The 142,698-nt window shown below is 49.7% G+C and overlaps 2 protein-coding genes across 3 annotated transcripts; one reads left to right on the top strand and one right to left on the bottom strand.

Moving 5' to 3' along the window:
• The first annotated feature begins 43,724 nt into the window (after positions 1-43,724).
• Jade2 (jade family PHD finger 2) lies at positions 43,725-94,755 on the top strand. Its single transcript, XM_028857216.2, is given in 13 exon segments — positions 43,725-43,827; positions 53,723-53,780; positions 56,605-56,699; positions 69,525-69,682; positions 74,387-74,547; positions 75,165-75,376; positions 77,614-77,781; positions 79,500-79,616; positions 80,685-81,018; positions 81,021-81,148; positions 86,095-86,212; positions 89,123-89,254; positions 90,165-94,755. Coding segments are annotated over 12 exon segments (2,496 nt in total). The 5' UTR covers positions 43,725-43,827; the 3' UTR covers positions 90,980-94,755.
• An 18,561-nt stretch (positions 94,756-113,316) lies between these two features.
• Positions 113,317-142,022, bottom strand: Sar1b (secretion associated Ras related GTPase 1B). Of its 2 annotated transcripts, XM_028857226.2 has the most exons (7): positions 141,761-141,896; positions 127,593-127,667; positions 124,294-124,413; positions 121,612-121,677; positions 117,425-117,528; positions 116,238-116,369; positions 113,317-113,919 (listed from the first exon to the last, which is right to left on the bottom strand). In XM_028857226.2, the coding sequence occupies exons 2-7, from the start codon at positions 127,648-127,650 to the stop codon at positions 113,803-113,805; spliced, it is 597 nt and encodes a 198-aa protein (XP_028713059.1). In that variant the 5' UTR covers positions 127,651-127,667; positions 141,761-141,896; the 3' UTR covers positions 113,317-113,802. The 2 variants fall into 2 exon arrangements, with proteins under 2 accessions (XP_028713059.1, XP_028713058.1); XM_028857225.1 differs by lacking the exon at positions 127,593-127,667 and having other exon boundaries at positions 141,761-142,022.
• Between the last annotated feature and the right edge of the window lie 676 nt (positions 142,023-142,698).

Raw genomic sequence — 142,698 nt, 5'->3', positions numbered from 1 at the left:
TAAGACCAAACCCAAGGCCAAGTATTGGGGTGAACACTGGAAGAACAGAGAGACAGAACAAGCCACAGCTAACCTCACCTGGCCAACTTCTCAGCTGATCTTGTTTCCTCAGACTGGATGCTTCTGTCCTCATATCCAAATGGCTCTCAGCTGAACTGTGCTGCTCAAAACCTAAAGTCTAACCAACCAAATGCTTAACCAGCCAAATGCTTAACCTGCCAAATGCTTAACCAGCCAAATGCTTCTAGTTTCTGGTCCTCACACCTTATATATCTTTCTGCTTTCTACTGTCACTCCCTGGGATTAAAGGCTCACTTTCTAGGATTAAAGGCGTGAGTCACCATGCTTGGCTGTATCCTTGAACACATGGATTTCTGCCTCTGGAATGCTAGGATTAAAGGCGTGTGCTACCACTGCCTAACTTCTATGTTTAATATTGTGGCTGTTCTGTCTCTGACCCCAGATAAGTTTATTAGGGTGCACAATATTTCGGGGAACACAATACCACCACAAGGAATTGAACACTGTTCCTCTGAAAGAGCAAGCACTCTTAACGCTAGGCCATCTCTCCAGCCCCTGATTTTGATTTTGAGACAGAGCCTCAAATAACCCAGGCTGACCTCAAACTTACTATGTGGTTAAGGATGATCTTGAACTCCTGATTCCCTGGTTCTACCTCCTGAATGCTGGGATTACAGGTGTGCACCACACCTGGTTTTACATGGTGATGAGAACCTAAACCAGGGCTTTGTGCATGCAGGTCAAGGGTTCTGCCAACTGAGCTGCATCCCCAACTGAACTTTTTGTTTGTTTGTTTTTTGTTTTGGTTTTTCGAGACAGGGTTTCTCTGTGTAGCTTTGCGCCTTTCCTGAGCTCACTGTAGCCCAGGCTGCCTCGAACTCACAGAGATCGCTGGCTCTGCCTCCCAGTGCTGGATTAAAGGCGTGCGCCACCAACGCCTGGCATCCCCAACTGAACTTTTTAATGTACAGCTTTTTAATTCACCTGTGCAAGGTTGAAAACCTCAATTTTTTTTGGCCCAATCAGTTAACCAATTGTATCCTCAGCCAATTATACTCACTCTCTCTCTCTCTCTCTCTCTCTCTCTCTCTCTCTCTCTCTCTGTTGTCTGATTGTTTGTTTGTTTGTTTGTTTTCAGAGATAGGGTGTTTCTGTGTAGCCCTGGCTGTCCTGGAACTCACTATATAGACCAGTGGAGAGAGTAAGTGGTATGGCTGGGCAGAGAGGAATAAAAGGCTGGAGGAGACAGGAGCCCGGCCTTTTTCTGTCTGCGGAGTTGTGGAGGTAAGAGGTGACTGTGGCTGCCCCTTTATGTCTCTGATTTCTCAGCATTTACCCTGATATCTGACTCTAGGTTTTTATTATTATTAAGAATTTGCACTACAGACCAGGCTGGCCTCAAACTCACAGAGATCTGCCTGCCTCTGATTCCCAAGTGCTGGGATTAAAGGCATGGGCCACCACCGCCAGACTGCCACATTTTAGGAAGATCTGTCTCAGACCGCACACCACCATCAAGAGTCGTGAAGAACTCTCTCTCCTCTCTGCCAGGTGCCCATCCTGTTCCTCTGTCCCTCTCGTCTTGTCCTGGTCATATCCATCCTCACAAGAGAACCATCCTCAGAAAGCTGTCCTCTGGCCTCCATACCTATGCAGGGGCATGTGAGCACTTGCCACACACACATACACAATTAATTAAAAAATAGTAATGTCCAGGGCAGGGGCTACAAAATGGCTCATTTGTAATGATAAAGAGGTTGACTCATATGCAAAAAGCCCTGAGTTTGATCCCCAGCAAAGTGAGAAAGATCAATGGTTGAATGCCACCGGTGGTTGAATACAATGGGTCTCTTGTAGCCCAGGCTAGCCTGAAATTTACTCTGTAGCTGAGTCTAGCCTTGAAGTCCTGATCTTCCTGCTCCCCCTCCCCACCTCCCAGTGCTGGGATTACAGGTGTGTGAGATTGCACTGGGGTAGATTTTCACTGTAGTTTTTGAAACAGGGTCTTAATGTCAGTCCTGGCTGGCCTAGAACTCACTATATAGATCATACTTGTTTGTAATTCACAGAGATCCGCCTGCCTCTGCCTCCTGAGTGCTGGGGTTAAAGGTATGTGCCACCACTACCCTTTTTGATTCCAGTATTGAAGTACATAAACAGTTCTCTCTCTCTCTCTCTCTCTCTCTCTCTCTCTCTCTCTCTCTCTCTCTCTCTCCTTTGTCTCTTCATTTTTCTACAACAGCCCAGCCTTCCCTTCTACAGTCAGGCTTCCAAGGAGCAGTTATCTGTCAGTGAGATCCTTCCACTTCTCAGCTTCAAGAATCCCATCCTCTCATAGACACTGCCTTCTCTGCAGCCTACCATCCAATCACTCCATCCTGAATTCCACTGATTTGAGCAAGTATCTGTGACCCTCTGCCTAGTGTTCCACCTCACTCTTGCCCGACCCTGGAGGCTCTGTCCTAACGTTACCTATTCTTCTTACAGCACGGTCATCTGGCAAAGCCACACAGCCCTCGTAAATTTAGCCCTTTATCCCCGCTTGGGTCCCACAGGCAACCAGAACTGAAGACGAACCTCTAACTCACCGACCAGCCTCCACTCACTCCTTATATCTTTCTTTTTCCGAGCTGGAGGAGTCAAGGCCTCGTGCATGCTCCTCACAGCTGAGCTGCGGCCTCAGCCCCCCAGGCCCTTTCCAAGGACCACAACTGCCCAGCCAGCACCCGCCATCCCTGAAGTCTATTCACACCCGCTCTCCTAGACGACTGCTTCACACCTCCTCCCCCACCGCACTCTCAGCTGACAACCTCTTCCGATTTTGCTAAGAAAATAGAAGCCCTTGGCACAGAAGTTGTGCCGGCTCTGCCGCTCCCCACCCACCTGCATCTGTGCCCATCCGCTCTGCCTTTCCTCCCACTGAGGCAGCACCCGCCCTTGGCCCACGGCAGGGCAGCCCCGTTTCTTGTTTCCTTTCTCTTTTTCTTTGTTGTTTTTTAGACAGAGTCTGACGTAGCCCAGGCTAGCCTTGAGGTTGCTGTGAAGCCAAGGTTAAGCGTGAACTCCTGATGCTCCTCCTGCCTCCGCCTTCCGAGTTCTGGGACTACAGGCATGTGCCACTCCGCCCGGCGAGGCACCAGATGCCAACCCCACCTGCCTCCCCAGGGCTCCGTGCCAACGCTCACCCTCTCCTCACCCATACTTCCTGTCTCTGTGATTATTTCCACCAACACACAAAAAGCCTCTGAGTTTTCTTTCTGAAAGAAAAAAAAAAAATTCCTCCTGACCTTGTGCTCTCAAATAGCTTCCTTCTTTCTTGCACCCCGCCCCCTCCCCCATGACGTGACTCCCGAAAGGAATGGACCCTTTGGACCTCCTTCAAGCCCTCCCCTTCTCCCTTCCTGTATGGTCCTCACTCCCATCAGACGCCCCAAACCCCTCACCAGCCCAAAGGTGTCATCAAAGTGTTCTCTCTCCATATCCCTAAGTTCGGTGGTCAGTCCCTGGACCTCACCTTCCTTCTGTCTCCTCGGCACACAAGAATTCATCTTGGAGCCCAGAGGTGGTGGTGCACACCTTTAATCCCAGCAGGCAGATCTCTGTGAGTTCAAGACCAGCCTGGTCTACAGAGAGAGTTCCAGGATAGCTAAGGCTACACCAAGAGACCCTGTCTGTGGGGGTGGGGAGCTCATCTTGTGCCACTGGGTTAGGGTGCTTTCAGCCAAGCCTGATGATCTGAGTTCAATCCCTGGAACCCACGTAGTGGATGGAGAGAACCAACCCCATAAGTTCTTCTCTGACCTCCACATGCATACCCCCACCTACCCACAGGTACACAAAGAGAAAAGTACATCTTCCATCCAGGCACTGTGGGAGGTTGACCCAAGAGGATCTTGAGTTCAAGGGCATTCTGACCTAACAATGAGTTCCATGCCTGCCTATACCGCAGAGTGAGACTCTGTCTCAAAAACAAATAAACAAAAGAGAAAAGGAGAGCTCATCTCCCCACATTGGCATCAAGCAGTGACCCGCCCTTCTCCATCCCTTTTGCCCACACCTGCTCATCTCCAAGGCCCATGGACACCTTGCCTCCACCTACTGTCTCCACCCTGATAACCTCCTCCAGAGTCCTGGCTTTAAACATCATTTAGCTGCTGGTAACTTCCAAATATATACCGCAGCCCGAACCTTTTTCGAATTCCATTGCTATTGTCTCCTAAGGCTGACTCACAGCCACCCCTAACAATCAGGCTCAGCCTGCCAATTCTCCCAGTCCATAGCTGGCCCACTTTCCTGCAGACATTCCGGTTTTGATTCTCAAGCACTCCGTCCCGCATCCGGAGTGCATGCATCCAGAGCGCATCAGTGGCTCCCCCAACATGGCTGCCAGTGGGCCCTCTCCTCCCTGAGCAGCCCCGGCAGGCTCAGCGAGCATGCGCAAGCGTGGCACTCCAGAACTGAAGACATTGCCATTCCTTTGTGTGGCTTCCATGCATGCTAATATGAACTCTCCTCTGGGTCTGATTGTTTTTAAGACTCATGAAAGTCCTGGTGGTGACCTCTATAAAAGGCATCCTGGCTCCTGACCTACACAGCTTTCATTTGTTTGTCTGGTTGGCTTGTCTTATTTTTGAATACATTTATTTATTTAATGTATTCATTTTTGAGACAGGGCCTCGCTATGTAGCTCTGGCTGGCTTGGAACTCTCTACATAGACCAGGCTAGCCTGGAACTCACAGAAATGCACCTGCCTCTATCATTGGAGCGCTAGAATTGAAGGCATATGCCACCACCCCAGCATTTTTTTTTAAGACAAGGACTCATGTATCCCAGGCTAACCCCAGATTTCATATATAGCCAAGGATAACCTTGAACTCCTGATCTTCCTGCCTCTACCTCCCAAGTACTGAGACTACAGGTATGTACACCCCCTTTTTATGAAGTGTTGGGGTTCGAACCCAGAGCTGTGTGCACACTAGACAAACATTCTAAGTGAACCACATCCCCAGATCCATAGCCTGGCTTTCAAGGTGGATTGGGACCCCCTGACCCAGGAATCGGGAATGGGAGGTGTCTGTCCTCAAGATCACTCCTGAGGGGGCTTTCTCAGCAGCAAATGGCAACACCAGGCTGACTTCCCCTCCCAACACTACTCACAGCTACAATTTACAAACCAAGAATTAAAGTCTGGAACACTCCACGCCGCGGTCTCCCAGAGTGGGAGGGAGGCTCCTGCAGCAGGCTCCGCTGCCCTTGGAAGCCAGGCACATTGGCAGCCGCTCCCCGGGTGAAGAAGCATTCTCCGGGTCATGTTAATCTGCTGTTTCCTCCTCTTCAGAGTGTCTGGCTGAGGCTAAATTGAATTATTTATCTAGTCCTGTGGGCCCATGTCACTTATCCAGACAACCAGTTTATTCATGACTCTACACTATCAATTTCAACATGCAATTTGCAATGAAATCTGACTGATCAGCAATGCCATAATTAGTTGCAAATGTCTGTGCCTGTGTTTGTTTGGTGTAGGGTCTGTTTCATTAAAGTGACGGAGGCCGGTAAATGCCGTGTCTTTGCCTGGGACTTAGGATGAGCCACAGCTGTGTTACAGGGCAGGGCCAAGCCCGGGCCTGGGCTATAAGAGAAATGAAAAGGATTCCAAGCTGCGGCACCAGAGCTGCGTATTTTGACTCCTGGGTTTCTGTAGTTGTTGTATTTGTATTTATGTTTATTTAAGTTTTGTTACGCTTATTTATTTACATCTTGTGTGCACAAGTATGCACATGTGTGGGCCACAGCACATGTGTAGAGATCAAAGGACAACTTGAAGAAGTAGGTTCTCTCTCTACCATGTGGGTGCCATGGATTGAATGCTGGTCATCATGCTTCAAATCAGACGCCTTTGCCCACTGAGATGGCCTGTTTGTTGTTTGTTTGTTTGAGATACAAAGCTCCTGTAGCCCAGGCTGGCCTCAGACTTACCATGTAGCTGAGGTTGACTTGGACCCCTGATCTGCCTACTAAAGCCTCCCCGGTGCTGGGATTACAGGTGTGCATCACCATACCCTGCATTTGGTTTCCATCCTAAACTGCTTGTTGATGTCACCCAGAGTGCCTGGGGTTGAACAGATGATGCCATGTGTAATCCACAAGGGAGAATTGGGGCCACCCTGAAGGCCTCTTCTGCTCCCAGATCCGCTTGAACACCTCCAGTGACAGAGGCTTCTAGCCTGAAGTGGCTCTGCTTTCTAGAACATTCTTTTCCTTGTCTCAACTCAGAAAATGTCGTATTGCATAGGCTCAGAGGCAGTCGGCAAAAGGGGGGACTACTCAGCCATCCTTCCTGGGGATTGTAATAGTCAGTGCTCCCAGGTTCATGGAACCTGACCCAGGGCCTGGAGAACGCTAGGCAAGTGCTCTGTGCCACTGACCTCCGAGTCCTGAAAAATGACTACTAATTAAGTAGACTGACATTGGGTCAAGCATGAATATAGTAAAACACTCAAGTCCCTCGGAGACTCTCTGGGCAAAGCTGACATTGGCCCAGATGGCACTGCAGATCAGGCTCTGTCAGACATTTGATGTCACCGTTGTCTCTGCGGCCACCATCCACCAGACACCGTAGGCTCTGCCCTCACCCTGGGCTGCAAACGTCTCCATTGTCCTGGGCAGGTCACGGCCACCCAAGACGCCTTCCATGGAGACCTTTCTGTAGTCCTGGCTTTTCTGAACTGCCAGCCCATGGGTTTGACCGGCAGAGCCTATGTCTCCGGCCCCGGGGAACTTCCCATCACAGGAAGAAGGCTTCAATTCTAAACAGCCAAAAGGAAAACTTAAGAATCAAACCAAACATCAATAGGAAAGTGGTCTGAAAGGCAGGGAGCTCTACACACCTGCCAACACCGATTCGCATCCGTTCAGCAAATGTTTCTGCAGCTCTGGAGGGGAAGAAGTTGTGGTCCCTGCCCTCACAGACAGTACGTTCAGAGGCCAATAACCTTAGCCCAGACAACTGACTCTAAGGGAATAAGAGCGCCCAGATTACACGGTAATACCAAGTAGCAGGTCCTATAGGGGTGAGCTGAGAGCAGGGGCTGCCGAGGAAACCCCATACTTCCTTGGAGTTGGGCAACATCTCAAGCTCATTGCCCCCAAGCTGTGTATCAGCACATAGATGTCTTTTTTGTTTGTTTGTTTGTTTTTGTTTTTTGAGACAGGGTTTCTCTGTGTAGCTTTGGTGCCTGTCCTGGATCTCGCTCTGTAGACCAGACTGGCCTTGAACTCACAGAGATCCACCTGCCTCTGCCTCCTGAGGGCTGGGATTAAAGGCAAGCACCACCACCGCCCAGCATGGATGTCTTAAGACAGATCCAAATAAGAGGAATCAGTTCACATGCACCTGTACCCTGTTGAAAACATAGTTTTCCTGCTTAGTCTCCATCCCCTTCTTCTGGTAATAGTAAATCCATTTTCTAAAAAGATTTGTTTGTATTACTTTTTAAGTGTGTGTGTGTGTGTGTGTGTGTGTGTGTGTGTGTGTGTGAGAGAGAGAGAGAGAGAGAGAGAGAGCGCACACACACACACACACACACACACACACACACACACACACGGGCAGGTGCCCATCGAGACCAAAAGCATCAGATACCCCTAGATCTGGAGTTACAGGTGGTTGTGAGCCGCTAGATTCAGGTGCTGGGAACGGAACTCAGGTCCTCTGCAAGAGCAGTTCATGTTCTTAGTGCTGAGCTGTCTCTCCGGTCGGTCTCCAGCACCCCATTTCTTTACCTGGGTAACGATTACTCTCATCACTTCCAGCCTGAGTGCTTCAGATGGGGTTAATTCCCTGGCATGAGGGTCACACGTGAGTCATGCCTGGCCCAGGAGAGCTATAGAGCATCTTACCTGTCGTGCTGAGCGGCGGAGGGCCCTGTGTACGGCGCCAAGACGCAGAGAGCCTTACCCACATACAGAGCTGTGTAGCTTCTCATTCATCGTCCAAAACTACAGATCGCCCAAATCTGCCTGGTGCATAGCCTTCTGGATGGTGCAGAGTGCATTGTGTTCAATCAGGGCTCCAGGATGTCTTATGGACCATGCAGAGCTGCGCAGTGGCTGGTTTGGACCAAACCATGTGGTCTGACTGTGAGATACTTAGAGAGCCAGGAAAGCATGCTCCTCATTCAGCCGGGCTTGAAGGTGTGAGAGTATATCATCCTGGAGTTGCTGACAGGTGTGCTGCCACCACGGCATCTGGGGGAAGGGAGTCGGTTCAGCAAGTCACAGCACCAGCCACGCCAGACCAGCGACCACCTGAGCTTGACCCAGTGGAGGGTCACTGCAAAGCTAAGGCTGGCTTGATCTGGCCAAACTCTGTCTAAAACAAACAAACAAACAAACAAACAAACCCAACAACAACAAATAAGCACTCAGGGCTGGGGAGATGGCTCAGTTGGTAAAAAGGGCTCGCCAGCACGAGGCGATTTCAGATCCCTAGCATCCACGTAAAAGCTGGGTAAGGCAGGACCCATCTGTGCCTCCAGCACCGAGGTGGGGACAGGTAGACCCTGGAGCTCACCGCTCAGCCAGCCTGGCTGAATCAATGAGCTCCAGGTTCAGTGAAAAAGCTACTGTCTCAAAAACTAAGGTGGAGGGCTGGTGTGGGGGCTGAGTGGACCTGCTGTCAAGCTTGTTGGCTCCAGTTGGATCCCCAGAACCCTTGTGAAGGTGACGGAGCGGACCAGCTCCACAGAGCTGTCCCCCGGGCTCCACGTGCACTCCACAGCACACTCTCCTACACACCCTAGTGGAAAATGAAAATTAATTAACTAAAACGAGGTGGAAAGTGAGGAAGATAATTGATGGCAACCACTGGCCTCCATGTGCACATATGTAAGCGTGGACACATGAACTCATATGCACCACACCCACAAAACAAATAAACGAATGAAAAATTACACCTACTCATTTGTTATGTGTGTAAACACGTGTGCACAGAGGTCAGAAGACAGCAAGGGGGTTCACGATCAAACTCAGGTTGTCAGGTTTGGTGGCAAGTGCCTTTACACTGCCCCTGTGTGTGTGTGTGTGTGTGTGTGTGTGTGTGTGTGTGTGTGTGTAATAGGATTTTCGGCCATGCTCTCCCTATAGAGTTGAGAAAACTAACCTAGGTCTATTTTAATGTCTATTAGAAAATCCTTCCTGGCATCTGGCATCGGATCACACCTATAATCTTAGCTCTTAAGTGGCTGAGGGAGGATGATTGGGGACAACCTAAGCTATATAGTGAGATCCTAAGATTCTGTCTGAGAAGGAGAGAGGAGAAGACAAAGGAAGGGGAGGAGGAGGAAGAGGAGAGGTGGAAAAAAGAGCCAAGGGCTAGGCTGGAAAGAGATCTCTCAGTGGTAAAGGTGTCTCCGGCCAAGCCTGATGACTTGAGTTGGCTAAGTTCGATCTCCAGGACCCACAGTGTGGGAAGAGGGAACCAATTCCCACAAGTTGTCCTCTGACCTCTATACACACCACACATGCACCCCCCCCACTCAAAATGAATAAATATAATGAATAAATTTTAAAGGGGGTGGGCTGAGAGTGTAACTCAGTGGTGGAGAAATTGCTTAGCATGTGTAAGTCCCTGGATTCAGTTCCCGGAAGCTTGAACACACACACACACACACACACACACACACACACACACACACCACACACACACACACACACACACACACACTCCTGGCATCATGGCAATACTCAAACCGAGGGCCCTGGCTATTCTTGGCCCGCATCTCTCCCAGGTCAGGCTGCATGCAGTGGATACAGGCAGCAGGCAGTAATAATCCCAGCAGCTCCACAGGCTAGGATAGAAAGCTCACTTGAGTCCAGGAGGTAGAAGTCAGAGGTTCAGCGCATCAGTCTGCAAAGAGACCAGCAAACAAACAAAAGTAAACAAAGAAAAAGGTAAAAAGACAGTCTCCTTGGGGCTGGAGAGATGACTCATTGATCAAGAGCAATGGCTCTTCTTCCTGAGGACTAGGGGTTCAGTTCCAAGCACTCACATGGAGGCTCACAGCTGTCCGTAACTCCAGTCCCAGGGGACCTGTTGTCCTTTTCTGGCCTCCACAGGCACCAAGCATACATGCGGTGCATTGGCATGCATAATTGGCACACATACAGACAAAACACTCATACACATAAAATTAATACATTGATTAACTGAAAAGAAACTCAGTATCTAGAGAAACCAGCCCCTCTCACCAATGATCCAGAACCCAAGAGGCCGAGGCAACTGTCTGACCTTTGTCACGGTCCCCAGAACAGTGAGCTAACCATGGCACCAGGCTTCAAATCCAGCCCCTCACACCAAGGGACGACTCTGCTCAGACCCTGAGACAATCCTTTCCCAAGCAAGATTCCTGAGACCCTTGCTGGGCATAGTGGCGCCCTCCTCTAGTCCCAGCACTCGGGAGGCAGAGGCAGGCAGATCTCTGTGAGTTTGGGGTCAACCTGGTCTACAGAGTGAGTTCCAGGACAGCCAGAGCTACATAGTAAGACTCTGTCTCAAAAACAAAAACAAACCAACCGAACAAAAAGATTCCTGAGGTCCACTCTCCTAGAGGCAGACGGACAGGAGGACAGGCCCCAGTGCTGCGAAAACCTGCTTGCAGTGTTGACAATGGCAAAGAAGTTGGGATTCCCTGAGTTGGAAGAGGAACAGGCACACAGAAGAAGTACCTGCTTACAGGCCAACCCCTGGCTTAAGCTCCCAAGGCAAAATTGAAAGCCCAGCATCTCTGCTGCATTCTGTCTTGGTTAAAGCCATGTGAGAAGTAATCCTGAACCTTCCTTTGAGTCATCCTGAATTCCAGAGAGATAAGCACACAACTCCGAGGACACTCAGAGCCCCCACCCCACCCCCAGATGAGGACAATGACCCATGAAGCATAAGGCTGCTCTCTCTGCAGCTGGTGAATTAACAACCACACTTAGTGGACCACCTTGCAAGGCACACTGGAGCTGAGACGGTGATGGGCAATGGTGGACAGGGCCACACTTGACCAGGACTGCTTAGTTATAAATACCTCTTGCTTTCTATTTAAGCCCAAAAGGATGGACTAGGAGTCCCTGGACCCCTTAATCTGCTCTTCCCACTGTAACCACATTGAACAAATCCCTTTTCTCTGCCTTCCATCACTACTTATCTCTTTAAGTGACATACAGGGAACAAGGGACCGAGCCCAGCCTGGGACTGCCAGAGCCCTAGGCTTTGATCCTAAAAACTGGTAACTAAAGCCAGCTCAGAAAGGGACCAGATGAAGACCTTCCCCTCATGGCTCTAGGAACTGCCTACCAACCCCACCCCTAGCCCTTAGTTCTTTTCCTGACAGCATTATATGACAACATTTGGGGTGCCTGACACTACATGTTTGCTGTGGATATCGCTCTATATAAATAAAACACTGATGGCCAGTGACCAGACAGGAAGTATAGGCGGGACAAGGAGAGAGGAGAATTGGGGAAACAGAAAGAAGGAGAGAGAGACACTGCAGCCACCGCCAGGACAAGCAGCATGTAAAGACGCTGGTAAGCCACCAGCCATGTGGCAAGGTATAGATTTATAGAAATGGGTTAATTTAAGATATAAGAACAGTTAGCAAGAAGCCTGCCAGGGCCATACAGTTTATAAGTAATATAAGCGTCTGAGTGATTATTTTATACAGTGGATTGTGGGACTGCGGGGCTTGGTGGAACCTGGAGAGAAGCCCTCCAGCAACACATGTTCTTATCCACAGTCAGAAAACTATGCTTCCCGGAAAGTCTAACCTCAATGTTCTGACCTGGGTTGGGCCTCCGTGTCGCCTGAGTGGACTTAGTGGCCTCCGGGGATGAGGGCCTCCCAGTATGTGTTTTCTGCAGGTTTTCCTGGCACCTAGTTGGCCTGATCTCTAGAGTTTATTAGTCCACTCTCAATCCATAGAACATCATCTTGGAGTCCTGTTTGGGGACTGGCACACACAGATTTTCCCCTTAGGCACACCATGACTACCCCTTACCATCACAGAGCACAGATACCTTTGACCCTGCAGTCATGGCAACAGAAAAATACAGGTAACTGCTATTTCTGGTCCCCAGTAGGAGAGGGGGATTCTTCCCACCAACTCTTCTGCTCCTTGGCTGCTCCTGGTCTTGGGGAGGTGCTGGAGTATGTAAGGAGTAGAAAGTTCACTGAAGACAGATGCAGCTTTGAAGTCATTGCTCATGCTGGGATGGGACGTTTTCATGGCTGTTTTTGAATGGCCCATGCTCCTATAACCCCTCAGCCATTGATTCACCAAGTTGGGCTTGAGTGGACTGGCTTGTTTGGTTTGTTTGTGGTGCCCTATCTGGGGTGAAAAGAGAGCAGTTCACACCTTCAGAAGAAAAGACACATGTCACCTTGGCAGGTATTTGCCAGAAATGAAAGTCTGAAAAGGGTCTGTGGAGGGCTGGTCATGGTGGTGGCGCACACCTTTAATCCCAGCACTCGGGAGGCAGAGGGAAGCGGATCTCTGTGAGTTCCAGGCCAGCCTGGGCTACAGAGTGAGTTCCAGGATAGCCAGAGTTACATAGTGAGACTCTGTTCCAATAAATAATAAATAAGCAAGCAAGCAAACAAACAAACAAACAAACAAATAAATAAATAAAGGTCTGTGGATGTGGTTGCCTGGTGTGCCTGGGATTGAGCCCCAGCACCGAATAAACTGGGTATAGTGGCAATAAGAAGATGGAAGCAGGACAATCAGGAGTTCAAGGTCATCGCCAGCTATACAGCAAATTCAGGACCAACAAACCTTGTCTTTAAAGGAGGGAGGAAAGGAGAAATAGTTGAGAAGCTGCCTCTCTGATCATATAAACAGGTCTGATGATATCACCTGAAGTGCCAGCCTGTCCTAAAAGCAATGAGCCCCCCAGGGAAAACCAGTCAAAAATGTCCAGCAGTCACCTTCCAACACTAAACACGGTCGCCCCTCTTCCCCACAGTTCAATCCTAACTACATGTGTCTGGCAAAGAGGTGCACAGCTGTAACGCAAAGAACACATGCAAGGGTAATAGCCTAAGGTAGGAGCAACTCAGACTCCCGTCAGGAGTGGAGTAAATAAATAAACAATGATACAGCCATAAAACACAATACAGCAAGAGACTGGGCAAAGCATTTTATCCTCCACAGCACGAGTGAGTAGAAGCCAGACATAAAAATAGCCCACACTATAAGATTCCATTGACAAAGTTCAAAAATAGATGAAACCCATCTGTGGTGGGAGAGGCCAAAACAGCGGTTGCCCTTGGGACGTGACGGGGACAGAGCACAGGGGAGATGGCAGTTCTGGAGCATTTGTGCACTTCTGTATGTATTTGTACTTCAATAAAAAGTGTATTCAAGAGGCCTGGAGAGACGGCTCAGAGGTTAAGAGCATTTGTGTTTCAGAAAACCTGAGTTCAATTCCCAACACCTACATAGCACTCACAGCCATCCATTATTCCAGTTTTGGGGACTCCAACACCCTCTTCTGACCTCTGAGGGCCCCAGGCACATACATGGTGCACGGAAACAAAATATTCATACACATAAAAAAAGTAATTCTTTTTGTTTGTTTTTATGAGACAGGGTTTCACTATGTAGCTCTGACTGTCCTGGAACACACTGTGTAGACCAGGCTGGCCTCAAACTCACAAAGATCTGCCTGTCTCTGCCTCCCCAGTGTTGAGACTAAAGGCGTGTGCCACCATGGCCAGTTGAGTAAATAATGTTTTTTATGTTGTTTGTTTATTTATTTTGGTTTTCGAGACAGGGTTTCTTTGTGTAGCCTTGGCTGTCCTAGAACTAGTTCTGTAGACCAGGCTGGCCTTGAACTCAGAGAGATCCAACTGCTTCTGCCTCCCAAGTGCTGAGATTAAAGGCATGTGCCACCACTGCTTGTTTTTTTTAAGTTTGTTTAAGCTGGGGTGAGAGTACACACATGTAGTACCCACATGAGACCCTGTCTTAAAACATATACACATTATATTTATGTGTTAGGAACACTTGCTGCTCTTCCAGGAAATCAAACCTGGGTTTGATTTCCAGCACCTACATGGCGGTTCACAACCACCTGTAACTCTAACCCCAAAGGATTCAATGCCTTCTTCTGCCCTCCTCTGGCATATAGGCATACAGGTAGTACACAGCCATGCATGTAGGCAAAACACACCCATATACACAACATAAATAAAACACACACACACACACACAGAGTCTATGTAGCCCAAGCCACTCCATGCAGGAATGCCAAGGACAGCCCAGAAACAAACAGTGGGGTGCATCTCATCCTGTTTCAGCCTCTGCTGATCCCTGGTTCTCCAAAGCATTCAAATCTGAGGTCAGCAAGCAGAGTTCTGGGGACATAGGTAAAGAGAGAGGTGACCTACTGGGGTGACATCCCTAGGAGGATACTGAAGGTATCAGAGGCTCCCCAGGCAACCAGAAGAGGGCTTGCCCTGGCCTTGTCTGAGCAAACTATGTGGGTCACTGTGGAGGCTCAGCAGAGGTTGGCTCCCCACAGGACTTTCAAGATAGACCTATTCCTTAGCTCTCTGGAAAAGCATTTCGGAGGCCAAAGGAGCATGTGTTCCAAGTTATACCAGAGTATTAGTGAGTTCCATGGCAGCTTGGGCTACATAGTAGTAAGACTGTCTAAAGAAAAAAGAAGGAGAAAAAGGAGGGAGAGAGACGGGGGAGGGTGTGGAGAATAAAGAGAGAGTGCACCTGGGGCAGAGTGAAGGCAGGATGGGTGGAGGGGTTGTCTTGGCCCTGAGCCCAGCTGCTCTCTTGGCTGTTTGAACTCTCAGCGCTCTCGTCTACTTCCTGCTGGCTCAGCTCAGCTTGCAGGCACTCAGGGCAGGCAGTCTGGGCACCTGACAGGTTTCCAGTGATGGGGAGGAGGTGCTGGACGATGGCCCATCTGCACCTGCTTTCAGGGTGAGTAGCTCCCATCCCTATGACTGGATGCAACAGCAAGAGGTACCCTTGGGACCTTCCAATGGCAAGAGGCACTAAGAGCGTCAAGCATGCCATGGGCTCTTCGGGACGCCTGTGGGAAGTCTGAATAGGATGAAGTTTCTGCTTTCAAGCCATACAGGCATGCGCCCAATGGGTTGAGGAGAGCTCAGCCTGGGTCCTGATTGGGCACACAGCAGTCTTTGTAGGTGGATGGCTTATTGAGAGGAGAGGTGTATTTGCCTAGAAGGCTAGACCATGAGACCAGAGAGAAGGATGGCTTCCTACTGGTCTCACTTCACTCCATTGTACAGACAGGCAAACTAAGTCACAGAGGGAACTGTTGTCTCGTCCTTGCCTTGTAGTTCATCTGCGGACCTTGGCTTTGCTTGGTGCCAGCATGCTCTACCCTAACGGCTCTCCTGCCTGACCTTGGCATTTCTTTACTGTTACCTCTGCTTTCTCTCATGCACACTCTTCTGCCCTGTTCTAGAATCAGGTAGGCCTGGTTCACAAGAAGGGTCAGCTGGGGAGTCTCACTGGGTCCTGGGTCCCTAAGGTTGGCTTGCAGGGACTCAGCTCAACTCATGTGGGGGGAAGCAGCGGAAACCGTAAGCAAACGACTAGCATGGCTCGGTCCTTTATTCACGTGCACTGAAATCTGAAATTTGGATTTCACGTAACTAAAAACATACTTATTTTTATGTGTATTTTTATGTGTTCTGCCTGCACATATGTCTGTGTCCCACATATGCCTTGTACCTGAGGAGGCCAAAAGATGGCATTGATCACATGGAACTGCAGTTACAGATGGTTGTGACCTGCCATGTGTGTGCTGGGAACCAAACCTGCGTCTTCTACAAGGGCAGTCAGCACTCTTGGTGATTTTGTTTTGAGACGGATTCTCACTATGTAGCTGTCACTGACCTGGAACTTGCTTGGTAGACTGGGTTAGCCTCAGACTCACCACAAAGATCTGCCTGCTTCTGTCTCTCCAGTGCTGGAGTTAAAAGTGAGTGCCACCACACCCAGCAACAGTAAGCATTCTTATTTTTATTTTTGTTGTTGTTTTGTTTATTTGGTTTTTGAGACAGGGTTTTTCTGTGTAGCCCTGACTGTCCTGGAACTCCCTCTGTAGACCAGGTTGGCCTCAAACTCACAGAGGTCTGACTGCCTCTGCCTCCCAAGGAAGGCAGGATTAAAGGTGTGCGCTGCCACGGCCCAGCCTTATTTTCATTTTTATTTATTTTTGTGTGTGTGTGGATGTTTTGCCTACATGTATAGTCTGTGTACCTCGTGTGTGCCTGTTACCACTGGACAGCAGAATGGACCATCAGATCTGCTGGGACTGGAGTTACAGGTGGTTGAGAGCCACCATGTAGGTGCTGGGACTTGAACCCGGGTCCTCTGGAAGAGCAGCCAGTGCTCTTAACTGCTGAGCCCTCTCTCCGGCTCCAGCAGTAAGAACTCTTCAATGCTGAGCCACCTATCCAACCCCTCATCTAACTTTTGCATGCTAGGTATTATTCTCAAGTTTGTTTTCAGCTATTTAAAAAATGTAAACTCTGGAGTTGGTGGCCCCGATGGTAGAGTTCTTGCCCAGCACACTCACAGTGCCGGGTTGACTCCCAGCACCGTACAAACCCCGCATCCATACCTGCAACCCCAGCACGTGGGAGGCAGAGGGAGTGTCCCAGCCTGTTGTTGTGATAAAAACACTGACCAAAAGCAACTGGAGGAGGAAAGGATCTGTTTCGTCTTAAGGGTATATTTCAGTCCATCAATCAGGGAAGCCAAGGCACGAACCCAAGGCAGAGACTAAAGCAGACCCCGTGGAGAAACACTACTTACTGACTTGCTCTCCATGGCTTACTCAATCTGCTTTCTTCTACAGTCCAGGGCCACCTGCTCAGGGCCCGCACACCCCGCAGTAGGCTGGGCCTGTCCAGCCACATGCCCACAGGCCAGTCTGATAGAGGCAATTCTTCAGTTGAGGTTCCTTCTTCCCAAGGTGACTCTGGTGTGTGTCAAGTTGACAAAAACTGACCAGCATGAGTAGGAAGACCAAGGTCATTTGGGCTATAAAATGAGTTCCAAATCAGCTTGGGTTGTGTGAGATCTGGTCTTAAAAACAAAACAACTTGGGATGGAGGTGCAGCTCAGTTGTTAGAATGCTTGCCTAGCATGCTTGAAGCCCCGGGTTCAATTCACAGCAATGCAGATATCCAGGAGTGGTGTGCATGCTTGGAATCCTAGTGGGAAGTTAGTGTCGAGAGGATAAGAAGTTTGAAGTCATCCTTGGCTTACACAGTGGGTTTGAGGTCAGCCTGGGATATAGGAGGTTTTTCAGATAAAAAACAAAATAAAGAAAAGGAAAAAAGCTGAATTCTTACATTAATAAATGACTAAATGAAACAAATTTTCTTGTGCAATAATCATAACTTAAACAAATTTACCTGTTGGTTGTCTTCAGTAAAGAAAAATAATTGTCTTTGCTTAAAGGATAAGTCCCATAGATTTTGTTGGTCTCCCATTGTGATCTTTAAAATCTAAGACTTTACAAATATTTAATGTATCCCTTGATAAAGACAGTTTCTAACTAAAAAAAAAAAGTAAAAACTGTTGGTAGTTTATAGGCTATAAAAATATGTACATACATACATACCCCGGGAGTGGGTCCAATGTGGCCTTTGGGACATAGTTTATCAGCTCGCTATTCTACAATGTTCTGCCCGGAGGCTCAGAGTGCCAGTCACCACAGCCATAAGTCATGGGTGGTAATACAGTGGCCAGCAGCTGCGGTTGGCCTCGGACTGATGATTTCCTCGGATCTGGGATTTTAGGTGTTAAAGCCAGGGCAGTCCCGGGCAAAGCAGAACAGCCGGTCACCCTATTTGGCAACTGTTAACCCAGAGGGACCAGGCTTCGGGAGACGAGACAGCCAGGGCTCCAGTGTGGCCCTCTGGGGTCTGCCCCCGCACTGCCGGGTCCGTGGTCCTTGAAGTGTATGGTGGGGCCTTGTCCCATCGCAGCTGGCCTTCTGCAGGAGCTGCCCCGCTCTTCCCAGCAAGGAAACCTCTGTGGTCAGGGCTCTCTCAATAGGCAGGAAGTTGAATCATCAGCTCCGGTAAGGTTTCTGTGGCGTGTGGGTCGGCCCCAGAGTCCAGGCTTCGGGCCCAGTGGCTGGCTCCAAACTTTGTTTTCTGCTTTCTCCGGAGAGGAAAGCTTCAGAGCGAGAGAGCCTAACGAAAGGAGAGCCACTGTGTCAGGCACGTGTGAAGAGCGGGTTGAAGCGGGCTCCGTCCCCCAGCTATGTGGCCTTTAGTGGCTCCCTCGTCCTCTCTGCTCCTTAGCTTTCGTTTCTAGCACAGGATTCTGATTCTTGACATTTTGTCGAGGCCAAAGTGAGAGGGCACCGGGTTCCAGGAGACTCCTAGGTTTAGCAGCGACAAAGGATGCTTCAGTAGACATCCTTATCACCAGCTTGCTTGGGCACAGAAGCTGTCCAGGCACCACAGCGCAGACTGAGGAGGCTCAGGGAAGATTTTTGTCAGGAGGTGTGGAGGGGAGCATGGAGGGAGCAGCCGGGGTGGGCTAGCTTAAGGGACTTCTTCCCAGTAACAACAATAATCATAGCACCTACTGTTTTTATTGTCTTATTAGCTTATTTATTTATTTTATGCACACAGGTGGAGGTCAGAGGACAACTTGCAGGAGTCAGTCTTCTCCCTCACCACGTGGATCCCAGGAATCAAACTCAGGTCTTCAGGCTTGGCTGCAAGCGCCTTTTCTGACTGAGCCATCTCACCAGCCCCAACCTGTTGTTCATTAAGCATTCCCTGTGGGCTGAGGATAGAGGGTGTGCATAGAGCCTGGCTCAGGCCCTGAACTCCATGCCCAGCACTGTGTGTGTAGGGGGTGGGGCACCTGCAATATTCCCAGCCCTGGGTTATCTCCTTTGATCCTCACAATGACTTTTAAGATAAGAGCGATCATTGTTTACATTGTGCAAGTAATGCAAAGGAGTCCGGGAGAGTTAGAGACCTGCGCAGGGTCACTGCCGCAGCTACCCAGGTGGGGCGGCATTAACTCAGTGTTAGAATGACATTTTAGGGCAGGATTAAGGGACGCCGTGAGCTTTTGAGGGAATTCAAGCATAGGAGCGTGGAGGAGTGTTCTCTTCCTGATTCTGCTCAAGAACATGGGAGAACATTAAGAAGATGAGAAAGGGAGCTCACGGGTGTGCTGGAGGGTTGGCTCAGTGTGTAAGAGCACCTGCTGCTCCTGTAGAGGACCCAGGTTCAGTTCCCAGCACCCACAACCATCTCTAACTCCAGTTCCAGGGAATCTGATGCCCTCTTCTGGCCTTAAGGGATCCTATGTGAAGGTGATGCCCACAGACACAGACACATATGTTAATTATAAATCAGTCAATCAATTCAAAAAGTGGTTTAGGGATTTGAGGCTGTAGCTTAGTGGGTAGAGAGAGCATTTACTACATAAGTGCAAGGACCTGAGTACAGGTCCCCAGAACCTGAATAAAGCCGGAGGTGGTAGCCCAAATCTGTAATTGTGGCACTCCTACAGTGAGGTGGGAGGCTGTCACATGTAACAATCCTCTGAGCCTAACAACTGCCATCTTGGGGAGTTTACCTGTGCCACCTTGCAAAAGATCACTCCAGCTGGGCTTGTTGACTGTTGACATTTGCTCATGGAGGGGTGGGGAGGCTCAGGAGATGCTCACTTGAGTATCCAGCAACTCCCAGCCACCTGTTGTATGCAAATCTGCCCTAATCACAAGTGGCCAGGGAGAGGGCTAGAGTATATAGTTCTTGAAATCACAGGGGAGGGGGCTCATCCCTGCTGGACAAAAGCTTTTCAGGTGATGCCTGTTGCAGGAAGAGCATCCGCACCCCTGTAAGTAACCTCTCACCTCTGCTCTCAATAAGGAAACCCTCAAACTCATTGGTTCCACAGAGTGAACTTTGGCTGTCTGTCATTGGAACCTTAAGGGGAGAGGTAGACCTTGTTAACATCTTCCCAAGGGAATGGAATTGTAACAACAGAGTCAGACACACAGAGACAGGACAATCCCTGGAAGTGGGTAGATTAGATAGCCCAGGAGGACTGTCACTCACAATCGTCCTCTGACAAACACAAACACACACATACACACACACACACACACACACACATACACACACACACACACACACACACACACACACACCACAGCATGGCACATGCATACCTGCACTCAACACACATCAATATGCACACACATTACACACACACACAAGGGATAAAAATAAGTGAATAAAAACGGTTCAATGTCTGGGAAACTGGGGATATAGATCAGCTGGTAGACTGATTGAGTTCAATCCTCAGTCCGTAAACCATGGTGATGCACCCCTGTAACCCCAGCACTCAAGATGTGGAATTCAAGGTCATCCTCAGCTATATATTGATTTAAGAAGAGGTTGCACTGGCTGGACTGGGGTAATGTACCCTAGATAAGCAGCCTGTTGAGTAGATTGTCCCCGTGGTCTCTGATGAGACCATGATGAGGCCTTGGCACACAGCAAGATCTTACTGCATGCAAGGCTATTTGAACAATGCCAAGTAAGCTGCCCCTGCTCTTCCAAGGGTGGTGCCTTGGGTGTCCCTGTATGTCTCACCTGTCAGCATGGATGCCATACTCAAGGTGGACCACAAACTCCAGGCTTAGGGGGAGGAGAGAGCAAAGGGCACAGCAGGGTTTGCCACCTTTAGTAGAGGACCAAGGCCATGAAGGGCTAGTGTGTCCACTCCATGCTCCACTGGAGACATGCAAACCCAGCTGAGATCGATACTATCTGAGTGGCTGCACTCAAGGCCTCAGAATCTACGCCTGTCAAAAGGCCAGGAGAAGGATGCAAGACACAGGTCAAAAGATGTCTCTCTGGGAATTGTGTGACAGAGTAAAAGGCTCTAAACCAGAGTGCTTCCTGGGAGAAGGGCAAGGTGAATGGTTCTGAAGAAGTCAACCCAACTGTCTCAGCCTGACCTCCTTCACAGGCGTGATCACGCCAGCTACAGAGTCATGGCTTCTCCCCTGCACCGTAGGTTCAAAGCCCTGGGAACTCCTTCCCTCCTGGGCACCAGGAAGTCTCCCATGAAGCCACTCACCTAAGAAGCTTGTTGCTTGTGGCAGCTGTGTGATTTCTGCCTAGAAGCCGTGAGGGCCAGAGTTCCAGAAGTATCAATAGCCTCGGGACACCTAGGGGTCAGAAAAAGCCACGTCTTAGAGTGGAGAAGGGGAAGAAGTGAGGAGCAGGAACTGAGGTTAACCTCCGACACCCCACCTGGGACTGTACTGGACACTAGGAGCCTCAGGACTCCAACCATTCCTGCAGACACCGGCTTCCATTAACTGGCTATTTTTGGCCAGCCCCAGACTAGACTAGTGGTTCAGAAACCTGAAATAGTTTTGTATTCGATGTGGCTGGCTCACCCTCCTAAATGAGTCTTTGGGCCCCTGGGGAGGGGGGGTCTGGTGGTGAGCACACCTCACTGTGTTCCACTCCAGGGATACAGGAGTAGCCAGGGCCTCTACCCGGAGGCCAAACTCCATAGTACCACACACATGGGCTGAGGGCAAGTGGCCACATGGTGCCTGCAGCCAGGTCTGTCCTCTACCCTACCCAGACCTCTTCCAGGTCCAGCTCTGAACCCCACCTCTCATCAGGAGAAGGTAGAACAGGACTGGCTGGTGGAGGGCCCTGTGAGACTGCCCTGTGGGTGCCACAGAGTGACAGTTCTGAGCCTCTCCCTGATTGCTGCGAGTGCCAGCCTGGCATGGGGCCCCAGAAGCACTACTTCCCCAGTCCAAAGGCCACCAACAGCCAGAGGCCCGGAGTGCACGAGGGCTGTGCCCTAGCCAGGACGGTGCAGATGAGGAAAGAGGGCTGGAGGGAGGGGAAGCCCCAGAGATTCAGGCATACACAAGGAGGCCTGAGACCTCTCCAGCTGCCAACCAGGGCTGCCCAGCTTCCCTCACCTCATAGACAGCTGACTCCGGACAAAGCCTGGCAGACTAGCCCATCCCAAGCATGGGTGACAATTCTCCTGTAGGCCTTGAACCTGCTGTGTACAGCCTGTCGGGCTCCTAAAGAGGAAATGCCCAGTGACTCCCAGGGCATAAGCCCTCGTGGGTAACCCTGTCAGGCAGGTAAGGGAGATGGTTGGGTCAGGGGTCCTTCATCTGGGTTGTAATCCACTGCAGGCCTGGCCTAGGTGGGGCCATGGGGACTCTGTGGGGGCTCTGAGTGTCAGGAAGGAGATCCTAGAAGGGATACAGTGGGGATCTGGAGCAAGAAAACCCACCCAACAGTCAGGAGCTTAGCCTCCGTGTGGTAAAGACATCAAGCCCAGGTAGGAAGTCTGGTGGGGACAGGGAGAGATGATTGGGGTCTGGCTGAGGGACCAGATTCAAGGCTTCTGAGGCCAAGCTTGACCTGGGGCTCAGAGGAGGCTGCAAGGACAAGAAAGACGCCCACCGGAGCACTGTGCTGTAGACCAAGTAGACTACACCAGAGGCGGGCGCCCACACAGCAACGTCAACGGCAGAGGTGTTCCCTGAAGAGACAGGTTGCCAACTGAGAAGGGAACTCTGCCAAGCCAGATACGATGGTGAGTGCCAGGACTAAGGCTGAGGCAGGAGGATGGTGAGTGTGAGGCCAGCCTGGGACACATGTGTTTTTTAAGTTGTGGAGGAATAGAAAATAGCCAGCCATCTGGCCCTGAGCTCTCTCCTTCCAAGCCTTTGCTCACTGCTTTTGCTCAAGTGTGTTAACCAGAGGTGAGCGCAGCCTGTTCACAGGAGAGTATGTATTGGACACGCTGGGCTTCTACTTTACAACTTATGCAGATTGATGAGCGGAAGGCTGACCTTTTTGGCCACTCGATCGGAGAGTATATGTGTATGGGGTCCAATGTTAAATGATCGCACGCTCTGACCACTGTGTATCTATCTCTGACGAAGTGGTCCGGCTCATCGTGAGGACGCTGGAGCTAATCGAATTAAAAATCACTGCGGGATATATTCTCAGAGAAGCATAGTCTAATACAGTGTTGTGGAGTTAGCATCTTGTTGGCGAGAGCACGCGGGGAGGAACCGCCTTACACGAAGTCCCTTGTAGAGACAGGAGGACTTGTAGTGAAGGTGCTTAAGGGCGAGAGTTGAGCATTAGGTACCAGGTATACGTAGTAAGTTCAAGGCTAGCGCTTGAGTTACACGTAGTGAAGGAAGCTGAGAGAGAGATAAAAAAAAAAAAATAAAATCACAAAGAAGTAGGATGAGGTATGTGTACGACGAGATGATATGAAGGGAGGGATATAGGACAGCTCAATAGAAGGTTATGCAGGTGGTGTGTAGAAGAGGATAAGTATGCGGCGAGAGCAGGAGGAGACGACGACAAGATGTGTAATGTGAAATGAGGTATCGATAATGTGTATCTGTGGAATTATTACACACAGAGAAGGAAGAGACGTGTACAAATGTAAAAGGAGTCACACGGAGACAGCACAAGCAACAATGGTGATGTGTATATATGTTTCTTCTCTCCAGGCCATGTAGGATGAATTGAAGTCTCTCTATATGTGAGGGAGAGGAATGGTAGTCCCGGCAGAGCACCAGCCACGAATTGCTTGAAGCAAAAAGCGGAGAGAGAGAAGCTGGAGGTAATGTATGTGTATGTAGCCTTTCGCCCGTGATCAGGTCTCTCTATATAAGCGCAAGAGGTCTGTTAGTCAACAATCGAGATGAGTTACGAGCTGACATATTGCTGGAGCTGGCAGATTCCAGAGCAAAGTGTATGGACGAGTGTAAAAGTAATCATGGTGACATAACTCGAGTTTCCAGGTAACTGAGGTTGGGTATTTACATTCATCGCGTTCAGAAAAGGTAATGTCATCACCCCAGCTCTCTGGTCTGTGTTTCCTGCAGGAGAGCAGCGACGCTGCTGGTGCCTTAGTCGGGACCTGCTATGCTGCCCATCATCACCTGCCCAAACACCGTTGGCCCATGCCTCACCACTAATCTGAGCCTCTTCTTTTCCTCAGTAAAGCTGTAGACCTTTGGTAGGGACAATAATCCAGTAGGTCTCCTTGAGACGTGCAACTTCGCAGCTCGCGGGCCACGAAGTCGCAGACCTAGACGGTAAGCTCACGTGAGGCCCAGGCACTAATAGTAGAAGTGTTGGTATTAAATGACGAGCAGAGGTGAGAACCAGCTCTGTGTGTATGTATATCTCTACTTGGAAGCACCACGCGCATAACACCTGCAGCTGCTAGCTTTGGCGTTCACGCGAGCAGGGAACACACAGTCCCTCAGAGAGGTATCTTGCATTCTGTTCACTATGAAGGAAGCTCCGATGGGTCCGCATGGGCCAGATCCATCAGCTTCGAGCCATCATCTCATACAGCAAGCCCTCCTCCGCTAATTGCCAACTCTCCGGTTTTTCCACTCCTGGACCTCGTGTGATCTGAGGAACATTGGAGGAATATCTCCGCTATCGGTAGTGGAACCCTTTCAACCGAGCCCGCTTGGCTCTTGGACGTTACGACCAACATAACTACAGCAGAGTCCCTCCACAGACAAGGGGACGTGATGTTGCCTGTAGGTGAACGTTAGTAGTGACGTCAGGTGTGTCACAAATCTAGAGCCATCTGCCGCACACCTTGGAGCGGACTTGGGCTTCGGGGAGGTATGCCGACGCGCGGCTCAAGGCTAACGGGAGCTATGATCCGATGCTAGACGCCTTCAGTAACAGAGTGTATTCTGACATTCAAAGCTACGCCAGGACAAAAATCTGGGAAAGGCTAGAGAGGCCAGAGCTCACATTTTGACTGGAGGAGACTGTGAGTGATGACTCAGAGATAGTAAGGGAAAGGCTGCGAAGATCAAGAGATGAATATGCCTCGAAGGTATGAATGCTACATTTGGCAGGATGCGAGGAAGCTCGAAGATGATACAGACAAGGGGAACAAGGAGCCCGGCGCTTACATATAGAGAGGGTCAGGTGAATAGGCATGAAAGTGTATATGGACATTATCACTCTGGACAAGGCGCAAGAAACGCAACACGGAGCAAGCAAGCCCCTCTTGCTTGTATTTATTGTTGTATTTTGTTGTATTTGAGACGACGGGTTTTTTGTCTCCAATGTATCTCGCTGGCTGTCGCTTCGCGCTCCTCAACTTTGTGACGAAGCGCGCAGTGTGGTGCCTAGCCTCAAGACTCACTCAGAGGATTCCACCGTGTGCTTACCGCACCATGCACTGAGTTAGCTGAGGTACTGTAACGTTGGCTCGAGAGAGAGAGGTATGGCGCTAATGCCTACAGGACCTATAGCATTTGAGAGCTTATCATTATGTCTTTTCTTATATTTGTCATTCGTTTTTTTTTTTTTGATCTTTTGTAATGCCGCGGTGTATTTTGTTTTTGTTTGTTGTTGTTTTTCGAGACAGGGTTTTCTTTGTGTAGCTTTGCACCTTTCCTGGAACTGCACTGGTAAGCCGCAGTGCTGGCCTCCGAGCTCACAGAGATTACCTGCCTGGCTCTGCATCCTATGAGTATGTGTGCTGAGAGAAGTCTGATTAAAGTATGGTAACTACTGTAGACGCTCAAAATTCCTAGCTCTCTCTCTCTTTTTATATTTTTTTCTTGGTCTCTCTTGTTATTGTTGTGTTTGTTGTTTCGCTCTGTCTTTTGTTTATTATTTTCACGAAGAAGCGATGGGTTATACCTTTGTGTAGGCTCTCTCGGCAACCGTGTTCTGGAAACTCAACTTGAGTAGCGCAGGCGTCTGGGCACTCGACACTCACGAGATCCGGCCTGGCTCTGCACAGTCCAGAGTGGGCTGGATGTCAAAGGGCTACTGGACTCACCAACGCACTGCGGCGCCCGCGCCCTTTGAATGAACCTCCTTCACATTTTTTCTCTTTTCTCTCTCTCTTTTCCCACTGAGTATATTTGCTTTCTTCACTCTCTCATGTATACAACGCCTCCGCTTCACTCGAGCACGCAGGAGCCAGAAGAGGGCCAGCACCTGTATCTCATTCAGCGGATAGGCGTGAGTGACGGACTCACCGAGTGGTGTGCTGGGAAGTGAATGCGCAGAGCAGCCTCGAGAGAGCGAGCTCGCTGGCTGTATCCTTCTGAATCTCAGCCTCAGCAACACTACTGAATAAAGATATTGAGAGAGTATTATGATTTTCTCACTCCGATTTTATCTCCATATGCACGTGTGTGACACTTCTCTCTCTCTCTCTATATGTGGGTGGTGGTATGGTTGTACTACGTTCAGGGTGAGCCGAGAAGTACGCGCGGCGCAGGACACTGAGAGCTAGGAGTGTATACCAGAGACCAGGAGGATGTGTAAGACAGCGCAATCATGGTCGGGCTAGAGTGGGTATATTAGATATCGATGAGATGCGTGTCTCTATATACGTAAGTGTCGGAGGAGTGAAGTCTTTGAACCTACGTGGAGGCCATGCCTCTCTCAGCAACCAATGTCCGTAGCCTGTCTATATGTGAATATTGACCTGTCGATGCAGCGTCTCTTGTGTGTCGCCAACCCATCATCGAGATGAAGCGAGAGACGATAGGCTTCAAGACTTTTCGGTAGTTCCACCTATTGATAGGAGACACGGGGTGGCAGCACTTGTGTCTCTCTCTCTCTCTGCACAATCCATTTACGTCTATGATTCACTCTCTCACTCAATGCTACACCTATAAAGTCCGAAGTCTGCCAACGAGGCATGATCACACAACCCAAGGCTACACCAACTTGTATGCACTTCCACTGCCTTGATATGGAGACACTGAAATCGTAGTATTGCACACACGCGTGGAGAGGTGCACAACCCATGCTCTCGATCTTTCTACTAACTCTCGCACACGCTTCCAAGAGCGCGCCGACTTCAGGTTCAATCTGGAATACAGAAAGCAGACTTTGTAAAAAATCACGTCATAGCGGGGCCTGGAATATACTTGGGCTCAGTAATAGTTAATTGAGCACTAGGCGTAGCTTCTTTGTCTCTCTATGCACACACACCTGGATTCAGCTCCCAGTCTATCTTTTCTCTCTCTATTATGTGTCTCTACACTCAAGTATTCACACTACGGTCCAAAATTTCTATGTGCGCGGTATCTGCTCAATGAACCTTCTAAGGCGAGAGAGAGTCTTCTCAGGCTACGCTACGTGTGGTGAAGCGCAAACGACAGATAGCAGCCGATATACTCATTAGGAGCCAAGTATCAGAATAAACATCATGTATGAAGAGAGAGAGAGGCCTTTCCTATATATGAGCAATGAGATTAGGGCTCAGAGAGCTTAAGGAGCGAACATATGTAATCGACGCACACAAAGATCTTCTCAACCAAAGCCTTCGCGCTGACATCTGACAGAGGGCTGTTGCTGAAGGGCTTTCTCTCCAGGTTCCCCAAGCCCCGCAGTCCACAATCCACTTATAAAATAATCACTCAGACGCTTATATCACTTATAAACTGTATGGCCATGGCAGGCTTCTTGCTAACTGTTTTTTTATCTTAAATTAACCCATTTCTATAAATCTATATCTTGCCACGTGGCTGGTGGCTTACCAGAGTCTCTACATGCTCTTCTCCTGGCGGTGGCTGCAGTCTCTCTCCTCCTTTTTCCTGTTTCCCCAATTCTCCTCTCTCTTTGTCCGCCTATACTTCCTGCCTGGTCATTGGCCATCAGTGTTTTATTTACATAGAGTGATATCCACAGCACTTCCCTTTCTTCTTTTTTTAAAAAGGAAGGTTTTAACTTTAACATGGTAAAATTACATATAACAAAACAATTACCGAGCAAGAATTATAGTTACAATATTAAAGAAGATGTCCTATCTATCTTATATTTGTGAGTTTAAGGTTTTTATAGCTAACTTATCTTTTATCATAACTGATGAAATTACGACTATCTAGCCTTCAACCACATCAAAGACCTGAGAAGGAACATAATGGTACCTGAGAAATGGTAGATGGATGCAAGCAACTTTCGGGAATCTTGTAAGAGTAGACCAAGACAGCTGGCAGCCTGGACAGTCACCTAATGTTTCTCAGCATTGTTGGTGCATTCAAATTGGCTACAGGTCTAGAGTATCTGACAGACCATTTTTAGAAGCAGGAATTTTTAAGAGACCATCTTACCCTGTCTTGGCAGAGTACAGTGGTCGCTTTCCTTGTGTCCCGTTTGTCCAGAAAGGACAGCATTGCATTTGTACTGTCAGCCATCAAGGCAAGGGCAGTTCTTTGCCCAGTAGGCCATTTTGTGCCAAAAAGACAAACTTCCAAATGGAAATGTCTTAGAAGCCCAACATTCTCTCGGGATCAAATTGGTGCAGCCAGGAGCAATTGTGTCTCACGTCAACAGAATTCTAAGTTATTTAAATGCCATATTCTCCAGGTCTATGAAGTGTTTGAAGATTACCTATCTATCTGAAATATATCTATGTATACCTAGAAGACTTAACTAACATGGCTACAGATATGATTATCATAGATGACTAATTATTAATCTATTTTTTAATTATCCATTACAATTTTAAAATGAGTTATATAAACATAATACCTCAAACAAGAATAGAAATATATATATATATATATATATATATACAGTATAACAAAATTAACTTCAAGTTTGTATCAATGAACTAAAATTTATACCAATGTAAAACATTTTAAACATAAACTAAAATCTATACCAATGTAAAACATTTTAAACAAGTTGTTCTTTAAAAGTAGGTTCATTAATCTACCCTTTTATCTTATCATCTCCATATCCTCCTATATATCATATCCCCTTTTCTTTTTTAGAAAGAGATCACATTTATAATCAACCTGTTTTAAATAAAAATATTGGTTTTTCTCTGTCCCATACCAGAGGGCTCTTCTGATTTGGGACACAAGAATCCCTTAACCATTTTTTTTTTTAAAGCAATATGTCTGGGTTTAGAGGGGGAGTGAGCCAATTCCACCTCTAAAGCCAGCTTGGTATATTTGGGAATTTGGGCGTAGCATCTCTTACTACTTCCTGCTGGAGGGGGGCGCTGTATCTTATGGGGATGCAAAGAAAATTTTAGACCTATGGGGTAGTCCGTGAGGCTGTATTGTTTGAACCAGTTGCCTTGAAACCGCTCTGGATGTTGGATCATCTGGGCCATGGTGTCATCGGAGACCTTTCAGGGGGTCTTGGCTGGTGAAACCTGATGTATCTTAATCTGGAACAAATCCATAGCCTGTGGCTTTCTGTGGAAACAAAAGCAGAACCTCTTTTCCAAAGCAACATATCCTTAAATCCAAATTTTGAAGTCAAGTTACCTTTAAAATATACATATTGGTTTAATTTAACATCTTTTTTGATCAAATGTTTTTTTGCAGTTAAAAATCCCAAAGACAACACAATCCAGATTGTCTGTGTAATATTCATCTTTACGTGTCTTTTTACATTAATTTTTTGTCTCTTTCAAGCCTATGTATATTTTACACACATTGTAAACTGAATCAGTCTTTTTGTGAGCCTCTGGCTTTAAACTGCATCCTTCTAAGCCTGAAACAGCGCTGTGGCTGCTGGCTCCGCCCACTTCAGCTTCCCAACATGGCAGTGGTACGTTTTCCGCCAGCTCTGGGAGTCATCAAGTCTCAGAAATAGTGGGTCTAAGCTTTTATCAAAGCAGCATGTAGCCCAGAAACCTTTTTAAAAAAATACTAGTAAAGACTAAATCTACTACACAGCATAATGTGCCTCTGGCAGACCCCTCATTCCCGCCATACTGACGGTCAAACGCACTCGCCAGGAACCCGCCAGTGTTTAAACCTGCGTTTTGCGGCGTCTAGCTGCTCATATGAGACAAGAAGCAGGAACCTGGTTTTGGCTCTGTTTAGAATTGGTTATTAAATATTCTCAGGTTTAAGGTGGAAACTCAAGCCGTTGGGCGCCATTTGTTGCTGAAGGGCTTCTCTCCAGGTTCCCCAAGCCCCGCAGTCCCACAATCCACTTATAAAATAATCACTCAGACGCTTATATCACTTATAAACTGTATGGCCATGGCAGGCTTCTTGCTAACTGTTTTTTTATCTTAAATTAACCCATTTCTATAAATCTATATCTTGCCACGTGGCTGGTGGCTTACCAGAGTCTCTACATGCTCTTCTCCTGGCGGTGGCTGCAGTCTCTCTCCTCCTTTTTCCTGTTTCCCCAATTCTCCTCTCTCTTTGTCCCGCCTATACTTCCTGCCTGGTCATTGGCCATCAGTGTTTTATTTACATAGAGTGATATCCACAGCAGAGGGCTGATCTCCAAAATATATAAAGAACTAAAGAAACTAGATATCAACAAATCAAATAATCTTATTAAAAATGGGATACAGATTTAAGCAAAGAATTCTCAACAGAAGAATCTCAAATGGCTGAGAAACACTTAAGGAGATGTTCAATATTCTTAGCTATCAGGGAAGTGCAAATCAAAACAACTCTGAAATTCTACCTTGCACCTGTCAGAATGGCTCAGATCAAAAACATAAGTGACAGCTTATGTTGGAGAGGATGTGGAGCAAGGGGAACACTCCTCCACTGCTGGTGGGAGTGCAGACTTAAACAGCCACTTTGGAAGTCAGTGTGGCAGTTTCTCAGAAAACTGTGAATCAATCTACCACAAGACCCAACTATACCACTCTTGGGCATATACCCAAAGGATACTCAATCATACCACAAGGACACTTGCTTGACTATGTTCATAGCAGCATTATTTGTAATAGCCAGAACCCAAAAACAACCTAGATGTCCCTCAACTGAGGAATGGATAAAGAAAATGTGGTACATATACACAATGGAGTATTACTCAGCTGTTAAAAACAAGGATATTAGAAAAGTTGCAGGCAAATGGATGGAGCTAGAAAAAAAAATATACTGAGTGATGTAACCCAGACCCAGAAAGACAAACATGGTATGTATTCACTCATAAGTGGATATTAGCTGTACAATAAAGGATAATTATGCTATAATCCACAGACTCAGAGAGACTAGGTAACAAGGAGAGTTCATGGGGGATACCCAGATCTCCCTGAGAAGGGGGAATAGAAGAGATTTCCTGAGTGGACTGAGGGCAGGTGGGGATGGGACTATGAGCGATCAGGTTGGGGTTGGCATGGAAGAGGAGAGTGCTGAGGGGGGATCCTGGGGTGCATTTCGGGGGGTAGGGTGGAAGCCTGGCACAGGGAATCTTCCAGGAGTCTATGGGGAGCAGCCCAGCTTAGACTCCTAGCAATAGTGAATAAGTAGCCTGAACTGGCCTGGCCACCTCCTGTGACCAGATTGGTGCCTGTCCCAACTGTCATCAGAGAGGTGCCATCCAGCAACTGATGGAGGCAGATGTAGAGACCCACAGCCAAACAGTGGGCGGAGTTCAGGAATCCTTAGGAGGAGAAAGGAGTGTTGGATCCAGAAGCATCAAGGACACCATGGAAAGGCTCACACAATCAAGTAACCTGGGCTCAGGGGCTCACAGACAACCAGGGAGCCTGCATGGGACTGACCTAGGCCCTCTGCACATATGTTACAGTTGTGCAGCTTGGTCCTCTTGTGAGACTCCTAACAGTGGAAACAGGGGCTGTCGCTGACTCTTTCCTGGCTTTTGGGACCCTACTCTGCATACTGGGTCACCTTGCCCAGCCTTAATACACAGAGAGGTGCTTAGTCTTGTGGCAACTTAATATGCCATGTTTTGTTGATACTCATGGAAAAACTGCCCTTTCCTGGATGGGGATGGAAGAGGAGGGGGTTAGGGATGGGATTGAGGGGAGGGCAAGGGGGAGAGGGCCTAGGAGGGGAGGATGTGGGGGAGGCTGCAGCCAGGATGTAAAATAAATAGGTAATTTTTTTTTTTAAAGTGCCTTTTCCTCCTGAACCTTTTGCTGACCTCAGGGCGCTCTTTCATACCGTCATCATCAACCCAAGCACGCTGTCTCGTCTTCATAAGGACCGTTCTTTCCTTCTTTTTTGACACGGGTCTGTAAGCCATGCTGACCTCAGACTCACAGCAAACCACCCTGCCTCAACCTCCCGAGCACTAGGATTACAGAGATGCCACCCCACCAACCCTGGCAGGACCATTCTTCTACAGACTTACTCCAGGCTGCTCTGGGCTGCCTCTCGCCCACTGTGCATAAATAATGCAGACTCACTTGAACTGGATGTTGATCTTAGATTAAAATGTGGGTAGAAAAGTGTATAATGCTAGGCAAGCATCCTGTGCATCAAATCCGAAGCTGGACGGAAATTATTTTTAGGTTGTCTGGATAAATAGCACAAGAAGATGGGGACTCCAGAGACGTGGCCGTAGGTTCGTGTGGGCATGTGCGGATGACGGGCAGACACAAATGCGTGCTTACGAGTACCCTTTGCCTCCCTTCAGCCCCCACAGCACATCTCCTCTCAGGCTTCCTTTCTCTTCCCCTCCCCTCCCTGCCCCTCACACACCGAGCAGACACGTGTGCGCAGCAACTTATGCCCTACTTCAGCTTGTATCCTGTTTCTCTCTCACTTTCTCTCTTTTAAATACGAGGGGGCGGGGACGCCATATACACTCGCCAAGACATTCATGTGGAGGTCAGAAGACAACCTGAGTGAACCAGTTCCCTCCTACCACATAGCTCTCTCCTTCACACCCCTCGCCGCCAGCCCAAGGATCTTTTTTTTAATCTTACTTTATTTTTTTTAAGACAGTGTCTCACATAGCCTAGGCTGGACTTGAACTTGCTCTGTGGCCCAGGACAACCTTGAACTCAGGACGGATTTGAACTCAGGTCACTGGGCTTGGCAGAGAGTTTCTCTACCTGCTCAGCCATCCCTCGGGCCTCTAGTGCCTGCTTCCCTCAAGGAATGTCTGTCCATCAGGGACGGCACACAAATAGCTCCTGGACTTTGTTCAAGCTCCAAGAGCAGTTGGGGATCAGGGACACAAGGAAGGGAGTGTCTAGGGACAGACACTGTCCAGGGCAGTCTGCACTGCCCAGGCGGCCCCCTGTCTCATCTGCCATGTGCTTTTCCTGCCCGGTCTGGATGTCAAAGTACTTTCTAGAACTTGCCTAGGAACTGGGGTAGGCAGCTAATCTGCCTACAGCTAGCCTAGATGTATATCTGTGTACCGCTTGTGCATCTGGTGCCCAGGCAGGTGAGAAAAAGGCATTCCCACTCCCTGAAACTGGAGTAAGAGATGGTTGTGAGCCACCATGTGGGTGCTGGGTCCTCTGTGAGAGCAGCCAGTGCTCGTAATCACTGAGCCACCTCTCCAGCCTCACTTATCACAATTTTAGGTCTTTCTCCACACCAGAAGTACCTAAGGCCGCTCCTTTCCTTGGCACCTTGTTCCGTTGGCACTGAGTTCTGTTTGGTTCGCCCTCCTAGACAGGCCTCCTGCGCTCCTGTCAGGGGGTCTCCCCGGAAGAGACTGCTAGGAGTAAGACTGCGTATTCTCACCTCTACCTCCCAAGTTGAAGAGCCACTGACTTCACGCCAGAAGGCTCCTGATGTATTTTCCCGAATGAAGGGCATTCCCCTCCTCAGGAGAACCCTCCAAGATTATTCTGCCCGATATCCTACTGCACTGCAGTGTCCCAGGCAGACACCACTGGCCTCTCCAGAACAGCTTTCCCCCTCCCTGTCCCATCTGACTCGACATCAGCTACGGTTTACAAGTGGCACATCCCCCAAGGATTCATGGGTCGGAAGCTCAGTCCCTGGCATGCTGATGTGGGAGGTGATGGAACCTGCAAGAGATTGGGCCCTGGCGGGAGGTGTGTGGGCCCCTGGGGAGCCTGTCCTCCGAAGGGACCGCTGTCTCCCACAGCAAGTTCTCCAAACAGTGTGTTGCCATATAGCCCTGAGCTTGCCCTGACTTCCTTCCCTATTTCTAGACGTGTGATCGCTCCCAGTTCACAGAATTCCTGTCCCCATGTTGCCGTCAGACTCGAGGTTCCCACCAGTGCCACACTGAGGCTGGCACCATGGCCTTGAGCCTCCAGAGCTATAACTATGTCAACTTTTTTTTTCTTGCAGTGTCGAGGCTAACACCTAGGGCCTTGTGTACACTAAGCAAACAATCCACCAACTGAGCGACATCCCCAAGCCAAGCGTACTTTGTTACAGAAATGAAAAATGGAGGAATACTCCATCTGTATGATCTCAAGAAACTCTCTCTGGTGGGGTGTGGTGGTACACACCTCTGATCCCTGCCCCCCCCCCCCCCGCCCCCCCCCCCAAGGCAGAAACCAAGGATCTCTGTGAGTTCAAGGCTAGACTGGTCTTCACAGTGAATTCCAGGACAGCAAGTCCCACATAGTGAGACCTGCCTCAAAAAAAAAAAAAAAAAAAAAAAAAAAAAAAAAAGAAAAGAAAAGAAAAGGAAAGGAAAGAAATTCTTTTGACCATTTAAACCCGAGTTTTCCAAGACAACGTTTTTACCATTTTTCTTTCTTTGTTTGAGACAGGGTCTCAACCTTGAACTCACTATGTAGGTGAGGATGACTTTGAACGCCTCAAGCCTCCACATCCCAAGTGCTGAGATTGTGGGTGCTCATCACCAGGCCTGGTGTATGTGGTGCTAGGGTTCAAAGTCAGGGCTTTGTACATGCTATGTAACTCCTGTACCCACCAGCTGCACCCTGAGCCTGTGAGAGGCCCTGAAGGTGAGCTATTGCTAAGAGGGCCAGCCGCTGCCCTGTGCCTGAGCATGGGGGAGGCTGAGGGTCCGGCAATGGGAGGGGTGAAGGACTTGTGCTTACACTACTCAGCTTGACTTAGAATCAGTACCTCGGGTTCCTGGTGGCTCTTGGGTGAGGCTGATCCCCTCAGCTCAGAGTGGGGCATCTCACACTTGGACTCTGGTTGGGCAGGCGCTGATTTGACAGGAGTTACTGGCCGCTGCCAGGTCTGGAGAGGCATCTGGAAGCCCCAGGGATCTCCACTGCCCTCTGCCATCTGTGGCCAATGGGCTGGGTCTGAGAAGATGAGAAGGGACAGGTGGCCCGGCTGGCACATTATCCAGACATCTCCTGGGACTGGTCAGAACCATGTCTGAACTGACTGACCGTAGCCGCGGAGGGGGCCTCTCCCAGCCATGCCCTGTCGCACACCCAGGCAAAGCCAAGTTCAGCTCTTGCCAAGGTAGCAGAATCTTTAGCCACAAACAGCCCTGAGTGGCTTTTCACTCTGTTCCAAGCCCCAGCTGGACTTTCTTTGTAGCGTCCACCAGGCTTTTGACTTTGTCATCTTCTGAAGGTCTGTTTGCCACACAGTAGGTACTCCAGAGTAGACATTCATTGAATGAGCAATGGACTGCATGATAATCATCCTTCGGATAAAGCCACCTCACAGGACTGACGCTAGGCAGAAGAGAACGAGAGAATTCTAGAAATGTTGATAAAAGCAAATATGAAGACAGGGACTGTTGCTCAGTTGGCAGAGCACCTGCTACCATGCACAGAGCTCTGGGTTTGGTCCCCAGCACATTAAACCACACACAGTGTCACATACCTACAGTTCCAGCACTTGGGAACTGGGAAAGTAGAAGCAGGAGGATCAGAAGTTCAAAGTCATCCACAACTACACCAAGAGTTCAGGGCCAGCCTAGGTTACATAATATCCTGTCTCAAGGGGAAAAAAAAGCCAGAAGTGATGGACTGTGCCTTTAATTCCAGGAGTTGGGAAGCAGAGGGAGACCATATCTGACTTTGAGGCCAGACAGGGCTACATTACATAGTGAGGCTGTCTTTAAAAAAGACAGACAGAAAGAAAGAAAGAAAGAAAGAAAGAAAGAAAGAAAGAGAGAGAGAGAGAGAGAGAGAGAGAAAGAAAGAAGGAAGGAAGGAAGGAAGAAAAGAAGGAAGGAAGAAGAGAGAAGAGAGAGAGAAAGAAAGAAAGAAAGAAAGAAAGAAAGAAAGAAAGAAAGAAAGAAGAGCAAAGCTTATTTGTATCTGTATAACAAGTACCTTCACAGATTCACTCTCCACAGGGGAGCCTCCTTTCCCCACAGGACTCCCACAAATGCTTCAGGAGCCCTAAGGAAAGAGCTGAGTTCTGGCTTTCTGACCTCTACACCCATTCAATTTCAAGGGCGACCTGTGCTGCTGCTGAAGGGAGCTGCTGGAGGCTGATGAGAACCATAGACTCTCAAGCCTTCCCCAAGCTTCGTGAGTCAGACCCTTCCTTAAAGAAGCTCCCGGTCATCCGTGCCCTTTTTTATCTTTGAACAGACACTGCCCCAGCACCAGATGAGTGGACTGTCAGCCTGGAGCCCTCGCAGGACTTCTCACCCCACCCCGTCCTCTGGAGGCAGGCTGCTGGCAACTGTGGCTGGCGCATCTGCTGCTCTTTCTGCCTACCTTGATGACTCAGACAAACGACTGAGTCAGAGTTTGTCTCTCCAGCCCTTGAATGTTGCCTGGAACATAGCAGGCACTCAATAAATATTCAGTGCATGAACGCTGAACAAATCTTACACTTTTCTTTTCAATTAAAGCACTTAGGGTACAGGGGACCTCTGCTTCTGGACATAAATTGCAAATTATTTTAGAGGATTTTTGTGTTCTCAGTAAAGACTCCTGGAAGAACATCTATTGTCTAATGAGCAATTACTGAGTGCCAAGCCAGTGTGTGACATCATGTACACAAACTCCGGGCTTCATAAAGGATGGTTCACAGGCAAGAGCATCAAGGATGACCAGGTAAGAAAGCTGGAGATATGGCTCAGTGGTTAAGAACACCCACTGTTCATGCAGAGGACCTGGGTTCAGTTCCCAGTACCCACACGGTGGTTTACAACCATCTGAAACTCTGGTTCCAAGGGAGTTGAAACCCTCTCCTGACTTCAGTGGACATCAGGCATGCACATGGTATACATAAAAACATACATAAACATAGAATAAGTGAATCCTGGGGAAAAAAAGAACCACCAGGTAAGGGTGGGGGATGGGGTGGGGGTAGAAGTGGGGGATGTGGCTCAGTTGCTAGGGTATTTGCCTAGCATGTATGCTACTCTGGATTCAATTCCCAGCCCTGTGTGGTGGCCCATATCTATAATCCTAGTCACTCCAAAGGTAGAGGCAGGAGAATCAGAAGTTGAAGGTCAAGTCATATAAAAATTGTGTTGAAAAATGATAAATAAATATAAAGTTCAAGGTCATCCTCAGCTACACAGCAAGTTCAAGGCCAGCATGGGCCACTCAAGATCCTGTATCAATAATAATAATAATAATAATAATAATAATAATAATAATAAATAAAGAGAAAAAAATAATGATCAAGTAAGGCAAGTGTGGTGACTCAAGTCTATAATCATTGCAAGTGAGAGACTGAGGCAGGAGGATTACTGCAAGTTCAAGGATATCTTGTGCTACATAGTAATCCTAGGCCAACCTGGGCCACAGTGTATGACTCTAGCTCAAAAACCCAGAAAGAACAACTAAGCGATCATTGAGAATATAGAGCTAGAGATCTCTGCGCCCTGTCTTAGACCTGCCTATTGAAAAACCACGAGTATCAGGCCAGAAATATATACCATATGTGTATGCCAGAAAGCAAGCCCAGGCTGTTGAAATCTGCACCTTTGTGTGTGTGTGTGTGTGTGTGTGTGTGTGTGAGAGAGAGAGAGAGAGAGAGAGAGAGAGAGAGAGAGAGAGAGAGAGAGAGAGACTCATTTAACCCAGGTTAGCCTTGAACACTCTATATAACTGAGGCTGACCTTGAACTTCTGACCCTTTTGCTTCTTATTGAGCAGTGCCCCTAGCCCCTGGCCACTCTTGACAACCCAGTCAAGTTTTTTCTTGCTTCACTTTACTGTTGTCAAGATCACCAGTGACCTCCATGGTTCTGAACCTTAAGATTTTTATGTTCTGGGTTTTTGTTTATTTGTTTTTGTTTTTGCTTTTGTTTTTTTGAGATATGGTTTCTCTGTGTACCCCTGGCTGTCCTGGAACTCTGTGTAGACCAGGCTGGCCTCAAACTCAGATATCTGCTTGCCTCTGGCCTCTCCAGTGCTGGGATTAAAGGCATGCACAATCATTCCTGGCTTTTTTTTTTTTTTTAAGACAGTCTCCCAGGTTGGGGATTTAGCTCAGTAGTAGAGCGCTTGCCTAGTCCCTAGTCCCTGGGTTTGGTCCTCAGCTCCAGAAAAAAAGAAAAGAAAAGAAAAGAAAAGAAAAGAAAAGAAAAAGCTAGTTTCTTAAAAAAAAAAAAAAAAAAAAAAAAAAAAAAAAAAAAAAGATAGTCTCCCTAAGTAACCCAAGCTGGCCTGGAAGTCCCTATGTAGACCAGGCTGGCCTCAGACACGTAGAGAGTTGCTGGAATTAAAGGCCTGCACCACCATGCCCAGCTTCACAATCAAATGTTATCTGATCCTTCAGCAGCTTGGTGCACTGAGCTTTCACAACTTTCCTCCCATTTCTCTGGATGCTTCTTAAACTATTTTGTTTCTAGATTTATTTTATTTATGAGTCAGGGTCTCATGTAGCGCAGGCTGGCCTCAAACTCAGTATACAGCTGAAGATTACCCAGAATTTCCACCTCCACCCTTCAAGTGCTAGTATTACAGACACTCACCACCACATTGGTGTATATGAGGCTAGGGATCGAACCCAGGGCTTTGTGTGTGCCAGGCAAGCACTCTACAAGTGAGCTACATCCTCAGTCCCTTCTTTCTCACTTTCTTTCTTTCTTTTTTTTTTTTTTTTTTTTTTTTTTTTGGTTTTTCGAGACAGGGTTTCTCTATGTAGCTTTGCGCCTTTCCTGAGACTCACTTGGTAGCCCAGGCTGGCCTTGAACTCACAGAGATCCACCTGGCTCTGCCTCCCAAGTGCTGGGATTAAAGGCGTGGGCGGCCGCCACTGCCGCCGCCGCCACCACCACCGCCACCACCACCACCACCCGACTTCTTTCTCACTTTCTTAAGGATACCTTTGTGGAATCCTCCTTTTCTAGGTCTCTTAGCCTTGCAGTGCCCAAGTACATCATCCTTATGCTCCCCTTTCCACACTTCTTGGATGATCTCAGGGAGACCTACAGCTTTAAACAGCATCCATTGGCCCCCACTGCTATGTCTGCTGCCTATGAGAAGCCTAAAGCTGGATGTTCAACAGGCACCTCAAGCTTTATATGTCCAAAAAGGAGCCCCCTTTCCTCCTCCAACCTCCTCCTTCTATTTCCTCCATCCTAGGAAACAGCAACTTCATCCTCCCATTGGCTTAAGACAAAATTCTTGTAGTTGTTCCTTTATTTAAAACAAAATTTAAATTATATTATCATTTATTTGTATGAATATGGGTGTGTGGGGGTATGCATGGGCATGCACAAGCCACAGCAGGTGTGTGGAAGTCAGAGGACAACATGCAGGAGCTGATTTTCTCCCTCCACCAAGTACATTCAGGAAATTGAATTTGGGTAGAGGGCTGGCTGAAAGTGCCTCTCCCCAGTAAGCCTCCCCACCAGCCCTTCTGATTTCCTAAACTTTCTCATTTCATCAGTAAATTCTGTTAAACTATATACAGAACCCTCCCACCTCAAGAATTATCACTGCTACTGCTCTGGTCCAAGGTAGCATCCGCCATCCTAAACGCTCTTCCTGCTTCAGCCTTGAGCTTGCATTCTGCTCCCCATGTGACGCCAAGTGACCTGTAAAATCTAGTGTCAGATTGTGACATTCCTCTGCTCAAAACCCTCCATGCCACTCCAGCAGAGGCCAAGTCCCTGACAAGGTTGCACAAGGCCCTATAAAATCTAATCCTTTACAGGCAGCACACTCTTGTCCAAGGGCATCTACATGCTAGAGCCCTAGCCTTGTCTGTGCCATGGCCTCAAGTACTCTGAGACCCATGGATTCCTCTTGAGTTTAAAGCCTTATTATTGTTTTTGCAATACTGAGAGTTGAATCCAGGACCTTAGGTAGCTGAGGGTGACCTCAAATTTACTATGTAGTCAGGGATGACCTTGGACTCCTGGTCCTTCTCCATCAGCCCCCTAGGTAGCAGGACAGTAGGGTGAGAGCCACCAGCCCACAGCCCTTGAAATAAGTTACATGAATTATGAAGAAACCTGATCATATTGAAATATAACTCTCAAGATATCTTCAAAATGTGTAACATACCAGTATGTGCGCTTTATTAAATTACAAGAGCAGCATAATTTGAAGTAGTGATGTGTAATGGTATTTTAGGGTATTAGTAACAACGGTATGGAGTATGAAAATACTTGTGATTTTCACCAGCAACAATGTCACAGGTGCAGCTAATAGTGAAGACTTATAATTGAAGGACACGCTTTTTATTGATGGAAATGAAGATGTGACCTTTTTTCCTATCAAAATTCAGGCCTCCTGAATTCTACCCACAGACCTATGGAAGGGAGCATCCCTAAACTCCAGAACACTACCCCCCCCACACACACACCCAACATACAGCTCACTCTTCACCAGCCATCTTCTGAGACCATCCAATTTAAAATGGTACCCCTAGATCTGACGCCTCCTTCTTGCCTCTGCAGGCAAGGCACACACATGAAACACACACATACATGCAGGTAAGACATCCATACACATAAAAATAAATCTCAAAAAAATTACAGTTGTGCCCCTGTGCTGTTTTGCTTTCCAATTCAATTTTTCACTGTAGCAATTGCCTACGAACGTATCGCCACACACCGGTAATCCAAGCATTTGGGAGCCTGAGATGTAAGGATTGCAGAGAATTTGAGACCAGCCTGGGCTCACTTGATTATTCAGTGAGATCCTACCTTAAACTTTTTATTTATTTATTTCCAGGGCTGGAGAGATGACTCAGCCATTAAGATATCATATTGATGAGTTCGAGGCCAGCCTGGTCTACAGAGTGAGATCCAGGACAGGCTCCAAAGCTACACAGAGAAACCCTGTCTCGAAAAACAAAACAAAAAGGTATCATATTGTTCTCGCAGAGGACCAGAGTTTTGTTCCTAGAATTCAAGTCAATGTTAGAAAGCCTGTAACTCCAGCTCTAGGCTATCTCACCCCCTCTTCTGGTCTCCACAAGCACCTGCACTCACACAGGCACACGCATATGCATAGTAAAAACTAGAATGTAACTTTAAAAAAAAAATTCCTTTTCCTCCTTTTCCATGTTTTTGGGTGAGGGCTACTTGTGGCTCACTCACTGCTGTGTCATTTTGCTGCGTTGGCTGGCTTGAATTTGCTGTGTAGCCCAGGCTAGCTAGCTTTTAACTCTTGGCAATCTTCCCGCCTCAGCTTTCCAAGGGCTGAGATTACAGATGTGAGCCATGATGCCTGGCTAAACAAATTTCCTATTTGTTTAATTCAGCTGTGTGTCTCTGTCTCCCCGAAAGTAGGTACCAAAGAGACGGAGCATTTCCGATCCTTTCACTTGAGCCTATGTCCGCAGTACCTAACGAACAAACAAAAGATGCCGTCTCCACAAGCCATTTCTCATCACTTTTTCCAAAAGAGTTATTGAGTGGCTTGTGAGACTTTTAATGACGATGATGGAATTAAAATTAGCTTCATTGTTATCATTCTGTTAACACTTCCAAGGTTCATCTTGGACAATAGCACAGAGCTGTGGGAAAGGCAAAAACTAGAGGGGTTCTTGGTCCTAACCCAGCGGTGTTTCCTAAGGACTCTTTAGGGGGGCCTGATCCAGCCCCCAGTTAGAGAGCTACGACAAAGACTAAATAGAGGAGGTGTTCTTGCTAAGATCAACCACAGGCTATATAACAATGCTACTTTTTATTTCTGGTGTGCGGCAAAGGGCAGCCACACTGGGGTCAAGGTCATCTGGACTTAGGTGTCCATTCACCACCGCTGGCTATGGGATTACTGCTGAGTTACCAACGTCTTTCTGAACAGGGTAGATGGGCTTTTGTGAGGAAGAAATAGAATAGCTTCCATAGAGGGCACAGTAGGAAGCAGATGCTCATTCCTTCCCTCTACCATCTCTCTGGGTCATTTTATAGTTCCTTGCCAAGACATTTTCCCATTCCAGTTCATGGGCTCCCGACGGCCAGGAGAAACAACCTGTCCTGTCCTGCATAGAATCCCAAAGAACTGACCAAACCTGTGCGTGGGTCCCTTTAGACTCTGTCTCTATACACTGTGCCTCTCCCGACATCCAGGACTGATGGCTGGCACTGTTGTCAGGACCTTGACCACGCAGCTCATTATTTCCTAGTTTCTTCTTCTAGTCTTCTTTCTGCCCACACTGGGAGTTCCTGTATGTATCCTCAGAGGAAAGACAGACAGCATATTGTCCTCTTGTTCTCACCTAGAACGGGCAAAGCCCTGGGCTCAATCATTACCAACAACAGCAAGTCCAAAAAGTCGGGGCCGGAGAGGTGGCTCAGTGGTCAGGAACACTTGCTGCTCCTCCAAAGGACCTGAGTTCAGGTCTCAGCACCCACATCACGTGGCACACAACCATCTGTAACTGCAGCTACAGGGCATCCTATGCCTCCGGCCTGCCTCACCTTGCATTCATGTGCACCTGCCCACGTGCTGACACATAACTAAAAGTAGGTGCACATACACCTACACATAATTAAAAATAATTTAAAAAAACAAAGAGATTATAAAAAAGAAAACACTTGCAAGGCACTCAGGTACGCTGTGCACTCTTAACCAGGTCCTGCCTTACTCATCCAGGATGTAAATTTACGTATGTATATACATGTGTATGTGCACATGTGGTCTCTGGAACCTTCAGCTTACCAAGGTGAAAAACAGATCCAGAGAGATGTATTTATTGGCCTGTGTCACACAGCCTTCTGAAAGGGAATTAGCAGCCATTAACTGTGCTGTTAGACACTCCCAGCCTGCAACACCTGTTAGCAGACATTGACCTTGGCCTGGGAAAATCTTCTCCATGGACCATGGAGAACCAGAGCCTAGCCAGGGCTAACTGTGAAGTGATAACGAGCCCCACCCCTTGCCAAACAAGCCTCTTCAAACTTTGTGAATGAAGGCCAAACAAGAGAAATTCTGGGGGCCCCCTCTGAGTTCCTATTTCTCTCTCATTGCAGAAAACGCTTATTTCAGCATCCATCATGTCCCTCTTTGTTGCACAGACAACCTCCCCGTCAGAGGATTCGAGCTGTTATGAGTTTGTTTATTATTAGATTTATTTCTCCTATAAGCAAATGTGTTCACAACATTCCATCGGGGAATCTTCTTAATTGTCACATAAATGTCATCTTATGTAAATTGAATATTTATCTTTCCATGCAAGGGGGGGGTTGGAGGGAAAGGAAAAATAAACAACCTTCAGTCTTGGAGAGGGAAAGGGATTTAAAACCCATCCACCTGCCTTCAAAAACAAAGGTGAGTTGGGAAGAAAAAAAAATCATTGTATTATCTCGGAGGGGGCAAAAAACGTTGGCAAGGAAGAGAAGGTTTGGGGATGCTGAGCCAGGCTTCCCCAAACCTCAGCCCAAAGCCAGCCAACCTCCCCAGCTGGAGCATTCCCAGGAGGCAGAAGGTTGCCCCCCACGTGCCTACCCATCCAGGAGGCCTGCCCTTTTCCTTCCTAGAGAGAAGGTGAGCTCCCGGGGCGCAGCGGGTTGGGTGGGTGTGGCCCGCAGCTCAGGGAACCGACCCAAGGCTCCGCCACTGCCGGCTAGCCGCCCGACAGCCCGCCCGCCTGGCGAGCGCAGGCTCTTCTTCCAGAAACTGCGAGGATTGGAGAGCACTGTTTGTGCACCACAAGGTCAAGTCGGGAAGTGGAGTCGGAGGAGGAGGGGCAAGGAGGAGAGGGTGGGGAGAGGGGCGCCCCGCTTCTCCGCCAAGTACCAGCCCTGGGAAGTTGCCCCTCGGTTTTTAACCCTTTGCAGTTAATGTAAGAGGCACGAGGCAGAAGGAAGGGGGTTCCCGGGGGCAAACTCCGCCTGAGGCTAAGACGTGCTGCCACCCTGTTAGCCACCCACCCATCACAGCGCGCCTCAACGCCCCCCCCCGGAAATGCAGGGCAGCCCTGGGCGCCAGGAGGCACCCGTGAGGGGGAGGGGGCAACGAGCCCAAGAAGGGACCCCCCCTCTACGGCAGCCCCTCTCTTCCGGAGGTCGCCCACAATTTCAAGTTTCCCTGCCTGGGATGCTAGTTTGCATTTGGTGTGGGTGGGGGGGAGGAGACCGCGCCCCCTCCCCCCAGCCCCATGCGCGCCCCTCCCCTGCACTCCTGCCAGCACTTTCTGCTCACTTCTGGCGCTGCAAAATACGCCACGCGATTTATTCGATTCCGATTTTAAAACCAGTGATTCCGAAACCGGGCGGAGGGCGAGGGTCTTCCAGCACCGGAGTCCGGGGGGGTTGGGCGGGCGGGGTACTCCGTGCAAGCCTCGTTTCCTCCGCGAGTGTCGCCTCCAGGCTGTTATTTGCAAAGAAACGTCTTTTTGACGCAGGGAGAAATGGCAAATTTTAAGTACGTCATTAATATGGCGCCAAAAGATTTTTTTAAGTATAAGCTTGCTTTTTTTTTTTTTTTTTTAAAGGTTGCGGGGGGCTCCGCCTGGGTCTGGGGCGCGAAGGGGGCGGGGTGTGAGCAGAAAGTGTGAGTGAGCGAGTGGAGGGGCGGGGTATGTGTGTGAGTGTGTGAAGTGTGAGCCGACCTGATGGGACTTGCACGGGCTCAGCCGGCGCTCGGGCCCGGCCCTGGGGACAGGGCGGGCTGGGGGCGCCCCAGAGTCCACGAGGAGTCCGGGCCCGCGTGCAAGCGGGCGGGGGACCGTGCAGTGCACCCCCCCGGGGGGGGCCCCGCAACGCTACCTGGGACTGTCGCCGGAGCCAAACAACTGGGCGGGGAGGGGGGGGGACACGGCGGGGGGGTTCCGGGAGCGGAGATCCGAGTGAATTAGAAAAAAGTGGCTACTCCCCCTCCCTCTCCTCCTGCCCGCCCCCACCCCACCCCCACCCCAACACATTTTTTTTTTTCTCCTCTAAAGAGATCACAAGGAAGTCTTGGTTTAAAAAGAAACAGAAACATACACAGGGGGTTGGTGAATGGTGCCGACCGCGGCCATCGCAGTTGGAGGCTATTTTTTTTGGGGGGGTGAGTAGCGTCCATGGAGTTACTTTGCGCCCACTCCTAGAGGCACCAGCTCTGGGATGGAGGGCTGACCGTCTTCTCAGCAGGGGTGCGGGGCTTGGGGACGCCGCGGCCCGGTCGCCTCCCTCGCCACGACCCCGGATGGATGCGCGCCCCCCGCCCTCCCGCGCCGGCCCCAGGAGCTCCTGGCTTCGGGAGCATCCTTCCCGCGCCGGCCCCCGCCGCGGCGCGTAGCCGAGGGCAGCGCCCCTCGGGAGGGCACCGCGGAGCAAGGTAAGAGCCAGCCCCCGGCGGATGGGCCCTGCGCATCTCCACAGCATTATTTTGTGGGCTTTTTTTTTTTTTTTTTTTTTTTTTTTTGCAACAGATCTGCCAGTGCTCCTCGCTCCCTCTCTCTCTCTTGCTCACTCGCTCCCTCTCTCTCTTGCTGGCTGCCTGTTCTAGGAAGCCAGCGCGGGGGGTGGGGGGACGCACAGCACTGGGGAGAGAGATTGCGCATGTTGGTCAGCCGTGTTTTAAAGAGTACAGTGCGGGGAGGCTGAGAGGGGCGCATGCAACAACTTTTGGAAGGGTGAGCCTGGCGACCTTCTTTATTAATGACTGCGGCAAAGAGCCCCTGGGCCGGCGAGGGGGCGCGTGCGGGTGGGGGGCTGCTGGGGCTGCAACTTGCCTCGCGGGCTCCGGCCGGCCCGAGGGGCTGCGGCGCGACCGGGGTGTGCGGGGTGGGGAGGCCGAGCGGCGGGGCACTGGGGCACGGGAAACCCGGAGCTATCTCTGCCCTTCTGGCTCCCCGAGTTTCATTTTGTTGATACGCAGCACGTCCGGGTGCCGAACCGGGCTGAGCCGATGCACATGACCCCGCGCTGGGCTCACGTGCAGCCGGTCCAGTCCTAGACACCTTCCGGGGGCCACCGCCTCCGCCCTGCGCCCCCTTTCCAGGCTGGGTGCACGCGGGCGCTGCACGCGGGGGCAGCATGCTCGGTTCCTGGGCTCAGAGGCATTGCACAAATTAGTTGGTTTTTTTTTTTTTTCTCTCTTTTTGAGGGGCGGGGGACAACCTTCCCAGGTGAGTGCAGGATGCGCAGCCCAGGTAGCCTGGGTGCGTACTGGGGTAGGGAACGGCAGCTGTTTGGGGCTGCGCTGCGCGGGAGTCCGGCGGGGGAGAGGCGCTGCTAGAGTGGAAATGTACCGGCGACGGCCGGAGCGGCGGGTGCGCGCTCGCGGGGCGACGGCAGGGGGCGTGGCCCTTGTTTACCTTCTCCCAACTCTACGGGTTCGCGTCCCGCTTTGGGGACTACTCTGCAGCTCCCTGCCCTCCGCCTTTACACTCTGGGTGGGACCTAGGAGCAGTGGGCAAGTGACGGGCCCTGCCTGGAACACACGCACCTGACCCCAAAATGAGTGACATTGCAGCCCCCGCCCCCACCAAGCACTGCTGCAGTCCCTCCGCCGGATCCCCGGCCCCGCCCCGCCCCCGGCAGTGGCATCTTCCCGGCTCACCTCCTTCCTCCCTCTCCCTCCCTCCTTCCCACCCACTTGCCTGCGCCTGCGGAGCGGCTCTCAGCACGCCCACTCCCCGCCTGGGAGCAGACTTGTGGCTCCCCACGGTCCCTTCCCGCCCATCCCTGGGACCTGAGACACCCCCCTTCTCCGGGCAAGAGCTGATCCTGGGTCAGCTTGGCGACTCGTAGCTGTTCTGCCGGAGGGTGAGGACGTCTGCAAAACCGGCTTGGAGGCTTCCCTCTACCTTACAGAGAGGCCCAGCCAGCCCTGCCCGATCCCCCTACAGCACACCTCTGCCCCGCTCAGCACCCCCGCCCCCACCCGGGGCTCAGTTGCCCTTCCCCGAGTCCCCTAGACCCCTCCCCCGCCGCGGGCGCCAAGCCCACCCACCTCCTGGCACCGCCCCCGGCCCGAACCTCCTCTTGCCCTTCCTACGCCTGGGCCGGAGCCCCCCGCAGCCACCTCCGGCTCCTCCTCCCGGCTCCCGCGGTCGGAATCACGCCGGCGCGCCTCCTGCCTGCTTGCCCATCGTCGGCCGCCAGGGGCAGGCTGGAGGCGCTCAACCTTCTTCTAATCCCCTTAGCCACTGCAGCCGGCCTGGGCACTTTTTTTTTTTTTTTTAAACCAGCTTGGCCTCAGGCCTCCTGCTGGGGGGCGGGGGAGGGACGCCCGGTTTCTTTATGCCCGACGGTACATTGCACTCGCCATCCCGAGTCTCTAAAGATTTCCAAACCTCACCCTTGCCCCTAGCACCCCCCCCCCCATCTGCAGGATTCCGAGGTACAAAGTTTTACCCAGAGGTAGTTTGCAAGAGGTCAATGGGAGGGATTATGGTTGTTTTCAGAGAAGGGCCAGAGGGGTTAGGGAGGGGCGGCGCCCCCATTTTGAAATGAACAGTTTTGAGCCCAGAACAACAGTTAGGATGCACCCTTAAACATGGATATTTGCAAACAGACCCGAGCTTGGGAGGTGGGTTCTCCCTCTAAAGTGCCACTGTCCTGTCTTCTCACTGGTAAAATTCCCAGTAGGACATTTGGCAGAAAGGCCAGGCAGAGGCCTGCCAACCAGGCCTGGCCCTGTTTCCTGGGTTCTCAGGGTACTGACTTCTTTTTCCCCTCGCTTGATTTCTTTTTTTCCCCTTAGGGCCCCAAGCGAACACACCAACCCTCCGGGTCCTCTTGTCCTGTCTTCCTTGGGCGGGTTGGGACTCGCCGAGCGATCCACTAAAGCAGAGGAGGAAAATAACAGAATAAACTGTAAGGGGGGGGAGGAATGAGTAATAAAACTGACCCAGTCAAGGAGGAAGGCTTTCATGTTTAGACTATGCTATTTGCTTTTTAGGTCACAGGCTGCAAAAACAGGCTTTGATCCGAAGCGGGCGAATAATTTATTGAGAAAGTTTGCATGGTGGTGGTGGTGGGGGAGAGGATGTTTGTTTGATCTGGAGCCCTCTCCTCCGTAGTTCCAAGTGCTGTTGGCTGTTGTTTTGAGTGGAAAAGCATTTGGTTCCACAGCAAATGCCTTGTAGAGGGAAGTCCTCACCCTGCGCAGCAGGACTTAACAGTGAATGTTGGTTTTGAAACTGTTTGGCCAAGGGTCTCCCCGGCACTCTGAACAGATGAAGTGTTTAAGGGCAGGGTTATTTGGACTCTGGATACAGCAAATGTTTTCCTGTCCAGCATGCTTTTCCTTCCCCCAAATTGCCTGGCTAAATGGCCAGTGACTCTTAGCCAAGAGGCTGTCAAGATCTCAGCCATCTAGCTCTCATTGGCAGTGTGGGCGTGTGGTTCCCCGGGTCCCCATTGTACCTTAATATCTAAGTTAAGCCTTTGACACTGACTCCTCTGTCTCTGAGGTGGTGGGCAGGGTGTTCTGGTTATTTATAACCAGTGTTTCTATTAGTAGAAGGTGGTTGGTTGTCTGAAGCACCCATCAGATACTTCACTGAATGTTCAACAGGCTGTCTGGAGATCTCACAGATGTTTAGGTAGAATGAGGCGAGGCTGGGGTTGGGGGATAACTTTGACTTGTTAGGTCCCCCCATGGGACCTAGATCATGTGGCTTAAACCCTTGAATGGCAGGTCTTAGCTCAAAGCTTAGGCGCTAAGGGAAGTTGGTTCGGGGGCCTTAGGCAGGCAGTCCTCTTAGCTTCCGCTCAGAAATCCCGCTGGAGTTTGGAATGCTCCCCTCCATCCTAGGAACTGAAAGCCTGCCCGCAGACTTGAGCCAGCCAGCCTAGGTTTGAATGTAGTTTCCAGCTATGGCAAAGGCACTGTAGATCTCAGTTTATTTATCAGCCAGTGGTATTGATAATCATTCCTATCGCTAGGTGAGCATAGGAAATGATGGTATAAAGACTAAACCTGAGCCTGAGGATGTAGCTGATGGCTGAGCACTTGTCTAGCAAAGAACAAGGCCCTGGTGGTAGCACCCACACCGTTCTTATCAGCCAGTTCTTATCTTACTCTTAATGAACTGAGGCCATCTAGTTCATTATATGCACTGTGACCTTTGCTGGCGGCTCCAGGCTAGGCTAGCAAGCCAGCTCTTGTCTCTGAACATGGGATGAGAAGCATCCAACAGGTGCCCGTGGGCAGCTAGATTTTAGAACAGTCCACTGACTTTTGCCCTGTGTGTGTAGAGGGGAGGGGAGGGGAGGGTTGAGGAAGTATCAAATGATAAACTAGACAGAACCCGTCACAGTTCTTGTAATCTCCTCGGTTGGGTCCCTAGAGCTAGCCTGCACAGTGCATGTAGGCACTGGACGCTGGATCCCGGTTGGGACACTTAGAAGAGCAGATAGGCAATGGTAGGAGAGGGTTCAGGTTCCCCTGGGGTTTGGAGAAGGAGAGTTGACGGTCACAGACAGCAGCCCTCTGCCCTGTGTGCACGAAATCACTTTTTGTATCTGCAATTGTTGTCCCTGAGAAGGCATTAAAGTTAATGAGAGATGGGAAAGAGTGGGGCTGTGACCCCCGTTTGAAGCAGTTTAAGAGTGTGCGAGCTCTTGTTTTCTGAATGTCTGGCCTTCCCTGCACAAGGAGGCTCTGAGGACAGGTTTTCCAGCCGAAATATCATTAAATTGTATTAGCATCTTATTACACACACGCCTTCGCGGTCTGCCTCAGACAGGGAGAGTTTTTGTTTCTCTCTGAGAGATTGTGTCTGGAATGGTAAATTGCCTGCTTGAAGGTCCCCCCCACCCCAACCCCCACCTCGTTTTTTAAGGAGGACGGAATCCTGCTGTGTGTGTGAGGGCAGGCCTAGTGGCCCCTGGAGAGGAGAGACCGGAGGCCAGGTTGGGGTGTTTTAACTGCCCTAGGGAGTGGCAGCAGTAGCTGGCCTGAAAGGCCCACTGTTCGCAGGGTCAGCTGGGAGGGCGTTAATGGAGGCCCAGGGTGTTTATTTGAATTTATTTGCAGAGACATCTTTAAAAGAGACTGGCATTGGGCAGTGGTGTTCCAGGGCCAGAACTTTAGTGGGGACTAAGGCCGATGGCCTGTGCTGCCAAGAAAACATCTGCCACCAAATTGCTGCCCTATTACTGAGTTGACATTGGTCATTAGCCAAGAGCCCAACCAAATAAAGCTGCCTGGAAAATGTGTAGGGTCAAGACTGGGAAGGAGGACTGTGAAAACAGGAGGGAGTCTTGGACTAGGGTGTCGGTGTCTGCCAGCAGCGGGCCGGCCAGCTGGGCTGTGTGGTCCTGACACTCCAGGAGGAGGGCCCGGAGTGTGTTCAGTGCTCTCCATTGTACCGGGTGCCGTGTGTGAGAGAGTGCCTGGCGTTCGCACAAGGATCTAGCCAGACGTGCTCTTTACTCATTCCCAAGAAGGACAGTTGGCAGATAGCTCAACGCACTGATGGGTGCTCTGAAGGCATAGAGAAACAGGGCAGCTGATTTCCCTGAATGCGGTAATGGACAAAACCTGACACAGGCAGCCGACCCAGCTTGTGCCCGGGTCTGGAAGGATGGAGAGCCTTTGACTTGGAAGAGAAAACAGAAAGAGGCCAAGGTAGAGCTCTTCCCTTTTGTGAATGAGGTCCTGGGTTCGATCCCCACTCCTGCAAAAGGGAGGTCACTGTACTGGGATGTAGTGAGGAAGAGGTGGTCACTGTGAACCTGAGGTCGGCAGGGTCCGGATTGGTGTAGGCTCTTGTGAGGAGATGGATTTGGCCTTGGATCAGCTGGAAGCCTGTGAAAGTGGTTTTTTTTAGGGGGGGCGGGGCAGGGGGTGGGCGCAGTGTGGCAGGATTTAAGCTTTACAGATCTCTTTGGTTGCTGTATGGAGTTTGGAGTCTGAAAGCAAGGGCATGAAGGTAAATGGGCCAGGTGAGAGGTGAGATGGGCTGGAACCAGTGGATGATGATAGCCGAGTTGGAAAGCGTAGGCATGTTCAGGACTTGCCAGATGTTGACTGTGGTGCCGAGGAGGCACAGAGGCCTTGGGCTACTGCTCCGTTGGGCACTCTGGTCACCCACAGTCCAGAGGATAGCCCCCCATGTGTGTTTTCATCCTGGGACGGTGTGGGAAGTGCAGCGGACCCAGAGGAATGGCAAGAAAAGACCTTTCTTGCCTCGACTCTTCCTTTACAGATAGGATTTCAGGACTGACTACTTCCTTCAAAAGCGCGTGCCATGTGTCACCGAAGTCATCGGGTGGGAGCAGACCTTTCCTGGGGAGAGCTGGGAGGGGTTCATTAGAGAGGGAAAACCAGAGGCCAGGCTGATTGAGTGGCTCCATCACCCCCACCTGATGACTGATTTAGCGGTGTCTGTCTGTCTTGCCAGTGGGCCAGGTGATTGGTGAAACAACAGGACTGCCTCATTGAGGGGGCTGGGTGTAGGTCTGCAAGCTGATGGGTCACCTGTTGGTCTCTGGGCAAAGAACCCGCACCAGGAGAAGGGTGTGTGTGCAGCCGCGGTCACTGCCCGTTCTTTCCAAAGGGCTGGCCCTGGTAGGACACTCGCTCCATTCTGGCTCAAGGCCGCCAGGTTTACTAGCTAGCACCTGTGTGGCGCTGCAGCCATGGTCCTCAGAGTTCTTCACGCTCAGTCTGGCCAGCTGATACTAGCCAACAAATGTGTTTCATTTGGCCCTTTCAGGGTGTTCTTCAAATTCTGACTCAGTTGCCAGCATTTTAAATTCAGATGTATGGGGAAATCGGATCCAGTTCACCTCCTCGGGGGAAGTATGTCTTTGCCGAGACCTCTGGCCTTGTGAGTGGTGGGGGTAGGATTTGAACCCAACATTCCTAAATCCACAGCTCCTGCTCCTGTTCCTCCTGGACTGGAGCTTCGCACCCAGGGACTTGTGCGTGCTATAAGGACATGGCTGAGGACTACTGAGCGCTGCCCTTGGCCCCCAGCCTGCAGTTAGTGCTACGGGAGATCCTGGTTTGGAAGTATTGTCGCCCTCTTGATGAAAATGAGAGAATTCCTGGACAGGGTTGTTGGAGGAGTTGGAGGGGTGAATTTATTACCCCACCAGTGACAGGGCTAGGTGGGGCCGTGTGTGGGCTAAGGCCAGAGTTCACTAGAAAGCCAGACTTCCTCAGATCCTGCATGTCACAGGGGTGATGGCTATGGTTCTGAGCTCCCTGTGCTGCAGAGAGGCCATGAAGTCTCATGGTCAGGAATTGGGTCTTCTAAGTCTGGTACAAACATTGTCTGCAGCCTTGGGTAACCCCTGAGCCTCATTTTCCTCATCTTTTAGACTCTTAAGAGAGCAAGACGGTTGCCATATCCACCCGTAACCAAGGGCTATTCTGAAAGCCCTATGGGGTCCGTGTGTGCTAAGGGACCCCCCCTGGCTGCCATAAAGGACGAGGTCTTTATTGTTTCTGCCTCTTAGGTTGCTGCCAGGTGTCTCTCAGTCTCTTACCCTTTAGGAAACACTGGGCAGCCAACAGGCAGCCCCATCGGGCTCCTCCCATTCTGTTCGGGGACCATGGGTAAGAGAGGCTCCTAACTGAGGTCAAGGGTAAAGCAGGAAGGTCTTCGTGGTTGGCTCAGAGATCCAAGTACTCATCCTCCCCACTTAGCGAGTGGATATTCCAGGGTCTCTGTGGCACCCCATAGTTTGACAAGAACTGGCTGGAGATAGAGGACGGTGGGTGTGGAGGGGGCACACAGTGAGGGGCAGGTGGTGCCGTCCCCCTCAGGTCAAGTACTCCCTCCGTGTCCTTGGCTGTGGTGAGACCATTCTAGGACTGAGCGGGATGGTGGAAGCACCCTGACCTGAGCTGGTATTAAATCTCTCCGGGTGTCCTCCAAGCAGGCTCCGCCATTCAGGCTTGTTCAAGACCCGAGGGAGAAGCGGATAGGTACAGCTTTCCAGGTCGAAGCAGAGTCTTTGCACAAAAAGAGCTCTGGGTAACCTTGGGGATCAGACCTCAGACCTTGGGGTTCAGTGCTCATCTCCATCCATCCAGTTAGCAATGGAATGAGGCAAACTTCTTCTGTAAATGGGCCTGTATCTTACAGGTCACCAAGCTGTCAGGAACTCAGCACTGTGGATGAGGTGGTGGGGGCCCTGTGAGGGAGCCACCCTTAGAGTCTTGAAAGTTAGATGGTGCAGTTGAGATAAAGTAGGATGGACTTTTATCTGAGAAAGGACCTGCTACCCCATTTCTACACCCCGGTAGCCACTATGCTCAGGATTTGGGCCTCAGTGACGGTTTGTGCCTTACCTTGAAGAGCATGGTCCTGGAAGAATCATTATTTCTCTTCTCCCTCCTGCCTGCAGGGGGCGCTCAGGAGGTGCTCTGATCGGCTCGGTTCCTTGAATGGGAACCGAGACTCGAGTGGTCATTGTCACCTTTCAGTTTGTGCCTGCTGGTCTCCCTGCAGTCCTTTTCACACCACTGGGCAGACTTCTGCTTGCCTGAGCTCCCTGGGGCCACCTTTCACAAAACACGGGCCGCGTGGGTGGGTAGGGTAAGGATGAGGCCGGGAGAAGAGGCATGCCCTTGTCCTTTCTCTGTGGGAAGTGTGGACTGAGGACATAGACTGAGGTGTCTGGGAAGATAATGACCCTTCTTGCCTTTTGTTGCAGATGGAAGAGAAGAGGCGAAAATACTCCATCAGCAGCGACAACTCCGATACCACTGAGAGTAAGTCTTGTCTTTCCTACCTGGGGCCCGCAGGGACAGCGTTTAAGTAATTCCGGCATGCCCAAAGGAGGTTGACTCTCTGTTCAGCTCAGGCCAGGACCACCACGTGGGTGAGACCAATTCAAGTCAGGTTCCTCTGCCTCTGAGATAGTCGGTCCCTGCCCTTACCAGGGCCTCACCGTCTTCTTTATTCTACCAAACTACCCTCTAGGTAGGCCTTCCTCGGATTGGAATAGACCAGCTTCCCTCTGGGCATTCGCTGCTGGCTGATGGAAGAAAAAAAAAAAAAAAAACATGAATCCTTTGGCTTCCTGTTCAGTGGGGACCCTTTTAAAAGTCTCTAGAAAACAAGACATGAAGCCTGCAGCCCTTTATTATAGTTAGTTATTATAAGCAGCTTCCTAACCGGTGGCAAACTCTGGTCAGAGGATTCCTGTTGTGTTCACTGCTCCGTTAGCTGCTACAGTCCGGCTGGCACATAGTAGGTGTTTTATAAATGTTGGCTGAAGACATTAATGAGGAAGCCCACTTTCTTGGGATTGTGGCAACAGATTCTCAGAGGCAGATTAGATACGGGGTGGGTGTGTCGGTTGGATGTCCAGAAATGGGGGAAAGGCCACATTGTCAAGGAGCAAATGACATTTTGGAAGCAGAGAAAGGGGTTTATGTGTGGTGAGATCTTTCCTCCTGGATGGTGGGTAGCCCTTCTCCGATGGCCCAGGAAGCCAGGCCTTCCTGAGCCTGATGGATTGAGGAGTTCTGTCTTCATGGGAGATCCCACCTTGCAGTGACGAGGTGGGTGGAGGCCCTCTGAGAAGGAGGACACACTCCTGGGGAGGCTGAGCCTGGAGCCTGCATCTCTAGACCTGGTGAACTGATGGCGTCTGCAAGGCCCCTGCTAGTTCCAAACCATAGCCTCCCTGGCAGCCAGAGGATTCATATGCCCAGCCCTGTCCTGCCTCCTCCGGGCCTCATTCACCGTTGTGTGGCTTTGGCTCTAGCCCACCCCACTTCAATCCCCTTGCAGCAGAAGCGGGGTTCACAGCATCTAGAGTTCTGTGGCCAGAGTGTGTTGTACGTCGCCTGGCTTGGTTAAAACCAGGAACTGCATCCTCTACTCCTTACTTTAGTGCAGGAGACGGGAGACATCTGCTAAGTCACAGGGCCTCTGGGCATCCGAACCCTGGAGTAGCGGCAGGCTGGCCCTGAACTTGGAGTGACTTCCTCTCCATCGGCTCCTACCACGGTGCCCACCCATGACTGCTAACTCTTATGTTCATCAAGAACCTTGCATCTTGAGCTGGGAAGCTGAGGCAGGTGGATCCATGAGGGGAGGTCCAGGCCAGCCTGGTCTCCATAGCAAGTTCCAGGTCAGCTAGGGCTGTTTAGTGAGACTCTGTCTAAAACAAAAATAGAAAGCCCCTTGGGTCTTCCTGGTCTTCTTGTTGAGGCCCATTGCCCTGTAGTCTAGCAGAGGCCTCGGACCCTATAGTTAAGGCCAGTTGAGAAATCCATATGCACCAGCCTAAGGCTGTAGATGTGATATCCTTCGATCAGCCTTTAGAGGACAGTCATCCCGTATCTCCTCTTAATCAGCTTTTGTTACTCTCATCAAATATGTACAATCCTTAACTTAGGAAAGGGAAGGTTTACTTAGCTCACAGTTCAGAGACTTTCAGTGCCTGAGTAATTGGCTTCAGTGACAATTCCTGTGAGGTTCCAGGTCCCAAAAGCCATGCTACCTCTCACCTTAGTCAGAGGCTAAGTCTTTGACACCTGGATCTTTAAGGGTCTCCTCTAAATCATCACACTCATCAGAGAAGAGCAGAACAGATACCTAATCCCTGCACTGAGGAGGTTGATGAAGGAGAAACATGAGTTCAAGGCCAGCCTGTCTTAGTTTCTTTACCTGTTGCTGGGATAAACCCCACCTCCCACCTCCTGTGAGAACAGCTTAAGGAAGGGTTGATTTTTCTCACAGTTCAGGGGCCAGTCCATCGAGGCAGGAGGGGCCAGGTGACTAGAGCCTGGAGCCTCAGGGTCACAGGTTGTTGCTCAGTTGAGAAGAGGAGGGAGGGAGCAGAGAAAGAGGTGTCCAGCTTGTTCTCTGCTTTTTATGCAGTCTAGGACCCAAGCTTTGGGGGTGTGTGTCAGGGGTGGGGGTGCTGGTCACTTTAGTGTGGATCTTCCTCCTTAACCCAGAATAGTCAAAATAGACCCTTGGGGGCTTGGCCAGAGGTTAACCAATTCCTCGAAGGTATGCTGGAGGCTTACCTACCTCCTGGCGATTCTAGAGCCTATCACCACGGCAGTTAATGCTGACCATCACCCCTCCACCCCTGCCAGGCTCACAGGAATCAAATCATTTGCCTGTGATGATCAGGAAGTAGGAGGCTAACTTGGGTCTAGCCTGGTAGACTCTGGGTCTCCCCAGAATTATACGTCCTATGCCCTACCCTGCCTCTATAACCTATTAGGGCCTGCAGGAATGCTGGGATGCGCCTAATGTGGGGCAGATGAGAGACAGGGCATGGAATGTTCCAGCATTCCCTGACCAAGTGGGAGGCAGAATCTCAAAGAGGGGCAGGGGCTTTTTTTGGAGCTACAGAATCAGCTGATGACTGCCTTTGATTTCTTAAGCCCCTTTTCAGTGGTGAGTGAAGGGCCTTCATATTTCCATTGGTCTGTGGAAAGGCTGGGGCCCAGAGCAGGGACAGTGCCTCGCACCTCCTGATCTTATAGGGCCGGGGCTTGCCATCATTGGTGTGGTTGGGTGCTGTTTCTGACCCTCCAGCACCCTTCATGGCCTGTGTGCTCTCTGCAGGTCACGTGACATCCGCATCCGCATCAAGATGTTCCAAACTGCCCAGCAGTACCAAGCCGGGCTGGCCTCGGCAGAACGAAAAGAAGCCCTCCGAGGTAGGGAGCGGAGGTGGTAAGGTTCCGGGAAGGATGAGGCTGGGGTGGGGGTAGGGGTGACTGGAGCAGACACCTGTGGGAAATGAGAGAACAGGCTGAGCAGATGTATGAAGGCCACCCAAGGTGGTCAGTGTGGCAGGATGGAATGATTGGGGCACCAATGCATCTAAGCCGTTCCTCTTGACCTGAGAGAAGCCTTTGAAAGCTTATAAACGAGCAGTGATATACTCTGATGTGTTTATTGTTGTGAGAGAGTGTCTCTCTGTGTTGCCCTGGCTGACCTGGAACATGCTCTGTAGACCAGACTGGCCTCACAGAGATCCACCTGCCTCTGCCTCCCAAGTGCGCTGGACTAAAGGCTAAAGGTGTGTGCCACCGCATCAGGCATGCTCTGATCTCTTAATAAAAGGTCCCACTGGCTGCTGTGGGAGGGACTGGCTCACTTGCAGCTAGTAGTTTAGAGCTGGTGGCAGTAGGGTTAAAAGCAAGGGGGTTTGGGATGCTTCCCTCCGGAGCCAAGGGGGACAAGGTTTGCTGGTGCTGGCCGGAAGGGTCGGAGTGTTCAGGACCCTCTGGCTAGCTGTATGCTTCTGACGATACTTCTTGTGTACCTGCATTTTAAGCCTCATTGCTTTGACCCAGGGTAACAATGCCTTCACCTCCTGATCTGCAAGTAGAGGTGTGTTTATGGCTTCTGTGGAGGGAGGTCCTTGGGGTTCATGAACTGACATTGCTTCCTGTCGCCCGTGAGAAATTGCATGCAGGGGTCTTACTGTTCCTTCTTAGGACTTCACTGGCAAAGCCCCCGGGAAAGAGAAGAGGCCCTTGGTATAAAAGTGGCTGCTATAGCCAGCCAGACGTGGTGGCACACGCCTTTAATCCCAGCACTCTGGAGGCAGAGGCAGGTGGATCTCTGTGAGTTCGAGACCAGGTTGGTTTATAAATCGAGTTCCAGGACAGCTAAGGCTGTTACACAGAGAAACCTTGTCTCAAAAAGCCACAGGTAAATAAATAAACAAATAAAGTGGCTGCAAGAACTTTACACTTGCTTTGCAGTTGTTGTGGGGTCAAGGACCGGGTCTTTATCCAAGCCTCACCCACCTTTTCTCCTCTTGCTCTCCACCGGGACCATCTGGTATCCAGTTTTACCAGCCACTGGATGGGTATCTGGGGTGGTCATCCTATACGGTCTTATGTGGTTTTCCCCAGAGCTTTGTGCTTAAAAAATGACTCCTTGCCTCCCAGGATGCCCTGCTCTAGGATCCTTCCCTTAGGAGGTGGGATTGAGACCCTATGAGAGTGATCTCCCATCTTTAAGTTACAGTGATTTGTTCAGTGTGTGTGTGTGTATGTGTGTAACACATAGGTACACATGAATGCATGTGGATGTCATGGCATGCATGTGGAGGGCAGGGAACGACTTGAAGGAGTTGGATCTTTCTGCCATTTGGGTCCCAAGGACCAAACTCAGACCCTTAGGCTTGGCAACAAGCACCTTTACCTGCTGGACCACCTCACCAGCCCGGATACCTTACAAACCTGGGTTTGGTGGAAAGTGGGATGGAGGTGTCTGGAGTTGTAATGAAGGAGGGAATTGGATGCTGAGACTGAGGGCTAAGAGCACTCTGTGGCTCTTCTATACCCTTCTCCTTAGCTATCTACTTGGGAGGACACTGTCCCAAATAGGGTTTGAGAAGAAAAAGAAAAAACAAAACTAAAAAAATGGGTGGATTCATGGAAGGCTATGCCGCTTCATGGAATGAATAACATTGTAGTCACCCTGGTCTTGGTTCTTATAGGACCCTGAGAACCCCTCTTGTCTCCAGCTTCTCTGCGGTTCTGGGTATTGGCATGAGATGGGAAACTCCTGAGGGAGCCATCCCTTCCCCTGCCCCGCCCCCTCCAAGCTCGTGGGGGATGGGACGCCTTCTATACTGGCTGGGATCAGCCTTCGGAGGAAACAGGTGTCAGCAAGGCTGAGACGAAAGAACAATTTGCATGGGGACAGAAAATTCCCCTGCCTTTTGGGTTTTCCAGCCCAGAGGCTTTGTACCTAAAAATAGACTTGAACCTCTGTAAAGGCGCCTCCTGGGGACTAGCTGTGCATGGCCTGGGCCCAGACCAGGAGCCCCTGCAGGTGGCTGGGACATCCACCCAGAAGGGCTGAAGAGTCTTCCCTGCCTTGAACTGCAGCCAAGCCTTTCCTCCCACAGCAGGCTGGAGAGCAGCCTGAGAGGTTTTCCTCATCCTCTCTGAGCGAGAGGGTTGAGCCGTGGCCGGTATAAATTCTGAGTTATGGTGGGACAGAGGAGAAAGCATCAGTGAAGGCTTCCAAATGCTTTGGCTCGTGAGAGGGCAGAGAGAAAAGCTGGGACTTGGCTGCAAGAGTGCGTGAGCATGCTCTGGTGAATGAACTGGAAGCAGAGGGCCTTGCTAGTGAGCCTGGCTTGGGAGGCACAGGTTCCGGGCACCCTAACAAAAGCGGTTCTTGGGAGCCCCATCTGCCCGGTGCCTGGTGGGATAACTGCCAAGCTGATCACACTCTGTGCTCTCACTGTGGCAGAGGGGTGCAGAACCCCCCCCCCCTTCTGGTGGCTGTAGAGCTGAGGAAGCTGTGGTTCGTTCCCTGTTTTTATTTCTGTGTGTCCTGTAGTGAAGTAGGGAACTTGAGGAACCACAGTGCTTAGCATTGAACTAGTAGAGGAATTGTAGTGGACTGTCAAAATGGCTGAGGGGTAGGTTTAGAGAAAACAGATACCCTGCCTGGCCTGTCTGTGGAGGTGCTCTTTACACCAACATGGGCCAGGGCCAAAGAGCACTGGCCAAGAGTCAGGACCCTGGACAGGGCTGAAGCGAGCTTTCCCTTAAGGCGTTTTCCCGGCCTTCGCCCTGAGCTGAAGGGAGAGGGGAGTTCCAGGCTGAGTTGGAGTCTGCCTTCAGGCCATGGAAGGAAAGATGAGGACTGAAGCCAGGTCTCAGCCGCCTTCTCATTGGCCTGACTCTGGGATGCCCACAAAGCTGAAATCTGTCCCTTGGACCTGAAATTCAGAGAGAGGGGAACCCCAGGCTGAGGGAACGGTACTGTGTAAATTCTGCTACGGTCTTAAGAGTTCTGGCTTTTGCTCTCCTGCCTGATAATGTTGACATCTTACTGCTTCTTCCTTTGTGGGTCTCAGTTTCATAGAGTCTGATGTAAGTTGCAGCCCAAGGTCATCTTTGGCATTCTAACACCAGCAATCTGTCCCTAGGTAGAGGCTAGTACTTAGGTAAGTAAGAGCCTCTCAGGGAGTTAAGAGCCTTCCTGTGGGGGAACAAGCTGAGAGCTTGCCTTAATTTTCCCCAAGATCAGGAGTCCAGGCTTCTTGCTCCTACCAAACTTCTTAAGTGGCAGACAGTCTCTAATTGAGGGGGCCAGTAAAGGGGTCTTCCTACACTTTCCCCCCTGGCCAGGGTCATGTTGTCCACATGCCCCCCCACCCCATCCCACCCCACACACACATACGTGCAATGGACAGCTGCCTGGGTGCTAAGGATGGTCCTGGGAGAGACCAGGAGGCCTGCCCTGTGCTTGGTGCCCTCATCCTGCCTGGGGCTGAAGGGCAGGCCAAGCAGTGGGGATTTCCCCTGGAGGTGGGGAGCAGTACTTCAGGAAGCCACACCCGCACAAGTCAGTCAGCGAGCCTCTGCTGATCCGCAAGCACCCAGGGTGTCTGGGGCATGGCCAGATGTGGCTCCTTCAGGGAATGTGTCTACTGCTTTGCCTCTGAAGAGCTCTAGAACCCTTGGCAAGCACCTCCTCTCTCTGAGCCTCTAGATCACTGTCTGGAGACCCCTGCCTGAACCTTTTTCTGGGGATATGGCTGTCTTTTCCTGACACTCGTGGGACCCATGGGATGGTGTTTTAGTTACTCTTCTGCTGTGAAGAGACATTATGACCTAGTCAATTTATAATAGGAAGCTTTTTTTTTTTTTTTTTTTTGAGACAGGGTTTCTCTGTGTAGCTTTGGAGCCTTTCTTGGAACTCATTCTGTAGCCCAAGCTGGCCTCGAACTCACAGAGATCCGCCTGCTTCTGCCTCCCGAGTGCTGGGATTAAAGGGGTGCGCCACCCCCACCAGGCTTTACACTAGGAAGCGTTTTAATTGGGGGCCTACTTACAGTTTCCGAGGGTTAGTCCATGACCGTCGTGGTGTAGGAAGCCTGGTGACAAGCAGCACAGGAGCAGTAGCCGAGGGCCCTCATCTACAATATGGCAGAGAGACGGGGCCTTGTGTGGGCTTTTGAAACCTCCAGGCCCACCCCTAGTGACAGGCCTCCTCCAGCAAGGCCGTACCTCCTGATCCTGTCTAAACAGTCCACCACCTAGGAACCAGACATTCAAATAGACGAGCCTATGGGGGTCATTTTCATTCAAACCCTCACAGAGAAGAAGGTTCCAGAAGAGAGAGGGATGGCTGAATGTCAGGAGAAGTTGGCCACTTTGGTCCCAGAACAGGGCAGGTAGGAGTTGGGGGTCCTACAGCCCACTCCTCTGTAGGTTCTGCTGAGGAGCGAATGTCCCTAGAGGAGCGAATGGGGCCTTTGCACAGTCCCGCTCCTTGTCCACAGAGGGTCTGGCCAAGAAAGTGAAAACACCCTCTGCAGTCAGCGGTAGGATGTCCCCAGATGTGTCCTAAAAAGCTGTGTGAGGACAACCCCTGTCCCAGCCTTGCAGCTTTGCTGAGAGCCGCATAAAAGATCAGCTCTACCCCGAGAAAAGGTGATACGGCCAATTTGTTGGGTCAAAACCAGAAAATAATCCTGGAGGTGCAGAGATGACGCCCAGATGTTTGGAATAAGATAGTCTGTATGGAAACAGCGGTGAGGGCTGGGGACGCAGCTCAGTTGGTAGAGCGTCTCTCTGGCACGCGTGAGGTCCTGAGTTTGAACTCCAGCACCTCATCCGTCTTACAGTGGCCGGTAGTTTAGAAGTTCAAGCTCATGAGGCCGTCAGTATGGCTTAGCAGGTGGAAGTGGCTGCCAAGTAAACCTGACCGCCTGAGTCACAGTGGAAGGAGAATGTTCCCTGGTCTCTGCCCAGGTGCCACGGCACGCTTAGACCCCTTCCACACGCAGCATATGCATAAATAAACGAGAAATTCAAAGTCATCCTTGCCCATACACAAGCTCCAAGCTAGCCTGGGCTACATGAGACCCTGTCTAAAGACAAGCAAGCAAAGGAGTATCGTTAGAATGATCACATAGTACACACGAAGCCCTAGGTTTAATCCCCAGCCCTGGGCATAGTGGTGCATTCCGGAAGTGGAGGCCGGAGGATCAAATATTCAAGGTCATCCTCCACTACATAATGAGTTAGAGGCCAGCCTGGTCCTGGTCTGGAGACCCTGACTCAAAACAGGCAAAGTCAGCACAGTGTCATGTGCCCAAACACTTAAATAAAACAGGAGAACCCCAAAGACGTCCCCTGGCTTGTCCCTATTAGATCCAGATTTCCAGCTGGGCAGGTGGGGGTGGGGTAGAGAGGCTCTTCCTTCAGGCCCAGGGACTTGTTCTCTGAGACGTCACTGGGGGACGGGGGGCGGGGTTGGTTAGGGCCAGATCCACTTCTCATAGAGGCAAGAATGGAGCTCTTCTCGCCAGCTGGAAAAGCCTCCTGGCCTCTGGGACTTGTCTTGCAAAGGAAATATGTGTCATAAATTCTCTTTAAGCGCAGGAAGTGCTGTTATCCTCATGAAAATAAGAGAAAGAGATGCTGAGTGGGTTTTCAATGATTTCGAGCACCTGACCGGCTTGGCTCCGTGGTGGCTCCAAGCTAGAGCTGGGTGGGGGTGACTATTCCCTGAACTCTGGTCTGGGATTACACATCTAATAAGCATTGTAAATTTGCTCTTGGCTGAGAACCTGTATCAGGTTCCAGCCCAGAAAAGATGACTTAAAACATGAACTAAGTATCTGACTAGCTGGGGGGTGGGGGCTAGGGGGTGGTAAGTACTGGTGTGGCTGAAGATAGACCTGGGTCTTCGTCTCCACAACTGTGAAATAAGGGGACATGGGGGTGGACTATGTAGGGAAAGTGGCCCATGAACTGTGCCTTAGCGTTACAAAACGTTATTTCTGACAAGATAGGACACTTGGGAGACACTGATTAAAATGAGGTTCCTGGGGTTGGTGAGGTGGCTCAGCAAATAGTGCACTGGCTGCTCTTCCGGAGTTTGGATCCTTGCTCACGGCCCCCTGGAACTCCAGTTCCAGCGCATCTAAGACTGTCTTCTGGCCTCCATGGGCCCATGCTCACAAAGGGCATACACTCAGACACACACATGCACATGAAATAAGTTTCAGAGAATGCCAGTATAAGTCAGTTGGTAGAATACTTACTACCATACTAGCATGCATGAGCCCTGGGTTCAATTCCTAACACCCCATAAAAATGTGTTGCATATCTGTTAATTCCAGGAAGCAAGAGGATGGACAGTTCTTAATTTTCCTCAGCTGCATAGAAAGTTTGAGGCCACCCTAGGCCACCTAAGACCCTAGCTCAAAAAAAAAAGGGGGGGGGTAAATAAAATGAGGCTCAGGACAGAGGCTCAAAGCTTCCTTGGACAGGAAGCGTAGAAGTAGGGAGAAGTCAGTCCTGACCAAAGCCATTCTGGGACAGTGCTCAGGACCCATTTCTGGGTTCTCACCCTACCCCCCACCCTACACACATACAAATAGTCTCTGCCTAATAGGAACTTTCCCACAGTCATACTTCAGGGAAATCTTGGGGGTTTTGCTGTTGTTGTTTTGTTTGCTTTTTGTTTATTTACCCATCATTCCACAAGCATTTCCTCAGAAGTTGTTAGATATGGAGGTGGGTACCACAGAGTAGACACGGAAAAGACTGGACAAACAGGGAACGTGCAGTACCTGTCTTACGTGGTTCATCACATGAGATTGACATTAAGTCCGCGTGTGCGTGTGCGTGTGCGTGTGCGTGTGTGTGTGTGTAGTTTAATTTACTTCAGTTTATTGAAACAGGGTCTCCTGTAACCCAGGATGGCCTCAAACTCACTATATAGCCAAGGACAGTCTTGAACTTAGGATGTTTATGCCTCTACCTCTCAAGTGCTGGGGATACAGGCATGTACTACTATACCCAGTCTGTGTAGTGCTGGAGGTCAAACCCAGGGCTTCCTGCGTGCTAACAAGCAGGTGCTCTATCCACTGAGCTACCTGCAGCTCCTCTGTAACTATGTTCCATGCTAAGTCTTTCTTAAGTAACCATACTTCCCCAGTCATCCAGCCCCAAAATAAAGGAAGCGGAGAACTGAGTTTCCAGGGTGAAATGTTTCCAGCCGCAGAGCACACATCATGCTAGAAAATTCTCTGTGCTTCCTAACCTGGTGTCAGTGTACTTTGAAGGTTGCCCATTGTCATTATTGGTTTTTGGACGTCATCCCAACTGCACAGGTACTCCCGTGGAACCTGTTTTCAACCTTTCCTGGGCAGCAGGTACAGAAAAGAAGTAGCCTATGATCTCATGAAAAGGAACTGTGGGGCAGGTTCGTGTCACGAGCTCCAGGTTGACACCCTTGGATGTGGCAAGAGCTAGGTCGTTGGTTCCCTCTAGGGTGGCCTTTGAACCCCTGGCCATGGGGTTGGTTGAGAGTCTGAAGCCTTTGAGCATCCTTTATATGGTTAGAGAAAGCTACACTCAGTGTCCCCCAGCAGCTCAGCAGAACTTGGTTGCTAGGCAGCAGAGCTTTAAAGACAACCAAAGGAGAAAAGTAGTAAACATTCATATTCTAAGGAAATTGCTTGTTTCCCAGCCCCTCAACTTTCTTGCCACAGCAAGACTTCTGTTCATCGGTGTCTGTTTTATTCTATATTTAGTTTTCATAAATTATTCAAAGGAGTTTTAGGAAAATCATTAAGCTTTTTCCAAGCCTAACCTCTGGTAGTTCAAACAGAAAAATATGTAGGTTAGGAAGCAGGCCACGTACTGGGAGTCAGGTGTCACCTCACTCGGGAAGGCTCCCGAGCACCCAGCTGTAGCCCTGCAACCGAAACCGAGGTGTTGACGTGTTCAGACATCTGGAGTCAGCACCTAGCATGTGCCAGGGCTCGTGTGCACCACTGACCGGCATCTTTTGGTCCAGCCAGACCTCACTGAGCTCATCTGGCAGGGAAGATGTGCCAGAAAACCAGGCAATTCCAACAACAGGGGCTTTGGCAATGTAGGCAAAGCCCAAAGACCCAGACTGGTTTTAAGCAAAGCTTCTTAGGACTCTGGGGGCCAGGTGGGGCGTGGGGGGGTAGTTATGAAGCACACTGGCCCTGTTTTGATAAGGGAAATGTCAAAGGGTAAGAAAGTGCTTGGTTGGCCTGGAGAGATGGCTCAGTGGTTAAGAGCACTAACAGCTCTTTGGGAGGACCCAGGTTCAATTCCCAGCACCCACATGGCAGCTCACACCTGTCTGTAACTCCAGTTCCAGAGGATCTGATACCCATGGCAAAAACATCAATGCACATAAAATTTAAGGGGAAAAAAAAGTGCTTGGATGGCCACAAGGCCAGTCGTGCGGCCACGGGGTCTGGGAAGCTTCCTTAGTCACCCCACCTGCTGCTGTACCCTGACAAAGCAACTTACGGGGGAGACAATTCAGTTGTGGTGAGGAAGTCATGGCCACAGGAGCTTGAAGTGGCTGGTCACCGTGCACCTGTAGTGAGGAAGCAAAGCTTAGCTCACAATCGACTTCTCTTCTTCCCCAAGACAGGGTTTCCCTGTTTAGCCCCGGCTGTTCTGGAGCTCGCTCTGTAGACCAGGCTGGCCTTGAACTCACAGATCCATCTGCCTCTGCCTCCTGGGTGCTGGGATTAAAAGTGTGTCACCACGCCTGACTCACTTTGAACTCTTTCATTCTGTCTGGGACCCCAGCCTGTGGAATTGTGGCCCCCAGAATTAACATGGGTTCTGCCGATTCAATTAACTTAATGTAGAGAATCCCTCACAAGTGTCACCATTGTGTTCTAGGTGACTGCAGATCCTGTGAGGCTGGCGGTAGTCACACAGAGGCCCTCCTGTGGGAAACCACTGCAGGACTTGGCACTTGTAAAGGCCTCCATCAGATTTGCATATTCTTCGTTGGGAATCCACCTGATTTGGCTTCAAGCTAATTCAGAAGCACTGAGCAGTCACCTGCATCCCAAGGGGATGGGGAGGTGGTAGTGGAGGAGGAGGTGGTGGCGGATTTCGTGTAATAATATAAGAACAGCTCTTTCTGAGTCTGGTGCACAGCCACACATCAGGAATTTGGGAGGCTAACGGAGGAGGATTTTGAAGCCGAAACCAATTTTAGCTTTGTAAGGAGATTCTGTCTCAAAACCCTCCATGGGGTCTCAGGATGACCTTGAACTGCGCGTGCGCGTGTGCGTGTGTGTGTGTGTGTGTGTGTGTACGTGTGTACGTGTGTACACGTACACACACCAGGCCCACACGAGCCACCCCATGCACGTGGAGGTCAGAGGATAACTTCTGTGAGTCACTTTTCTCTTTCCACTGTGGCTCTGGGAATTGAAGGCAGGTCATCAGGCCTGTGTGGAAAATTGCTTTTGCTTTCTGGGCCACCTTTCTTGCCTGACCTTGAACTTCTAATCTTCCTGCCTCCACCTCTGGAGTGCTTAGATTACAGGTGTGCACCGTCACTACGCTCGGGTTTGGTGCTGGGAAGTCAACCCAAGCCTGTGGGTATACCGGGTATATATCGCCCTACCTACTGAGCTACATCCCTGCTGAAAAAATACTTTTTTATAATTTATTTATTAATTTTATTTTATGTGCATTGGTGTTTTGCCTGCATGTATGTCTGTGAGGGTGTCAGGTCCCCTGGAACTGGAATTACAGACAGTTGTGAGCTGCCATGTGGGTGCTGGGAATTGAACCCTCGTCCTCTGGAAGATCAGCCAGTGAGTGCTCTTAACCCCTGAGCCATCTCTCCAGCCCCCTCAGAATATTTTTTAAGGACAACTCTTAGTCTGTCACTGTACCTACTGTGAGGTGACTGACAGGAGCAGTGTTATTTTTGGAGTTTCCCTGAGTCCTACCTAAAAGGGCCACTAGTGTCCTGTCACCCGTTCCCTAGTGACAGGAAGAAAACTTAGACTTGTCTTAGAACTTGGCCTGCGGTGCCGAAGGACCCCAAGTTGAGCCCCAGATCCCTTCCTGTTCTGAGGACTCTGGAGTCTGAAGTCAGGGCTGTCTGTCTGGGTATGACCTGCTACTCTGGTCACCCAAATGCTGCATGGGGTCACTGGCCCTGAGACATCAGGCCCTGAGGAAGCCTCATGCGGGTCTGTGTGGTTGAGTGTCTCGGCCTCTGCGGTCTTTCCGGTTTGCATCTCGCTCCTGTCTGTCGGTGTTCACAGCCCTGGTACAGTCCCCTGTGTTCAGGCCCTGAGAACACCCGACAGCAGCCCAGTGTGGCGGTGGGACAGAGGACAGGAAACGTCACACAGGTGAAGCACTCAGCTTCTGTGTGTAAATAATTAGAAAGTGTCTGGGGCTGGCCGGAAGAGTGTCCTGCAGTCCCGGCGTTGATGGTGAGTAAAGGTCCCTGAGGAGGTGACCGTCATGTCGGGGCCAGGATGAGCAAATGGCGGGGTACTTTTATTTTTGAGTCAAGGTCTCCGGTAGTCCATCCTGGCCTTGACCCTTGTAGAGGAGGGTGGCCTTGAACTGACTCTCCTGCCTCCATCCTCGCCCTGCAGTGATGTCCCACCCCACCCATTTCTACGTGGTGCTGGAGGTCACGACCCAGGGCTTCGTGCATGTTAGGCAAGCAACTTAACCACATCTCCAAGCCCTTTATCGATGCTGAGGATGTCTCCCTGTGTGGTTCTGGCTGGCCTGGAACTCACTCTGGAACCTGGCAGTCCTGCTGCCTCGGCCTCCTGGGGCCTCCTGGGACCTCCGCCTTGTCCCAGCAGGATATTTCTAACCGCATTGCCTTCCCCTCCCCAGCTAAGGACCGAACCCAGGGCCTTGCGCTTGCCTAGCAAGTGCTCTACCACTGAGCTAAATCCCCACCCCCCCACATTGCCTCTTTAGAGGTTGGTTTCTGGATGGGGCAGTTCAGTGAGTCCCTGTGACATCAGAGCTGCAGGGTCGGGGATGTCCCACAGCTGAGAAGTTTTTGGGCATTCTGTATCAGTCCAGAGAGCCTGGTTATACTAGATCCTGTGTTGAAACCCCTAGGGAAATAACCCAATCACAGCACTGCTTTGCCACGGAGCCTCCAGAAGCCCCAGCGGGGAAAACCTCTCACCAGCGGAAAGCAGGCCTCTCCAAAGTGCCAGTGCCCAGCTTGCACTCTTGTCTTAACTCTCTTGCCGCTTGCTAATAAGATATGCAAATTACCAGGGCTGTGAAATCCTAGACCCATTCCATCTTCTGTTTAATTAGCATTTAATCTAATCTGGTTTTAATTTTTTCACACTGGCACCCTAATTAAATGTTAGGGTGTTAGTCTTAACAATTAAATTATATTGGCAAATAGAGTCTTCAAGAAACTTGACCTTTTTTCAAGTCAGCGCCCTCTCCAGCTAGATGCAGATATTAATTAGATTCTGCGAGATGCGGCTTCTAGGTCCATTGATGAACCCATTCAGCTGTTTTCCTGTGGTTATGGTCCTCGATGCCATGAGGCGCACACAGGCAGTGGGTTCCAGCCGAACGGGTTTGTCAAAAAGCCTCCTGAGGGCCAAGTGACCTGAGCTTACACTTGAGCAGTGGGTGTTGACTTGGCAGGAGGGCTGGGGTGGGAGGCGAGCCTGAGGCCTGGAGGCCTGGAGCCACCTTGAAGTGGTTTCCCCCTCTCATTGATAGGAGCTCGTCCTTAACTTGTGATTCTCAAGTGATGACCGCTGGGAATGTGGGGACTTGAGTGAGTCACATGGTGTCTAGAGATACCACTGTATTCCATAGCAGTACTTCGGGGATGGCGTGCAGAGGCGGGAGGCTTTGCCACTCCCAGCTGAGAAAGGGTTCAGAGGTTATTCCGGAGTAGAGATTGGGAGACAACAGACAGAACATTGAAGAATAGTTTTCCTAGTGAGGGAGCAGATGAGTGGCAGAAGAAACCCAAGACATGGCTTGGTGGGAATTCAAGACAGGCTTAAGGATGATGGAAGACAAGGTCTTCTCCCCCACCACATACCAGTGCAGGGTGCCGCTAGAGCCATGCTGCCGTGGGAAGGCGCAGTTCATGGCAGCTTCTCATTGAGCCACCCCAAGCCCCAGCCTCCTGCTTTACCCTTCGGAGAAGGCCCAGGTCCTCTGGTGTCTCATATTATGATACATATGCTTGTGCCTCTGGGTGCAGATCTGTAGCGCAGTTTAAACCTCCAGAGGAAAGTCCCGGAGCATTCACACAGCAGTAGTGTTGTGTTCGCAGGTGGCCTTTCTGCTCTTGGAGTTTCTGTTTGTGTGTGTGTGGCTGGCTGGCTGGCCACAGGAGCCAGGAGGCCAGGTTAAGACCGTCGGGACTGGAAATGAAGGGGCGGCTGTGTTTTGGTGAGGGACCTACCAGTCCTGGACTTCTTTCTCTAGTCTTTAGTCTCTATTGCCTGTCTCTATTCTGTAAGGCAGAGGACAATTTGCAGGAATCTTTCCTTTGACCTGTGGGTCCCAGATACTGAACATCAGGCATGGTGGTGAGGGCTGTGACCTGCCTGGCCATTTCTCTGGCCCTGCTCTTTGTACAGCCTTATTTGTGTGCTCGCCTGGTCTATGAAGCCGGCCTCTCTGGGGCAACATGAAGACCTGTAACCCTCTCACTTCTGCCAGGTTTTCCGGACAGACTTGATCACAGCCATGAAGATCCCGGATTCATACCAGCTCAGCCCGGATGACTACTACATCTTGGCGGACCCCTGGCGACAAGAATGGGAGAAAGGTGTGCAGGTACCTGCTGGAGCGGAGGCCATTCCAGAGCCTGTGGTGAGGTGAGCCACGTGGCCAGGCTAGCACCATTGGGGAAGGGCATCAAGGGGAGGCTGGTTTTGGTGAGAGAGCTACTAGTTCTGGGATTCCTTCCCAGCCTGTCTCTATTAGTGGTTAATTCTCTTGCCAGATTAAAAACAACAACAACAACACACACACACACACACACACACACACACACACATACACACACACACAGGTCCAGAAATACTGGTAGGGATAGAGACCTAGGAGGCTTTGGGCTTGAACTCAACTCTGAAGCCAAATTACCTTGGTCCAAATTGCCTTTTGCCTTCAATAGGACCTTGAACCAGAAATGTAATCTTTCTGGGTCTCGTTTTCTCTTGTTTCTGAAATAAGGGAGATGACTGTTTTCCTTGTGGTTGGAGAAGGTGAAGTGAATGGTGTATGCCCGAAGACTCAGGGTGTGGGACCTGCGTACAGCAGATGTCACAGAAACGTCTAGGGTTGGAATGTTGCCATTCTACCCACCCGGCAGATCGGGCCAGGGAAGTCTGCAGACTTTTGACCATCCCTTATAATGGGAATAAGCCATGTTCTGAAGTTCTTTTAAACTACCCTTTAAAGAAGTTCTTAGAGGATCCTGGTGCCCACCACCCACTAGGGGCCTAGGAGGCACTCGCTGGTGTCACCCACTGAGAAGTCTGTCCAGTAGGGCTGGGTCAGAGTAGAATCCTCAAGGGCTTCGTAACCTGCTGGTCTTGTGGGCAGAGACTCTTGCCAGGATGTAACCACATATAGTCTTGCCTTAAACTACAGACTGTACTCAAGTGTTTCATTCTGAACCTGAGGGGACCGGTGGCCTAGCCTCCCTGTCCCGCTAGCTCACCTGAGTTGGGCAGTTTGTGTTAATGCTCCTTCCTGGGCTTGGCAGCTTCGTGGGCTTTTACGTTTGAGGCCAAGTAGATGAAGGTCAGGGCAAAGGTCACAGCTGTCCCCTCCTCTGACATTGGCACGTTGCTTCCTGGCAACCACATCTGTGAAGAGCCTGCTTCATCCAAGCCCTGTGCTAGGTTGCAGACAAGGGAGCCTCAGACCAACCCAGGTACTCTGAGGGACTGGGTGTGGGGAGGCCTTTCCTCCAGTGATGTTAGCATCTGGGGCGCTCTGAGAATCGGAAGCTTAGGCCCATCTGGAATGCCTGGGAATATACGATGGATGGTAGGTGGATGGGTGGGTAGGTGGGTTGGATGGATGGGTGGGTGGGTGGGTGGGTGGATGGATGTGGGGGATGGGGGGGGATCGATCCATTCTTAGTATCCACATCCCATCTAGGGCCTGTAACATGGGCCAAGATTGTAGTGAGTTTGGTGTCCTGACCTTGTCAGTCAGGAGAACCTTGACCTGACTTCTCCAAGGCAGTCTGCACCTCTATGAAACAGGCATGATATTAATATGAGTGACCACCTGATGATGTGGGCATCAGGGTTAAATGAGAATCCTCATGCTGAGCTGTCTCCGTATGTGCCGAGGCCAGGGGGATGAAGAGGGACAGGCTAGCCACTGAACAGAGAAGCAAGTCCTGGTTGGAGTCACCCAGAGTCTGACCTCTCTACTTGATGGCAGTGTCAGGTGCTTCTGGAAACATCTACTGGCACGAATGACAGTTTATTGCAGTTGCTTCTACCCCCTGGTGACTTGGCTTCATTCAGCCTCTGTAGGTATTTTATCTGATGACATGAGGCCATGCTGTCCTGGCCTCCTGATGGACAGTCCTAGCAACCCTCATCTGATTTAGTGGTTTCATTGTTGTAGCCCTGCTGGGTTTTTGTTGTTGTTGTTGTTTTGGTTTTTTTGACACGTGGTCTCATGTCCCAGACCAGTCTTGAGCTTACTATATATCCAAGGACTATATATATCCAGCTAGTACTGTGTGTGTGTGTGTGTGTGTGTGTGTGTGTGTGTGTGTGTGTTATTACATCCACACAGTTTTTTTTTTAAAGAGAGCTTTGTTTACTTTATTTTATTTTATGTATATGGGTGTTTTGCCTGTGTGGGCCCAAAGAGGCCAGAAGAGGGTGTTGGATCCTCTTGGAGTTAAGAGTTATAGATGGTGGTTAGCCACCATGTGGGTGCTGGGAACTGAACCCGGGTCCCTTGGAAGAGCAGCCAGTGCTCTTCACCCCTGAGCCATCTCTCCAGCCCCATGCACAGCATTCTTACCGATGTGCACGACTGCCATAAGTTAAAGTATTCAGAGTCTCCCTACACTCAGGGGAGATGTGCTGAGGTCGGCAAATGTGTCCTTAGGGTTCACCACACCCCACCTTCCCAGTCTCCCCAAGACCAGTGCTACCACCTGCCTGGGTTCCTCCCCACTACATAGCCTCCTGGAAGGCTTTGTGGCTGCTACCTTGGGGGACACTGAGAGCCTCCCAAGTCAAGCCTCTTGCCATCATTCAGTGATCACACTTGCAGGGCACATAGTACTGTCCCCATTTCACAGATGAGGAAGTTGGGAAACTCTGGGGAATTTCCTATGGGGCCTAATAGGCCGCTGGGCCAGGAAATGACAGACCACAGTAACAAACCCTGGGCTGTCCCTGTGAGGCCTAGAGTGAGAGCATTAGGCATACTCTGACCCCTCTCCCCCAGATACTGGCCCAGCCTGACATCTCTGCCCCACCCTGGCCCTTGCTACCCACCTCATGGTCCGAACTCTGCCCCCGAGGGTTTGCACTGTCCGTTTAGATTTGGTCCTGGGCAAACCCAGCCTCTGGTGTTGTCTTCTCTGAATACAGGCTCTGCTCTCCCCTTCAGGCCTTAAAGCTTCCTTCCACCCCGTCCAGCCACCAGCTGTGTCTGAGGGTGAGGCCTTGGCTCAGGGTCAGGTCAGTCCACGCCTGGTGGGAGAGGCTCTTTCTCGAGCGTGTCCCTCAGCCCTGGCTCCCCAGAGGCCTGCCAGGTGGCCCCAGTGAAGCAAGCAGGTGTGACTGGTGTTACGCAGTAGGTAGCTGTTCAGATAGGGATGATGCTCAAACGCTCGACTAACCCTGTGCTCGGGGCACACGCAAAGCTGGACTGTGACAAAATTATAGGCTGTGCTTTTAAGAGATGTTCATTTGGAGTGACAGTTTCTTGGGGAAGGCAGCATTTGGTTGGACTGAGGGCAAAGCGTTGGCTTCTATCTGGAATTATCTACTTGGCGTGGGAGGAGAAGCCTGCCATCGCTGTTGCCTAAGACTCCGATGAGGGCTTCTCACGTGGGGTGGTGCTGCTGACCCTTAACCTTTGACCCCTTCCCTATCTCCTGTCTGAGTGACCTCCAAGCCTACAGTCTTCTCTCCCCGCCTGCACCCCTGCCTCCCTGTGCCCCGCATCCTTCCTGTCCCCTTGCTGACACCAAGGCATTTCCTGAAGCCTGGGGCCCTTCCTGAAGCTCAGCCCTGTCCTGTGCCATCTTAAGCCCTCCCCTTCCCTTCCCAGCCCACGCTGAGTCACAGCCCTTGGCAAGCCCTACCTCCGACCCCAGGAGGCCTCCTGGGCAAATGTGGGGCCTCGCAGGCCTGGCAGGGCTGGCCAGATGGAGGCCAGGCTCCAGACAATAACCATGGCAACCAGTGGGGTATGGGAAGGGCTGGCATTTTGAACTGGCCTCAAAATCTGATGGGTAGCACACAGATGTGTGAAGAGGACCCCACCCATCTGAGGCAAAATGCCCCTTATTTCCCATTTCGGGAGGAGAAAGGTGGTTGGCATCTAGAGATCTTACACACACACACACACACACACACACACACACACACACACACACACACACGAACCCCCTCAACGCCCCCCCAATCCCCGATACCTAGCACTTTGTGAAGGGCTTTCTTTGTGTTAATCCTGGCCATCTTCTCGCCAAGTGCCTAAGCTAGGTTGTATTATTGTATTAGTGGTGTTCCGTGGAAGCCGAGGGGACAGACAGTCAGATGGAGCTTTGGTGCCTGCAGCGGGTCCCTGGGGCCCGAGACGGTTTCAAAGTTTGGGGAGGCAAGCTGAAGCAGGAAGAAACAGGATGCCTGTGTGGTCCGTGGTGTGTGGCCAACATGTCACTGTGGCACGAGACCTTTCATCCAGAAAGCCCTCCCCTGAGCTGTACAGTGGAAGCCTGTGGAGCTCAAACTCCGCAGAAAAGCAGACAGACTCAACTTCCGCTCGGGACCATGACACCTCCAGGTTGTTGATGATAAGGGGCCGGGATTATGAAGCCACGTAGACAGTCTCTGGTCCTAGCCTGGAGAGGTATGCCAAAGGGTCTAGAGTCCAGCTGGTTCTATCTTACTTGTTGTCCCCAAGTAGCTGGCACAGGGCATTGCCCAGGATGGCACTCGGGACACCTCCTGGAGACCAGTTGAGCATAGCCCTGGCTGGGCAAGGCAGATGTTACTGTGGTAGGCCAGGACTACGTCATTCCCACATGGTCCTCACTCTGCCTGCCTTACAGCCCTTAGGGTCTACTAGTCCTGTGGATCCATAGTTAGCCCTTAGGGTCTACTAGTCCTGTGGATCTACAGTTAATGGAGTCTGTAAGGCAGGCTGGCAACAAGGAAAGAAATGGAAAGAGGGGGATGGACACGAGGGATGGGCCCTGTGGGGCGCCAACATCTCATGTCATACCCTGGGCCACCAGTTCCTCAGCCAGGCTGACTGAGAACCAGTTAAGGCCCCTTCCTTGACCACTCCCGTTCTTGGTTTCACAGGCTCCTCCCACCACTGAAAGGCCCCCCGACACAGGTGTCCCCAGACAGCCCCACACTTGGTGAGGGTGCCCACCCTGACTGGCCAGGAGGCAGCCGCTATGACCTGGATGAGATCGATGCCTATTGGTTGGAACTCCTCAACTCAGAACTCAAGGAGATGGGTAGGTAACCCTTCTGGGCCAGGTGTGTGTTGCAGCTGGCGGGGACCCTCTTCTTCTGGACCCCTCATAGTGTCTACGCCTCCAGAAGGGCAGTGGCTGTGGCCGGGGGACATCCCTACAGCTTTACCGTCAGGTGTGGCCTTCATTGTCTCTGCCTCCCAAGTATCTACTGTTGTCGGGGGGAGGTAAAAATAGCAAGTGTTTCACAGGGCTCCGTGACACGTGGCGAGGACGTGCAGGTAGAACTGGGTGTCGGTGGGCATGAGCCTCCTGGATGAAGCCCATTGATACGTCTCAGGAAAGATCAGCCCGGTCATTATCTGAGTGTACACAGATAACGTACTCACAGTGCAAGCCGATTTCTGGAGCCAGCTGCATCCCAGAGACACCTGTGTTGCATGCATACATGTGAGGGGGTGGTGGAGGGCAGGCTGTAGACGTTGAGGCAGCCGTGATGGGCAGGAACCTTTGGGACTGGATGGTTCATTTGTCCTTGACGGAGCTGAGGTCCAGGTCACACCGTAGCTGGATGGATGGGACCCTCCCCATGGCGTTTGCCCTGATTGCTGCAAAGTCTGCCGAACCCCTCATGGTGTCCTCTGCCATCCTGCCCACAGAGAGGCCCGAGCTGGACGAGCTAACGTTAGAGCGTGTTCTAGAAGAGCTAGAGACGTTGTGCCACCAGAACATGGCACAGGCCATTGAGACGCAGGAGGGGCTGGGCATCGAGTACGACGAGGACGTGGTCTGTGACGTGTGCCGCTCCCCTGAAGGCGAGGATGGCAACGAGATGGTCTTCTGTGACAAGTGCAATGTCTGTGTGCACCAGGTGGGTGGACCCACCCTGTCACTCTCTTCCACACCATGTGACATAATGCTGCCTGAGCCCTGATGAGGCTGGTTGAGTTGCTTATGGGAGCATGGGCACTGTAGACCAAGATCCCTGAGAAGGACTAGAGTCAGAGACGTTAGTGACATTAGTGCCTTGCAGTACCTGGGACATCCAGGGTCTCCTTGGCTCAGGCCTGCTAGCCAGACCTAAGCAAGTGTCCTTTGGGGAGTCTGTCTTCTCTATGTCTTTCTCAGGTCTTCCCCTCCCAAAACTGCCCCAGCTCCTCACATCCTGACCTTAAAGGGACAGCAGCAGCAGGTAGTGATGGAGAGCCAAGCTGCCTCGTTTCAAAGCATGGTTCTGCCTTTCACGATTTATGAGACTTAGTGCAAAGTTCTTAGCTTCTCTGGAGGCTCTGTTCTGTAAACTGTAAATGAGTGTGAGCCGTCAGAACAGTAAGTATGACTGTGTGGTAGCCTGCTTGCAGGAGGCCTTGGATTCAATCCCCAGCGTTACCCCCAACCCCCCAGAAGCGAATTGTTGATGATAAATTATTTGCTTAGTGAAAGATAGTAGGGCTGAGCCTGTGAGATGGCTCCGTGAATAAAGACACCTGCTTGAAAAAGCATAGTGACCTGAGTTCAATACCCGTATAGAGTTGGAAGGAGAGGACTGACTCACAGAATTGTCCTCAAACTTCCACATGTTTCACAGGCCTATGGCCTGCTATATTCTGTCCCTGGTAAATTAACTTAAGAAATACATACAGTATGACTGTGCTAGAGTATTTCTTTTTCTTTTTTCTTTTTTTCTTTATTTTTTGGTTTTTCAAGACAGTTTCTCTGGGTAGCTTTGGTTCCTGTCCTGGATCTTGCTTTGTAGACCAGGCTGGCCTCGAACTCACCGAGATCTGGCTCTGCTTCCCGAGTGCTGGGATTAAAGGCCCAGCCACTAGAGTATTTCTTACTGTTATTACTGTAACAGAGCAAGCCAGAGTCCCTTTCTTTTCTTTTTAAGATTTATTCTTTTTTTTTTAAGTGTGTGTGGGAGTGGGTAATTAATGCCTGTATAAGTGGCTGCCTGTGGAGGCCAGAAGCAGCCAATCCCTCTGGAGCTGGAGTTAGAGGTGGTTGTGAACTTCCCGATGTGGGTGCTGGGAACTGAACTCAGTCCTCTGAAAGAGCAGCAGATGCTCTTAACTGCTGAGCCATCTCTCCAGTCCATGTTACTCTTTGTTTATTTTTTAAAAATTGTTTTATTATTTTATGTGTAGAGGGGCGTTTTGCCTCGTGTATGTAAATGAGTTAGGTGTGTGCCTGATTCCTAGGGAGGCCAGAGGAGGACATTGGACCCCCTGGAATTGGAGTGAGATATGGTTGTCAGCCATCATGTGGGTGCTGGGAACTGAAGCTTGGGTCCTCTGCAAGAGCAGCAAACGCTCTTAACTGCTGAGCCAGCTCGCCAGCCCGTAGATCCCCCTTTCTTGATCTCGGGTCTTGGGGCTCTGGGTCCCTTGTATCTGTGGCCTTGTGGTCCAGACCTGACTTGGAGCCAGGGGACCCACTCTGGCTCCCAGCTTTGAGGCACATGTACCCACTACAGCCGAACTAGACAGATCCTGGGAAGCTGAGGAGCAGGGCCTTGAGCTAGCTACCCAGCAGCTCTTGGGTCCATGTGTGTCTCCTCCACCATGACATGACAGGAGAAGTTGGGGTGGTCACTGTTCACAGACTCCAGTATAAAAAAGAACGAGGCTGGGCGGTGGTGGTGCACACCTTTAATCCTAGCACTCGGGAGGCAGAGCCAGGCGGATCTCTGTGAGTTCGAGGCCAGCCTGGGCTACCAAGTGAGTTCCAGGAAAGGCACAAAGCTACACAGAGAAACCCTGTCTCGAAAAACCAAAAAATAATAATAATAATAATAATAATAATAATAATAATAATGACAATAATAAACCCCCCTTGGTCTTGGGAGGTTTAGACCACTTTTGTATTCAATTCAGGAAGCAGTTGAGGTTCCCCCTAAAGCCCATGCTGGTTAGGAAGTTTTAGCTAACACAGGTCTTCCAGCAGAGCAACCCCACCTCTTTGCCAGAGGATGGGAATGTACACCCTCAGGAACTCTCTGCCCCCCAGTGTAGCTCGGGGACAGAGCTGGCACCACTGCCAAGTCTCTGACCAGACATAGCCAATTTGCCGACGCCCCTGACCCATGACCACCTGCTCTGTTCCCAGGCATGCTACGGGATCCTCAAGGTACCTACGGGCAGCTGGCTGTGCCGGACATGTGCCCTGGGAGTCCAGCCCAAGTGCCTGCTCTGCCCCAAGCGAGGAGGAGCCTTGAAGCCTACCAGAAGTGGGACCAAGTGGGTACACGTCAGCTGTGCCCTGTGGATTCCTGAGGTGTGTAGGCGTGGGAGGTGGAAGGTTTCAGTGACTAGAACGTGGGGAAGGGATGTGTGGAGAGCTTAGGTCGGGCCTGGCAGAATTCAGGTGAGAGTCCAGGAAGGAGGGGGCTGTTGGGCCCCCATGAAGACTCAGGGAGACACATCTAGGAATAACTGGGAACATTGTCTGTGGACCTGGTCGTAGGTCAGGTGCAGTTTCTGTTGTGGAGTATCGAGCCACTGGGACATTCAGGAGGGATGATTTGAGGTCCAGACTTCAGCCCAATGGGGGGACTCAGATTATGTGATCCATTGAAACAAGGCTTTGGTTAAAATCAGAACAAAACCAGCCTTGGTACTGCAAATCCAGCCCCTGGAGGATGGATGTAGAAGGTAAAGGGTTCAAAGTCTTCACCAGCTGCATCTTGAGTTCAGTGCTAGCCTGGGCTGTATGATACCCTTCTCAAACCAAGCAGGACACAGATAATCCCCTAGTCTGGAGGGTAACAGCAGGGAGTTGGTTTGTGTGCCTGCCCTATAGCTGGGATTGGGGTGCAGAGGTAGCCTGTGGCTGGGGTCACGTGGGAGGGCCATGGACAGCAGGCTGGGTCCACAGTGGCCATCTTTTTTTAATGTGCACATTTGTCTGTGTGAAGGTGTCGGGGTCTCCTGGAACTGGAGTTACAGACAGTTGTGACCCACCATGTGGGTGCTGGGAATTGAACCCAGGTCCTCTGGAAGAGCAGTCAGTACTCTTAACCACTGAGCTATCTCTCTAGCCCCAGAAAATACAAATTCTTGGACTGTTTGCTAGGTTGTTTTTGTTTTTAGTTTTTACAGGTTTGTTTGTTTGTTTGTTTGTTTGTTTGTTTTTTCCGAGACAGGGTTTCTTTGTGTAGTTTTGGTGCCTGTCCTGGATCTCGCTCTGTAGACCAGGCTGGCCTCGAACTCCCAGAGATCCGCATGGCTCTGCCTCCCGAGTGCTGGAGTTAAAGGCGTGCGCCACTGCTGCCCAGCCCATTTTCTTTTAAATGTGAGATGCTACAATTCTCCAGGGTTTTGCTCAGCTCTTCTGTATTGAAACACCGGTCCCTTGCTGTTGGGGCCTGGAAACAGGCTAGGAGAGAGACCCTGTCGGCATGTGGCCCTTCCCTTCCTGATTCTCAGTCCAGAGGTTCCCGCTGGGGTCCACCCTACCCTTCTTGAGGTCACGGTTATTTGTGTCAAATCTGCATCTTGAAGACTAGGCCTGCCCCTTGGTGCCCTCTCTCCTGGTTACAACAGAGACAGACTGACCTATTAAGGACCCCATCCTTGGGGGCTGGCGAGATGGCTCAGCAGGTAAAGGTGCTTGCTACCAAGCTTGGCAACCTGAGTTCAGTCCCTAGGACCTACGTAGTGGAAGGAGAGGACTGAATCCTGCAAATTGTCCTCTGGCCTCCACCCCTGAGCTGTGACATACGTGAACATACATGCACACATGCACCTCTCTCTCAGAGCCTACACTCCCAGGCACACGCTTCTCTTAGCCAGCTCCGTTCTTACACACGCACACTCTGGGGCTAGATCCAAGTGAGCAGGTACTTGATTGGCCCAGGCCGGGGGAACTCAGACCGCAAACTCAGGGAGGACTTGGGATTTGTGAGTTCAGCCACGGCTCTGTGTGCTCACTACCTGGTTACAGCAGACAGCCTCCCGTGTGGGCACTGATGCACCTCCCTGTGTTCTGCCCAGGTCAGCATCGGCTGCCCAGAGAAGATGGAGCCCATTACCAAGATCTCACATATTCCATCCAGCCGCTGGGCCCTATCCTGTAGCCTCTGCAAAGAATGCACGGGCACCTGCATCCAGGTAGGGGGCCTGCTTCTTCCTGCTGCCCTGGGCCTACTTCTTCCCAGACATGCACGTGGGGTACCTGAAACACCACTCGTTAACCGCCATCCCCTGTGACTGCACCTCGGATGGGCCCGAGAGGCCCAGAACTGGGATCGTGCTTGGTGCATACACCCATCAGGAAGGTACATTTCATTTATCCCCAGGCTTCCAAAGCACAGGGACAGACCCCACCCATGGAGTGCTAAGAACTTTGCTTGCCCCCCAAGAGCAGGTGTCTCTGGGCTTGAAGAATGATCCATTGGCCCTTGAGACTGCAGCCCCGATAGGTGAGAGGATGGAGATCTAAGTTCCTCTCCAGCTCAGCAAATGTGATGATGACTCCCATCTTGGTGATCATTAGGCAAGCCCCGTGGTTCTGATCCAGATTGGGAGGGAGCTGTGGATTTGCTTTTCCCACAAAGCAGGGCTTGCGGTGCTTCTGGCCTGTGCTGTCGGGGTGTTGAAGACCACCTTTGTCCCTCTCATCTCCCCCAGGGACACGGGTGACCTTGCAAATAGGCCTCCACCCCATTTATCAGCCCTCCAGAAGGGCTCTGGACGCTCTGGCAGCGGTACCTAGGTTGGGTATACTGTTGTCACACTGGTTCCAGCGACCCAGTCCCCAGGCAAGGCTGGAAGGGTTGGTCCACTTGTAAGCTGTTTGGACAAGAGGAGGCAGCTGCTCCCAGAGAGCAGAACCTGGGCAGGTTCCTGGCTTTGATGACAACGTAATAAAGAAGGCTGTGACCCTCGTCAGCCTCCCTGTCCCCCTCTAATCCCAAAGTCGTATGGCCCACAGGACAGTGCATCTTGTCCCCAGGAGTCACCACCTTCTGGTGCTTGTCTCCCTCAGGGTGTCTGGGGTTTGTTCTGTGACCTTGCCAGCTGCCCCGGGGCTCCTGTTTGTCCTCCAAAGCTCCTTTAACACCGTGGGCTGTTGGGGGGGTCTCCCCAGCATTGTGTGCTCCCCCGTGCCCTAGGTGAACCCCTCCGTGGTTCCTGGGGCTCCCTGAGTGCCTGACACTGTCCCTTCTCTCTCTCCAGTGTTCCATGCCCTCCTGCATCACAGCATTCCACGTCACGTGCGCCTTCGACCGCGGCTTGGAAATGCGGACTATATTAGCTGACAACGATGAGGTCAAGTTCAAGTCACTCTGCCAGGAGCACAGTGACGGGGGCCCTCGGAACGAGCCCGCTTCCGAGCCTGCGGAGCCCAGCCAGGCCGTCGAGGACCTGGAGAAGGTGACCCTACGCAAGCAGCGGCTGCAGCAGCTGGAAGAGAACTTCTATGAGCTGGTGGAGCCGGCCGAGGTGGCCGAACGGCTGGACCTGGCCGAAGCACTGGTCGACTTCATCTACCAGTACTGGAAGCTGAAGAGAGGGCCAATGCTAACCAGCCGCTGCTGACGCCCAAGACCGATGAGGTGGACAACCTGGCCCAGCAGGAGCAGGATGTCCTCTATCGCCGCCTGAAGCTCTTCACCCACCTGCGGCAGGACCTGGAGAGGGTAAGTGGCCCTGGTGGCTAAGAGGCCTTGCTTCTTACTCCGTGTGCCCTGCCTAGGGGCAGCCAGGACTCAGGGGCATGAAGGCTGCCAGTTAGAAGACACTACAGGATGACTGATGCTTCACAGACAGACCCTGCCAACTCTTGGTCTTTGAGTCTCAGCCCCTCCCTCCCTCCCTCCCTCCCTCCCTCCCTCCCTCCCTCCTCTCTCGTCCTCCTCTCTTCTTCTCCTCTGTCTCTCTCTCAGAGGGGATGCTTTTTGAGACAGGTTTTCTCCGTGTGGTCCTGGCTGTTCTGGAACTTGTTCTGTAGACCAAGTTGGCCTCGAACTCACAGAGATCCACCTGCCTCTGCCTCCCAAGTGCTGGGATTAAAGACGTGTGCCATCACACACCTTTTGAATCTCTCTTGTTCCAGCCCTTTCTCAGGCCTTGGGTGAAGGTGGCCTGTAGGGGCAGGAGGGGAAGGATACTAGTAGCCATTACCTTCAGCCCCTCCCCCCGTCCTGACCTCTGAGAACGATGACCGGGACTGGAGGAGCCAGTGTTACCCAGGATACCTCTGTCCTGAGGCATTGAGAGCAGGAATTGTCCAGTTACCAAGCAAGCTTGTGCTGGCCAGAACTGGGCAGGCAGGAGTGAATGGCGGATGTGACGCCCATGGACTCAGGCAGAGAGAAACAAGGAATAGATGACACGTGACATCACACGTCCCCCAAAGAGTCGTTCCAGGCCTGGCCTGGGTGAATGAGCCACACACACCTCCATCTTTTGTTCTGTGTCCCTGGTGGTGGTACATACGGGGCAGAGGGAGGTGACATGTCTGCCTCTGAAAACCATTCCTCTGAACCCAGGAGCTGCTCAGGCGTCTCCTTTCTGAACATTAAATTCTAGGGTCCAGAGAACTGTAGAATTATGTCATGGTGTCCTTCATGAATCCAGGTAACATGTGGCCTCTTCCTGGGCTGTGTTAGGAAGCAGTCCTGATTGGAAGCCTCAGAGGGACTTCATGGTTGGCTGCTTTTCTTATCTGTGCCTCAGTGAGCCCGTCTGTCAAATGGGTGGGACACCCCGGCAGGTGATGTGCTGTGGCGGGTTGCAGTGACTGTATTCAGCTTCCCTGTTCTCTACACATCTGCCCTGGGGCCTGGGAAAGAGAGAAATGAGCCTGGTGGACTAAGTCTGTCACCAGGTCAGAAGGCTGCGTGGCAAGAATCACATGTCCCCGGTTCAGCCAGGGCAGAGGGGAAGGCGGGTTGCATTGCAGCCACCGTTTCCTGGACAGTTCAGCCTCCTGTCACAAGGAGACCACAGCTCCTTCCAGGGTTGTCCTGAGGCCTCCGAGTCCACACCCCCAGGTCTCTAGTGCAGATTGGTTTTCCCCTTGTTGCTTCCCAAAGGACCTAGCAGATGTTACATCAGGGTCTGTGCTGGCCAGCCCCATTGTGGCCCCCACCTGACTTAACTTCCCGAGGAAGAGCTTCCCTGCCCTGGAGGCAGTCGCAGCCCATGGGGCTCAGGAGGATGAACGGATTGGAAGCCTTCCTCCCCTTGGGCTGGAGCTTGCCTTTGGATTTCGAGGGTGGTGGTGAGGGTCAGAAAAAGCAGTATTGGCTGTTTGCAGTTCTGTAGATTTTCCTAAGCAAATGTTTCCTCTTATCCCTCCATCCTCCAACCCAGGTGTCAGCTGGTACAGGGGCTGCTAGCTGAGGCTGGTGAGGACTGGTATGCCCGCAAGCTAGCCAGGCAGGCTCCAAAGGCTCAGGGCAGATAGAGCTGCCACAGACCCGAAAGAAGTGTGGGAGCCTACTTGGAACTCTGTGAAGTCTCTTGGGGACTTTTGACGGGAGCCCCTGTCTAAACTGCTTCCCAGAAGCCTCGGGGCTGGAGAAGAAGCAAGCTATGAGATACCATCGACACCCAGCCCAGGCCCTCCCAGGACCACATGTTGGTGACAGACCTATGAATATCTGGGGGAGGTTCTCTGCAAAGCCGCCTGGTGGCAGTGGCCCAGCTAGTAGGCCCCATCTCTGAGCATGGCCTGGAGCCAATAGCTGAGAGGTACCCAGCCTTTGACTGGGCACCAGGCCGGCTCGGCCAGCTTCTGAGTGAAGGAGCAGGGTGATGTTGGAGTTAGAGGTCTTGGGTGGTCTGGCCGTTTACTGATTCTAGTGCCCGCCCCCCCAACTCCCGCCTCCAGCTCTGTAACTGTTCCTGTTTCCTTTTCCAAGAAATGGAAGTAAGGATCCAACTGGCCTTGGGGTCACATAAGGACAGTGATCTCCACTGTCGGTTGTTGTATTTTGTTTGAGGCTAAGACTTACCCTGTAGCCCAGGCTAGACTCAGACTCTGGCAATCCTGCCTCTCCCTCTCAAGTACTGGAATACAGGAATATGAGCCCCTTCTCCAGCCCACTGCAGGTTGATGTTGCCGCTGTTGGCTCCATCAGCAGTTCAGCTCTTAGCAGAGGGTGAAGCCTGTGTCCCAAGAGTGGGCTCCCGAGATCAGCAAGGCCTGGTGCTTCGGCCCGGGCATCTTCTCTGATGGTTCAGGAGCAGGGCTGCCACCGGCATGAAATTGATTTTATGGCCAACCCAGACGATGTGCTTTCCTACAAATTTCGGCCGCAGGTCTGGACCTTGGCAGGCAGTGTGGCTGGGCACAGCCACTGCAGCCTCCAGAGTTATTCACGGCTGACAGAAAAATTACAGTAGTGGACATCAGCCCTGCAAATGCCAGCTCATGTCCCCTAGCAACCACGCTGGCTGTCAGGCCCTGCAGGGAAGTGGCTGTGGTTCTTGCTACGTGAGTTATTCCAGAGACTGAACGGACCTTGTGTGGGAGCCAAGAGGGTGGCCGGGGCGCTCTGTCACACGGCCGCCCTGAGATGAGTCTGTGGGAGCCCCACCCCACCCCACCTCTCTGAAGGACAGAGAGGACCGGTGGGAAGTGGACCCTGTCCCTTGCGGACCATGCCACTTGCCTCCTTCTCAGTCCCTAGATTGGGGGTCTCCTGCCAAAATCCTTCACAGCACTTGGCTGGTGGCCAGTCACTCTGTTCTCCACCTCTGTCACCACCCCAGTTCTCCAGCCCTTTGTTTTCATTCAGCCATGTGTAAGGACACCAGTCAATTGGAGAAAGGGCCCACCCTAACCCAGGATGACTTCATCTTTGCTAATTTTGTCTTCTGAGACCTTATGTCCCATTCTGAGGTTCCCAGCAGGAAATCTTGGGGAATTGAACCCATATAGAGGCCCTGGAAGGTGTAAGTCCGCCAGGAAGTGGTCTGATTTGCATTTCAAGAGCATTGCTGAAGGATGGTTTTACTGTCCCTGTGAAAGGCTGGGGGATGGACAGAACTGGGCTGTGAAGGGAGTTGGTGTCAGTCACAAGGAAAGACGGCTGTAAATGTCCTGATGGGTCAGTTGTGGGTGGAGGCTCCGGTCTTCAGCCACCACAACTCTCCTTGGCACAATAGGACCCCCCACCCCCCACCGCACCCACCCCACTGCTGGCTGGCTTTGCCTCCCCTTGCTCCATTACACTCTCCCCTCAAGGCCTAGCTTGGCCTCCTGCTGGGCTTAGCTGTCCCTTTATCCAGGAAGCCTGGCAGTCCTCTAGTCTTGGGTCAGGGCCACCAGGTCCTGGGAGTACCTCGCCAGGATCTCTGCCTTGCTGGGTGGCAGGCTCTGGAAAGAAAGAGACCCTGACCGAATTGCTTTCCTACAGATTGCTCCCAGACAGTGGGTAAGGCTCTGAGCCAAGCTGGTGTGCAGGCAGGGCTGTGGAGAGGAGGTTGGTTGGAAGGTGCGCCATGGTAAGAGGGTCCCAGGCTGGCACCAAGTGGTCAAAAGCCAGGGCTGTCCCTTGAGGAAGGGGCTGGACGTGGGAATTGGTAAAGCTGGGGTCGGTGATGTGTGGACCGTGGCGGCCTGGTGTTCACAGAGCAGGTGGGGAGTACACACGTGGAATGTCCCAGGAGAGTCCATACTGAGTCCATCCTGCTGATGCTTGTAGGCTGGACTGGATCTTCTAGAATCCTCTTCACAACTAGTCTCAGGAGAGGAGGAAGGCCATACCCGACAGAGATCTGGTTATACTCCCTTGAATTAAAGGCCACTCCAGGCAGCTTAAGGACAGAGAGACTTAGCTGAGACCCAAAGACCAACTGGGGACTAGGTGAAGAAAGACCTTGCTGGGAATAGGATTCAAGCTGAACAGCTGCGGTCAGGAACAGCTGTCCCTGTTTCTGGAAAGCTCCATCGGAGCCCAAAGGAAATGCCAGACCAAGGGAGTGTCTCAAGGGCCGAAGCCTGGCCTGGGCCCCAGAAGTGTGTGAGAACGGTCCGGGGGGGGGGGGGCACCCTGCACAGGCACTGACAGGTCCACCTCAGATGCTTCCAGACGCCTGAAGAATGGGCGCCTGTCCTGTAGACTAAGCCAGATGGCTTCAGAGCCTACTGTAGGGACTCTTCCTGGCTGACCTGAGGGACTCGGACGCTGCCGTCCTTTATAAAGTACAGCATTGTGTCGCTGTGGGTACAGGAGCGTTGGTGGGGGTGGCAGGGGCCTGCCTCAGGTCCTGGTGCAGTAGGTAGACTTGGGAAAGCTATTCTGCCAGACTGTGCTCATTTGAAAGTACAGGGCCACTGGCTGGTGCCTTGGGGCAGGTGCTGGGTTTTACCCTGATGCTTGTACCTGAAGAGTCGCTTTGCTGGGAAAGGCAGGTGTTGGACAGGAACGAGAGGGTTGCCAAGATGAGACAAGATACTCCCTGCACACTCAGGGTTTGGGAGTGAATTTTCATATATCTTGGGCAGCGGGGAGACATCCGTGGTGGCCCGTGTTCAGATCCCCACTTTCTCCAGCCACGAGGCTCCGGGAGATGGCGGGTCTGGGATGGGTGGCAAGGAGTAAGGTGAGCAATCTCTCTTCCGTCTCCGCAGGTTAGGAACCTGTGCTACATGGTGACAAGGCGGGAGAGAACGAAGCATTCCATCTGTAAGCTCCAGGAGCAGATCTTCCACCTGCAGATGAAACTTATGGAGCAAGATCTGTGTCGAGGTAGGCCCGGCACCTCCCTGCTGGGAAGGCGTGTCTGTGGGGCCTGGAAGGGCCTGGGGCCATCCTTCCATCCCTTCTCACCCCCATTGCAATCATCAGGTCCATGTGAGACCCCGTCAAGGCCCTGATTGTGTTAGTAGTAGGCAGGAGCCAGAGTCTGGACTGTGGCGTTCAAGCCTGCCCTCGGGCACCACTGGTTCCCTGGCATAGCCCAGGTCCATCAACAGTGGCTTAGCTTGCACAAGGACAGGTACAGATCCACAGTTTTCCTGGCTCTGCCGCCTCAAGACAGGCAGGAGTGGGCTGAAGAGAGGGCTCAGAGGTTAAGGGCACTGGCTGCTCTTCCAGAGGTCCTGAGTTCAATTCCCAGCAATGACATGGAGGCTCACAACCATCTGTAATGAGATCTGGTGCCCTCTTTTGGCGAGCAGGCATACATGCAGGCAGAGCACTGAACCCGAACCCCAGTGTGCCTGGGGTTCAGTCCTCAGTGAGGCAGCCGCGCAAGGATGGTCTCATGTAATGAGATTAAGGCCGGGATCAGCTGTGTTTTCTTGTCCTCTTTCGTTCTCTGGGTATAACATGTATTTGGCAGACCTAGAAATCAGGGGCAAAGGCCTGGATATGGGTCGCATTGGTTAGTTACGGAGTCTGGAAGACATGCTTTAGCACCCCCGATACACACGCCATCCCGTTCAGATATTGAGCCTATGCAGCAGAAACGCCCAGGTAGAGAGAGCTTTGGTGATGGGGCTGCCGCTGCCAACTCAGCCCAGGGGTCGCTCTGGGACGTGAGTGAAGGAGGAGAGGTGCGGGGGCACCGTTAGAGGGAATGCCTGCCCCTTCTCGGCAGCTGAGCGGCCCCTCGACCCTTTGAGCTACCAGCAGCCCCTGAAGCCAGGTGTGGCGGAGCATAGCACGGAACCCAGTGCTAAGGTGGAAGCCAGAGAATTTCGAGTTCAAGGTCAGCCTGTGCTACGTAGTGAGCTCCTCTCAAGGAAGAAAGGAAGAGGAGAGGGACAGAGGGGGGAGGGAGGGAGGGAAGGAAGGAAGGAAGGAAGGAAGGAAATTTAAATTTAAAAAAAAAAAGAGGAAGGGGAATTGGAGAGATGGCTCATGGGTTAAGAGCACTGGCTGTTCTTCCAGAGGATCTGGTTTCAATTGCTGGCACCCGCATGATGGCTCACACCTGTCTGTAACTCCAGTTCCAGAGGATCCAGCAACGCCCTCTTCTGGCCCCTTAGGGGCTGGTAATCTAACTATATTACCTGGTCTGATTGATACCCAGCACTGCCTAGAACCAGGTGTTCTGATGCACATCTGTAATCCTAGCCCTTGGGAGGCAGAAGGATCAGGAGTTTCAGGTCATCCACAGCCACATCAGTTGGAGACCATTCCCCACTATATAAGAACCATTTTCCTTTTTTGTCGTTGCTTTTTGTTTTTTGAGACAGGACTTCTCTGTGTAGCCCTGGCTGTCCTGGAACTTGCTCTGTAGGCCAGGCTAGCACTGAACTCAAAGATCCACCTGCCTCTGCCTCCTGAGTGCAGGGATTAAAGGCTGCCTTGGCTAAGAACCATATCCTTATCTATGTTTGTTATGTGTGTGAATGTTTTGTCTGCATATCTGTGTATGCACTGTGTGTGTCCCTAGTGCCTGTGGAAGTTAAAAGGGGCGTCCGATCTTCTGGAACTGGAGTTAAAGATGGTCATGAGCCACCATATGGGTGCTGGGAATTTAACCCAGCATAATCAAAGGCAAAAAGAAAAGAAGTCACAAAAAAAATAAATAAATAAAAGAGATCACTATTGCGAACTACAGAGGTCAGAGCAGGGGGCATGGCCTTGTGGAATTGGCAGCTCTGTGGCCTCCAGACCTTTCCTGCTCACGTACAGTTTGCTCTCTGGAGCGAGAAAGTAGTGTCTCGGGATGTGCAGGCAGTGGCCGTACAGGGTGGGAGGATTTGAGAAGGACACAGTGGCACTTGGAGGAGGCCACACACGTCTTCCTGAAATCCCCAAAGTCCACACAAAGTCCTTGTGTTCAAGGATGCTGAGGGTATTGAGGCAGGAGTAGCACTTTTGGCCACAGTGTCCTACACACCAGAGGGTCTACCCCCCAATGTAGGGTCTGGAGACTCTGCAGCTCCTTGTCCTGGGGGGGAGAAAGCACCGTTGTCCGGGGCAGTACATCTCTGAAGAAGACTGCTTTACCCCTGCTTGAAGTGGACACCTCTGAGGGAGGGAAGTGCTTAGAGGAGGCTGTAGGGTAACCAAGATGGGACATGGGATGTCTTGGGGCCTTAGGATGTCGGACTTGGGGTCCCTGTTACAGGCAAGGAGACTGAGGTCCAGCTAAAGACTTCAGGGGCTGAGAACAGCTCAGGGCACGCCTTCCATCTTTTTTTCAACATTGTTCAGGGAGCCCTCCTGCCTCTGCTGAGGAGCTGGGGACCCTTCTTTTCTGGACGAAGGGACGTGAGAACCAGATAGGAAACTGGAACCTTCCATCTCCTGCCTCACTGCACAAGCAGGCCAGGAGGAGCTTGGCTGTGGGTCAGCCCCCGAACCCTAAACCGCTTACCCCCAGGTGATGCTTTCTGCCCTGTGTCTAGCTCCTTGTCCTGGCTCCATTGCCTTGTCTCTATAACATCCAGTCCCTGTTTCCACCCACCAGGACTCTCCAAGGATTGTCCGTTTCATAGGTCACACTAAAGTCCAAGTCACAAGGACTTCCTGTGCCTCCCCGAAGATCCTTCCTAGAGCTGTGGGCGGTTACCTTCTGTTCTACCCCAGCTCCCCCTGTGTCTGGCACACTGACCATGACCTTGGTGCCATGGAGAACAGACACAGTTGGTGGAGGACCCCTGGGCTGCCCCTCGGGTTTAACCCTCTCGTTCTCAAACACAGAGCCTTCTGGGAGGAGAGCAAAGGGCAAGAAGATTGACTCGAAGAGGAAAGGCCGAGAGGGTCCCAAGGGTAGCAGTCCTGAGAAGAAAGAGAAAATAAAGGCCGTGCCAGAGTCTGTCCTGGGGCAGCTGGGTAAGTGGAGGGGCCGCTGCGGCCTGGAGGACACCAACCTCCCTTTCAGTTTCACGCCATAGGAAGCCAGCAGCCTAAAGCAGAGCTGACCTTCTCAGAGGAGAGCCACTGAAGCCCTTCCTCTCCAGGTGCCCGCAGCATCTCAGCCTCCCCTCACCTGAGATCCCAAGACATCCTAGCTGGATGGAGACTGAGTTCTGCCAGCTCAGGAGCTGTCCTGGCCAGAGTGCTGGGTCCTCCCAGAGGTCCCTAGAAATCAGCACCATGCTGGGAGGAGAAGACTGCAAGAAGTCTTTGCTCGCTCCTGTTCTACCCTATCAGGCAGACAGACAGACAGACAGACAGACCAGAGACTGCTGGGAAGAGAAGACTGCAAGAAGTCTTTGCTCGTTCCTGTTCTACCCTATCAGACAGACAGACACACACACACACACACACCACACACACACACCACACCGCCCCCCCTGTGGGCTGTTTACTCAACCCCAGTTGAGCCACCCAGAGACCAAGAGGAGTGACAGCAGGCGTCCTAGTCACTGTCACCGTAGACCTCAGTAGAGTCCAAAGCTGAAGCTGGTCCCGGCCACCCTGTTTCAGGGAGGCATCTCTGTGAGATGCTTTCCTTCAAGCTGCTGAAGGGACTGCCTGTAAAGATGCAGCGCCCCCTGGTGGCCTCTCTGTTCTTACCGCTTTTGAAAGTCCTAGTGTTTGAACAAGGGAACTCCACTCTACCACTTGCAAAGCCAGTCCTGCGGTCGCTCACCCTGGTGAGCAGCGACTATATCCGGCCCTGCTCTCTGGTGGCCTTGGTGGGAGGGGTGGACAGAACAAGAGGGCTTGCCTGGGTGGGTGGGTTGTCTTGGGCTACCTGAAAGGCTCACGCGCCCGCCTTCTGTCTCCCACGGGTCAGGTCTGTCCACCTCGTTCCCCATCGACGGCACTTTCTTCAATAGCTGGTTGGCCCAGTCGGTGCAGATCACAGCAGAGGACATGGCCATGAGTGAGTGGTCTTTGAACAGTGGGCACCGGGAGGATCCTGCTTCGGGTCTGCTGTCAGAGGAGTTGCTACAGGATGAGGAGACGCTACTCAGCTTCATGAGGGACCCCTCGTTGCGGCCCGGGGACCCTGCCAGGAAGGCCCGAGGCCGCACTCGCCTGCCTGCCAAAAAGAAACCACCCCCACTTCAGGATGGGCCCAGTGCACGGACCACGCCAGACAAGCCACCCAAGAAGCCCGGGGCCCAGGATGCTGGCAGTGGCAAGGGCGTGCACGGACCACCCACCAGGAAGCCACCCCGGAGGACGTCTTCTCATTTGCCGTCCAGCCCCGCGGCTGGGGACTGTCCTGTCCCGGCCGCACTGGAGAGCCCCCCACCGCTGGCCTCCGAGACCCCGGATGAGACAGCCCTCATGGCTTCCGACTTGAATGTCCAAGTGCCTGGCCCTACGGTGAGCCCCAAGCCCTTGGGTAGGCTCCGGCCACCCCGAGAGATCAAGGTCAGTCGGAAATCTCCGGGTGCTAGGTCTGATGCTGGGACCGGACTGCCGCCTACTGTGGCCGAGAGGCCAAAGGTCAGCCTGCACTTTGACACCGAGGCTGATGGCTACTTCTCTGATGAGGAGATGAGCGACTCTGACGCAGAAGCAGAGGACAGCGGGGTACAGCGGGCTTCTAGGGAGGCAGGGGCAGAGGAGGTGGTTCGCATGGGGGTACTGGCCTCCTAACTCCCCGGGGCCCTGCCCTGGTCTCCCACAGGGCCTCAGCCCAATCACAACTGCCATTTCCAACTGCTGAGTGTCCCAGACCCACCACTCTGTCGTGGTTTTATTTTTAATATAGAGAGAGTTGTGAATTCCACTCCGTCGTCTCTTCCTCTGTGCTGGCCCAGGACGTTAGGATTCCTCCCGTGGCCCTGGCCAGGGACTGTGCCAGCTTCCACGTGCCACCCTGTCCCAGCCCACACAACATCGCCGGGCTTCTGGCTTGATGTAGACAAGGTGAGGGAGAGCTCAGGGCTCCCGCCCACTGCCACTGGGTGACACAGAGACTGTCGTTTGGGCATTATTTCATGGCAGATGGGCCATCCCAGGGCCTGCCCCGCCTTGTCCCCCCCCCAGATTGTACTGGGGTCCGTTTTGGGTGGGTGGGGGGGTGTCCTGCTGCACTCCACTGATCCCTAAGGAAGTATAAGGAGTGATACCTAGCCAGTCTATTCACTGTCACAAGCACAAAGAGTTTCTATGAGAAAGCACTGAGGGGGTGCCGGGGAACCGCTGGCTCCCCAATAGCCCACAACATCTGAGGCCCGCCCGCCCGCCCACCCGCAACCCCCTCCTCGCTGCTCTGTCCCTGCCAGTGCCCAGCCCAAGCAGCTCTGGGAAGTGGTTCCCAGAATCCTTCCTGAGCTGCGCTATTTACTCAGGGGACTCCCCAAACAGCCAACCGCCTGTCCAGGTGGAAGGCTCCAAGGGAGGGCCAGTGCCCAGCCCGGGGCTTGGGGCTCAGATCAGCCCACTGCAGAGAATCACTCCGGGGCTTCAACTTCCTTTTCTTCCTTTGGGGCCAGTCTCGGCCACAGTCGGCCCCTCCTCCCATGTGGAGCGGGCCAGACCAGACCGTTTGCCTTTTGAAGTTTCCTAGTCCTGCTAAGAGATGAGCTTCCTCATTGGTTTCCTTCTGGAAACATCCTTCCAACAAGTGTCGTGGGATCCCGGGGCCCAGGGCAGGCCAGTGTTGGCCTGCTGGGGCTGGTTGAAGTCTTGCTGGATTGTCCTGTGTTCCTCTGTCCCTTGGCGCCTTAACCCCCTTCCCCTCCCTGCTGCACCCCCTTTCCTACCCCTCTCCAGTCCCCCCCCCCCCCAAGTCCCCAGGTCGGTCTGAAGAGTTTTGATGGAGTGGCCCCAGGGTGATAGCTCAGGGAACAAAGGAATTCCGTGAAAACGTTTGTTGTTGTTATTGTTTTTTTTTTTTTTCTTTTACGAATTACTCTTGGGTCACTTCCACCACTGGTAAAGCCAGAACTTCTCCAACCAGAACCTTGCAAAAGTCCAGTGAACCAGTCGAATCATCCTGAGAATGCCAAAGAATATTTTGACCATAATATACAGCACAGCCCGGACCTGACAACTGTCAACATGAACCTTCCTTTTCAAAGGAGTTGGTTAGCACCAGAGTTCCAAGACTCAGTTATTGCACACACCTACAGAGAAGGGCCCAAGGCCTCAGAGGAAGAGGAGGAGGCCACCGCCACCGCTGCTGCTGCTGTTGGTTTATGGTCCCTGGGCTGGGCCGCTGTGAGTGTGGTCCTAAACTTTGAGTACTCCCCCCACTTTGGGGGGCAAGAATCCTGACTGAATCCAGCGTGGCTCCCCCATCGCCACCACACAGATACACAAAGAGCAAATACACGGGACCTTCACCCACCTCGACTCCAAAACTTTCAAGGTACGACAGTGAGTTTGAGCAAAATCAGAAGCAAAGATAAAGACTTCAGTTTGGTGGATTGGACAAGCACGTCTAATTCAAATGGACTCCGAGGGCATGGGGTGGACTCCAAGGATCCTGGGCATCGGGATGGCATCGGCTACCACATAGACTTAGTCTGCCTGCCCGTCTTGGTAGTAGTGACAGCGCAGAGTCAGTATGAGCATTCCCCTACCCAGTCTCTTGTTTACTGCCTTTGAACAGACCTTCCGTACCCCTGTGCTTTGGGTCACTTCGGGTCGCAACCTCGTCTGCTGGATTGCCTGGTGGTCTGACCTGTGGGACACAAAGGGCATGGGGGCTTAAAGAACAACCAAACACTGTAGGCTGAGGGAGGAGATGGCCCTGACCACTGTTCCACCCTGGGCCAGGGGCTGGGCTCTGGGGGTAGACGTTAGTGATGAGTGGAGCGAATCCAACCCCTTTTTCTGGGCTGCTGGCACTCTTCCCTCGGGGCCTGGACTGGGCAGGCAAGTGAGGCGCTTTAGGGAGCCTCTGCTTATTTTGGCCTTGGTTCTGGGCGTCTTGGAAGTTGGTGCCTGCTTTGGACTCTGTCTATCCATGGGGTCCTTGCCTGCTGCGAAGCTCGGTTGTCTGTTAGGATGGCTGGTTAGCAGGCCCTTCACTAGGCCGAGCCCTATGGCAGTCTTCATCGGGCAGCTGTCTCCACTTCTAAGATGTCCGTCAGGCTGCAGGAGGATGAGGACACCCCATTAACCTCTCCCCTTAGTTCCTCCCAGGCCACTGTCCATGGTATAGATGGCTTTGCCACACTCTGACCAAGGCACCTTCTCTCTTGCCCACATCTACTACCCCTCTTAGGGAGGCAGAAAGGACTCCTTTCTCATTCTGGCTATTGTACCCTTCCCATCAACCCTGGCTGCCTTCCACCTCGTTCCCCCTCATCACAGGACACAGGCTAATGTGCAAGGAAAGTATTTTTGTGTATCATTAAGTGTATTTTGAAACAAGTAAAGAAAAAAGATAGAATGCTCGTTTACTTTATTAAATGGGCTCTGTAAATGGTATGAGAGTCTTTGCCATGTTAGGGCCACAGGTTTGTTGGAGAAACCAGCCACCCCCAGGTTCCTGGGCATCAGTGTTGGAGTGTGTGTGTGTGTGTGTGTGTGTGTGTGTTGTGTGTGTGGTGTGTGTGTGGTGTGTGTGTGAGCAGAGCGCTGTGCACATATGCGTGCATGCACAGATACCTATGGGACTTGCTAGGGTTTCTAGAGAGTCAACTGCCTGATTCTACAGGAACATTGGCAGCAGGTTAGACTTGGGGTTTCTTCGCCAGTGCCACATATGGCCAACCTGTGCCCGTGCCGGAAGCTCTGTGGAACAATATGTGATCTCTGTAGTAAGGTCCTTGAGGCTACTCTCCCGTGCCCTTGGCCTAGCTGGCCACATTGGCCGAAGAGCCAGAGGTATTGGAGTCGGGGACATTTGGTTGTTCTTTAAGGCCTTTCCTGCCGCCTTCCCTCGAGGATGCACACGTGTGCTCCATCCGAATCATTTGGGGGTGGCGGTGGGGAGGGTGATATGAATGTCACAGGAGGAGACACCTTCTGTCTTTGTTTCAAAGAAAGTGATGTGCCATTTGTTAATATACAAGAGAAATATTGAAAATATATTGAAAAGAGCAATTTTAAATTATTTTTGGCTTATGTTGCAATATTTATTTTCTTGTATTAGAGAAGATTCCTTTGTAGAGAAAAATGTATTTTTCATTACCGCAAAGACCTATTTCTCCTTTTTGTACATTGTCCTTGTTCGCAACCCTTAACGAGCAATAGAATGTCCGGTCACTCCCGCGTGGCCAGTGCCCACTGTGCCCTGCATGATTGTGTTGCTGCTGCTGCTGCTGCTGCTGCTGCATAGTTTCCTGCCCTGTCCTGTCCTGCTCACTCACTGGGACTTCCGGGTTGCAGCCCCCCGCCAGGGTCTACATCTAAGGAGCCCCCTGCAATCCTCGTGTGTTGGCAATTCAGTTAATAAAGCAATGTTTTCTGTGCTGGCTGCTGTGCGGTTCTGTTGCCCTGGGTGGGTCGGAGACCTGGGAATTCTGTTGCATGCCTACAAGACGATGCTCAGCAAGAGTCCTGAGTTCCAGTGGTGCTTGCAGATGTTCGGTACACACCACGGACAGTGCCTTGAGGGAGCGTTTTTTTGGTCTTCAGTGTTAGCCCCTGGCATTCAGGCTCAAGAGTGAAGGGGTAACCCAAAATCACAACTCTGGTAAGGGGTCAAGTACCACATCAAAGGCGGGGTTCCCGAGCTCCGACACTACCTCCAGCCACCTGCTGAAAAGTGTGGGAGGGTCTTTTCCAGAATCAGCGGAGAATTCTGCATACATAGGCTTATGTTTCATTATTGGCCAGCCACTGCTCCTTGCCGTGCTCCGGGGAGGGTCTCGGAAACGGCTTCTGGTGCTGGCTGAGGACTCCCGGTCCAGTGGAGACAGACACAGCACAGGGAGGGTGCCCCTGAGGAAGTGGCATCATTCCTTCCCTTTGTGGTTGGTATGTTGACCACATACTGCTGAGGTGCTGTGCCTACCCAGCCTCCCAGTGGAGACCCAAAGAACCAATAGAAATGGGTGGGGCACGTGCCTGTGACCCCAGCACTTAGGTGGAGGTGGGAGAATGGGAAGTTGAAGGTCATCCTAATACATAGCATGTTTGGGAGGGATGCTGGGGAGATGTTTGTCATCTGAGATCAATCCACAAAACCTTTTTAAAAAGATGGACCTGGTGTGCTTGTAATCTTGAGTACAGTTGTCCACTGACCTCCACATGCACTGGTGGACATATAACTTTTGAAAATTAAAGATCCAGCCGGGAGGTGGTGGCTGTAATCTCAGTACTCGGGAGGCAGAGGCAAGCATCTCTCTGAGTTCGAGACCACCCTGGTCTACAGAGTGAGTTCCAGGACAGCCAGGGCTGTCAAACAGATAAACTCCACTTTGAAAAACCAAAAAGGAAAAAATAAAACCTGGACAATAAAAAAAAAAAAACCAGCATCAATTTGATGATTCCACCTTTTTTTTTTTGAGACTGGTTCTTACTATAGAACTACCTGATTGTCCTGACGTTAGAAAAAAAGGGGGGGAATTAAAAATCTAAAATTACTGTATCATAGCCATCAGTCTCCTTGAGATGATGTGAGGTAATACAATAGTGAGATGAAGTGAGTTGTTTATTTCTAGGATTTTCCATCCAGTATTTTTGGGTAATGTTGAACCACAGGTAATATACAGATAGCAGAGCTACTGTGGGCCCCACAGCTCTGGGCAGTATGCGCACAAGATCTAGCTAGCACTGCCATTAAGTCGTGGGATATAGGGAGACACAACAGGTTGAAACTGTGGCATCATATAAGTGGTACCAAGCAGCAAATGTCTGTGTCTGGCTCCTCATCACTTAGCCCTTGAGGCCCATCATGTGTTAGGATTCCCTTTCTAACTCTTTCTCTCCCTCTGAGACGGGGGTCTCCTGTAGCCCAGCTGACCAGGAGCTCTATACAGCTGAAGATGACTTTGAACCCAACCCCCGGCTTCTACCCCCTCAGTGCTGGGATTACAGTGTGACCCCGACACCTAGTCCTTGCCGTACTCACTATGTCGCCATCATGTGGCCCTACTGAGAGGTGGTCGGCCTAGGGGAAGAAAATTGGAAGAGAGCATTGAGACCTCAGCTCTTTCTGTTTTTCTCTGCTTCCCTGATGGTAACCTGAGGCTTTGCTATGCATTCCCATGATGCCCTGCTTCTTCACAGGCCCAAGAGCAACAGAGCCCTCTGGCCACAGACTGAAACTTCCAGGAGGCAAGTAAGTTGTCCATCTCAGGTGTGTCCTCACAGTGACGGAAGGCTGAATGACTTATGATGCATAATCTTTCCCTCTTTTGAGACAAGGTCTAGCTTGTATCTGGGGATACAGGCGCGAGCCGCTATATCCGGATCATATGAGGGACTTAGAATAGTCAAAATTATAGAGACAGAAGCAGGATGGTGGTTGCCGGGGACTGGGAGAAGAAAGCAGGACATGTTTGGTGGGTGTAGTGGTAGGAAGTAGTAGAGTCCAGAAGCTGATGCCATCAACGTGTATTATATTATACTGCACTTGGAAACTGTCGAGTTTCTTCTCTATTATTTGATTATTAGCCAAGAGACCAAGAAGTGATTGTTTTATATTATTTGTCTCACAGTTTTGTAAAAAATATTACAATGTAAGGGGCTGGAGAGATGGCTCAGCAGTTACGGAGCACTGACTGTTCTCCAGAGAACCCTGGCTGATGACCAGCACCCACGTGGGTTCGCAAACCTTCCACAACTTCAGTCCCAGGGGATCCTACGCCCTCTTCTGGCCTGGGTGGGTCCTGCATGCAAATGGTATACAGACACCTGCAGAGACAACTCCCACGCACAAAATAAAAATGCAAAAATAAGAGTAATAATAAGGGGCTCAAGAGATGACTCAGCAGGAGCACTGGCTGCTCTTCCAGAGGACCTGGGTTCCATTCCCAGCACCACATGTCAGTTCACAACTGTCTGTAGCTCCAGTTTCAGAGGATTTGACACCTTCACACAGACAGACAGACGTACAAGCAAAATACAAACGCACATGAAAATGACATTATCCAGAAGAAGCACTCTGCTCCATACCATGCCACACAACAGCCTCACTGCAATGACAGATACATGTTAAACAAGGAAAACCATCCTGAAACAGGAAAGGAGATCAAGCTGGAGACCGAAGTGTAGCTAAAGCGTAGAGGAATCACCTAGCCTGAGGCCCCGGTTCCCCTCCCAGCACCCCAAAGGAACGGGGGAAGGCCATGGGGATACTCAGCGGGTTAAGGCCCCTGCTGTCGACCCGGACACGTGGTGAGAGAAAAGCGCTAACCTCTGCAAGCTGTTCTTTCACCTCCACACAGGAGCCTGGTGCACACACGGCAGGCATGCGCACACGGCAGGCATGCGCACACTAATAAAAACGTACAATACAAATATTTGAAAGGAAACCCGATGACTGGGCTGGAGCGATGGCTCCTCGGTTAAGTGTGTTTGCTGTGCCGCAGAGGCCCCAGGATCAGTTCCCAGCACCCACGTCAGACAGCCCACAACCGTCAGTAATTTCGGCTTCAAGGGTAGCACACCCTTCCTCCTCTGGCCTTCACAGGCGTGCACACACAGACACACAAATAAAAATATCTCTCTCTCTCTCTCTCTCTCTCTCTCTCTCTCTCTCTCTCTCTCTCTCTCTCGTCTCTCTCCATATACCCCTAGCTGTCCTAGAACTCACTACGTAGACCAGGTTGGCCTCAAACTGATTGCTTCTGTCTCTCAAGTCCTGGGATTAAAGGTTTGAGCCACCATGCCCAGCCAAAAAGAAATCCTAAAATCAATCAATAAATAGGGCCTTCCCTAGCATACTGGCAACTCCCTTAAAAGTCTCCCAACACTTCAACTCAAGGCTCCCTTTTCCTTACTAACCCCTGGCTTTTCTGCACAGTGGTTTACGAAAATCCTTCTGACCCAGGACTGACAAGCTCTCCAAATTCCAGCCCCTGAGGCAGAGCTCATGCTCAGGGAGACCAGGTGTCTTTGTTACTGTTGTATTGCTGTGAAGAGACACCATGACTATGGCAACTTATAAAAGGAAGCATTTAATCTGTGGCTTGTTTACAGTTTCAAAGGGTCAGTCCATCCATAGTCATCACTAACTGGACACCAAGCATTCAAATGCACGAGCCTATGGGGGCCATTCTCATTCAAACCACCATACCAGGTGAGAGCTTTCTAGGTTGTTGTTTTTAGGGGTGTGTGTTTGTGTATATTTGTGTGTGTGTGTGTGTGTGTGTGTGTGTGTGCGTGTGTGTGTGAATGTTTTGCCTGCATGTAAATATGTGCACATCCCTGGTGCCCACAGAAGCCAGAAGAGGGAGTCAGAGTTCCTGGAACTGGAATTATGGAAGGTTGTGAGCCACCATGTTCTTTGAGAGAATGAGTGCTCTTCTAACCTCTGAGTCAACTCTCCAGGCCTTCTAGAAGGATTTTTAACCTGAGGCCAGCTGGGTGAGGTGGCTGGCTGACAGATGGAGCTAGATGAACCTCCAAACTAGACTTGGGCAGAAAAAAAAAAAAGGAAATGTCAATCCATGCAGCCTGGGTCTCTGCCCAATCAGAACACTACAGGGATCCTGACTCATCTGTTGCTAGGTGAAAAGGCCATTGAAAGCATAGGCTTAGTTAGGGGAGTAATTATGTAGTGAAATGCTTGCCGGTCTGGGGTCTTGCCATGTAAATAAATCAGTCTTAGAGCACTTGCCTAGCATGCATGAGACCTTAGGTTCCATCCTTAACATCGCTGGGGGTGAGGATGGGGGAGATGAAGGGGAGTGAAGCCATCTGAGTGGCTGGGGCTATGACTTAGCTGGTACAGTATAGAAAGACCTGGGTTCCAGACCCAGCACTGGGGTGGGAGTCGGGGAGTGGAGGCAGGAGGATCACAAAAGTTCAAGGTCATCTTCTACTATATGTTGAATTTGAGGCCAGCCTGGACTGCATGCTATTGTTAAAATAATAATAATAATAATAATAATAATAATAATAATAATAAAGCCATGTGTGGCTGTCTGGGGGATGAGGAAAAGCAGGGGACGGGGCCCAGGGGTTCTGGAATGCTGACATCCATGAGGCCTGGGCTGCTCAGGCAGGTTTTGAGATGTGTTCTGAGTGGCATCCATCCCAAGATAGACTGGAGCTGGGTCCACACGTTTGTATTTAGTAGGTAGCTTCACTCAAGTTTCCCTCCCTCCTTAGCTCCCATCAAACAGTATGTGGCCATCTGAGCATAGAACATGTGTCTGAACGCACTGTGAAAGAAGAATGTAAATTTCTAGTGTGAATGCACTAGAAATAGATTCGTGTGGGCCCTGAGCTCCTGGAGAAACACAGCCTGCATTCTGGCCCTTCTGAGCTCTTCTTCGTTTGCTAAATGCCTGCCTGGGCCATTTCGGCAGGGTGGTCAAGAGGCCACCCCGATGTGGATGTAAGGACACTGAGATGGACTGTTGGGAGGTCCAAGTTTATTGGAAGAGTTAGTTAATGCCATAGACAGACAGCATGATGGGGGCTCTGAAGACAGGAATCAGGGTCTGCATAGCAGAAGTGGGGTGGAGGGTGGGGGTCTCTTCTCGTTGTTCTGAGGGTGGGAGCGCTTTTATCGAAAGACTCTCAGGTTCCCATGCAGGAGGCAGAGAAGGGGTGGAGAGGACGATGTGTGGTCGTCAACATCCCCTTTAGGTAAACTCACTTCAGCAGGTGGGAAATCCGGGTACCTGGAAGTCTGTTAGCTAGAGGTGGTATCTGATGGGGGAGAGGGGGGGAGGCTGCTGCAGGAATGTGGCCTGAGCTGCGTTCTAACATCAGATTCTTTTTTTAAAATACATATTTGTTTCATTTTTAACCATAATGTATGTGTCTGTGTGGGTATGCACACATATACTTTGGGCTCCCAGGGTTTTAGACCATCTGGAGCTGGAGTTACAAGCAGTTGTAAACTGCCCAAAGTGGATGCTGGGAACCGTCTTGTTCTCCGCAAGAGCAGACAGAGCATGTCCTTAACTGCTGAGCCATCTTTCCAGCCCCTTTAATAGTACATTCTTACAAAGCGGACGAAAGGATGATGTTCCCAAGGTATTGAGGGAGAGATGAGTGCTGGCAGCTTGGCCACTGCCCAGAGGCGAGGTGGCCAGCTGGGTTTGTTGACTGACTTGTACTTCCTGGAATCCGAGCTGGTAACCAGCCCTGTTTGTTCACGAGTTCTCCATAAGCCTGCCAGGACAACTGTGGTCTGGGGTCGGGGCAGGTACTAACTTGGTGCAGTTCCCTGACAGGGGCTTGTTGGCAACAGCTGGTGGGGACCAGAGAGGAAGTACAAGGGGTGACAGTCAGCTGCCTGAGCCAAAGAGACACAGCTGTCAGCAGTCTGAGTTTCAGGCTCTCCTCAGCTGTGATCACCCAGCGCACCTGAAACCTTGTAACCCGAGAGCGCGGCAGGCCGAGGAATCTGGACCGCCTCCTTCTCCCTCCCCCAAGGAATGTTCCATTGCTGTGGATTGAGCGTTGTGATCAACATGAGACTCAGAAGGTCAGCCAGAGATGCGCAGGCAAAAGCAAGGGAGAAAGCATCTTGGCAAAGCCTCCCTTCATCCGTAGGCATAGGCACTGCCTGATGCTATTTCCAGGATCCAAGAAGCTAGTTGGTTCTGTTATCAGTTGTTTGGGATTTTGGACTGCAAAGACTGTAGCTCCTGCCTCCACCCCCTCCTAGCCAAAGAAGCCTCTTTCTGTCTCCTGGAAGGTCTTGGATACTGCTGTATAGGCATATCCAAGACAGACGGACTGCCGTCATCTTCAGGCATGCAAATGGGTCCCCTTGCGAAAGATCAGGAGAGAGAGAGAGAGAGAGAGAGAGAGAGAGAGAGAGAGAGAGAGAGAGGAGTCTCTGCAAAAAAAAAAAAAAAAAAAAAAAAAAAATCCTAACTAGGTTTGTTGACTGCTGAGCTCCCCATAGAAGGAGGGACCCTCACCTGACTATCCAGATACTCCTTTTAGCCAATCATATTGCATTATTTTCTAACTACGTGAGGCCTCAAGGGCTAGGAAGGTCTAAAAGACCTTCTATGCAACCACAGAAGCCATTCTGGGTACTCACCTTGTAGTGCGCTGCTCGGGATCACCCACAGTCCTTTGCGACCCCTCACCCTTACTCTGTAAGTAACCTTAGTAAACCCATCAGCTCCCTAGGGTGAACTTCGGTGGAATCAAACTTTGGCTTGTCTATGGGACCGAATGAGGAGCAGGGTAGAGTATTCCTAGTCCCCAACCCCAACCCCCTGGTGAAAATTCTCTCATAGATATGATACAGGACACTGAGACAGAGATTGTTTGTGGAGGCAAAAGAGTTACCTAATGCCATAGACAGGGCTCTGAAGAGAGGAAATCGGAGCCCACGTGACCAAAGTGGGGGCTCTTATATAGCTTTCTTCCTCAGGGTTTCTCTGTGTATCCTTGGCTGTCCTGGAACTTACTCTGTAGACCAGACTGGCCTTAGATCAGGCTGGCCTCGAACTCAGAGATCTGCCTGCCACCTCTAGCCTCCTGAGTGCTGGCATTAAAGGCGCGCGGCACACGCCTGGCTTTCTTACAACTTTCTGAGGAGGAAGTTTACACAACGCAATCCAGGCTCTCAAAACCTCGGGCAAGAGAAGGGGGGAGGGGGAGGGTGCGTAGCCACGAATGCATCCTTTTGAGTTAAATTTACCTCCCCAGGTGAGAGACTGTTCGTCCTAACTGGGGACTCAGAGTGTCCTTAGCTGGACACCTGTCAGCATCCGTGAGAGGGCCAGGTATGCGTTGTGGCCTGAGCAGCAGCTGGATTCTTTTTTTGTTTTTTGTTTTTGTTTTGTTTTGTTTTGTTTTTCAAGACAGGGTTTCTCTGTGTAGCTTTTGTTTTTCAAGACAGGGTTTCTCTGTGTAGCTTTGCGCCTTTCCTGGATCTTGCTCTGTAGACCAGGCTGGCCTCGAACTCACAAAGATCCGCCTGGCTCTGCCTCCAGAGTGCTGGGATTAAAGGCGTGAGCCACCACCGCCCAGCTCGCAGCTGGATTTTTTAAACAGGTATTAATTACTTTTATTTATTTTACGTGTATTGCGTGATTTGCCTGCATGAATGTATGTGCACCTGTACATGCTTGGTGTTAGGTTATTTAAGGCAGCTGTGGAGAGACTGAAGCGGGGAAGAAAGGCTTGGTCTGACCTTAAGTGGGACCATGTTTATGCACGACGAGGAGGCACTTTTGTCGCCCACCTGTGTGGGCGGCAAAATGCCCACAGAAGATGGAATGCGGCCCCTTATAGGGCGGGAACTAGCACATCGAAGTCCCTCCCTTCCGGAACTGCTTGGTCTGGCCGCAAGGGAAGCTGGGAAGTGTAGTCTTTTTAGCAGAAACTCTCACGGTGCTATTCCTGAGACCCGAAGAGGGTGTTGGATTTCCTGGTGTTGGAGTTACAGTTGGTTATGAACGCGCCTGTGGTTGCTGGGAACCGAACCTAGGCCCTCCGCAAGAACAGCAAGTGCTCTTTAGCACTGAGCCTTCTCTCCAGACTCAGCAGCTGAATCATAACATTACATTCTGAAACCCATCCTCCCTTCCTGATAAGGTCTCACTCAGGCTAGTCTTGAACTTGTGGCTGTCGACTCTACTTCCACAGCCAGGAGTGCTGGGATTGTGACTAAAGCTGTGCTGATCAAAGCCTGGCTTTGCCGGGGCTAACCACACAGACTCTGCCATTCCTCCACAATACGGCAATTACCCAGACAATAGTGAAAGCAGAGAAAGATTTAGTCAGTGTGGCCACTTTGGGGAGGGGAACAGATAAAGAGCTTCAGTGACCCCCGTTCCCTGCATCCCAAACCCATCTTCAGGGTCCTGACAAGAGGTTTAGGTTTAAACAGAAGGCAAGAAGCATGCGTAACTAAGCCATCTTGGTCAAGGCGTGGTCCACCCATCACTGAGCGTCACTGTCTGCCCTCTGAGGTGGGCTGACCGTTGTCAGAATTAAATCTCTCTCCAGGAGACAAGTCCCTCCTTTAGCTGGTACCAGGGCTTCAACCTCTTCCTTCTGGGGAATTTCAGGTTTCTTGGGGACCCCTGTTTCGATAGGTCAAATGGAGGGGCAGATGCATCTCTGGACCAGCCTCAGTCCTGTAAGGACTGTTACGGGTTATAAGTGTGAGCTGCCAACCTCCCAAATATATCCTATTCGTGGTCCTCTGGGGCCCTCACGTCGCAGACATCTGATCTAGTTCAATTTTGCTATATGGTCACTGAGCAATTTTCTAGCTGTCAAGGTTTGTTGCCACTGGACTTTCCAAATGCAGTATTTTTTAGGGTGTCCCCTCCTCTGACTCCACTATACCCTGGTCAATGGATGGACTCCACCACCTTGTTCAGGCAAAGCCAGTCCCGGGCCAGAGGTCAGATATGGCCTCGGCTGTCTCAAGGGTCCACCCCTAGGACTCAGCCAGGTGCTCTGTGGGTGAACAGTACCCACTGTTTCAGAACTTCAGCTTGTGGGGTGTTTTAGTTTTTGTACTGCTGGACCTTAGGCATGCTCTCATTCTGCAGCCCAGTGTGTGTTCTAGTTTTGCTTTAGACCAGAATCTTCTGCAGTGCCTCCACATGTCAGTGTACAAGCTCAATGGCCAGTGTGCCATTTTAAGGACACATCTCAGGATAATCCTGACTTCAAACGATCTTTCTTGATCCAATGGTCCATGTGCCCATGAGCCCAGGGGGCAATGGCTCTAAGCTTAGAAAACAAGCTCAGCCAGGCGGTGGTGGCGCACGCCTTTAGTCCCAGAGGCAGAGCCAGGCGGATCTCTGTGAGTTTGAGGCCAGCCTGGTCTACAGAGCGAGATCCAGGACAGGCACCAAAACTACACAGAGAAACCCTGTCTGGAAAAAAAAAAAACGCAAAAAACTAAAATAAAAAAAGAAAGAAAAAGGTCATGCACCATGCAATGTTGGTGTTGGAATCAGCATTGGGCCTAAAGAACTCATTATAGCGGTTAAGAAATGGGCTCAGTGGGTAAAGGGGCTGCCACACCTGATGGCCTGAGTTTGACCCCAAAATTCACAAGGGGAAAGGAGAAAACTAACCCTGTGTCCTCTGCTGGCCACATGTATGCAGTAGCACATGTGTGTACATGCACATGCACACACACACATATACACACTCTTAGTTAGATTTTTATTCCTCAGAAGAGACACCATAACCACGGCAACTTTTATAAATGAAAACATTTAATTGAGGGGGCTCCCTTACAGTTTCAGAGGTTCAGTCTATTATCATCACGGCGAGGAAGGAGCATGGCGGTGTGCAGGCAGATGTGGTGCTGGAGCTGAGAGTCCTACATCTTGACTCAGAAGCAACAGGAAGTTGACTGACTCACACTGAGGGGAGCTTTGATCAAGAGAGACCTCAAAGCCCACCCCACAGTGACGCACTTCCTTCAACAAGGCCACACTTCCAAATAGTGCCGCTCCCTTTGGGGGCCATTTTCTTTTAAACCACCACACACATGCATGAACACTTCAATAGTAAAATAATATAAGTGGGTTGAGAGCTGGGAAAGGCCCATTCTAGACTCCTGTCTCCTCCTCTCATCAGGCTAACTTGAAATCCTTGATCCTCCTGCCTCCGTCTCTGGGTACTGAGATTATGAGTATCCATCCATTAAGATTTATTTACCTTTTTTTTTTCTTTTGGTTTTTCAAGACAAGGTTTCTCTGTGTAGTTTTGGAGCCTGTCCTGGATCTCGCGATGTAGACCAGGCTGGCCTCAAACTCACAGCGGGCCACCTGCCTCTGCCTCCCAAGTGCAGGGTTTAAAGGCGTGCGCCGCCGCCGCACCCCCCCCCCCAGCTATTTACTTATTTTGTGTATATGAGAGCTCTAACTGCATGTATGCCTTTAGCCAGAAGATGGCACCAGATCTCATTACAGATGGTTGTGAGCCACCATGTGGGTGCTGGGAATTGAACTCAGAACCTCCGGAAGAGCAGTCAGTGCTCTTAACCTCTGAGCTATCTCTCCAGCCCCAACCATTTATTTTTTTAAACGAGGATTCACTATATAGCCCAAGCTTGTCTCAAACTGATGGCAATCCTCCTGCCTCAGTCTCTTGAATGTTGGGATTACAGGCTTATGCCACCATGGTAGCCCCCAGCTGGCAGGCTATAGGAAATACCTGCTGAATGACTAACAGGGAAAGAGAAAGAAATGGAGCCCAAGAGTCTAAGCCGGACTCCGGCACTTCCACACACACTCGGTTAAATACCTGGAAACAATTACAGCTTGCCTCCATGTAAGTGTTTGAGGAAGAGAGACTCTGACTGACAGCCCTCCAGTGAGGAGATGCCCTGTCCTCATTTTGTCCAGGGCAATACTGAAGGATGATTACATAAAAGACTGCCCAGCCCCCTGGTGATCGAGACTGATGGCTGGAGAATCCAAGGGGGCCTCCATGGCTACCTGACTGCCAGACTGTGCAAGGGGCCTGTTGATTCTCTGCCTGGCCCCAAATAGAAGCTGGGCTAGGGACAAATTCCAAGACCGTTCTCTAAATAGCTCCATGCCCTGCCATCTGCTGCCAGGCGCTCAGGGAAGGAGAACAGCCCCGGCTGGCTTCCTCCAGGAGCTGTTGAGCCGGGTCCTGGAGTCACAGGGTTTTGTCCACAGGGAAGTGTCCTTAGATTCTCTACAGCCAGAATAGGTTAAAGCTCTCCTGCCTTGACTTACTGAGGGTTCCCTCCCCTCTCAGTATTGAAGGCCCTAAACGGAGGGAAGTCAACATGCTTTTCTCTAAACTGCGACCAACCTTGTCTGGCTTCCTAACCAGGGACTAGAAACCAACTCAAGCTTAAGGTCTGGTTGGGGGCAGTGAAAACCCGAGATCTAGATGAGACCTGGAAGGTGGTGCCAATACTTGTCATGTTTACATCCTCTCAGCTTTCTGCAATGTGGCCAGTGCCAGATGAAATAGGACTGCAGTCCCACTGAATTTCATATTAAACTTTCTCTTTTTGTTTTTTCCTTTTTTTTTTCTTTCTGTGTAGCCCTGGCTGTCTTGGAACTCACTCTGTAGACCAGGCAGGCCTGAACTCATAGAGATCTGTCTGCCTCTACCTCCCCAGTCCTGGGATTAAAAGTGTGTGCCACCACTGCCCAGCACATGCAAACTTTTTAAGTCACTTTTTCTTAACATTTTAATTATTATTTTTATGTGTATGGGTGTATGTCTGTGCTTCACATGTATACAATGCCTGTGGAGGCCAGAAGAGGGCGTCAGATCACACTGGGACTGGAGACAGTTGTGAGCTGCTGTGTGGATGCTGGGAATTGAACCTGTGTCCTCTGGAAGAGCAGCCAGGTGCTCTTAACTGCTGAGCCATTTCTCCAGGCCATCATGCAAAAAAAAAAATTTTTTTTTAAGATTTATTTATTATACATACAGTGAATGTTTGGCCTGAAGGCCAGAAGAGGGCACCAGATCTCACTGTAGATGGTTGTGAACCACCATGTGATTGCTGGGAATTGAACTCAGGACCTCTGGAAGAACAGCCAATGCTCTTAACCTCTGAGCCATCTCTCCAGCCCCATGCAAATTCTTTTGAGTAGAGGAAGTCTATTCTCCATTAACCCAACCCCCAGGAGCCAGTAAGGAAGAAAATTTCATTTTATTTTTGCACAGTTATCTGCCTGTTTGTCATGCCCAGTGTTTATCACTGACACCATTGTGACATTTGATTTTTTTTTTAATCTTATTGTATGTGTCTAGGTGTTTTATTTGCATGTATGTGTGTTATCACATGTGTGTTTAGTGCCCAGGGAGGTCAGAGGAGGGCATCAGATGGTTGTGTGCTGCCATGTGGGTGCTGAGAACTGAACAGGGGACCTCCCTCTGCAAGAGCAGCCACTGCTCTTAACCACTGACCATCTCGCTAGTCCTGTCATAGCAGCATTGGGGGAGGGAGGAAGGGGAGGGTAGCAGAGATACAGTAAGAGTTTTAAATTTTAAAATTTCCCCAGGAACTTCAGTACATGCTGGAGAACCTCTGTGTAGGTAAAACCGTGGGTGGCTGAGGAAATGGGTCGGCTGGTGAACTGGTGAAGTGCTAACCATGCAAGCAGAAAGACCTGAGTTGGAGTCTCAGAACCCACTTGGAAACCTAAGTGTGGCCGGGTGGCGGCGCACACCTTTAATCCCAGCACTCGGGAGGCAGAGCCAGGCAGATCTCTGTGAGTTTGAGACCAGCCTAGTCTACAAAGCAAGATCCAGGACAGGCACCAAAGCTACACAGAGAAACCTGTCTTGAACAACAACAACAACAACAACAACAACAAATCTAAGTGTGATAGCCTGTGCTTTTAAGCCAGGTGGACACAGATTACTAGCCAGGCAGCTAGCCTAATCAGTGAACTTCAGAATGGTGAAAGACATTGATTTAAAAAACCAGAAGGAAGCCAGACAGTGGTGTAGCTGAAGTTTTCCTGGTCCAACCCTCCCCGCACCATCCTGCAGCCACTCAGACCCAAATGAACACACAGAGGCTTGTATTAATTATAAAGTGTATGGCCTAATGGTTCAGGCTTCTAGCTAGCTAGCTCTTACATCTTAAATCAGCCCATTTCTATAAATCTATACTTTGCCACATGGCTTGTGGCTTACCAGTATCTACATCTTGCTTCTCCTGGCAGCAGCTATCAGCGTCTCCTTGATCTCTTTAATTCTCTCCTGTCTCTCCAGTTAGAATGTCCTGCCTAACCTTATTCTGCCTCACCATTGGCCAAACAGCTTTATTTATCAACCAATCAGAGCAACACATTTTTATAGCATACAGAATGACATCACCCATCACGGTGGTGGCGCACGCTTTAATTCAGAACTGAGGAGGCAGAGACAGATGAATCTGTGCGTTGGAGGCCAGTCTACAGAGTGAGTTCCAGGATAGCCAGGGCTGTTTGTTACACAGAGAAACTCTGTCTCAAAAAGCAAAATAAAAAAAAATAATAAAATGGTAAAACATGATCAATTTAACACAAGAACGTGTAACAGCTAGCTGTTCTTTATAACTATACAAAGGCAAACAGAAACGTCTTGAGTCACACTGGATGCTCTGGACACACTGTCCTTAGAATCCACACTGACTTCAGCTCTACAGCACCGAGAGTTCAAATGAGTGTAACACCGAGCCATTCCCAGCAACTTACCAACGTGCTCTGCGTTCAGCTACACACTTGCATCATTAAAACGTACCCTGACTCCATTCCCCGATTGCTGTGCACTCTGGTGGCAGCTGACTGATCACTAGACCACGAGGAGCAGGGAATGTGGAAACCCGAGTGAGGTTGGCCATTTGGACAGGAATCTTTTCTGGTTGATATTTGGTAATGAATTTGGTTCTGAAATCTCAAGGAGAACTATACAATTGCCATCCTGAAACTCCCAAAATAATTCAACTAAAATTTAAAACATAACATCCCTTTTTAAAGACTTGCTGGACTATGTCTGCCCTTCCGTGTGGCTTCCCCAAAAAGTAACTTGGTATCGATTTCCCCCGGGGTGGGGCACACTGAAACCAAGCTTGCTCTGGAGTACACTGCTTCATCTGATTACTTTGTGTTGTGTAAGAAAGTGTCACCAAAGTCCTGAGCAATCATGGAGGGTCAATGTTCTTGATGGTTCAGAATGGCACCTTCAGCAAACTGTGGGCTCCTCCTGTACTGGGGACCTTTTAAATCCCGGCTGCCCTGCAATGTCAAGTGAGGACATTGACTGGACTCTGGACTGAGAAGGTCTTAACAGAATCCAAGGACTTCCTCATGGAGGAGCTAATATCACACATTCTATAGTTGAGCCTAAGGTCGGTAGCAGTAACACCTGCACACGGGCTTGCTGGTTTTTGTTGTTGTTGATAAAATGTAAAAACCTGATCAAGCTTGGAAATGCATGTCTTTAATGCCACAACTCATGAGGCAGAGGTGTGAAGATCTCTGTAAGATCAAAGCCACCCTGGAGTTCCAGGCTATCCAGGGCTACACAGACACTGTCTGAAACAGACAAAAAGCATTAAATTGAAATTTAGATTAACAATAACAGATGAGAAGCTTCAATGTGTAGTTTTGATAATTTAGCTCTTGATCAGAACATAACTATTTTTCTTAACTCAGTGCAGAACATTTTTTAAGAGAGGGTCCAGCTCTGTTGTCCACTCTGGCCTTGAACTTTGTGATTCTCCTACCTAATTATAGGAGAACACTACCATGTTTATTTTTGCTTTCGTGGGGGTGGGGTTTATCAACCAGACAGAGCCTCATGCTGTACCTCAGGCTGGGCTCAAATGTTTGGCACAGTTTCTGCCCCAGCTACCCAGAAGCCGGGATTACAGGTATGAGTTACTATACCCAGTTAGATGGGTATAGAACCTTTTTATATTAATATAAGTAACCATTTATTTTCTATTTATTTTGTATTAAGGGCTTTATATCTCTTTTGTTTGTTTTGGTTTTTTTTGTTTTGTTTTCTGAGACAGGGTTTCTCTGTGTAACAGTCCTGGCTGTCCTGGGACTCACTTTATAGACCAGGCTGGCCTTGAACTCACAGAGATCCACCTGCCTCTGCCTCCTGAGTACTGAGATTATAGGCGTGCACCACCACTGCCCCGCTCTGCTTTATATCTCTTAATCTCTATTTTTGTCATGCTTTTTTTTTGAATTTTTGAAACATCACCTTTTTTTTTAATATGTTTAAACAATACAATACAAACAATACTTAATTTTGGGGGGTTTTTTGTGCCAGGGATTGAACTCATAGCTTGTTCATGCTAGACAAGCACTCTACCGCTGAGCTCCATGCTCCATCCACACACCTCCTTTTTTTAAGATTTACTTTTATTTTGCGGGATTCGAGTGTCTTGCCTGTGTGTGTGTGTGTGTGTGTGTGTGTGTGTGTGTGTATGTGTGTGTGTGTGTGTGTGTAAAGTGCACTGTGTGTGTGCCTCTGGCAGAAGGGTTTCTGCCAGATGCAGCATCTTCCTTTCTAGATGGTTAGGAGCATCCTCTATCATCGTCTTTGTTCTTTGATCCCAGTGTCAGAGTAGGAAAGGAGGTTTAATTAAGAGCAAGCCACCTTAGAGTAGGAAGCGTTTCCCCATCTAGAGAACTCTTTGGCTGGGGCATAGAGTGGAGTCTGAGGAGCTCGGAAGTTTTTTGGAACTGCCTCCTCCCAAGATGAGTGACTTGGTGGAGCTCCATTACTAGTTGGTTTTCAAGAGCTATTAGAAGTACAGACCGGGGTTGGGGATTTAGCTCAGTGGTAGAGCGCTTGCCTAGCAAGCACAAGGCCCTGGGTTCGGTCCTCAGCTCTGAAAAAAAAAAGTACAGACCTTAGTTGGGCAGTGGTAGTGCACACCTTTAATCCCAACACTTGGGAGGCAGAGACAGATGGATCTCTGTGAGTTTGAGGCCAGCCTGGTCTACAGAGTGAGCTTCAGGACAGGCTCCAAAGCTACAGAGAAACCCTGTCTCAGAAAAAAAAAAAAAAAAAAGTGCAGACCTTCCTTTTGTCTGGTGACATCCAGCAAGCAGACTCTTTCATCTTGTCTTGTATCCTCTTGCTTGGCCCGGTCAGTCTCCTCCAGTGTATAGTCTGGGCATTAAAGCAGGTCAAACAAAACCTAGAGGAGACTGACTGGTTCTAGGGACGCCTCCCAGGCAGCCAAGTCTGCTCTCTTGTTACCTTGTGTTTGGGGGTCTCCCTTTTGCTGTCCCTTGCAATAGACAATGGGTACTTCCTTGGGTCGCCAGATGGTTTCTAAGAGTGTCAAGATCTCCTCTTTGTTCTTGATCTTCTGGATGGAAGTGAGGATCCTTCTTTCTCGGTACAGGGCCCCATGTATGTGGGCTGTGGTAAAGGCAGACTGGCTCTCAGTATATATAGTGACAGACTTGCCTGTTCCCCAACAGAGTGCCTGAGTTAGTGCTAGGAGCGTGGCTCACTGAGCTGAGGACCCTTGGTTAAGTAAATGCAACCAAACAGTCCCATCCTGGGTTTCCACTGCAGCCCTGTCGTACCTGATTCCATTCTGGACAAAACTGCTCCCCTCAGTATACAGTACCTCATCCACCTTCTGCAACAGGCCTGACAGCTTGACTCAGGTCCATTACCTCAGGGCAGTCACGCAGAGGTTCTTCAGGGACGTCATCTGGTAACAGGCTAGCAGCAGGGTTGAGGGCTGATGTTTTGCAGAACCTGGTATGGGGCTGGTCCAGGAGCAGTGCTTGGTAATGAGTCACCAATGTGTTTGACATCATCTTTCCAGAGTGCCCAACAGGATAGCATCAACCAACTGCAGGGCAGCCAGGAACACTGCCTGCTCCAGTCAGCTTTCTTAACCTCCTTCACCAGACACACACACACAGGCCACCCAACCGAGATTGGGTCAAACCTCTTGGATAGATAAAGCCATCAGCCGCTTCCAAAGCCCCAGGAATTGAATAAGAATTTGCTTTGAGATTCCCGGCCCTCATCTGCATAGAGCTGGAAGGGTTTGTTGATGTCTAGGACCCAGGGCTGGGCGGACACCAGGGTTTTCTATAGGACTTTAAAAGCCTATGTCCTCTGTCTTGATTGTTGTAGACTTTTGGAACTATTTTTAACAGCTGGGACCTAGTCATACCCTAAAGTCCCCCCTCCCTTTTTTTTTTAATATCTGGGACCAAATGCAGAACAAAAGCAATCTGGGTTTTTTTGTTTCTTTTTGTTTGTTTGTTTTTTAGCAGCTGTCCTTAATCCTTTTAAAAAAGGGCCTGGAGAAAATTGTCACATCTTCTTGGTCAGTGTCAAAAGGTAAAATCTGTCATATCTAGGCTGCACTGTCTGGCATTGATCCTTTGGCCCAGCCTGGGGATGGCTTTTCTACTCTTTTTAGAGAATAGTAGGTTTTGATTTTTCCAATTATACACATCATTGGTTGAAAAGGTAACATAAACTTGTGGAAATGAAAAAACGACTATACTCAATTATCATGATTGCTTCCGATTTGGGGAAATATAAATAATATGGATTTACAGACAGAAAAAAAAATAAACAAAATCAGGGAGACCTAAGGCAGAGCAACTGGTCCCCATTTATATTTTTTAGGCCACCATCTAAGATGAGCATGGCAGCTTACTCTCCTCTGCATGAACAAAGGCTGATTCAAAAAACAAAAAAATTGTCACTTTTCATTTTTGTTAATGATGGGAATAGCTTCAGGCATTAAGAGCTTTTTGGAGAATTAAAACGCTTTAAACAACTAGCCAGAGCTGTAGTCGTGAACAGAGCAGTAACACGTGAACACTCACGGTGGTTATCACATGCAGAAGTCAGGGCTTTGTGCTATGGGAGACGAGCAAGCTGAGTGCCAGCGAGGTAAAGATGGCACCAAACAAGCTCTCGTCTTCCTCCTCTCAGGAAAGAAAGCATGCCCAGTGCAGAGGAGCCACGGGATAGGAGCAGAACCCACTCAAGAGCCGCCGCTTTCCCCTGGGCAACGCAGGTCTCTAGGCTAGACTGCTCCCTTTTGGAGCCCTGGGAGTGACTCTCAATGTGGACAGCCGGGTCATCTGTCACTAGTTTTGACAAGGAATCACTAAATTCTGAGAGTGGCTAGTGTGGGCTGAAGAGCCTGCAGGACAGGATAGGCCACAGACTGCAGCCGTGGTAGCAATGGCCGGTGGAATGACTGGTAAGGACAGTGAAGGATTCAGAACCCTGGAGTCAGGCACTGGACTCCAGCTGCCGTGTGCTGAGTGCAAGCAAGGGCTTCGGCACCATCCTGACATCTGCAGGAACCTCCGTGCCCATCAGCCCCCCTCTCCTACGTGTGCTATTAAACCCTCACATTTCCAGAGCACACTAGCCACATATGATACATCCAAATGAAACAGCTGCGCAACAAAGAGCCAAACGTTGGAGTTTGTTTTATTGCATGACGTTTGCATAAGAAAAAGTAGTCTTGAAAACGGTAAGGCATCATGCAATCACTGATAAGCGGATTTTAACTGTACATAAGATAGGCAGACAATCTAAAATTGAAAAACTATTTCCAAAAAGTACATAAAAGTTTCACATGATGAGCTTTTAAATATGGTTTATATTTGTAGTTTCACATCGTTAAAAAGTGCTTCAAATGTACCGCTGGGAAGCTGATCTTTATAAACGGTGACGGGGTTGATGTGGGGCTGTAAACTGTAAAAACTATCTGTATGGAATTAGAAAGCTAACATTGTGATATTCAAACTTGAATCAGTTTGCAATTCCCACTCAGGTAGATATATTAATAATCTAAAAAACTCCTATTCTGAAACCAACAAAAGTCTATTGAATTCAAGTTATGCATGTTGGGGGATGGATCTCAGAGGCCTGGATGTGAGTGGGCAGGAAGGCTGCTAATCGATGTACTGGGCCATCCAGCGGAAGCCTTCTCCATAGCCTTGTCTTTTCAGCACACTGCACATGAACACTTCCAGAGGCCTGGCGTTCAGCTCCTTCAGCGACACACTGCCCTGGAAGAGAAGAGAGCTGTTAGGTTGGGGTTTCATGGAATAAAAGTACTACTCCCCGCACATTGCAGATTCTCCTTCAAAACAAAGGACGTCAATGATAAAGCCATGGGTGCTTAGAATCCAAGTCCCCTCACACATGAACTTCTTCTTACTCTACTGTGTCAATGTGGCCAATGAGTGGGAAAGCTGTGAGCTTGGGAAGTACACAGAAATAAAACAACCATCTGAGCATGGAGACACGCCTGTTTTTCTAGCACTCAGAGCCTGAGGCTGGAGGATCTCAAGTTCCCAGACAGCCCAGGCTAGAAAGTAAGACCCTATTTCAAAAATCAAAAAAGAAAAAAAAATTCCAAATCTTCTTGGCTGACATTTAAGACAACATTCTGCAAGGTGCTGGCATATCCCTGTAATCCCAGCACTCAAGAAGATCTAAGTTCAAGGACAGCCTTGGCTACAGTGAGACCATTGCTTAAAACTGGTAGGGAACAGATTATTACGAAGAAGGCAGAGGGCTAGGATGAGCGAAGAGCGCTGAGTCCCGCCCTCTGCTGCAGTATTTCCTTGCCCTGAAAGAGCATGTGTGAACTGAGGAGGTTCTGTTTATAAACCATGAAGTTCACTCCATGGCTTATCTGAGAATACTTCTTTTCTTTCTTTTTCCTTTTGGTTTTGTTGAGACAGTGTCACTATATAGCACCCAGGGTAGTCTTAAACTTGTCATCCTCTTGCCTCAGCTTCCCAAGTACTGGGATGTCAGACATGTAGCACCATGTCCTGTGGCTTTCTAGAACTTTTCAGTACTAACATGCCCCACCCCATACCTCAACAAATCCACTATAAATAAAAATAGCTCTAGCTAGGCCGTGGTGGCGCATGTCTTTGGTCCCAGCACTTGGGAGACAGAGGCAGGAGGATCTCTGTGAATTCGAGGCCAGCCTGGTCTACAGAGTGAGTTCCAGGACAGCCAGGACTGTTACACAGAGAAACCCTGTCTAGAAAAAAAAAGGAAGGAAGGAAGGAAGGAAAGAAAGATAGAAAAAAGAAAAGGGAGGGAGGGAGGAAGGAAGGAAGGAAGGAAGGAAGGAAGGAGGAGGAAGGAAGGGAGGGAAGGGAAAGGGAAAGGGAAAGGGGAAAGGAAAGGAAAGGAAAGGAAGGAAGGAAGGAAGGAAGGAAGGAAGGAAGGAAGGAAGGAAGGAAGGAAGGAAGGAAGGAAGGAGCGAGCTCTGGTGGAGTGATTGGTCGGTGTGGCTATTTACATTAACAAAAGAATAGTGTGTCCTGACTGGAGCTGGAGAGACAGCCCAGTGCTTAATAGCAACTGCTGCTGCTCTTCTAGAGGACTTAGGTTGGATTCTTAGCACCCATGTGGCAGCTCACAACAGTCTGTAACTCCAGTTCCAGGGGATGCCCTCTTGTGGCCTCCTAGTGCACCAGGCATATATGTAGTATAGAGACAGACATGCAGGCAACACACACATTAAGTCAAAATTGTAAAAAGGAGAAGGAGGGCTGGAGAGATGGCTCAGTGGTTAAGAACACTGACTGCTCTTCCAGAGAACTGGGGTTCAATTCCCAGCACCCACATGGCAGCTCACAGCTGTCTGTAACTCAGTTCCAGGGAATCTGACACCCTCACACAAGTGCACATAAAATTAAATAAAATATTTTTAAAAAATAAAAAAGAGGGTTTGGGGATTTAGCTCAATGGTAGAGCACTTGCCTAGCAAGCGCAAGGCCCTGGGTTCGATCCTCAGCTCCAAAAAATAAAAATAAAAAATAAATAAATAAAAAAGAAGGGGTATTGGAGAGATGCACAGTGGTTAAGAACATTTGTTCTTGCACAGGAACTGGGTTCAATTCACAAATCAAATTCCAGGATAGCTAGGGTTATTCTACAGAGAAACCCTGTCTTGAAAAACAAAACAAAAAAATTATAAATAATTATAAAATGTAGGTTCAGAACCAGAACATAAAATATAGGCTAAGAATCCGGCTTAATGGTTGAATATATGTAGGGTTCTAGGTTAATTTCTGGTAACAACACACTGGAAGTACTTAAAGAAAAGAACAAATAAAAATCCAGGCATGGTAGCACACACCTTTAATCTCAGCACACAGGAAGCAGGGGCAGCAGCCTGGTCTATAGAAGTGAATTCCCAGCCATCCAGGACTTTAAAATGGAAGCTGAGGGCTCATATATATATATATATTCCATCTGGTCTACATAGTGAGTTCCAAGACAGCTAGAGCTACATGGTGACATCTTGTCTCAAAAATAAATAAAGAAATATACAATAAATTTAAAAAAAGGGTTTTACCTTTCCTGTTGTCTGCCCATATAAGCCGAACATCTCTCGTAACCTCTCTTCACTGATGGCTTCGGGTCTGTCGATCTTATTTCCAAGAATTAGTATAGGCACATTGGCAATGGTTTCGTCTGTCATCAGTGACTGAGACAAAGCAAATAACAGGAAAGACAAGTTGATTTAAAGCTTATTGGAGAAGATGCCAAACAGCCAAGGGCTCACTCTTCACTGTATCACGACACCCTGGCCTGCTTAATCACGTTTGATTCCCTCACGTTTGAAAGTGAGCATTAAGAAACCCTGGGCTAAAAAAAAAAAGAAAAGAAACCCTGGGCTAGATTCTCCTATCTCCCTGTAGCTCTCTCTGGAGATGCGCACCATGCAGATCACTAAGGGAGCGTGGACACCTTAGAGGTGGGGCAATCTGGTTTCCCTTCTGGTTCTGCAGCTAGGTTCCTACCTTGGGCAATTAGCTTGAGAGGGATCAGCAGCAACTACTTAGGGCTGACCTGGGTGCTGAGTGAAGCAATACTGAGCTTGTAGAGGACCAAACACAAGGAAGAGTCAGCAACTAACTGACCCTGTTCCAGGACCACAGAACCTTTGTGAATACAGGAATGGCGGGGGTTAGCCTTCCGTCAGATCATGGACCCCTTTACTCTGTGGTCTCAGATTTAGTTCTGCCTTGCTGGAAACTGCTGAGCCTCTTTACCAAGTATCTGACCTAGAGGGTGCAGAGGGTGTGGACATGCCGGACCACTGGCTGGACAGTTGTTGAAGGAATGGGCTTCTGAGATGACACGACTCTGGATAGCTGGCTTCAGGAGTGAGCAGGCATGCACACACATGGCTTCAGGAGTGAGCAGGCATGCACACACATGGCTTCAGGAGTGAGCAGGCATGCACACACATGGCTTCAGGAGTGAGCAGGCATGCACACACATGCGGGGCACACTCTGGAGAGGATGAACTCAGTCTTCAGAAGGGTGTTAGCACTTCTTCACTAATAAGAGCTACTGTAGTCTACTCCCTCTTTGTTCTAAACAGAGTCATCCCCAGTGAAAACCATCGCGGAGTCCAACAGAGCTAGGAGTTTGCCAAGACACTGCAGGAAGGCTCCTCCGACAGCTCAATCTGCACCTATTCCTCAGGCTGCCCAGAGGGAGTTCACTGTGTTTAGTGTGAATTGTTCAACTTACATCAAGTTCTTCTTTTGATTCTAACAGCCTTTCATGGTCTGCACAATCCACAAGAAATACGATGCCATTGATAGCAGGAAGGTAGTTTTTCCATACTCTTCGGGCTAACAAAAACAATCAGGAGTTAGGATTTATGTGTTGGTCAAGCCTATCGACAGCTGATGGAGATGCCAACCAGGTTCCCAGAGTTCTGAGACGTGCCTGTTTGTCAAAGATTTTGGTACCAAATGTTTCCTAGAACACCAAAACAAATTTCAGACTTTCCTTGATTGTGGGCATGTCAAATCCTCCCATTGAGAAATAGAATTAGGGGCTGGGGATGTGGCTCAGTGGTAGAGCACATACTTTGCATGTGAAAGGCCCTGGGTTCAATCCCCATTACCCTCCAGAAAAAGGAGGCTGTTACACACAGAAACCCTGTCTTGGAAATTAAAAAAAAATAAAAATAAAAGCCCATACTTTAGCTAGGCGGTGGTGTACCTCTTTAATCCCAGCACTGGGGAGGCAGAGGCAGGTGGATCTCTGTAATTTTGAGGCTAGCCTGGCCTACAGAGCGAGAGCCAGGACAGGATCCAAAGCTACAGAGAAACCCTGTCTCAAAAAAACAAAACAAAAACAAGAAGAAAAGAAAAGAAACAGAAGTAGGAGGGAAGAGATGGCTCAGGGCTTCAGAATGCTTCCTGTTCTCCCGGAGGACCCCAGTTTGGTTCCCCAAACCCATCAGGTGGCTCACAAACACTAGCAACTCCAGTTACAGGGATTCCACACTTTCTGCTTCCACAGGCACCTGCACACATGTGGTGCACCTTCAGACGCAGTGACTCTCATTAAGTTCACTAGAGAGCCACTGTGAACTCCATCAACCAAATGTAAGCAGTAAAAACCACATACGTGTGCGTGCACTATTAATATTTGACATTTCTAGTTTCTTAGGTTTTAGCTAATGATAAATATGAAACCAACGACAGAAGGATGTTAGTACCAGGTACAGGCTTGGTGGCTAAGTTACAAACTGTTGTATTCAAAACAGAAAAAAAGTTAACTAATGAAAAATTCCAAAATAGTGCCACCATCAGGAATGTTCAACATATAACCTTGTAAGGATATTTCATAGTCAACTATAAGAACATTTTTATGGGGGCTAGAGAGATTGCTCAGTGGGTATGAGGGATGGATGCTTTTCCAGAGGGCCAGGGTTCAATTCCCAGCACCCACAAGGTGGTTCATAACCATCCGTAACTCCAGTTCCAGGGAATCCGATGCCCTCTTTGGACCCCTAAGGGGACCAGGCATGCATGCGGTGCACAAACATGCATGCAAGACACTCAAAATAAGTAAATCTAAAGAAAAACTTTTCTTTTGGTATTTGAAAAATATTTCTCCACTGTCTTCACGTTTACCTTGTTTCTGATGATAAGTGTGCTGTGCATCTTCTTCCATTTATTATTTGGGTTACTCATCTTTTCTCCTCTAGGATTATATTGCTTTTGAATGTCTCATTATAAAAACTGCTGGTTAAGTTGCTGACTTCAGTTCCATAAAAGGAGGGGGAAATCATTAACTAACTCTAGCTTGGGATTAGGATAGAATTCCCAATAGTTTCTAAGATGGGCCTGAACATACTTTGCCAGTCTGTGCTAAGCCTTCATGCAAAGCAGGACTCTTGACACTGACGACTATGAGGGCTGGAGAGACGGCTCGGGGGTTAAGAGCACTTATTACTCCTGCGGAGGACCTGAGTTTGATTCGCAGCACCCACATAGTGGTTCCCAACCATCTGTAACTCCAGTTCCCGGGAATCTGACCTAGGCACCAGGCACACATGTAGTACACAGACATATATGCAGGTAAAATACTCATACACATAAAAATAAATAAATCTTAAAAAAAGTTTGAAAAATGCTAAAGATTCTCTGTCTCACAGTATAAAATATTTCAGCTAGGGTTTAACTCTTTATGTAAAAATAAGCAAGTACAGCCATCTCACTAGTATTCAAATTTGCCTTCATCTTTAAATAAGTAGTATCATTATATACATATCAAAGAATTTTTACAAATAAAAATTTATAATTTTTATAAAATCTTTATAATTTATTATTTAAAAAAATTAACTAAAGTATAGGAAAACATGAGGATAATTGTTCCAATTAAAGGTTTTCAAAAGAAAAACCAACTTTTATTTATTTATTTATATTTATTTATCTATTTAGGTGTTTTGGTTTTTCAAGACTGGGTTTCTCTGTGAAACCCTGGCTGTCCTGGAACTCGCTCTGTAGCAAGCCTGGCCTCAGACTCACAGAGATCTGCTTGCCTCTGCCTCCCCCCAAGTGCTGGGACTAAAGGTGTACACCACCACTGCCTGGCTCAATTTTTATTTTTTAAAAAGATTTTATTGTTTTTTGTTTGTTTGTTTTGTTTTGTTTTGTCGAGACAGGGTCTCTCTGTGTAGCTTTGCACCTTTCCTGGAACTTGCTTTGGAGACCAGGCTGGCCTTGAACTCACAGAGGTCCACCTGGCTCTGCCTCCCACGTGCTGGGATTAAAGGCATGTGCCACCACTGCCCAGCTCTTATTGTTTTTATTTTATGTGTATGAGTGTATTGTCTGCATGTATGTATGTGTACTGTGTGTGCCTGGTTCCTGTGAAGGCCAGAAGAGGGCACCAGATCCCTGGAACTGGAGTTAAGGACAGTTGTCAGCAGCCATGTGGGTTCTAGGAGCCAAACCTCAGTCCTCTACAAGAACAGCCGTGAGAAGGCAACTCTTAGAGTGCCCACGAGAAACCACGCTCTGACTTGAGCTTTGTAGTCCATCTGGAAAACACTATAGAGATGAAATTTCAGGCAAACGCCATTTGATTCTAAGTTTTTATTATTATTATTATTATTATTATTATTATTATTATTAATGATGTGTCTGTGAGTACAAGTGTGTGTGCAAGAGCAAGCTTGTGGAGTTTAGAGAATAACCTCTGGAGTCTGTTCTCTCTCACTGTGGATTCTGGGAATTGAATTCAGGTTTTCAGACTTGCAAGGGAAGCACTGTTACCCACTGGCCATCTCCCCAGCTCTGGATTCTAATTCTCTAATCTTGATACCCCAGAGATTAACCAATGTGTGTCTCAAATGTGTGCTTTCACTAGCCACAGCCACTGAAAACCTTTTCAAATATATGTCGCACCATTTTTTAAAAACGATTTGACTATTATTATTCTTATGGTGCTGAGAAGGAAGTGCATGGGAGGTGGAAAGCTCTACCACAGAGCATCAGCACTATAGAGCTGGCACCCCAGCCCAGCACGAGGCTTCCAGAAGAGCACTAGCTCGAACAGCAGGCTTACGGGCCTCTAGGTCTGGAGTGTTCACTAACTGTGCTACACCACGTGCCCCACATGCTAAGAGCGACTGGGATATAAAAAACAGACAGGGCCAGGCGGTGGTGGCGCATGCCTTTAATCCCAGCACTGGGAGGCAGAGCCAGGCGGATTTCTGTGAGTTCAAGGCCAGCCTGGGCTACAGAGTGAGTTCCAGGACAGGCTCCAAAACTACACAGATAAAACCTTGTCTCGAAAAACAAAACAAAAAACAAACAAAAAAAACAAACCCAAAAAAACAAAAAAAAACCCACCCGGACAGGATGTTAGTCCACAGAAGTTCATCTTAGGGTTCAGGTCCTGCACAGATGTACACAGAGGCACTAAGTCCCACATATGTACAGCTGGAGCACTCCTCGCTAGGGTGGCTTCTCCAGGGAGGGAGTCCCATCTCACAGATGGGGATTTGTGAGCAAGAGCAGAGGGGAGAACAAGAAGTCAGCTCTAGTGGGAGACATGGGAAGAGCAAGGACCACAGAGAACGCTGGGACAATGACAAGTCTGTGTTATAAGAAACGGTGAGTTGCTGCGGGCTTTGGGGGCTGCATCACAGGCTCATAATAGGATTTGGACAACAGGTGAGAGGAGCCTGATGCAAAGAGAAAATGGAAGCTGAATTTGCTTCATACCTCACCAGCACAAGCAGTTCAGACTCCAGTGAGTCAGAACGATCATGAAAACCCTCTTGGCTCTCAAAGCACACCCTTGACCTTACTCTGCCTTACTTGAAGAGCATGCAGTTCCAAGCTCTGGACCATAGCTGCCATATTTACTAAGTTAAGATAAAACAGAGACTAAGAGAAATCGAAGCTTACCTTGGATGTGCCCACCCAGATCAAAAGTCGTAAAAGTCATGCCAGCAATAGTGAGTTCTTCTGAAGCTAAAACAAAAACAAGATATTTTTACAGTACAATCAGGGATCTGCCAGACATAGGGGCCATGACTGTAATCCGGCAATGGGGAGGTAGACGCAGGAAGAACACAAGTTTAAGGCTATCCTTGGCTACAGAGCATGTTCAGAGCTAGCCTGGACTATAAAGACGTGTTTATTATCTTTCATTTATCTCCTCATTGAGTACAGGTTTTCCTTTAAATCCTTGGTCACAGGATCTCTTTACATTTAAAATAAATAAAGAAAAAGGGCCAGCAAGATGGCTCAACAGGTAAAGGGGCTTGCCACTGAGCCCAGTGACCTAAATTTGATCCCAGAACCCCAGGGCGGATGAGAGAACTGACACCCACAACTGTCTGTTGGCCTCCACTTGCAGCATGGCACACACCCTTGCTCCCGACTAAGTAAGTGTAATAAAAGAAACAGAGAAGAGCCTTTCAAACTTAATGTCTTGAGTCGGGGCACATACAACCTAGCTGGCCTTGAACTTGCTATGGAGCAGATTACCTGCATGATCCACCATGCTTAATCCACGCAGAATTTGCACAGCTTCACGCAGGCTAGGCGGATTCTACCAACTGAGCCCCATCCGCAGCCCACCGGAGCTGTCTCTCCCTGTGTGGTAATCCTATCATCTTCGTCACTGCTGGGTCCATTTCTTCGGACAGATTTTTCTCCTGGTTATGGGTCACACTTACTTTGTGCATGTCTTACTAATTCTACATTATAAAATTGTAATACATGCTAAATTTTACTGTATTCTTGAACTTCACTCTAGTGGACTTGTTCTTTCTCCAGATGTGGTCCCTTGGGTTCTACTCCACGACTGCACAGACACGGATTGTCCATGCTAACTTCTGGAGTAATTTCCTCCAGTGCTGTGCCTGGCAAGTTCTGCCCTCCCAGTTCTGGTCTCTGTCTCCTCAACTGACTGGGTTATTTGGGCTTCCTCTTACACCTGGGTTTGAAAACGGGAATACGAAGAGTTCATTTTCCTTCTCTTATGAACTTCAGCCCTGCACCGGCTATTGCCCAGGGCTAGGGAAGTTGAAGGGTAGTGAGTTTGAAGTTAGCCTGGGCCACAAAGCAAGACACTATCTCAAAAACTAGAGGGAGGGGATTATACACAGTGTTTCAAGTAAATTAAATACTTAACTGGGTCTGTATTTAAAAGTTACTACCAAAAGAAAAGGGCAATGCTTGAATATGGCTCGCTACCCATTGGCACAGTTACACCCCTGTGCATACTCTACTCTAGAAAAGAAATGCCTATTTAATTAACTATGGTACAGGAAGGAGACTGTCAACATCTCAGACTGTCCCCTCTCCCTTCTCTGTCAGCCTCCACCTAGACTTCAAGTCTATCACCATGGATTATTCTGGCTAATTCTCAAATTCCATGTGATGGTGTCACACAGCAGGGAACTTCTTGTGACCAGCTTCTCTCATGGAGTCTTATTTCTCCTGGCTGGTCTGGAACTCTGTGTAGACCAAGCTCCAGTTTGTGACTTCCAGCCTCTGCCTCCCAAGCACTGGAACCACAGGCGGCACGCCCAGCTTTGATTCCTCTTTCTTGGAGAATATACCCTGCCGCTTTCTTTCTCTTTTCTGCACAAGGCTTTTGGTAAATACATATTCTCACTTTTCCAGATAAACACCTAGTAGTAGAATTGCCAAATCAGAGGACACAAGGCTATTACTTTTTCCATATATGCTTTAAATGGAAAAATACAAGTTGGGGGAATGTGAGATGCAAGAAAAGCTGAGAGACCACTTGCTTTGTGCCACATAGTTTCCTGTGCCTAGACACAGGTGTGGCATACAGTAGGTGCTCAAGAACTATTCCTGGGGTAAGTGAAAGATCACCTGCTCTGTGCCCTGCAGTTTCCTGTGTCTAGACACAGGTGTGGCATACAGTAGGTGCTCAAAAACTATTCCTGGGGTAAATGAAGGGAACAGCATTAGTAGGCAAAAGAGAAGAAAAAATAGTCAGCTGTTTGTTCTAATTCTGCATACACATCCATGTCTTTAAGAATTAAGTCCTTTCAAAATGTCATTTATTTTTATTTTATGTATATATGAGTGCAGGTACTTGTGTGCCTCAGGTACATGTGCAGACCAGAAGCAACTCTTTTCATTGTTATTTTTTGTGACAAGGTCTCACTATGGACCCTGGTTGACCTAGAATTTACTATGATGTCCAAGCTGACCTCGAACTCACAGATCCACCTGCCTCTTCTTCCGAGGGCTGGGGTTAAAGGTGTGCGCCATCACACACATCCTTCAATTAACTTGTTTTTAAACTGTATCTGCCTGGTTTATAATCTTCTCACTGTGACAGTTACAGATATAAATTAGCCCACTATTTCTTTCTGCTGCTGGCTCTGTAGGTTCTTATTCCGTAACCTAGCCTGGGCTCATGGTGTAGTCAAGTACTTCTAGATCTTAATTTGTGCTCTGGGAACCAGGTCAGTTACTATTTACCCAGCTGCTTCAGGAACAGGTTGAATAATCTCATAGTTTATCCACCAAAAACCCCAAATCAAAACAACTTTGGGGCAGGGCCTGAGACTCGGCCTTACTCCCAGGGAAGCGACCACTTACTGGGATGCAGTGTCGGGACGTGCTGGCCAAGCCTGTCATCTTTGAGCATGTGCAGCAACGTCGTTTTTCCCGCATTGTCCAGCCCAAGGAATACCAGTTTACCGGTTTTTTTATACAACCCTGCAGAAGAAGAGTTCCGATCAGTCAGAGTGTCATCCAACATGGAGTATGAAAATGACTTTATATTTGACATGACATGAAAGTTACTGTTATTGTTGTACTCGGTTATTGTTAAGACACCTGAATGCAACTCTTGAGAAGTCTAGAATGCTTGGGTGTGCAATGTCCTTCTCCTAAGTGCTTCTCTCTGTCTGTGCTTAAATTAATATTAAAACCCTAATAAACTGCAACTTTACCATACCTACAATCCCAACAGTTGGAAGATAAAGGCAGGAGAATCTGAATTCAAGGCAATTCTTAGCTATACAGCAAGCTTGAGGTCAGCCTGGACTACATGAGACTCTGTCTCAAAAAAACAAGAACCAGGCCAAGTTTGGTAGCCCATGATTGCCTTTAATCCCAGCACTTAGGAGGCAGAGGAAGGTGTATCATGCCTAGCTTACATAGTTCCAGGGCAGCCAGGGCTATGTAGAGAGACTGTTTTAAAAAACAAATGGCCGAATCAGGCATGGTGGCGCATGCCTTTAATCCCAGCATTTGGGGGGCAGAGGCAGGAGGATCTCTGTGAGTTCAAGGCCAGTCTGGTCTACAAGGAGAGTTTCAGGACAGCCAGGAATGTTACGCAGAGAAACTCTGTCTTAAAAAACCAAAAGAAAAAACAAACAAACAAACAAACAAAAAGGCCAGGCAGTGATGTTGCATGCCTTTAGTCCCAATATTTGGGAGGCAAAGGCAGGCAGATCTCTGTGAGTTTGAGGCCAGTATGGTCTACAAACTGAGTTTTAGGACAACCAGGGCTATACAGAGAGACTCTGTCTGGAAAAAAAACAATTAACCAACCAAACCAAAGAAACAGTAATCAACTCTAACCCTGCCTCAGCATAAATAAACACACTGAGCATAAGTAAGCTTGGCTTCCTAAGGCATCTTCAGGCTCTGTTCTCGTTTCTGTCTGTGGGAGGCAGTGCCACCCTCAGGTCAGTCCAGGCAAGTGCTTCCTGTCACTGAGCTGTACCCTCCTCCTCCTCTTACTTTTCAGTGTGACAGGAGCTTACCAAATTGACCAACTTGGCTCTGAATTCATTCTGTTGCTCAGGCTAACTTTTAATTTATGATCCTCCTGCCTCAGTCTCCTGAGTAGCTGGGGTCAGAGGTCTGTACCACCAAGTAAGGCCTAGCTCTTATTTTCAGGTTTTATTATTTTATGCCTGCACGTAGTGTCTGAAAAGGCCACAAGAGGGGTCCTCTGAGACTAGAATTATGGACAGATACATGAGCTGCCATGCGGGTGCTGGGAATTGAGCCCAGGTCCTCTGGAAGGGCAGGCAGCCAGTACTCTTAACTGCTGAGCCATCTCCTCCATCCCTCATTTTCAGTTTTAAAAGAGCAATTTAAAAATCTACACATTATCCAAGCATAGCCAAACTTATCTGTAATTCCAACATTCACTGATGAAGTGGAGGCAGGGGGATCATGCTAGTTCCAGGCCAGCTGGGCTACATGGCCACCTCTGTAATCTTTTTCCTTTCTTTTCCTTTCCTTTCTTTTTTGTTTTTTGAGATAGTGTTTCTCTATGTAAGAGTCCTGGCTGTCCTGGAACTCACTCTGTAGACCAGGCTGGCCTTGAACTCAGAGACTGGCCTGCCTCTGCCTCCTGTGTGCCGTGGCAGCCAGCACCTTAGTTCACTGAGCTCTCTAGGTGTTTTGCTGCATGTCTGTCTGTATGCCGTGTGCACAGTTGGTGCTGGAGGAGGACAGGAGAGGAAGTTATATCCTGTGGAACTGGGTACAGACGGTGGTTGGTGCTGGGAATTGACTTAGGTCCTCTGGAAGAACAATCAGGGCTTTGTTTGTTTGTCTGATTGTTTGTTTGTTTGTTTGTGTGAGACAGGGTCTCACTGTGTAGCTCTTGTGGCCTGGAACTCACCAAGATCCACCTGCCTTTGCCTCCAAGTGCTGGGATTAAAGGTGTGCGCCACCACCACCGCCACCGCCACCACCACCACCGCCACCGCCACCACCACCACCACCACCACCACTGCCACCAGCACAGCTAAACCATTTCTCCAGCCAGTCCTATCCTACCCCCGCCAGCAGTTTTGTGTTTTTAATTAATTAATGTTTGGGTTTTCGAGGCAGGGTTTCTCTGTATAGCTTTCGATATTCTGGAACTTGATTTGTAGACCAGGCTGGCCGTGAACTCATAGAGATACGCCTGCCTCTGTCTCCCCAGTGCTCAGATCAAAGGCGTGCGCCACCGCACCCAGCCTCTATATTTATTTTTGTGGGTGCTGGGATGGAGCTCAGGTCCTCCTGCTTGAACAAGCACTTTACTGACTGAACCGTCTCCCCGGCCCAGACACAGACGTTTATAATGAGCTGCATACTTGACAGGACTAGGGATTTATCAACTGATACAGCAACAGCCTAGCATGCAAGAGGCCTTGGGTCAGAGTCGATACCAAAAGCAACCAAAGGTAACACATTGGATTCCATTCACAGAAGAGTCAATGAGATAAAAGAATTAAAAGATGCAGAGAAACTCACCAAGAAGCAATATATATTTCTGTTAGAAATATTACTGACAATAATTATAAGAGGTAGAAGCCAGCATGGTGACACATACCTTTAATTTCAGCACTAGGGGCTTGGGGCAGAGGCTGGCAAATCTCCTTGAGTTCCAGGCCAGCCAAGGGTTCAGAGTAAGACCCTGTCTCTAAATAAATAAATAAAATTCTAGGAGTAGGCTCATTAGAGCCTAGGCTGGGGATACAGCTCAGTGCTGGAACACATGCCCAACATGTGTAAGGCCCTAGGTTCAATCTCCAGTACATTTAAAATTGCCATTTTATAGATAAGAAACTTGGGGTTAAGTAGAAAATAAATTATCCAAATATACACAACTTTTTTTAAAATTTAAGCTCATTCTGAAGAGCAGGCTGGCGTGGAACCTGCTGTAACCCTCCAGTCTCAGCCTCCTGAGTGCTGGGACACAGGTGTGCTCTCCCACACCTGACCTAAGATTACGTGGTTTCAGGGGAGTGAGTCACTGGATGTATTTCATCATTTCAAAGCTCACTTTCTTAAGCACAGGCTTACATAAAGGAGCTCTCTCCAAACAAGTGCATTCACACAAACAGGGCCAAACAGGGGAGCTACAAAGAGCAAAGCGGAGTTACCTAGGAACTGCAGCACACTGCTGAACCCACTGTAAATCCAGTCAAATATGAAGGACATGTCCAGATCTTACCGGTCTGAAAAACAAGGTTTAGATTTAGCAGTCAGCATCGCCAATGTACACAACACACTGACAGATGTTAAACAAGCCTGAGTGACCCGCCAACACCACTCAAGTGTTAGGAACTGTAATACAGAGCTGGGGGAGGCTCAGGACAGACGGGCACTGCCGCCAGGCCTGATAGCCTCACTTCAGTTCCTGGGACCCTCATGGCAGGGAGAGAATCAACCCCACAAGGTGCCCTCTGACCTCTACACACACATTGTGGTGCACATGAACTTGTGCATGTGTGCACACACATAAACACCAACAGGCCGTTATCCTGACTGATATCTGTGCTAATGCATAAATCTCAAAATGCCATTAAACTATCGGGCCTCTAGAGACCATTCTTTGTCCATGGAAGGCACAAAAATGAATTACAACAACCAGGACTAGGGAAAAAATAAAAGCCAGGTATAGTGGCCAAAAACTCTAATCTCAGCACTCAGGACCGAGGCAGGAGGATCACTGCAAGTTTGAGGCTAGACTGGTCTATATAGCAGTTCTAGGCCAGCCACAGCTATATGGTGAGACCTTGTCTCTCTAGGAAATAAATTAGGTGGCAGTATAAACTGGCATAAAACCTTTCCAAAACTAAGTTAGAGCCAAGCATGGTGGCATACACTTGTAATGCTAGCCACATTGGGAAGCTGAGGCAGGAGGATGATGAACTCAAGGCCAGCTTAGACTATCGGGTGAACTGTAAGACTCTGTCTCAAAAACAAAAAAAAATTGGGGGGCTGGAGAGATGACTCAGTGGTTCAGAACACTTCCTGCTCTCCCGAGACCCCGAGTTCAATCCCCAGCACTCATGTCTGGTGGCTCACGATTGCCTGTGACTCTAGCCAACTCCAGGATTTCCAAAGCTCTCTTCTGCCTCTGAGGGCACTGGCACACTTGTTATATACACATACACATACACTAAAATCCTTAAAAAATTTAAAAGACAAATTTTAGAGACTATCTGTGTTCCGTGTATGTAGATGTGAGCTATTTATCAAATATTCCTTGTTTGAGTTGGGGGCTGGGGAGAAAAAACAGAAGAGAGAGAAGACGATGACAAGTTTCCATGCCTGGCATCTGACGAGGTAAGAAGCAGGAGGGTCAAGAGTTTAAGGACATCCTTGGCTGCATAGCTAGTTCAAGGCCAGCCTAGGCTACATTGAACTATTTCAACAACAACAAATAGTAGTAACAATTAGTAAGACCAAATGTGGTGGCACAAGCCTTTAATTCCAACATTCTATACAGACAGTGGCAGGCAGATCTCTGAGTTTGAGGCCAGCCTGGTCTATTTTCTGAGTTTTATAATAATAATTGGTAAGAGTTTCCAAGCTGGACTTGGTGGTTCAAGTCTTTAACTCCAGTTACTGAGGAGGTTGAGAAAGGGTGATCACGAAGTTCAAGTTTTGCCTGGGCTACACCACAGGCTCAAGACCAAGAGCTTGGCATCCTTAGTGAGATGATGCCTCAGAAATACATAAATCAAAAGCCTGGGGTCAGATGTGACATCACTTAGATTGTAGAGGCAGGAGGAAACAGTTCAAGGCCAGACTCAGCTAGATAGCCTGGGCTTTCGGAGACCATCTCAAAAGAACAAAAACAAATAAACAAGCCCACCCCCTTCTCTCATGCATCTCCCCACCCCTGCAAAGAGTAAAAATTTTTTTAAAGCTCAGTGTATGGGCTGGTGAGATGGCTTGACGGATAAAGACACTTGCTGCCAAGCCTGATGGTCTGAGTTCAGTCCCTGGGGAACCACCCTGCAAACTGTCTTCTGACCTCCACAAGGACACCATGGTATGTGTGTGCCCCTCCCCAGTAAATAAAATGTAAGTTTAAAAAAAAAAAAAAAGGCTTAGTGTGGAGAGCTTGTCTAACACGTCAGGCCCCAGGTTCAGCCCCCACTAACACACAGAGTGAGAGTGAGAGAGAACCCCTGTGAAGCAGAACCTCGCTTTCTCTCTGGTTTTTGAGATAGGGTCTCGTGTAGCTTAGGCTGGCTTCTGTGTAGCCAAGGAGGGCCTTAAGTTTCCAGTCGTCCAGTTTCCAGCTCCCAGTGCTAAGAACACTGCGTGTACCTCCACACCTAGCTCCTCTTCTCATGGCTATTGGTTCTAGGGGATAAACTTGGGTATGTTATCTTTCTGAATTTTTCAACATTTAATTATTACCACACGTTAAACAAATCTTTTGAGTCACAGTAGAAAACAGAGTACAATTCAGCGTTTACTTAAGAGAGCTTGGCAAACTAATGGGGTAAAGGGAAAAACAAGTCAGAAAGTTTCTTGAAAGAAGATCATAGCCACAGAAATGTACTTTCACGGGTCAACAAAGTTCACTCTCTAGATGTGAACAAATAACTCTGGCCTGAAACTTGGGCCAAGTCCAACCCCTGGGAAGGCTATGGTATCTTTGTCATTCTTTAGACGTGTCCTGCCTGCTTTAATCAGGTCTGCAGTAGGCTGTCAAACTTGACAGGAATGACTCCAGGGGGTCAGCAGCTAAGCGACCCTGTACCCACAGCCCTTAGAGTGAGAAAAGGGAGCGAAGCCACCTGCAGCTTGTATGAGCCCGGCACGTTTCCCCGAGATACTCTAAGTCCTGTCAATGGACTCTCCCTCTTCTTCTCACCCTTTCTTAAACTAGTTGGAGATGGGTAGCCGGTGGGTGTCAAACCAGGGTCTTAAGAGTGCCGGGCAAGCTCTCACCCACTGAGCTTCATCCTTAACCCTCTAATTTCTTTAATGTGGGTCCACTAAATTCCTCAAGCCGGCAAACAACTCACAATCCTCCTGCCTCAGCCTCCTGAATATTGGGAATTTTTGAGATATACCTCCACACCTAACTCAAATTCTGTTTTTATAGCCCACGAATCTCAGTTTGAGATAAAATATTCAACAACTATGAGTATGTCAGTAACACAAGAATGAGAAATTTGAGCAGATGCTTACACATGAATTCTAGCACTTGGCTGGGATGAGGCAGGATTTTGAGTTCAAGGACAATCTGGGCTGCACATCCAGTTCCAGGCCAGCCTGGACTACATAGTGAGACCCTGTTCAAAAATTTCCCTTCCCCCAAAAGTTACTTCTCCTGCTACCATTATGCCTGGGCGACACAGAAACTGAAATGTGTAGGGGCTGAAGGTGTGGGCAATGGTATGCCTAGGCTCTGGGTTCAGTCTCCAAAAGAGAATTTAGAAACACACTGGAACTTAGAGAGTGTGTGAAAAGTTTCTTTCCAAAGCAACAGAGTATGTTGTTGTTTTAATTCATAGTTTCTGAGTTTACACTAGGTCCAAGGACCTGAGCCAAACACTGCTAAGAATACAAAGAGGGATGATTCATGTGGCTCTTCCCCTCAGGAAGGCTGTGGAGTGATAAACTAGCCATACCAATCAATTTAACCCAAACTGCTAGAACCCTATAGTACACAGCGGGCTGTGAGGGCTTCCCTGTAATCCCAGCACTAACGCTGAAGAGGGCTGGGGAGAGGGAGCAGCAGTTAAGAGCACTGCTGCCCTTGCAGAGGACCTGGGATCAGTTCCCAACACTCACAGGGCAGCTCACAACACCCAGGCAGTTCTAGGGCATGACACCTTATTCTGATTTCTGAGGGCACCAGGCACATATGTGATACACATACATACATGCAGGCAAAACACTCATACACCTAAGATGTAAGAGTGTGCTTACTAGTCTTCCAGAAGACCCAAGTTTGGTTTATAGTGCCTATATCAGGTGGCTCACAACCTCATGTAACTCCAGCTCTAGGGCATCTGACGCCCTCTTCTGGACTCCAAGGGCAACTGCACCTATGTTCATGAATCACTCTTGCGCTCTCTCTCTCTCTCTCTCTCTCTCTCTCTCTCTCTCTCTCTCTCTCTCTCTCTCTCTCTCTCACACACACACACACACACACACACACACACACACACACAAATCTTAAAACAGGGTGATAGCACACGCCTTTAATCCCAGCATTCAGAAGGCAGAGGCAGGCAGATCTCTGAGTTCCAGGTCAGTCTGGGCTACACAGAGAAACCCTGTCTCGAAACAAAACAACAACAAAATTCTGGCTTTCGTGTAACCCTAGGACTTGGGAGGTGGAGCAGGATGAGGATGACCAGAAAGTCAAGATCACCTGCAATTTCATAGCAAGTTTTCAGAAACAAGATGAGATCCATCAATGGATGCTAACTAGTAAGTCAGACACTAGACAGGCATCACACTTCTTGCTCCCCACCTACAATAAAGATGAAGAGCGGTGCTGAGTCACTCATTCAGTTATGTTTATTTTGACTGCAGGTGGGATGGGTGTTGAGACACAGGGTCTTGTTACATGTTCTAGGCTAGCCCCAAACTTTCAAATCTTGTTTCTGCCTCCTGATTGAATGTTGGGATCATAAGCACAGGCCACCTCAACTCTACAGTCATTCAGGAAAAAAAAAAAAAAAAAAAAAAAAAAACGAGGAAAGCAAACAAAACAGCTACCATTCATTGAATCTCTAGGAATATTACGGTCTAGCTCAGTGGTTCTCAACCTTCCTAAAGCTGTGGTGACCCCAACCACAAGATTATTTTCATTGTTACTTCATAACTGTAATTTTGTTTCTGTTATGAATTGTTATTAAACCTTTTTGGAGACAGAGGTTTGCCAAAGGGGTCTTTACCCACAGGTTGAAAACCACTGGTCTAGAGGTTAAGACCAGGAACTCTGAAGCCAGAACCTGCCCACTTCCTGTCCACCTTAGGCAACCGACTGTACCTTCCTCCCCTGTAAAATGAGGCACCAGCAGCTACCTGAGCTGGTGCTGTGAGGATGGAGTGAGTTAGTGGCCCAAATGCAGCCTGGAGCGAAGCCCTCAGCCACACCCCGTGGGTCTCACTTCTATGGCACAGCCTACAGAGGTCGGCAATGACCTGTTTATGCGTCTCTAGTTCACTATTAAATACCCCCAAATCCTTCAGGTATACCAGTGTTCCTGTTTTATAGGAGAGACTGTGTTGACTAAAAACTTCAACTATCAGTGATTAGTGCAGCTAAGCTTCGAATCCGTACCTTTCTGACATCCACACCCATACCTTACCCTCTTCTCACACTAGGCTCTAAAGCTTTATATCAAGTCTGGGTATGGTGGTACACACCTGCCGTCCCAATACTGGGGTGGGGGGCATGGCAGGAGGAATCTGAACTCGAGGCCAACTTGGGCTACTTACCCAGTTCCAGGCCATCATCTGGTATATAAAGATACCCTATCACAAAAAAAAAAAAAAAAAAAAAAAACCAAACACAAAAAAGAGCCAGGCCTAGGGTACAAGCCTGTGTTCCTAGTCACTTGAGAGGCTGAGGCGGAGGACCAAGTTCAGGGTCCGACTACGCTACTTGGTGTGTAGTTAAGACCAGCTCGGGAAATTTAGTGGGACCAGTCTCAGACCAGCAAAAGGAGAGCTCTGGGTATAGCTTAGTGGTAGAGAGCTTCACTAGCATTTGGGAGGGTCCTAAGTATAGTTCCAGTAAAAATAAACAAATAAATAGATACCAGGTTGAAATCATTACCCTTTATCCCTGCAGTGCTTAGGATCAAAGCCAGGCCTTTGACGGGCTAGGCCAGCACTCCACCACGAGCCACATCAGGCTGTTGGTTGTTTGTTTCAGATGTTTGACTCCTCCCTCTCCTCACCTCTCACATTCAGTTGAGCCACAATCCTATCCACAGCTGACCACATAGACTCCGGTCCCCACAGAAGCCTCCTGATAAGAAATTTGTGTTGCTTAGCACAGTGACAGACGCCTGTCATCTCCAAATAAAAAAGTCTGTCCCCATCCACTACACGCTGTCTCCAGAGTAGCTCTGTCAAATGCCATCTTGGAAGTGACTCGCTGCACAGCCAGGGTGGCCACTGGGGACAGTCTCAGCTTTCACCTGTCACTTCAGTATAACGATTCAGGTGACAAATTATCTGTCCATTCTATACACCCTACATGATGGATGAAGAGTTCCACAAGTTTCTGAGCTGAGAAATAATTCAATCAAATCGCTGGTCTAATATTCCAGAATTTTCTCTCCTTTTCTCTTAGTTACCTTTCCAAACTTAACACATATTACTTCTCTTCTTGTGGCTTTCCCTGGGTCAAAAGACTGGTGAGCCACACTTGGCCATCAGATGTCCCTCTACTGTCTCCACTTAAAGTCCTCCTGCCTCTGATACCCACCAAAACGCTATGAACACGTCATGCTTGACATGATCTTTTAGGGACAAACGGGGGGTGGGGGAGTGGGGGGGAGTGGGGGGTGGACTATGGAATGAGGGAAGGCCAGGAGAGCCAGAAGAGTCGGTAGCAAAAATGAAAGAAGTTAGTGACATCACATGCAGCTGTAGGGAAGCATTAGCTGCCTTCAGTTACCCAGAGACAAATTTTGACTGCCCGAGAGCTGTGTTGAAGGAGGACCCATGGCCAGAACTTAAAGCAGAGGAGATCCTATTTCTGATTCATAAGCTATGACTTTGAATGAGTTACAAGTTTCTTCTGAAATACCTGCTGGCATGTAGTAAAGATCAGGTGCACAAAAAAGCCAGGAAGAAGGCTCAACAGGTAAAAGAGGCAGCCATACAAGCCTCACAATTCAAGTGTGATCCCCCAAACCCATGTAAAAAGCTAGATGCAGTGGCACACATCTGTAATCACAGTACTCCTGTGGCAAGATGGGAGACAGAGACAGGAAAATTACTAGAAGTCTGGGGGGAGGGGGCAGCTAGCCTGGAGTGGAGTACAGAGCACAGCTGTAGAGACAAGAGAGACCCTGTTCAACAAGGTGGACAGTGAGACCTGACTCTCCAAATGTATTCTCTGACATCCATGCAAACCATGCCTGTCTGTGCATGCACACACCACACAAAATGTACAAAGTTAATCTGGCTGCTATTATTATTAAGACATGAATGAAAAGCAGAGGCTAACAGTGAAGAGATCCTTTTCCTCTTTCCAAAAGTTCTAACTGTGGGCTAGAGTTGGCTCAATGGTTAAGAGCATGTACTGCTCTTTCAGAGGACCTACGTTCAATTCCCAGCACCTACCTGGTGGCTTACAGTCATCTGTAACCCCAGTCGCAGGGGATCTGACGCCCTCTTCTTACATCTATAGGCATGTGGTGCACATAACATAAATGCAGGCAAACACATAAAATAATAAACCTAAAAGTTAAAAAGTAAAATAGATTTTTTTTTAAGTTTGTAATAGATGTGGTAGTACATGTCTATAATCCCAGCACTGAGGAGTCTGAGGCAGGAGGCCCTAGCCAGCCTGAGCTAGACCCCAGAAGTCTAAATGATTTTCTTCTCCAGGAAGGGTGAGGCTTGGGTAGAATGGTAACTGAAAGGAAAAAACTTCTGGAAGATCTGGGTGTGGTGTTACACACTTTTAGTCCCAGCATTAGGGAGGCAGAGGCAGGTGGATCTCTGTGTTCAAGGCCAACCTGGTCTACAGAGTGAGTCCAGGACAGAGAGCTACATAATAGAGAAAAAGAGGGGAGAAATTAACCAAGAGAAGGAGCAAAGGCTAACATGGAGCTTAACTGGGAGCGCCCTTCCTCTGTGAGTGGAAGGGGGACCCAGGAAATCTGTGGAGCTGGCAGGACTCTGACTCCAGACATGAGGAGGGTAGGGCCTGGTGGCCTATGCTGTAATCCCAGATTTGAGGAAGCTGAGTCAGAGGACTGACTTTAGGCCAGCCTGGGCTACATGAATAGTGAAACCCTGTCTCAGAACAGTGGCAGAGGCGAGCTGAGGCCATTCTGAGACACACAGCAGGTTCTGCGGTGGCGGGTCAAGCTGAGCGCATGCTCAAAGGATGGGACGCGGCTCGATGGCACGCTCGCCAAGAACACGAGAGGACCACGATCGGAGCCCTAACGCTGAGTTTATTTACTGATTCATTTTGTTTTTTGAGACAGTTTTCTCTTGGGTAGCTCTGGCTGTCTTGGAACTTGCTCTGTAGACCAGGCTGGCCTTGAACTCATAATCCACCTGCCTCTGCCTCCAGAGAGCTGGGATCAAAGGCGTGCACCACCACACCCAGCCAGCACTCAGTTTAAGAAAAAAACTGTTGGAGATCTAACAAACATTCACAGCACTGCCAATCAGCGCTGATTTTTTTTTTACCCTCAACACCCCCACCTTACACCCTAGCCTCAGTGATGCTGGGCTTTAAAAATTCAAACTTCCAGGATGAAAAGGGACAACGGGAGAGGGTCCTGGGCCTGACCCTGATGCTAAGGGGAGAAAAGAAGAACACGAGGAACGGCACTTGGAGGGCACCATGGGCAGCATGGGGGTGAAGCCGCCCCTCAGTCCAGGCTGAGCAGACAACAGAGAAGAGAGGTGAGTGGTGACCAAAGGCTCCCACAGAACAGAACCAACGCAGCAGAGGACGTCTGAGAACCGAAGATAAGTCTGGTATAGCAAACCAGGGAGAGGGGTGAAGTGGACCAGGGTGTGTGGTAATAGGGAAGAGCGAAGTTCAGAGAAGTTCAGGTCTGGGTGGTGGCGGCTCCAAGGTCTGACACCGGCATGGAAAGATAAAGAGACATTGGGGTGAAAGGTACAGGAAGCCAGGCTAGAAGGTGCATTGTCCACAGTGACAGGTTGTAGAGTCATCTAAAAGAGTAGAGGGCGCTGATACACATGGGAGTGCAAAGTCTTCGCTGGGAGAGCGACAGGACATGGTGGAGGGTGGAACAGGGTAAGCCTGGAAGGGAAGGATTTGTCTGCATGAGGGTGGGACCAACCTGCTACTACAAAATTTATCCTCAGAGAAATTATCTAATTACACAGGAAAAACTCTACTTGAGAAAATAGATACTATATTCCCACAAAACCACAACTTATAAAACCCTCAAAACAAGCCAGGAATTACTAAAACAGAATTAGCTATTTGTTTTTGTTTTTTCAAATAGAAGTAAAAATAAAAACACCCAACTAAGAATAAAGTCACTTAGCTGCAAACAGACACCTGAGCCCTGAGAACGGGTTACACAACTCAGGCACACATCATAGGGACATGTGAAGAGCAAAGGTCACTGACAAGGAAGCAGGGCACGTCAGCAGGTTTATTTATTACATGAACACCAAACAGGAAAGGGCTCTGCAGATTAAAAGGCAATCTACTCAGGTAACATGAAAATCAGCGCAGTGACCAGAACTCAGGTTACAAATCACTGCTTAAAACTCTGTCCCATTGAACGTCCAGGGCCAGCTCTCTGTGTGAAATGTCGTCTACCACAGGCAGAGCTGGAGAGCAAGCAGATTAGTGCTGTCAGGAGGGGGAGGGGAGCCAGGGTGACCGCTAGTGGGGGTTGGGTTCTTTCAGAGGTGAGGAAAAATGTTCTGGAATTAGTGAAGGTTGTGTAAGACTGTGACTATATTGAGAACACTCTGAACACTCCTAAAGTTAATATTACTGTATGTCAAGTCTAGTTCAACAAAGCTGTTACTCAAAATAAAAGCAAATTTAAAAACTTCATATGAACATTTTATGTTTATGACTCATTTATGAGGAAACAGAATCCTTATGCTTGAGTTTTTGTTTTCTTTTTCCTTAGGACAAGTTATCATGTAGCTCAGGCTGGCTCCTTCTTCATCTCCCAAGTGCTGGGTTATAAGCATCCATGCCCAATTTAATATTATTAACTTTTAATATAAAAAAGATTGATAGCATTCTCATTTTAAAATCTATTGACTTATTTTTTTAAGATTTATTTATTTATTATGTACACAGTACTCTGCCCGCATGTATGACTGCAGGCCAGAAGAGGCACCAGATCTCATTACAGACGGTTGTGAGCTACCATGTGGTTGCTGGGGCCGGGCGTTGGTGGCGCACGCCTTTAATCCCAGCACTTGGGAGGCAGAGCCAGGCGGATCTCTGTGAGTTCGAGGCCAGCCTGGGCTACCAAGTGAGCTCCAGGAAAGGCGCAAAGCTACACAGAGAAACCCTGTCTCGAAAAACAAAACAAAACAAAAAACAAAACCATGTGGTTGCTGGAAATTGAACTCAGGACCTCTGGAAGAGCAGCCCGTGCTCTTAACCTCTGAGCCATCTCTCCAGACCAAAATCTATTGACTTATTAGTGTGTGTGTGTGTGTGTGTGTGTGTACATGTGTGTGGGGAGGGGCAGGGGTTGTGTACCATGGCACCTATGTGGAGGTCAGGGGACAACTTTAGGGACTCTGGGGCTTGAACTCAGGTTGCTAGACTTGTCAGCAAGCACTTTACCTGAGGGCCGAGCGCCAGCCCCCTTTTCACGTGACATATGAACGCACTCTCACTGGCTGCCATCAGGAAAAGTACTAGGATAGTGTCCTGTAAACACAAGTACAGAAATTCCACTACAAACCAACCAGTGTGGCACACACCTGCTCACAACTCTAGGCTAAGGCAGAAGGATTCCTGGTTTGAGATCAGCATGGACTACATCATGATTCTTTTTATATTTTTATTGAGACAGGGTCTTATTGAGTAGCCCTGGTTGGCCTAGAACTTACTACGTAGACCAGGCTGGCTTTGAACTCACAAAGATCTGCCTGCTTCTGCCTCCACAGTACTGGGGTTAAATGTGTGTGTGTCAGCGCTTGGAAACATAGGGATGAGAGGAGGGAATGGTGTGTTTGCCTGTAATTTATAACTCCAGCATTTGTGACTTGACAGGAATATCTTAAGTGAGTTAAAGCCAGCTTGGACTAATGAGATTCTGTCTCCAACAGATGACACTGGTGACCAAAACCAGTACAACAAACAGGAGCAAGGTACAATGACAAACAACTATGAAAATGTCCAAATGGGGGATGGAGAGACAGCTCAGTGGTGAAGACCTCTTGTTCTTGCTGCTCCAGGCTCAGTTCCCAGCATCTACATGGTGGCTCACAACATCTATAACTCCAATTCCAGGGAATCTGATGCCCTCTTGTGGTCTACAGACTTCAGGCATGAACGCAGTACATATGCATACATGCAGGCAAGTCACCCATACACATAAAATAAAGCTTCTAAAAAGTCACAATAAACTCATTATTTTAGGCCGGGCAGTGGTGGCGCACACCTTTACTCCCAGCACCGGAGGGGAGGCAGAAGAAGGTGGCCAGCCTGGTCTACAGAGTGAGTTCCAGGACAGGTTCCAAAGCTACACCGAGAAACCCTGTCTGAAAAACCAAAAAGAAAAACAACAACAACTATAACATTATTTTGTATGGTAACTTTAAAAAACTAATTTAAAACAAAACAGTAGAGAAGGGCCAGCAAGATGGCGGAGTGAGTAAGCAGCTGCTGACAGACACGCAGACCAGAGTTTGATCCCTAGGACGCACAGATTCAAAGGAGAGAACTAACCTCACAGGTTGTACTCTGATCTCCATAGGTACAACATGGCACACAGAAGCCCTACCCCAACACACCAGATGGATGGAATGCTATCTGTAATCTGATTCACCACTAGAAATACAAAGGCCAGGCTGGAGCTGGAGCTCAGTAGAGTGCTTGCCTCGCTTGCATGGTTGGATCCTGACAGCATATAAACCAGGCATGGGATAGCACTTGGGAGGTAGACAGGAGACCCAAAGTTCAAGGCCACCCCCAGTTACATATCAAGTTCAAGGCTAGCCTGTGATACCAGGTAAAACCATGCTGGACTCTGGTTTTTGTTGTTTGTTTTGTTTCGAGACAGGGTCTTACTATGTAGCTGGCCTGGAACTTTCTATGTAGCCCAGGCTGACCTGCAACTCACAGAGATCAGCCTGCTTCTGCCTGTGATTGACTATGTTTCGTATACTAAATGTTTCAAAACAGTTCGGCTCCACACATTTCCATCCTAAAAACAGCTTATTGGACAATAACGTATCCCTTACCCCAGTCCCTAATACAAAGCAATTATGTGAACGAAACCTTTTAATTCATATAGTTTTTTAAAAGTCCATAATTGCTTGCTCTGGACAAAAAAGTGACACCCAATCGAAAGAAGGTTAAAATCACAAAAAATATGGCTTTAAGAGTGAAAAAAAGAGAGGTGGGAAAACCCTCTGTCAAAAGCTAATAGAAAAAGGAAAGAAGGGAGGGGGGAGGGGAGAGAGAGGAAAGAGAACCTTGGGAGGCTGATGGGGAGGCTCTGGAAGAGGCCAGCCTGTGAGACACCAAAAAGAGTATTGTGAAACTGAGGACTGAACTTGGACTCGCCACGGTGGACTAAGAAAATTCAAACTAACGCCTTTAATCCAGCACTGATCTCTGTGAGTTCGAGGCCAGCCTGGGCTACCAAGTGAGTCCCAGGAAAGGCGCAAAGCTACACAGAGAAACCCTGTCTCGAAAAAGAAAAAAAAAGAAAATTCAAACTGGTCTATGTGATAACAAACTGCATCCTCAAAACACCAACAGAGGGCTGGCAAGGTGGCCAGGAGGTAAAGGAGCTTGTCACCAAGCCTGAGGACCTGAGTCTGACTTCAGAACCCACATGGTGGAAGGCAAGAGCCAGCTCCCACAAACTGGCCTCTGACCTCTACCCATAATTCCTGGTGTGACCTTTAACACAGACACATTCATAATAATAATTATATATAATAAAATATTTTAAAACAATAATCAAAGTTGCTCTAAAAACTACATAACAATGGAGAAACTTTCTGACACTGATTTAACTATTATTTCTTCATCATATTTTGCAAAAAAGTAATTTAAATGAGTTTCGGCCAACTGTGTACTTAAGAGAGGGGAGTGGAGACGTGGTGAATCACTGCTGTAGCACTCGAGTTAGTAAGCTTCGAATGAGGTGGCAGTGATTTCCATTTCTGATCGACTACTCCTGCGTGTCAAGTCATGCTTGCATTTCTACTCCAGCACAACAGTCCAAGACAGAGGAAGGTCAAAACACACTTCATTTTAAACTGCAAATTTTCAAAATCACAATACTTTCCTAGCATTTTGACAGTGAGGCCACTTTCCTTTTTCTATAAACGCACAAATGCCCAGGGAGCATCTTAACACTTGTGGAAAAAACTTCTACTTCTTGAGATAGGCTCTTGGGTATGGTGCCCAGGCAGTCTTGGCTCAAATGATGCGCCTGCCCTCTTGAGTAGGTGGAATTATAGGGTTAGGGTGGCCTGCCTACGTTCATAAAAATCTTAAAGGTCAACATATTCTGGCCACAAACACAAATCTACTGAAAGGTGCAGTGGTAGCCACACGTTTCTCTGCTTTACTGACAGAACTCAAGACGGGCAAATTGCAGCGCCTCCCTTATTGGCCATCTGTAAAACAGCCGAGGGAGCTGTCTTCCTGAGACTACAGGGTTACACAGGGGGTACCTTCCTCTCTCATTTCAGTGCAACCACTTTGACCGACATTTTAACAAGGGACACAGACCTTCAAGGTATGAATGATACCCACTCATATATATGTCCAAGTTCACGACAGTAGGTTCGATTTTCTTCACCCCAACACCTTAAACTCCTGACGACTTTGATTCCTTCAGCTAACAAAGCCAGACTTGGATGTTTCAAAAACCAATTTTTATTTTGTCGGGACATCGTGATTTTTCCCCCTATTAGTATCTTTTCCCTCCACTCAACTAGGCTTGAGCTGTGGCAAAACGAGAACTACTAAAAGTGAGGAGGCTCCGTTGGTCCCCACACTAATTGGGACAACACAGAGCGTCCCCAGCCTCTCCTGCTGTCAGTGACCCCTGCTTCCTGCTTCACCTTACCCAGTGGGGAAACTGAGGTCCAGGGGAAGGAAAGAGGCTCGCGCGCCGTCCTGCCACTCTTTCCTGAAATAATTGCGTGTGACAACCACTGTCCTACCCCGAGGGCCACCAGAGCGGTGCCCGCGGGCACGGACCGGACTTGTAGTCCATCGCACCGCAGTGGGGGTAAAAACAACAACAACAAAAAAAACCAGGCTCCCCATTCGCGATGGGCCAGGGATCAGAGCTCTGGGCGCGTGGACAGCCTAAGCAATGCGTCTTCCGGAGGGCCACAGCTGCCGCCCCAACTCCTCCCCGACCAGGGCACTGCCACTCACCTGCCACTCCAGAGAACGCGACTCCCCGCTCCGCGTCCGCACTACACGCTCCGAGCCGGCTCTGCAAAGCGGTATGGCTGCCGCGGCCCCAGCTCTCCGCAGCTCCTTCCGGGTCGGCGGGCGCCTTGGCAGTGACAGTCCGCGGGACTCCAGCGCCGCTCGCCCTCAGTTCCGCCTCCTGGCGGTCCCGCCACCAATCCCTGTGGGCCAGCTCCGGGCCACTGCACACCCCCACCCCAAGAGGCATGTGAGAAAATCGTCTTTGGCATTCGTTTTTTTTTTTCTCCTTTTCCCTCTTGGTACTAGGGGCTGCAGTCGACCACCAAGCAGCATCCGCCACTCTTTTATTTATTTTTATTTTCAGACAGGATCTCACAAAGTTGCTCAGGCAGGCTGTGAATTTATCATCCTTTTGCCCTCGCTTCTTGAGAAAGTGGGATTATAACCCTGCAGCACCAGGTCCAATCTGGCATCTGTTACCTAGGAATACATCCTTTGAGTGACCCCTTGGGCTCACACTAGGGTATGTTTTACTTCCTGCAACTCTTTGGGAAGCTCACACCCCTGTTCTTGGATGTGTCTTGTTTTTCCTCTGAGCACCCATCTTTCTCTTAACCCTCATGCTTAAACCTCTATTAAAATGTCTTTATTAACCTCCACCCAGATACATCTTTTAGGGGGCTGGCTAGAAATATGACTCAATGGTAGAGAGCCCAGCTGGCTTACAAAATGCCCTGAGTTCAGTCTCAAATATCGTACAAAAAAAAAAAAAAAGGGGGTCCTATCTGTTTTGTTTGAGACTGGTCTCTCTACATAGCCTTGGCTATCTTGGAACTCACTATGTAGCCCAGGCTGGCCTCAAATTTACAGAGAACCGTCTGCTTCTACCTCCTGAGTGCTGGGATTAAAGGCGTGCCCACCATGCTTGTGTCCTGTCT

The sequence above is a fragment of the Peromyscus leucopus genome, chromosome 8b, assembly GCF_004664715.2.
Source record: "Peromyscus leucopus breed LL Stock chromosome 8b, UCI_PerLeu_2.1, whole genome shotgun sequence".
Lineage (NCBI taxonomy): Eukaryota > Metazoa > Chordata > Mammalia > Rodentia > Cricetidae > Peromyscus > Peromyscus leucopus.
This window is presented reverse-complemented; position numbering and strand designations above follow the sequence as displayed.

Coding starts and splice junctions, on each gene's coding strand:
- Sar1b (XM_028857225.1), bottom strand. CDS start 142,007: ATGCCTCTTGGGGTGGGGGTGTGCAGTGGCCCGGAGCTGGCCCACAGG. Junction 116,370..117,424: donor AATCAAAAGAAGAACTTGAT/GTAAGTTGAACA, acceptor GCTTTGTCTCAG/TCACTGATGACAGACGAAAC. Junction 113,920..116,237: donor ATGGGCAGACAACAGGAAAG/GTAAAACCCTTT, acceptor CTTCTCTTCCAG/GGCAGTGTGTCGCTGAAGGA.